This window comes from Desmodus rotundus, chromosome 11 (genome assembly GCF_022682495.2).
Source record: "Desmodus rotundus isolate HL8 chromosome 11, HLdesRot8A.1, whole genome shotgun sequence".
NCBI lineage: Eukaryota > Metazoa > Chordata > Mammalia > Chiroptera > Phyllostomidae > Desmodus > Desmodus rotundus.
Genome location: NC_071397.1, coordinates 49351610 through 49495788, shown reverse-complemented (window position 1 = coordinate 49495788; position 144179 = coordinate 49351610). Strand labels below are relative to the sequence as shown.

The 144179-nt window shown below is 35.6% G+C and overlaps 1 non-coding gene across 1 annotated transcript; it reads right to left on the bottom strand.

The window, feature by feature from the left end:
• Nucleotides 1-50272: 50272 nt before the first annotated feature.
• Nucleotides 50273-50375, bottom strand: LOC112297465 (U6 spliceosomal RNA). Its single transcript, XR_002974036.1, has one exon. It is a non-coding gene; the product is annotated as a U6 spliceosomal RNA (small nuclear RNA).
• Nucleotides 50376-144179: the final 93804 nt, after the last annotated feature.

Here is a 144179-nt window from a genome sequence, read left to right as displayed (position 1 = left end):
TTGCTTATTGAGCTTTTATGCAATGTGTCAGACACTAAATGGTAAATTTATGTATCATTTATGTATCATCAAAATTTAATGAGAAAAGTATTATTATATTTTATAAGGAGAAAAAGTAAGGGTCGAAGAGGCAAAGTAAATTGCATGAGGTTATGCCTGGTAATGAGGGGAGCCAAGATTTTGATAAAGAACTTATATCCTGAGCAAATTTTTTTTCATTAAACCACACTGACTTAGACATTTTACATATCACAGCTTAAAACAGGACTACTTGGATACAGTTTTGGATCACTATTTCTAAAACACAAAACAAAATAAAACTAAGAACAAAGAAATAAAAGGCACTTATAAGAACAAAAAAATTAACCAAGAGGATAGACTATATTCTGCTATTAGACAAGGTCACAAGAAATTTTTATTTTAGAAATATGATGGTTACAAGAGAGGTGAGTTAACTTTATAAAATTATGAAGCATTTTCATATGATTTATATAGACATATGTAAAATTCCAGAATGCTCTAACAACTTGTTTCTATAAGTCATGAAAGAAACCATTTAAAAATAAGTCAAATGAGAGATTCTTTATACAGCAGACAGGAAGCCTATAGATTTTCACCCCACCAAATATTATGTAGAATAAAGGGTAAAGTTAAATTCCCAGTTGAGAGACAAAAAATGGGTTATTAAGAATATATTTGTGGTATAATCTTAACTTTGCAAATATATAAAGTATTCTGGTAAAAATTACCAAGAAATAGAATCATTGAAAGGATGGACCATTGGCCTGATCAGTATGGCATGTGGATGGCAAGGTATCTGTTATCTCCTTTGTCAGTGCTTAATTTATTTGAATTCTCTCTTTTCAATTTTTTACCTCCCTCATTATATAAAAAAATGTATAATTTCCACTACAAAGGTAGAGACTAACCATTTAAAGCTGCATTTCAAATTACTATGATGAATAAAAGTGTTTAATAATTGTAATAACTTTGTAACCCCTTGACAATCTTACAGATAATTATTATTTTAGACTATAAATACTACCTCCAATAAGGTAAACTGTCATCTACTTTGAATCATGTAATTGTCAGTCTTCTGTTCAAAATTTTAAACCATAGCAACAGAAATTTACTTACCAATTTAAGGAATGCAGGTAAGAAACTAGAGAATAATTAGGTAAGGAACCAAAAGGCAGATATTTAAAGATATTTAAAGATTTAAGATGAATTAATTATTTAGATTGTGCTTATTTAGAGAATATATTTTTATATATACACATCATATATGTGTATGTACTTCATATATACAAAAATATATGTACAGAAATATATGAGGTCTCTCCAGAAGGTATCCAGCCATGTATGTGAAAAAGAGAGACATTTACTGAAGAAGATACAGGATACAAGAAACATTGTACATGGGACAATGACGCCTCAATCCCCTTCAAAGTAGGCACCTTCAGACCTCACACAGTTCTCCCAGTCACCATCAGCTGCCCTGTTATATTTTCCTGAATTTCATCAATGGTCTGAAATCTCTTTCCTTTCAAAGGTAATTTTAGTTTTGGGAAAAGCCAGATGTCACAGGGCACCAAATCTGGGCTGTAGGGGTCTGAGTCACCTGGGTGATTTGCTGTTTTGCCAAAAAAACTCTGCAGGAGATGTGATGCATGAGTGGGCGCGTTGTTGTGATCAAGTTCCCAATCACTAGTTCCCCATAGCTGCAGACTTCTGAATTATCTGAATAGTTTCTGCAGGGGAATGTTCAAGCTTAACACAAAATTTGATGCAGCTTCATTGTTTTGCTTGCTCATTTTGTATGTGACAGCCACACAGTACACATGCTCACTCAACAGGTTCTACCGCCCCCACAGACTAGTACAGTGAAGTCATCACTGTTCATGCATGTGCATTCCAGTCCACTCTCCTTGGTTGCCAGGTTACATTGATGTTGTGCAAACCATTCTCCTTATATTAACAATGGCTGGACTTTTTCTGGAAAGACCTCGTACATATTTCACATGTATGTATTGTCTCTCTATATGCATTCCACACATATATATGTATGTATTACATATATACATACATACATAAATCCATATATTCTAGAAATATATATAAAGATGGACTGGAAATACATAGGCATTGTCTTTAAAATTATTAAGGAGGAAATGTGAAATGGTTTGTCTGAACATCTTATCTTTTAGAGAGCAAAATCACATTATGTGCAAGACAAATCAATCTGATTATTTCTGGGGGTGGGGGATGGAGATTTGATTTATTTCAGGTCTATATCCACATATTCAGCAGCACCACAGTATCACTTCGATCTGTAAGACTTTTCACAATTGCCCTTCTACAGTGATGCATGCCAATGGCAACATTCTTTGCGTGTAATTAGCATCTTTGTTATTATTTATAAAAGACTGAAACATATCCAAGTGAAGTATAAGAATTTTATTCAAGGAAAAGTAATTTGAACTATTCTAAATTTGAGTTTATTTTATAATATTGTGATAACTGAGGAAGTTATTTATTTCTATAAATCGCCTAGTAATTTGGCTCTTGGTAGAACTTTTTTTTTGAAAGTTTGAACTTCAAGTGCTTGATCTAGAGCCGGTCATAAATCACCTTGTGTATTTGGTAATGTACTTCAAGGGACAATTGTGAAAGTATCAGAGGAAATATATGAGTTATTTAGATATCATTTAAGAAGAACTCCATTAATATAATTCCCTTGGTTAAAATACAAGCAAACAACAATAAAACAATCAAATTGATAATTACTTTTATGTATAGAAAATGGGTCATTTGACTGAAATCTAGGGTTGTGATGCAGTTGAAAAACACTCAGAATATGTGACTTTCTATCAAAAGGAAAGTTGTGCTGAGACTCTAAGATGATAGATAAAAGTTAAATGATCTTACCTAAAAGGGGAAACTGATCAACAAAACAAATAAAGGAGCAAAATACAGCCAGAGACATTGAAATTAAGATCAAACCAACAGTAACCAGAAAGGAGGGAGGAGAGGGATAATGGGGGAAAATAGAGGAAGGGCCATCAAGGAACATGTATAAAGGACACATGGACAAAGCCACAGGGGGAAGGATTGAGGGTAGGAGGTAGGGGTGGGTGGGTGGGGGCATGGTGGGGTGAAAATGGAGACAGCTGTACTTGAAAACAATAAAAAACATTTTTTAAAAAAGAAGTAGAAGCTTACTTTTCCAAAGTGAGTTCTGACAACCATTTGTTTCATGCTTAAATCTCTCACCAGATTCCTGGCTGCAAAATCTAAAAAGTTAGCAATAAACTGAGTGAATACCCTGATGATGATATCCACAGAAGTTGTGCTACATTGGGTTTATCCTGGACTCCAGAGTTTCTCAGAGCAAATAAGGAGTGTGTGCTTCCCATGGAACACATGTAGGATGTGCGGGACAGATTCTGTTCAGGAAATATTCTTGGTGGATAAGAAGGACTGGAACTGGACAGCTACATTCCTAGAAGGATGTGCAAGACATAAGCCAGATGTGAGAATCTTAATGTAGTAAAAAGGTTTTAGTCATCAAAAAGGACTAGTGATTATGAGTACAGCAGAGTGTTGTGATGAATTTAGGTCTTTGAAATGAAAATGGCTGTAAGAAAAAAATGGAAAGCACATTTTGGAAAACCTTCCATTATAAGCAGCAGTCCTTTGAGATCCTCTAGTGTAGTGTGACAGTGATGGAGAAAATGTTTCTTTCCTTGTTTTGTCCCCTTGACATACCTGTAGATGTTGTACTATTTTGGCACCATGAGGGTTGGTGGCAAGGACAAGTTAGAAACAGAAGCAGGGACACGGGGCATAGATGGATATATCTACAAGAGTCGTGAAAGTGTCCCCGCACCTGGTGAAGAGCTTACAGCTGTTTACTGAGGAAGTTGAACTTTTGGCTACGCACCACAGCTTTCTAAGTGGATATGAGTGTCCTGGAGAGAAAAAAGGCAGCAGGCCTAATCAAGGCAACTTTGAGGACCCAGTAAAAAAAAGTAGAAATTACAACATTCAGTGGAATAGGAGTGCAATGAGGAAGTAAAAAAGCCGTTAAATCTAAAACAGTTTTAGAGCCATCATGATTCCAATGCAGGTGGCTAGGCTTGGTGACCCATGGCATACACCGTGAAACCTCACATACACGAATACCAACTCTTAAAACCAGAAAATAGTTCGAGTGGAGAAGCAGCCCCAACAGAAGTAGGCTTGCTCATCAGCACATGTAGAAAGCAAAGGCCTCCCCCATATTGTTGAAATCTTGGCAGGAAATTGGTTGCTTAATAGGGTGGTGAATGGGAGCAGAGTCCTTCCTTTGCAGGCAGCAGTATATTCCAAGTGCTTTTGAGTCCTGGTGATGTAAAAATGTATTCCCACAGCCAGGTAGGAACTATGTAAAGTCAATATATTGACATTTAAGCAACTAAAAATATAAATTTTTAAGCTTTCTGTCAATTTCATTGAGGAAAATGGGCAATCTACTTTCCTATGAAAACCCTAACTCAAAGTAAAATCAAGGTGCATTGTTTTTTACATTGAACTAGGGCAATTTCATGAAAATTAAATAATGCTACTATTCTTTAAACATTGCATTTTAAAAGCTGAATGATATGGAATGGATATTCCAAAGTTCTTACATGCACACGTGTTGGATATTAAAATCTCCCAAATGTTAATATTTTAAATAATGTCCCGGTAAACACTTTTACCTAATTATTTCCCCTTCTCTTCCCCACAAAAATTTCACACACAACACAATTTCCTTACATTAGAAGCCAAGAAATTGAATTGTCTAAGTCACTTAAATATTGCAAAATTATTTTTAAGTTGTTTATAAATTGCACTTCCATAAGCAAATATGAAAATACACATTTCACATCTCTTATCAACATAAAGTGCTCTTTAATATTTTCTAAGTTAAAAGAAAAGATGCCTGCCTCACTGAGGGCTTAATTGGCATTTCTTCATTTATTAAGTAAGTATGATATTTCAAGTTCAGTATTTGTTACTTATGATAAATTTATCAATGTTTTTCACCTTTTATATTTTGAGGTTTTGGTATTGTTTATAAATTTGAACGACTTATTTATTTTTTTGGAGTCCTATCTTTATTTTATTTATTTTTTAAAATTTTTATTGTTATTCACTTTTAATTCCCTATTTTGTATTTGCAGTTAATAATTTTTAAATAAGTTAATTTTATTTCACATTAAACACACCTGTATTTTCTACTGCAATGTGCTCCAATTTATCAATCTTTTTGTGTGTGTGTGTTTTCCCCAGTATATCTTATCTTAGAATATTTGTTTCCCAATACCTCCAATGAGATTTTATAAATATTTATTTTTATTATCTTCTGTTTTCATAAATATGTAAATATTCAACAGACTTGAAGTTTGTTTTGAAATAAGATGTGAAATAATGGTTTCATTGATTATTTTAATAACTTGCAAAGAAGTCATTTGAATGTGGTTTATTTCATGAACTGTTAGTAGGTCTTCACACATTTTTTTAAGTTATTATTGATTCAAATCAGATAAAGTTGTAATGCAATAGATTTGTTGATTATCTTCTACATGCATGATACTATAACAGTGAAGGATACACATTATTAATTCAATCACAGACTAGAAAAAATATGCTTCATTTGCCCCAGTTTGAAATATTCATCTTTCCAACTTTACTTGAAGTTCATATATGTATAATTATATGAGAGCAAATGTTTAGTTCCATATTATCTAACATAGCAAATATTACATAGTGCATGACTTTCAGAATCTTTTCTAAATCTAACAAAACTTGATATAATATACAAAAGAATATGTTACATGTTATTAATTACCTCATAGATTAAAAAGTCTCATTATTATTTTTGTGCTACCATGTTTGTATAGTGAGATATTTTGTCATGATTCAGTAAAACACAATTAGAATTTAGAATCACATACCTTTGGGTTCCAATTCTTACCTGAGAATTTATCAGGCTTGAGGAAATTATTTAACCTCTCCAGTTCTAAATTTTACTTTATAAATATGAATAATAATTTTGCATTTTTAAATGCAAATTAACTGCCTAACACTCATCATGGCATATAGCAGGCCCAAAGTTTGATGGGTGTTGATACGGAATTCATTTGTAATACTTTTATACAGTACTTCAACCACCTCTCAACTACATGTAACTGGAAACTAAAGACTCAGACTAGCATTTTCTTCAGAGGTGTTAGATGGATTATCAGCTGTTAGACCACTTCGATCCAGGCTGTGGAACACCAAGGAGTAGACACGATGTTATGTCTTACAATAACACTACAAGTAGGAGTGCGAGACTACAGTCCCAATAAGAGAACCTGGTAAAGTAGTCAAGAAAAGAACACCTGGATTGAACACAAACTTCAAGGAAGTGTTGACCAGAAAGCTCAACTAAATTCAAGGTAACTTTCCATTTCATTACAATTAATAATAAATCCTTACATCCCCATATTCAAATGGAAGCATCCTGTAGTCTCTGCAAATTATCTGGTAAAATTTCATTAAAGTAAGCATAAGGAAGCTCACACACGCACACAATCTGAAAATGAACAAAGTTGTAACAGAATATTTGGGGGGAAGTTTCCAGTAAAAGAAAATCAACCATTTATGAAAAAATTACAGTGTACCTGAATTTTTAATAATAATTCTGAATACATTTCTAAATCCTTGAAATGTAGAACTAATCCTATTGAAAAGTGTCAATGAGTCAACTCTGGTATAGATAGAAATATAATAACATTATTCAACATCATTTTAGCACTTACATGCATTAATCATGTCAGAAGCAACTAAAAATGTTTCATTTTTACTTTAAGGCCATGCTCTGTTTTTCATTTTTAAACAGAACAGCCCACTAACAAAGATCTCATCATAAACCAAGCTTGTTTTTTTTCCCCCCTAAGAGAAATTCTTTAACAACTCAACAGGGATTTTTGGTGTTGGAGTTATGGGCCCTTCACACTAATGATAAAAACTACAACATTCAGACTTATACAGTGAGATATATTAATGTATATTCAACTTGACATTATGACCAATATGGCCCTCAGGAGTTGGCCTATAAATGTCAGTTGTCAGAGTTAAAACCTTCGGTTCTTACAGGCTATAATAGCCACACACCTTATTCTTTACCCTCCGATTGTCAATGCTTCAAATGTATCCCTGAATACACACCTATTCCATACATGTACTTTAAAGAAAAAGTGCTGGATATCATCCTACTTCCTGCATTCAGGAATCTTATATTCTAATTGTAAAAACAAGACATTCAGAAAAATGACTATAATATATAATTCTCTGTGTTATGCAAGCTAAAGAAAATATTATGAGAGTTTAAGAAGGCATTTATTGTGAAATTATCATGACTTCATACAAATAAAATAAAACAATGCAGTTTGTTAGTATATGAAAAAATGGAAAACTTGAAATGTGATATTTCAAATCTTAAAATTATTAATCAAGATTGCTTCAACTAAATCCTTGAACTAAGTTTCTATGGTAGAATTAAGTCCAGAAGTCTCTATATTGGCCCAAGAAAAGTTTATTTTAGCATCTTTGCTTCTTTTTCACGCACTGTGGCTCTCCTGGGTAAACGTGAGAGACAATGGCAGACTCTCAGATCTGAGTGCCACCATTCTCGTCCCTAAGTTAACTCGTACAGATACCAGGAGAAGTATCAGACCTTTCCCAGTCTGGTTCCCTGGACCTTCCATCTTGACACTTCTTTCTTACACATCTAACTAACATAAAATGATATTGAATGCAAACTATAACTGAAAATGTTAAAAAAGGAAAAATATGAGAAATAAAATAAAATACAAAATAACAAAAATAAAATCAGAGCACAGGAAAACCCTTGGATATGTAACTGAGCTGACTTGACAAGAGTCAGTAGGACAAACCCAAGTTCTATGCCACCAAAAAGCCTTTTGATTTGCAAAGTAACTCTGATCCTTTCATGTCTAAACTTAAATTCTGTGCATTTTACTTACGTTTTCACTGTCTAACAGCCCAATTGTCTCTCACCTCTTCCCTCAGAGCAGAGCTAGCTGGACCATCTATGACTTAGCACCTAGTTTCTGTCTACTTCATGTATATGTGATGTTTCTCATTATAAAGCGGGAATCCCATTCTCAGAGCCTTTGTTATACTGCCAAACATGACTTGGTTAAAATTCTATTGTGTTCTTGTCTCCTCTGAAGTTATTTCATTACCAGAATATAAATATTTATAATTTACTCCCTTATTATTATTTACATTCGGTGAACAGTATCATTGAGAAATATAAAAATTTAACTTTACCAACTTTTGTTTTATTTCTAAAATTAAATTGTTCTCTTGTTTCTTAACATAAATGTTCCCCTCTAATTCACCCATTGTTAAATTAGCTCATTTAATATTCCCCCACTTTTAACTTTTCTTAAATTTTTGTCTCCCCATGAAAAGAGCCCTGTCTTTTTTGTTTCTGTCCTTTTTTTTCAAAAATTTTCCTATATTATGTTGACTGCACAATACAATTCTAAAAATAAAATTATATTTATTTATTAAATCACATAAAATAAGAAATAGAATTATTTTTGTCTTACTGAAAGTATTGTTCAGTCAGATGAGAATCTGGAAGCATATTTTGACCATTATAAAGGTAGCTTTGACCATTTCCTTGTTCCATTTGTAAGAGCGACTGTATTATTCCACTATTTCTTCACTTTGTTGACACCTGTAGTTATTACTTCAGTTTATTGACACCTGTAGCTATTGCTATACACTTTTCATATATAATGGGCCAACAAACTAGCTAGTTGGCAATTTGCTATATCCTCTGTGTTCTTTCCACAATGGACCACTCTAGTTTTCTTAATTGAAGCTCAAGCGAGGAACCCATCTATCCCAAGGGAGACCGTGTGTGTACTCCACTTAACCAAGAGCATCCATGTTGCACATCATTACCCTCTCTGTCAGAATCACTATTCCAAATCTCCTACGGGCCCCAGGAAATCTGACCTCTCTGATAACTGCATCCAAAACAAAGTTGCATCTTGCCCGTATCCATCCTAAGCCTATCCATCTATGTAACATTGAATTCTACCTGACAACCTGATATGTGAATCATATTATTTCTATTCTAGACAGGATTTACCAAAATTGGCTACCTGGGTAATAACAAATAAGTAGCAAAAGTTATTCACTATGTGGAACTACAGAAGTATAGTGGTGGTGTTACAGAATACATAGCAAAGCCCAAGCTCACTACTTAACATCTTCACCTTGTACTCCTACCTCAAAGCCAACATGTGCTGAGAGCTTTATAAATTCAAGAGTGCTCTTTATCTGAATTGCCATTATTATCACAAAAATTAGCAATATACTTTACCAACTGATTCAATAGGAAGAAAAAAAAACATTTCACTAAAACCATGCTGTTGATACTGAGAGATCATGATTATCATGGGAGAGGTGAGTATTCAATTATCTACTTGTCAGAAAGCAATATGGGAACAGAATTCTGACTCATTCCACAAGCAAGCTTCCCATTAAAGTGCACTGCGTTTATCTTATAACAAGTGCATGATGGACAGAAAAACAGAAAAAGAAGTTGAATACAGCTCAACTCTAATATAGATACAAAATGATATCTAGAATTCTGAAAAAATATAATCCTGGTGATGTGGGAAAAGAGTAAAAAGATGATTTTTTAAAGTTAAGCTATTAAATATCCAACAGAATTAGAAATCACCTGATAAATTATGCACCAGGCCCCCGACCACACATACAACACGGCATCATCATTGCTGTCTGTGTTCCATTGAAAGTAGACTGGGCAAGTTTAGCATGCGGGACTTTTTTAAATACTCTTAGGATGAATACTTGTGAAAGTGAAGGAAGGAAAGATTGGGCAGAGGAGAATGGGTATAGGGGTACCTTGCTCAGATTCTTCTTTCAGGATTAGGAATTCATTCCCACAGCTCCTTAAAGTGCTGGCTGGTGACAGTAGAGAGCACTTTTCCTTTCAGAGAATTGTCCTTGGCCTAAGGGAGCTTTTCTCATCCCTTAGCCAAACCTACTAGTAATTGTAAAGCTGAGGTGTCCTTCCAAAAGTGTCTTTAAGTCTGCTTTAACTTGCCATTGGATGCAGGTTGTCCCAGAAAGAGGGATGGCCTTGGGTGAGTGAGTATGAAAGTTAAGAATAATCTTATGACCACACTCACAGCTGCTTGGACAATAGCTCCTACATTTCAGTAAGAGGATCTAAGAAATACATTACAACATCACCCATAACTGTTTAAAACATGGTAATGAATTACCTTTCAATAATTACCAACATCACAAATTTTTATTTGATATGTATCAAATGTCTCCTCCCTCAAGTGACTTTTCATATGAAATATATTTTTCAATGAAAATGGAAAAATTGACTCAAAATAAAGATTTGCCCAGAGAGCTTTATTGGAGAGTGCTGTAGAGAACCACACCAGTGAGAGAGTGAAGGAGGCAGAATTGGGTATATGGAGAATTCAAACTCTGGTGCACTCATTCAAGGCATCAGCTCATGCCAGGAGACAGCTGAAGCTGAAATAGACCTTCAGAGATGTTTGCAATCTAAGTAGGGAAGGAAGCCTTTGTACCTTGCACCAGTTAGTAATTGTACACGAACTGCCCCTTGGGATGGGCAGCTCCCTTTGGCCGAGGGAAATTCTCAGCAAGTGATAATGTGTGTTCTGTCAGCAGCAAGGATTCCAGGCAGCTGTGAGAATGAGTTCCTTGGTCCTAAAAGGGGACCTTGTGCATTATTCACAGCAATAAATTTGATAAGCTGTATTATTCAAAAATGTCATAAAAAAACATACACCAACTTTTTTTATGGAAAACTAGTAATAGCCCATCTTACATAATCACTGTTATTTTCCTTAACTTTATCACTTTTATAGCCTTTCTTATATCTTTTTATACATTGTGATCATAATACAGAGGTGGGCAAAAGGAGGTTTACTATTGTAATGCAAATAAATAACACAATAATTAATAAATAATAATACAAAAATAAACTCTGTGTCTCATGTATACAACCTGTAAACCTACTTTTGCCCACCTCTGTATATATTTAAGGAGAAGTAAGAAAAACAAACAATAGCAATCTTCAAAAACATATTCTCGATGTGTTTTTCTCAATGAGTGTCATGTAATTGTGAATATTTAATATACAATGTGTGTCTATTTCATGTTCAGATATATGAAAATAGAGAAGATGGTAGATTAAAATCTGACTTCTATATCCCAAGACCACTAGTATTAAAATTCTTGTGCAAGTCTCTGCTACAAAGTGATAACAGCAATTTATACTTTATGTTTTTGTTCTACATCAAAAAATGAAAGTAGCATTTTAATTAATTTTGCAATGCATAGGACTTTATAGTTATTATGACATTAAAATTGATCAAACATGAATAAATAGTTTACATATTGTGTTTCTGTATTAGTCAGTGTGGTTTGGCTTAACAAAAATATAATAGACTGGGTGGCTTAAGCAACAAGTTTACTTTTTAGAGTTCAGGAAGCTGGAAGCCTGAGAATAGGGTGTCAGCAGAGTTAGATTCTTAAGAAAACTTTTTTTCTTTGCTTGCAGATGGCCATTTTATTGCTGTGTGCTCAAATGTCCTTTCCTGTGTGATAGGGCATGGGGAGAGAGAGCTCCCTCTCTATTCCTCTCCTTATAAAGCCGTCAACATCGGATCAGGGCTCCAGCATTATGGCCTCATTTAACCTAATTAACTCTGAGAAGCCCTCTGCAAATACAGTTATATTAGGGGTTAGGGATTCAACATATTAATTTGCAGAAATCACAATTAAGTCACTAATAGCTTCTTTTTGAGATTATTTTCCCCCTTTTTTGATGGTTACCTTTAAGCATTTAATCACATCCACCACTCTAAATCTCATGTACCTAGCATAGCTCTCCCACTAAAAGTCTGCAACACAAAATTCTCAAGTAACAGAAAAGTATTAGAAAAATTATAGGGATTTTATCTTTTAAATTTTTATTGAATATATTAGGGTAACATTGGTTAATAAAATTATATAAGTTTCAGGTGTACAATTCTATAATGCATCATCTGTATATTGTATTGTGTGTTCACCACCCAAAGTGAAGTCTCCTTCCATCACCATTTATTGCCCCACTGCCCTCTTCTCTTTCCCTCTTGTAATCACCATACTGTTGTCTGTGTCTATGAGTTCTATTATTTGTTTGCTTATTTAATCCCTTCACCTTTTTCACTTATCTCCCCAAGCCCCTCCCCTCAGACTGCTGTCTCTCTGTTTTCTGCATCTTTGAGCCTACTCCTATTGTGTTTGTTTATTTTGTTCATTAGATTCCACATACAAGTGAAATCATATGGTGTTTGTCCGTCTCTGACTGCCTTATTTCACTTAGCATAATGCTCTCCAGGTCTATCCATGCTGTCACAAAAGGTACAATTTCCTTTTTTTAAAGGCAGAATAGTATTCCAGGTGGAATACCATTGGCTTTTTTTTTTTAAGTTATCCAGCAAGTTCTATGCCTCTAAAATAGGACTACTATTATGTATGAATTATAAAGTAGCCATGAAACAAACTAGGTTTGAAATGTTTTTAAGTACAAAATTTTATCTTTGGAATGGTAGCAGCAGATAATGGTCCAAATAGTTAAACCGTAAAACACCATTACAGCTACAAAGAAAATAATCATAGCAACAAAACCAGGTACTATACAGAGACAAATTAACTAAAAATCAAGTAGAAAATATACCTTATATAATTGTATCTGAAAGAATAAAAATATTCAATGTTATGCCAGAAATCATAAATAATGAATACCATATTTGTCATTTTTTATATAAAATTTTATTTGACTTTGTTATAGCTGTAAGGTAAACTTTAGTGTGTGTGTATATATATATAGAGAGAGAGAGAAAAAGAATATATGTGTGTACACATGTATGTGTATCATATGTATATATATGTGTATAAATAGTTATATAGTTATACGGTTTAACTACCTTGACCACTATCTGCTGCTACCATTCCAAAGATACAATGTTGTACTTAAAAAATTTTCTCAGTTTGTCTCATGGCTATTTCACAATTCAGACATAATATTAGTCCTACTTTTAAAGATATTGAAGTTGCCAAATAACTAAGCAAAAGTTTTGATTCAAAATCATAGTGTGAATTTTCTTCCTATAATTAGGGAATGATAAAGCTATCACTACTGTTTTAAGTACTAACAAATATGTAGTAACTTGCATTTGAAAAGTATAAAGATTAGTAAAAGTTCATCTTTTTTATTTCAAGTACCCTAAAGTTAGGTTATAAAAAGGGCTGTGAACTATGACTCTGAAAGGGAAGAAACTACTCGAGTGTGGTAAGGTAATTACCACCTGTAACTCAAGGCAGTGTTTCCTGAAGGCACCATGAGTGCCTTTTACTGTTCCTGAGCATAACTAAGTCATTTTTAACATAAAATTTAATAAATCACATCATTGAGAATGTACTAAAAACTCTGTAACATGGAAACAATTATACATGATTAATGGGTGAAGTAAATCTTCCAAGTAGAAAGAAGGTTGCCCTGCTTGAAAAGACATCTGTGTGAGAGGAAAATCTCCAGCTTGCCTCGTAGCTAGGGCTCAGGGAGGTTTCTGGAAACAGTGCATAGCTCCTCTGATAAGATTTGTAAGAGAGCTGTGGAGTTTCCAGGTCATTCACTAAGAAACAAATTAAATGCAATAACCCTGTGAAGAATTTGGTAAACTATGGCTAGGGTAGGATTGTAAAGTTATAATTAGTGGATGCCATTGTCTGTCAGACTTCTCCATGACAGGGTAGTCATGGTTACAACTGACCACGGTTTCACACCACACAGTTCAAGACACTGCCTGCTTTCACAGATTTTTTAATATTGCCTAACAATTAAGAAAACGATACATAGTGTGGTGCTGGAAACTAAAGGCAAGCAGCCTTTTCTACACAATCTCTGTCAGATTAACATAATTCCAATTTAGCTGTCAGGAAAATTTCTTATCCTTTCTGTGGTAATGGGCCAGCCACTGTCTAATGCTAATTACATAGCGATAGTCACTGCATCTCAAATGTACACAAACATTTTCTTCACACCTCTCTTTCTTTTGTTGGATGGCAGATTGCAGCCATGACCTGCTGTCTTCCCACATAGTTTAGTAGGGAAGGGAGTCGCGAGGCTGTCTGGAATTGGTAGCTATACAAAGGATGGACGCATTAGACTAACAAACACGTTGTAGCTCATAGTTCTACCGGGAGCTAACTGAGGCCTTTATTTTTTTCAAGACAAAAAGAAGTTCAGGTCCTGCAGCTGCTCCATAAAATATGGTTTAAAAAAACCATCACTGGAATTTGAATAAAAAGTATATGAAACAGACTAAGTCATTCATGTTCCCATTTGGGGATGTGCTATGTGGTTTGAGTTAGGAGTAACTTGGGCATAAATAATCTACCCTCCCTCCCCCAAATATCAAAAACTGTCTTTCTTATTTAAAGTGTATATGTTAAGTGTATTAAATGTACCCACCTGTGGTAGTTGTATTGTACATAATGGGAACATAGTGGGTGTTGATTATTTAACTCTGTTAAGGGTTGGATAGGAATACTTTGCATGCATAAGAGGTTTAGAGAAATATCTGTTGTAATGACATGTGCCTATCAGAATTTACTTTTAGTAAAGGCAACACTTATAAATGTAAAGTTTAAAAGTCAATATTTTTAACTTAGATTCTTGGATATGAGTCTTTAATTTAGATTCTAACCTGGGATTTATTTTCTTGTGATACATGTACAATAATGTAATTTTTGTCACTGCGGGTTTTTAAAACTGCAAATCTCTGGAATTGTCCTGAATTGTAGAATTGCTGTCATCCCCACAGCGTTGTTTGTAATGTTAGATCCGAGCAAGTGCAGCTGCACAGCCTTCAGCGCTGACATATTCTGAAGGCCTTACTCTATTTAGTTTATGGGTCACAACAAATAAGCTTAAACAAAGAAAGAGGACTTACAAACACTTAAAATGATACTGCTAATGAGGGTAGGAAAACATGTCTCACAACTATAGTATTTCTCGAATACAGGGTCTGGGCAGGAAGGCTGATGGTCTATACGACGGTAGTATTATGCTCCTCAGATGAAGCCGTCGAAATGACTAAACGGACATCCTAACACAAATGACAAATATCCCCTGAATTTCTAGCAGCATTTAACGACTTCGCAGTAAGCAAGATAAAGAATAGTCTTTGTTAGTGGGGTGTCCTATTGCATATTCTTGAGTTCCTAGTGCTGTAGAGCAGTGACAAATATAAGATGTGATAACACAATTGTAAGGCAACATTAAATAAGAAGGAACTAATTTATTCAACCAAATTCTATTCTTAAAATTAATCCCTTAAAGTCAATACACAAATTCCCATATGTTTCCATTAAATCAAATGTTTGGAAGCTCTTCTTTGTGTGTGTGTGTGTGTGTGTGTGTGATCTAATTAGATATGTTTTTATTTTTTTATTTGATATTTGTTGTATTTTTTTCCATTACCATTTAGTTCCCTTTCCCTCCCTCCCCCCTGTCAGAAATATGGAAGATCTTGTAACTAAAGTGCATACATAACTATTGGATGTGCCAGAGAAGAAAATCAGTTTCATTTTGCTGAAATTCAATAAAAATGGTACTATGGAATTTGATGATTCCCTTTATTCACACAATAATGGCTCTAAAAATGCTGGTAGTTTCTCCAATTTGATCTGCCATCAAAATGGAAAAATTTGTTACCACTTTAGTCATTCAAAGCTTCACCAGAGACTAAAATCAAAACTGCACTGTTTTCTCCCTCTCGCACACTCCCACCCAATTCAATTCATCTCCAGTCTTGCAGATAGTAATTCCTAAATTGCTCGGAACCTGCTGAAGCCTTGATTAGAGTCTCACATTACTGTTCCCTCCTCCTTGGATAATCTTCCTTCGGAGGTCTTCTACTGCTTGGGAGGGCTTTAAAAGACTATATATTTTATTCACCACACCAGTACAAAACTGTTTACATTTATCTGGACACAAAACTAGTTTGCATTTCTGTACCTCATAAACTCTTATTTAGTATTTAAATCATAATGAAGACAGTGCCCATTCTTATGAAGCTTTGACAGTTTCCACTATGATTTCCTCTCTCTCTCGCTCTCTCTCCATTCCCTCAACAACCATTCGTTGGACACTTACATGGGGTCATTCCCAATGCTGGTTTCTGAGTAATCCATGCTCAGTACACATTTCAGTCTCATGAGAATCGAAAATGCACGTAAATTCATGATGATGGTTTAATGTCAAAAACTCTGTACTAAAATACCTAGAGGATGCTGTGCCATGGTGGTGTTTGTGTATTCTATTTCTCCCATTAGACTGTAAGTATTTTAAGGGCAGGAATTACATTGTGCTCATGTCTTTATCCCCAACACCAAAAGTAACAGCTGCATATAGTATATGCTAAGTGTTCAGTCTAAATTGAGGGTTTTTTGTTCTGTAAGTTTATAACAGTTTCAAAGAAAAAACTTACTAATAGCCTTTGAGTGATGATGGCATCAGTGGAACTGGTATAAAGGCTTCCAAAGCTACTACAAGCATTTCTCATTTTTAACACTTTGAGCTTCAACAATTTAGACAAATAATGGTTATAATAGCTAACAGTTATTAGCAGCACACAATATTTCAGGTGCTGCTATAAATAATTTACACATATTAACTTACTGACTGCACTTTAATGAACACTTGTCCTCTGAGGTGAGTACAATTTTATTACCATCTTGATTTTTGCAAATGCTGAAACTGAGGCATAGCGAGTTTAATAATTCATGTGAATTTCCAAAACTAGTTAGTAGCAGAGCCAGGATTCAAATCCTGACGGTCTAGCCACAGTCTGGTGTCTTTTGGAAATCTTTGTGGTTGTTTTTATTCAGTTACAGTTGCGCTGTACTTTTCCCTGTTGCTCTCCCCTGCCCCACCAAGACCCCCAGCACCCTCCCAAAGGTTGTTCACGCCCGTGGGTCCTCTGCATATGGTCCTTGATTTGTGCCTCGCCCTGCTGAAGTCTTCTGAGGGTGCCAGGGTCTCCTCAGTACCTAGACCAAAACTGACATACAACACATTTAAGATTATGTGAGTTTTTCCTCAAAATATCCTGGCACATATATATTTCTATTTATATCAGCACACTTTAGGATTTTAAAAAGTTTTCAACATTATTTTTTAAATGTCCCATTTGAAAAAGCATTATTAAACAAGTTTTACTGTATTCATTGAATCAATATTAGTTTAGACAGGTGGATGATTCATTAAATATGATATTTAAAATGTAACTAATACTAACTTTGGTTTATACAAATGTGTACATTTGATTTGTTGCCTCAGAGACATTTTCTGTACTTCAATCCAGTGTTACACTTTCATATGCTGCTCATATTGATTCTGTTTCATATCAGTGTCATGACTTGTTTAAAGCCCAAAATAATTCGTAGGTCCAGTGAGTGCAGGAATCTAGGCTTTGGGGATGTGCAGAGCATACCCTGGCAAGCAGTGGATTTAACAGGGTTTTTTTTTGTTCTTTTTTATCTCAATATAAAAACTATACTGGGATTATTGAACAGTTGAAAATTGGTGACAATAAAAAATTAAGCATGAAAATATATTTGCAGTAAATTAAGACCTTCACTTAAAATATGCAAGGATTAAGACCTTCACTTAAAATATGCAATGATTTTTAAATGAACAATTTTTAGATTAGTCATAATACATAGCAATGACCAAATTTGGAAATAAAAAAGCAGGAAGAACACTTTGTCTAAATGAAACAAGTCAGACAGAGAAGTACAAATACTGTACAATTTCCCATTTGTCGGGGGGCTTTAACGCAGCCCCCTGGTCCGCCATGGATGAAGAAAAAGACTACCAAGACATGATCTGCTTGGGGAGGAAAGGTGGCCAATCTCCCATAGGAGAAGGGCCTTGATCCTTTCCCTCCATGGGCTTTTATTAGGTTCATTCCCATAAGAATGCAGATAAAGCTCATCAATCACTGTCAGCCAGTAGGGTTAAACAATACAGGATTTACAGAGAACCGTGAGGGCTTAGTCTGAGCTACAGTCAATCAGCTAGAGGGCCATAAAACTTTAAGCACCAGACTCATCTCAAGTCTGGACCCTTATCTTTTAAGCTGAGGGTACAGATTAAGTAGGTTTCACAGGAATGTAAGTATTTTCCTTAGGCCTGATTCCCCAGGGAATCTGCCCCTCCCATCACAGGACTGCACCACCCTCTGTTATCTCTTCAGGCTCAAGTCAGACAGGGAAGTAAAGCAGCCAAGAGATTAGGAGACTTCTTGCAGACAGAATGAGGACTCAGGCTATTTCAAAGCCAAGGGGCAAGGGTCCATCACCCCCTTTTGCCACAGCACCCCGAGTCCTTCCCTGCGAGCTTATCCCTGGTGACCAGAGCCTGTCTTAGGTTGATCCTCCCTTGAGGATTCTTCCCCGTCATTGGCTAACTGGCCAAGCTCAGGGCCAAGCAAGGTGAAGTGGGCAGAGGTGGCACTTCTGCCAGGGAGATAAGCTTTGTCTCCTTAGTGGCTTATGGTCCCAACTCTGACTCAGCCTTAACCATGGGGGGTTACAGCCTCCAAAACCAGGCAGGGCAGTTCCCAACACCCATTAAAAAACATAATAAATGAACAAACAAAAGAAAATGGATAGTCTCAGGTACACAGAGAAACTGGTGGTTACTAGAGGGGAAGGGGTAGAGAGGAAGGACCAAAGAAAAAAGAGGTACAAATGTCCAGTTCCAAAGTAAATGAGTCACAACAAAGGGAATACAGTCAGTGATTGTGTGGTAATTTTGTACAATGACAGATGGTGACTGCAGTTAGACCATTGATCACTTCGTTAGGCACATTAATGCTGAATAACAATGTTGTACACCTGAAGCTAATAGTATATATTAACTACATTTAATTAAAAAGAACGTTAAACTTGGTTTCATATAAAATATAGCACTTACATTGGTTGTAAATAGAGTAGTGACATAATGAAAAGATTATTTTTGCCACTTGAACTACATCTGCATGAAGGACACTGAGTGAAGTGGCTAAGCATCCTGTTAGTTGCCACATACAGCTGGGAGAGATAATCCTAAATGTCACCTTAAACCACTAAGTTTTGGAGAGAATTGCTCCACAGCAAAGTAATAGCTAAAGCGATGCTTAACAGTCAAAACAGAAAGCAAAAACCAACACCCTTGGTCAATCTTTTAGCATGTAATAAAATACCTCTCACTCCTGAGCTTTAGGAGCACTCCCACCTTCAGATTTTCTGTTCTTGAGGGTCTTCAAGCTCATAATTTCCACATTGCCATTGAAGATTTCTTGTTCTCTTTCCTTTACCAAAAGCTTGATTACTTGCCATTTTTTCCTCAAGTAGTATCACAAGATTTCTACATAAGATAATGCTCTATAAATGAAGACAACATTAAATAATTACAAGAATATAAAATATGATCATCTGGCTGTTGTATTGTAATGTTAAACTTTTAAGAGAAATGTGTATGTCACAATTAAATGTTACATACATATTTATTTATATGTATTTAGCTCTTGCATAAAAGCTCTTATTAGGAACTTAAGTTCTATTATTTCATTGTTCTTATAGGAAAATACATTTAAACTGTAAAGAACTTAAAGCCACTCAAATCAACAAGATTAAATCACTTTATAGTTCTAAACAACTTAATGAAAATAAGATTTTTATTATTTTATTTAAAATTTTTAAGTATACAACACAATCGTCACAAGTTTTAGGACCTTCTCACATTAATCCTCATCTTTAATTGCCTTCTTAAATTTTAAATTAGTACCATTGCATGCTTTTCAAATATTTAAAGTGTTGAATGTCACTCAATATTACTTGAAAATATACTGCACAATAAATGGGAGATAGAAAATCTTCAACTAGTTGCATAATTTTAAAAGTTCTTTTATTGAGTATCATTAACTTATGCTTACATTTATTTAATAACATTTTAATCAGCATTTTATTTTTCTTTTCATCTCCCTTTAATTTTTGCAGACTTCTTTGAAGTATGCCACCTCCTGGTGTAGCTGCTTATTTGTGAGTCCTGTAACAAGCTCTCTGTTTGAATTCTGTGGTGTTATTCCAAACATTGTTGCTTTCATTTTGAAGTGTGCGCCTCTCTTTTCACACAGATCCTTTAGGATGATTTTCTTGCATAGTGGGAAGTTTTTGACGTGTGGGTTTATTGGAATCCCTTGGCTTTAAAATTGGCTCTGAGCAGATGGCACTGCTAGAGAGAGAGCAAAAACACAGCTTTGGGCTTGAAGATCTTAGGGCACACACGATGCTTCCTCCCCTCAGGTCTGGTATGATTGATGGGACCTTGGAACTAAAACTGGGAAAAATAGATCCTTCACAATTGGCTATTTGCTGGCAAAAAGAAGTAAGGAATAAAAAAAAGGTCTCAAGGAACAATGGAGAAGAATGGGACACAGTTCATTGTTTCAGTTCCAAGTAAGAGCTCCTGCCATCTAGGGTGACTTGCCTCTAAAAATAAACTTTTAAAACTGCTGAGTTTAAGGGGCCTACAATAATAAATGTAAGGAAAATGAAATAGTTGTTTTGGTTCTAAAATGCCTTTAGCATTCCTTTTATACAAAATGGAAACTAATTGACACATAAACTCCTGCTCCAAAAACACTAAGAAAAACAAAACATAAAGATTAAGTTCTGTGTTTTGTTATTAAATAATATCTAAGAGAAGTGTCAAAATAAGCAATTGATAGTATCTAATTTAAAACATAGGATTAATGGAAGGAGATATATATGTGTGTATGTGTGTGTGTATAGATATATATATATACATACTATATATATGTACATACCATATATATATATGGTAGGAAAAATGAATGAAAAGAAAGAAAGAGATAAAGAGATTATGGAAAATTCTTCATTATAGTTTATAATGATTTTTCATAAACCACAGAAACTGATGTATTTCAACAGGACAAATAAAGGTTGTGTAAGTAATTATATAGAACCAAAAAATGCGATAACATTAAAATTGTATTTAATCATTTGCTATTCAACAATGTATCTACTAAGACATGAATATGTGTATATATTTATCATTCATATATATATTAATGATATATATATGCACATTCTTTTCCCTTTGAAGATCATAGATTGGGTTGGAAAATTATCCTGAAGTCTCTCATCACCTGTATTGGAAAGGCTGAAGGAAATCCATAGTTATGCAAACACAAGGTAAGTAACGCTGTGTAGCAGACTTCCCCCTTTTTAAAAATACAGATTTATTGGGGTCCCAAGATGCCAAGGACTGGGTTGAGATAATAATCAGAGAGACTTCATTGAAGGCTCAGGGGCAGGGAACTGTAGAGTAAGCTGGGAGTAGCGGACAAAGAAAGTAGGATTGTGAATTGTGGTGGTTACAGGAACTCCTTTGGACACAGATACACATTTCATTTTTTTTAGAACTCACTCCATACTAAGTGCTCTATGGTCACTAATCTTAGAAATTCTCACAATAAACATATGAAGTTTATTATTATCCCCATTTTATAGACGAGAAAACTGAGATTTAGTGATGTGAAATATCTTGTCCAAGAAATAGAATTATTTGTAAAAATACAGCTCAGGAATTCAGACTTTACAGGGTTCTAATGCTGACATATTTCAAAATCTCCACGCAGCTCTGGGAAGGGCAATTCGTCTTGTTCACTGCAATGCTCACGGTGCTGAAAATGGTGTCGGCAGATACAATGTCAATACTTACTGGAATAAATGTAAAAACATGCATTATAATATGGATTTATAAATTATTATATTATTTCAGTATATGCAATATTAATTAAAATGTGATGTCAAATATTTAAAGGTGTAAAATGCATACTTTTTTACCATGAAAAACTACCAGTAATTTCATAATAGGTAAAATGCAAGGATATAACAAAATTTATCAAATTAAAAAAATTAAAACTTTTCATGAAAAGCTCTTAGTGACCTAAGTTGTGAAACTTACAGTCAGATGTGTCCTTCCCCAGGAAGGGCTTCAGAACCCCTCCTTTAACACAGGGTTGACTTTCTAGGTAACTGGGTATTTTGAAAAGACAAAAGGTCCACCTTTGTTAAGAAATAATTATTATTTATGGTTGAATTATTTCACATTTAGTTTTTTCCATAGAAGCAGTTTATCATTACCTAATTATAACAAAATGATTGCTTTATTCAGATTATTCTAAATGACTTTAGAAGATATAGAATGTGAGGCTTATATGCTAAAGTAAGTGCTAGGTTTATGTGCAATTCTCATAAAACATTGAGATAGCAATTAAATATGTAAAAAGGTGGGATTTAAATTTTTTAATTTAATTTTTATTATATGTTTCCTAATTACTAAATAGACTCTTTATACTCCTCCTCCTGGCAATCACCACACTGCTGTCCATGTCCATGAGTCCTTTTTCTTTTTTTCTCAATCCCTCCCCCCTCTAACTCCCCCCACTAGCTGTCATCTGCTAAATTTTTTTAAAACATTAGAAAAATGAAAGCTCAAGGATGTCCCAAGGAAGACTTGGCCTTGACATAGAAGTAAGGCATAGAAAGAAAAGATTGGCAATACCAAAGGCAAGCAGAAAAAGTCAACAAGAGAAACAAAATTACTTTAAAAATTTAAATGAAAATACTTTATGAAAGACTTACTATAGAATTGGACTAGGACAGATACAGAGACATCAAAATGTTTTAGAATTGATAATGTGATTATCAAACTTCAAGTAGTACATTGATATCCAGATAATAGAAGCCATCTGTTCCACAATGTATATATTTATTTTGGGTTAATTCTTATTTTTTCTGAAGTAAATCAACTCTAGGTCTGTTCTTTTCTTCTCTTAACAAGTTCATGATGTCTCACATTCTTTTCTTTTCTTTTTGTTTGAAATAAGGGGATTTCAGGGGTGAGATTTTCATGGCATTGTACTTACTTTTGAGATTCAGTTTTTAAATAACAGAAAAATATCAGAGCTAGTAATATTTTGGGAAAAGTTATTATGACAATTACAGTGGAATTAACCTGCTAACGTAAGTAGAAAAATCAGTATTTTTTCTAAAAATACTCTTATTGATACAAGAATGCCATGAAATAGTAACAAAGAGAGAAACCCCACATTTGCCAAATTTTCAAGCTATTGGATATGTTTCATCATTTTGCCCACAATGTCTTCTAATAAAAATATTTTGTCTCAAAATACATGTTTAATATCTGAAGTGTTTAATGTCTAATATCTAAAGTGTTCTCTGGTCTCAAAATGTTAATAAAATAATCAAGTATTACTGATTAAGTTGTTGCTTAGCATAGCAGAGAACTATTGATATAAGTATTTCCATATATTAAGAATTATCTTTCTTGATTGAGCTCTCAAACTTCTTTTTCAATTTTCTGGCCTTTTAATTCTGATACTGATGCTATATAATTCTGACACTGATACTGAAATACTGATATTTCAAGATGGCTCTTTCATACTTTGGTCAATTCACTGAATCTCTGTGGTGTGTAAGAGAAGTCCTTTCCTTGTCAGTTTATTTTATGGATCCTATAAAACTGTCTAAACTTTGACAGAATGCAGTTATGAACTTCAGAAACTGCTACATTTTTATAATCATTACTACAATCAAAACACAGAAGATTGCCATCATCTCAAAGTGTATCCTTTTAATCCCAGTTTATTCCATCACACCCATAGCAACTACCAAACTTCCATCTGTCACAAGTGATTCTATCTGTCCTCATTAGATTTTCAAATAAATGGAATCCTACTACATACATCCATTTGTGTTTGGCTTCTTTAACTCAGAATAATGTTACTAAGTTTCATCTATGTTGGTCCAAGTCATCAATATTTCATTTTTGGGGCTTAGCACTATTTCAATTGTAAACATAACATTATTTGTTTATACATATAACATTTATTTTATCTTGTTTAAAGATGGACTTCTTATGAATAAAGCTGCTATGAACATTTTTGTTTAAATATTTTATGGACAAATGTTTTTATTTCAACTAGAAGTGGAATGGCTTAGTCTTATGGTAAATGTATGTTTAACTTCATAAAAAATTACCAAACTGTTTTCTAAAATATTTGTATAATCTTATAATCTTACAAGCAATGTAGAAGGGTTCCAGTTGCTCCACAATCTTGGCCCATTCGTTTTATTTTAAGCATTCTGAAGTGTGTATACGGTTTTCACTCTTGTGTTAAATTACCTCTTCCTTGATGGCTGACATTGAACATCTTGTCATGAGCTTTGGACCTCTCTTACACCCCATTTTATGTAGTGTCTGTTAAAATGTTTTGTTCATGTTTACTGGGTTGATTATTTCCTAATAATTTTTATAATAAATGATATGTATTCAGTATAAAGTCAGACATTCGTAACTATTATTTTCTCCTAGTCAGTGGTTTCCCTTTTTATTTTCTAAACAGTGTTTTTTGAAGAGAAGAATTATCATTTAATTTTTATGAAGGCTAAATTATCAATTTATTACTTTTTTAATCTAAGAAACCTTTATCCTGAAGATATAAAGACTTTCTCTTATATTTCCCCATTTTTCCTATGTTTTATTTTTGTCTTTTGTGTTAGGACTATGAACCATTTGGAGTTAAAATTTGTGTATGGTATAATATGAGTCAATGTTCTTTTCTTGCATATGTATATCCATTTTTTAAACATTAGTTGTTATAAACTATCCTTTTTCTATTAAATGCCCTTGGAAATTGTAGTGAAAATGATCTGTACAAGGTGGAGCAAAAGTAGGTTTACAGTTGCTTGTAAGTAAAATAATGCAAAATTAATAAATAATAATACAAGAATAAACTGTGTTTCATGAACTCACGACCATAAACCATGTTTATCCCACCTTGTGTATGCATAGGTCTACTTCTGTCGGACTGATCTGGTTGTTTGTTTTTACGTTGTCAAAGGTTCATAGATAACCAACGTAAAACCAACAGATGACTGAAGTAGTAATTAGTAAAAGTTTATTGTGCACACACCAAAAATAGTTTACACACAGGGGGCACTCAAACCAAAATATGAAATGAAGCTCAAGAGTATGTTGTTAATAAGTGCTTAAATAGTGAGAAAGCAGTAACTGCTTATTCATTACATTGATTGGTTTTCATATTGGAATTTTCATTGGTTATTTCATATCAACCTTGAGAAACATTTCAATTTTGCTTATGATTTCCAGAGGCATAAACAAGAAATGACCCAGGTCAAGTTAGTCTTGCAAAATAGGCTATTGCTTATTTGACTAAATTGGTTTTACTGGCTTAGGAAATTTTCTAGGTTGATTTTCATTTGTTTTTTTTTTTATTTTAGCATAGCCAAAGCTGTATTGTCTAGCTTACTGTACTTTTATAATAAGCCTTAAAATCTGGTAGTACAAGTTATCTAACTTTGTTTTTATATTCTAAAATTCTTTTGGCCATTTTTTGGTCCTTTGCACTTTCATATAAACTTTAGAATCGACTTCTCATAAGTGCCCCAACTGGGGATCAAACCCAGAACCTGGACATGTGCCCTGACTGAGAATCGAACCCATAGCCTCTTGGTCTAAGGGATGATACTAGAACTAACTTAGACACATCAGCCAAGGCTCCCTTATCATATTTACTAATCCTCCACACAGCAGCCTGAGTGACTTTTCTAATAAAATCCAATCATATTACTTTCTTATCACCCTTTAGCCATTACTCATAATATTTTGTTGTAATGTACAAAGTTGTTTTTTGAGTTTATTGTTCCATTTTGGTACTTCAGCTTTACTCATCTTCTTCATGGTTCTTCTCTGGCACTAAGCTCTATTTTGTCTAGGTGCCTCTGCACGTGCTACATGAAATGCAGACTTTATAGAATTAGTCCAGGAAAGTCACTAACTAAACAAACAAAAAAAGAGACAATAACAACAACAAACACTGGGGAAGGTAGAATCTGATTTCCATAGCTGCCACATTATACAGGGAGGTACAAAAATAAGTTTACAGTTGTGAGTACTCAAAACACAGATTTTATTATTGTATCATTATTTATTAATTAACACATTATTTTCCATACAAATAACTGTAAACCTACTTTTTGCCCCATCTTATATTATGTAAAATGTACAGTTTTCAGCAAAACAATTAAGTGACTTCAAAGAAACAGGAAATATGAATATACACAGAAAGAAAACAATCATTAGAAATTGGTCCTTTTGAGGTCAGATTTAGGACCTGCTAGACTAAGTTATTAAATCAGTTATTATAATATAGTTAAAGAACTAAGTGACTAATATTTTTTAAAATCAAAGGAAAGTATAACAAAATGACAATAATGTCTCACCAAATTGAAAATATCAAGAGTAAAGGATTATAAAAAAGAATAAAATAGATATTCTGAAGGTGGAAAGTACAATAACTGAAATGAAATATTCATTAGAATGGCTCCACATTAGATTTAAACTTGTAAAATAAAGGATCAATAAACTTAAAGATAGGTTAATAGATATTATCTTGTCTAAGGAATACAAAGAAAAACAAATAAAGAAAAATTAACAGAGCCTCTCAAAGCAATGGGATACCATTAAATTTACCAACATAGGTGTAATGGGAGTCCCACAAAAGAGAGGAAAGAGAGAAGGAGACCAAGCATACTTGAATAAATAATGGCCAGAAACTTCTTAATTTGGTGGAACACATTACTGCATACATTCAAGAAGCTCAGTAAACTCATAGAAGGAAAATTTCAAAGAAATCTACATCAAGACATATTATAGTAAAATTTTCAAAAGCCAAAGAGAAAGAAAAAATCTTGAAAACAATGAGTATAATGATACATCACATACAAAGACTGCTCAACAATATTAAGAGTATTTCTTATTAAAGAGTATTTTATGACCTCTTTACCTTCACATCCAGACTAAATTTAGTCTACTTACCATATACTTTCTGCACTTTCCCTTCATTGAACTTACCAACTTCTGTGAAACTGTAATTATATGTTTAATTCCCACCTGCCTGATTCATTGCCAAATTGGTAGGAATGGATCCTGATACATGGTAAATCCTAAGTGAATGAATAAATGATCAAATCAATAAACATATGTTATTCATCTCTATAACTGACTTCCTCAGTTTTATTTTCAGGGTCTTTGACTATACTACTAAGGAACTCATTGAAATTCCCTGAAAGTTAAGGGGAAAAAGTATGTTAGGTATTATAAAACTATTAATAACTATCGGTTGATAAAGATTAGAGTGGTCATCTTTGAAAGAAAAGATGAAAATGTGTTATTTATGTTATTTTACTCATTTCCTATTTTCTATAATGGCCTGCTATGGATTAAATGGTATCCTCCCAGAATGCACATGTCAGAGCCCTAACCTCTAACGTGACTGTATTAGAAGATAGGGCTTTTTGGAGGTAAAGTTCAATTAGGTCAGAAGAGTATGGTCCTAATTTAATAGGACCAGTGGCCTCATAAGAACTCACACACACTCACCAAGAAAAGACCGTGTAACTCCCCACTCTAATTTAGCCATCTGCAGGCTAGGAAGAGCAGTCTCACCAGAGCATGGCCGTGCTGGCCCTCTAAGCTCAGATTTCCAAACTGCAAAACTGTGAAAAAACTAATTTCTGCTGTTTAAGCCACCAAGTCTACAGTGTCTTCTTGTGGTGGCCTAAGCTGACCACTGTAACTCTATATACATTTTACAAGACAAAGTAAGTTTTATATCAGAACTAATAATGCCATTGTAAAAGTGCACACCTACGAACTACGTATTTTTTCAGTGATTTGATTCAATAGGGAAAAAAAGACAAATTAAGAATGAAAGATAGTGCAAGAATTTTTAGAACAAGTAGTCAAAACAAAACTAAAACACAATTTCTCTTCTTTCTCCTACACTTGGCCACTGATCACATCAAATTTACACATGTACCATTTTTTTCATCTATAGGTTTGTATAGTTAGTATATTCACCTGTTTATTTCTTTTACTCAACTAACTTATAGTGAGAGAGATATATATACACATACATATGTACATATGTGTATATATCAATATACATGTATACATGTGTGTATATATCTCACCATGTGTGTGTGTATATATCTTAGCCCAACTCTCTCATTAGAGGGGAGCAGGAGTAAACCGATCACTCCGGTTACTCGATATAGAATTCCAAGCCTTCTGTACACCATGACATCTATCCTTCAATATATTATGACATCTATGAGTTGTATTATGGGAGTTTCCTCTGTTATAAGAGTACTTATGTGTCTCTAACTTAAGAATATTTTATCCGTTTGTATAGTTAAATATTAGGACCTTGAAACATTTGATTTTAATTTGGAAATCCTTTGCATTTTGTACAGTAATAATAGTATTGTTAAGGCTATTATTATTTCCCACACACTAACACAGTCGGCTGCACAAGCCTAGTGCTGACCAGGCTTCCTTCTGAACCCCAGTTCTCCCGTTTGTAGAGTGATGGAAGATTGCAGACATCCAGGGTCTTATTCAATGCGAAAGCTTTACATGGGACTAATCGTGAGTCCACATTCCTCAGAAACCTTCGACAGTTTCTCCAGCCCCCACAAACGAGTACACAGTTTAGCACAGCCCAGTAATCTGGGCCTAACTGCTCAATCACCCTTTGAAGCAGCATTTCCCACTTCAGTCGTCTACAAAACATGTTCCTAAATGCAGAGGACTGTTGTCATTGCCTGGACACATAATATGACTCCAGGCATGTGCACATAATTCCTCAGCTTGTAATGCCCTCCCTAAGCACCCACCTATCAAGAATATCTCAACTACACCTCCTTCTTTAAAGCTCACTCACCTTCAGATTAAATCTTTTGTGAATTTGTACTCTCAAAGCATATTGCTTGTTTTTCTCTTTCCCCTCATTCAATTGAAAGGGGATGTTTGTATGTGTGTCCATTACTTGATGAAAGGAAATGTGTCCTGTGTCTTTTCATAATTTGTATCTCTAGAAACATTCACACATACGCATACATGCAACTCATTTAACTTACTGCTTCCAGAAAACTACAAGTAATATACCTTAGTTATTAAGTAACTTTCTGCTCATTGAAAAAACATTACACATAACATGACTCCCAAAAAATCAAGCATAACATTCCAGCCAAAGTTTTAATCTTCAACTAAGCACATTCTCTGCAATTTCATGAGAGACTGAGTCTGAGATATATTGTATGTTAGTTTATCACCCTTAAGTCCCTATTAGAGCAAGATCTCACAAAGTTATTAGATAAAGGAGCCCATTTATAAAGATTACTTAAGAGTTTTTGTGTGTTTTTTTAAAAAATACATTGAAAAGAGATGATGGAAAAGAATGTAGGAGACATTCGCTCTGAATCCCAGCAATCTTGATGTAAGTAGTGCACACAGTCTCAGAATACTGCCAATTGGCACAGGAGGCTGACCAGAAACCATCTTCACCTATGTACCTTGGCTCTGCCTGTAAGACAGGGTGTATTCACAGCAAGGTACTTGAACAATTGCTCAGGTAATAATACCACCCTTTTTCCCAGATAGATGGAGATTTAGAAAGAGACAATTTTAAAATGATAAGGTAGCTCCAAATCATTCTTCTTTAAAAGGCAAATTAGGAGCATTCCTGTTTGGGGATTCTAATCATGATTTAGAATGTGCAATGTAGCCTGAATTTTGGAATTGGTTTCAGGGTGAGGAGAGTTTGAAGTTTACTAAAGATATCACAAATCATATGTGATGGCTGAAAGTTGACTATGAATGATTTAGGATCCAGGTAGTACTGCAGGATGAGACAAAAATCTATGGCATATCATATTTCATTCAATTTAAGCCACTATTCACTATAATATGCACCAGTACTTTACATAAAACCAAGAAAGCCTGCTGGCAATTACAAATGCTTGTACTCTGCATTTGGATTTAACAAATGTTAAAACGTGAAAAATATGATTATTAGAAGCAAATACACACACACACACATAAAATGTTCCAACAATTATCTCATATTCACCAAAGATCCGGTGTGTTCCAAACCAGAGTAAATATATCTGCACGGCCCTGGCACTGCTGTCCTCCCACTTGCTTGACTCCTTTCTCTCTCTTGCTTCCTGTATCTCATTAGTCATCTAGTTCTTCAACTTCCTCTCATCTCTCTGCCTCCTAGATTCTTTTCCCTTTTCTCATTATTTGACTAATTTTCTTTCACTTGTCAGACTTCAAGTTTGAGGTTAAAACAATTTTGCATGTGCTGAGTCCAGAATGATCCCTCAAGTTCCCATATAATTTCATTCATAATTATTATCCTGTGTTGTAGTCAACCACTGCCTTGTCGGTATCCACCGATAAAACACAAGTTCTGTGCAGATGAGGAATGCCCATCTGTTTTATGGTTGTGTTCCCAGAACTAGCATAAGGCCCACAATGCATTAATTGTTGTATACAACTCAAGGTCTGAATAAATAAACATATTAAGATACTAAAAGGCAAAAGTGATTTTAGTTTTTATATATTATGAACAATAATAAATGCACACAAAAATTTATCAAAATGAAAAAACTCCAAAGAAAAGTAGCACGATGTTGTACAAAAGATAAATTATATAAAAGTATAATAAAAGCTAAAATGTATTGGATTTCTAACACATGTGAAGTGTTCATTTTATTCATTTTGCTTTTATGCCAGACACATACTGTATATCACAGTGAAGCGAGTTTTATTTTAGCAGTTTAATTGTGTTTCCTAACTTTGAAGTAACCTTTTAATCTTTTCAGAGAATGACCAGTAACCTACATTGATTACATTTCTGTTTCTATAAGACAAGAGCCTCTTAATGGAGCCTGTAATCATTGTGGGTCAGAGAATTAAGAATACAAGCTCATTTCTTTCCAAGATATTGTTTTAGAAAATGTAAAAGGTTAACTATCTTCCTTGAAGAGCTTACCTAAAAATGAAGTTGAAACCATTATCAACCGATGACATATTTTTACGCTACAGACATTCTTATGTATGAGACTTTTAGAAAGTTCATGGTCTCTGGCATTCAAATTTCTTTAATTCTATATACTAAGTCTGTAATATTGAATCAGTTAACCTACCAAAATTAGTTTCTTAATCTGTAAAATGGAGGTGACCATATATGAGTTTTCGTAAGTATTGAAAGTAAAATCAAATGAGATTTTTTTTAATTTTTAAAATTTCAATTGGTTAGGTGAAGTTACTGACATGTAAAAAGGGAAAATGAAGTAAACGTGACAAAGTAAAACAATAATGTGACAGCAAAAAGACAATAAAGCTCTTCATTTTGGTTAGTAAAAAGTTCAAATCGACTAGTTATATTTTGTGATAATGTGACTGGCTCATTTTCCAAAAATCAAGTGTGATTTTTAGCAGCAGTCCACACTGATTTTTTTTTTTTTTCAAAAACAAATTAAGACCTAAGTGGCACCTTGAGAAATGTATCTCTTGTGAATACCCCTTACTTAATTCAAGATGTTAAAAAATCATAGAATAAAATCAGCATAGGCTACAGAGAGTGTGTAAAAATAAAATAATATTTACATTTAAAACAAGATACATTTTTTCAAAGAAAATCAGCTGACATTACTTCATAGCTTTTTATTTGTGTAGTTGCACCTCAGGATTTACTCACAAAGGTCTGTTGGGAGCAAAGGGTTCGAGTGGCATGAAATAGTTAAAGTTCTTTTAATAAAAAGCTCCTTTCTTCCTGATTCAACATGTCACTTTTTTCTTCCTCATTTATAACATGATAGATATTCCTGTCCTTTGGGTAAAGTATTTGATTGAACATTTAAGTTACTTTTTTAGATCTTCAATTTTCACTGATTCATCTCAATAATGCTTTGGCTTTTTCACTTCTCACTGTCCCTAGCTTTAATATATCCCAACATTATAGGTAACAAAAAGTGATTTTTTTGGTGTACTCTATTCTTGAGAACTATAAATATTCTTAAAGGTTGTTCTTTTTTTGCTGAAAATCACATTTTTTCCATTTTAATCAAAAGTATTTACTGTGGTTTAATTGAATACACATGGTAAATATTCAACAAAAGTTGCTGGTTGACACATTTATGTGATATCAATTTTTAAACTGTGTTAAGATTAAAGCTATGCATGTACTAGTTATTTCTTTTATGAGAACTCCAAGTTCCTCATCTGTAGAATAAGAGCATGTGTCATGTAAACTTCCAATTCTCTTAAACACTGAAAGTTGTATTAGTCAATGGTTTAATAGCTGGGTGCCAGAACAATGGACATAAGCAATGAATCCATGAGCCACAGAGTGGAGATTAGGATTTGCAGGTAATCTCACAGGGGTGTCCAACCTGCGGCCATGGGCCCCATGCAGCCCAGGAGAGCTGTGGATAAGGCCCAACACAAAATCATAAATTTGTTTAGTACATTATGAGATTTTTTTTGTGATTTCATGCCACAATGTATTTAATGTGTAGCCTAAGACAACTCTTCTTCTTCCAGTATGGCCAAAAGTCTTCTTCCAGATGCCAAAAGTTTGGACACCCCTATGAGATCTGTACCCTGGCTTCAAGGAGGAAGCATGGCAAATGTCTGGGCTGAAAACTGCAGATCGTAACCCTGCTGCACTGTGTGTGGGCCTCACTACACTGTTAGTCACGCCAGCCGCGCCTCAGGAGATGAAAAGTCACTTTGGCCCAAACCATGCTAAAAGAAGCAGATTAAAAGTAGACAATCCAACTGTTTATCCAATTGTTCTTAAAATCAAATTTATATACTTTTGGTAAGTATATAATTTTTGGTTCTTTATACTTTCTTAAAATTTAAATCCTCTGATAATAAATTTCAAGTCCTTTCTTTGTCATTTGTATATAGGCCTAAAAACAAGAGGGGTAAAATTAGGAGGGACATAAATATTAAACTAAGACTTTGAAAATTATGTGAAAATAGAAAAACATGGAGACATTATGATTTATAGATATTAACCCTGGAAAAATACATTATAATCAACAAATGACATTCTAGATTTAGAAGATATATCAGAACCTATATTCTTTTTAGGGTAAATTTTGAAAATATCTAATTGATAATAGTGAAAGACAATAATTTTTAAAAAGGAAGGATTTGTAATATTTATATTATTTAAACACCAGATAATTGTACCTCTATTGTGTATGGATCCTTAAACACAGGCCTTTTTTTCTCTATTGACAATATTAAAATCTGATTATACATTTGTATATTATTAAGTAGAATTTTTAATAAAAACTAATAATAATTCTCTTTTTTTAACAGTTAAATCATTCAGAGAAAAAATATATATCTAAAAGAGAATGAATGAATCAATCAATGCTAATGTAAGTAAGTATATCTTGAGAGGTGATAAATACTAACATTAAAAATGACACATATGATTTAGGAATTGAAATCAAAAAATTGTTGCTTGGTCATATTTAAAATAAAATCCCTGCACAATGAGCTAATTATACCTAGAGAACTATTAAATTCAATCTCTGGTGAAAGGGATAGAGAAGAGAGCTGGTGGAAATGATTTATTTCCCACCACCAGTACACTGAATGAATTTTATGGAAAGGATATGATAGAGAGCTCAAAGGAGCCCATGTGAGAAGTGAAAGGAAATAAAAGACTAATCTGGAAATCAGAACAACATGACAAGTATGTTTAAATAGGAAAAGAGTGAGACATGAATTTAATATTAAGCTAAAAGGAGTCATGTGAAGATCATTGATAACATCTTTGTCCCTTTATAAGATTTTGATCCTGGACAAGTTACTTAATCTATTAGAGCCTCAGTTTTCTACTCTGCATGGTGGATATGAGAAAGGCATTTTTCATGTAGGGCTTTCATGAGGGATAAATGGGAGATGATTTTGAGAGATCAGCACAATGCTTGACACAAAGCAAGTATCAATTAAATATTTACAGTCCTATGTTTGTTTTTCTCAGGTCCAGCACATATTTTTTTCTGTTTGTAAGCTTAACACTTCTTATCTAAACAAAATAGCAGTTGCATTTATTAAGTTTTCTTTGGAGGCAAGAGAGTCTATCACCTGTATCCTCTGCAATATCTGTAGGTTATGTCCTTCCGTGCTGTTTCATGTTCATCTAACATGAGTCACTGCTCTGTAGAGCCTTTGCTCTGGCTGTAGCTTTTCCTCTGGGAGGTCCACATAGCCACCTATCTTTCTTTAATTCTGTCACCTTCTCTATGACACCTACTCTACATGGAACATTCAGAATTGCAGTGTGCCCCACACCCAGCACTCCCAAATCCCTTATCCTGCTCTACTTCAATCACTTTCTAGCATAAAAAAATTTATTTATTTATTTATTTATTTATTTATTTATTTATTAGGTCAATTATTGACTTTTCTGTCTTTCCACTTCCAAATGTAAATTCCACCTGGAGTAAGATAATTGTCTCTTAATGGCAATGAATAACTACCTATCAATAATAACCTTAAATGTAAATGGATTAAATGCTCCAATCAAAGGACATAGAATAGTTGAATGGATAAGAAAACATGACCCACACATATGCTGCCTACCAGAGACCCATCTCAGGACAAAAGACCTACACAGACTGAAAGTGAAGGGCTGGAAACAAATTTTCTAAGCAAACGGACAGGAAAAAAAAGCAGGGGTAGCAATACTCGTATCAGACAAAATAGACTTCCAAAGAAGGGCCATAAAGAGAGACCCAGAAAATCACTTCATCATACTCAAAGGAAGAATCCACCAAGAAGACATAAACATTGTAAATATATATGCACCCAACATAGGAGCACCCAAATACATAAAGAAAATCTTGGAGGACTTCAAAAGAGATATTGAAAGCAACACAATTATAGTATGATCTTTAACACCCCACTGTCAAAAATGGGCAGGTCTTCTAAACAAAATATCAACAAGGATATTGTGTCACTTAACAATACCCTAGATGAAATGGATTTAACTGATATATATATAGGGCTTTTGACACAAGAAGCAAAATACACATTCTTTTCAAGTGTACATGGAACTTTTTCAAAGATAGACCACATGATAGGACACAAAGCAAGGCTCAACAAATTCAAGAAAATTGAAATCATATCAAGCATTTTCTCTGACCACAAGGGACTGAAACTAGAAACCAACCCCAAAGGAAAACCCCAAACACTCAAAATCATGGAGACTGAATAGCATGCTATTAAACAATAAATGGGTCAAGAACGAAATTAGGGAAGAAATCAAAAACCTTCTGGAAACAAATGAAAATGAACTCACAACAACCCAAAACCTATGGGACACAGCAAAGACAGTCCTGAGAGGGAAGTTCATAGCAATACAAGCCTACCTTAAAAAGATAGAAACATTTCAAACAAACAACCGATCCCTATACCTACAAGAACTCGAGGGACAACAACAAAGACAGCCCAGAGCAAGCAGAAGGAAGGAAATAACCAAGATCAGAGCAGAGTTAAATGACATAGAGACTAAAAGCACAATTCTAAGGATCAATGAATCCAGGAGCTGGTTCTTTGAAAAGATAAACAAAATCGACAAGCCTTTAAGTAGGCTCATCAAGAAAAAAAAGAGAGAGGATCCAAATAAACACAATTAGAAATGAAAGAGGAGAGATTACAACTGATACCACAGAAATACAAAGGATTGTAAGAAATTACTACAAAGAACTGTATGCCAAGAAATTTGAAAACCTAGGTGAAATGGACACATTTCTAGAAAAATATAATCTTCCAAAACTGAATGAAGAAGAAGCAGAAAACCTGAACAGACCAATAACAGCAGACAAAATTGAAGCAGTCATCAAAAAACTCCCAACCCACAAAAGCCCTGGACCAGATGGTTTCACAGGGGAATTCTACAAAGCATTTAAGGAAGAGCTAACCCCTATCCTTCACAGACTATTCGAAAAAATCCAAACTGATGGAAGACTCCCAAACTCTTTTTATGAAGCCAGCATCATCCTAATCCCAAAACCAGATAAAGACACAACAAAGACAGAAAACTTCAGGCCAATATCTCTGATGAACATAGACACTAAAATTCTCAACAAAATATTAGCAAACAGCATCCAGCAATACATTAAAAAGATCATCCACCATGACCAAGTGTGATTCATCCCAGGGATGCAAGGATGGTACAATATTCGCAAATCAATAAACATAATACATCACATCAACAACAGCAAAGACAAAAATCACATGATCATATCAATAGATGCCGAAAAAGCATTTGATAGGGTACAACACCCATTTCTAATAAAAAACACTCAGCTAAGCGGGAATAGAGGGAGCATTCCTCAACATAATAAAGGCCATATATGAGAGACCGACAGCCAACATCATACTCAATGGACAAAAACTTTGAGCTTTCCCACTAAGATCAGGAACAAGACAAGGATGCCCTCTCTCACCACTCCTATTCAACATAGTACTGGAAATCCTAGTCACAGCAATCAGACAAGAAACAGAAATAAAAGGCATCCAAATGGGAAAGGAGGAAATGAAACTGTCATTGTTTGCAGATGACATGATAATGTACATGGAAAGTCCTATAGACTCCACCAAAAAACTACTCGACCTAATGAATGAATATGGGAAAACAGCCGGACACAATGTCAATACTCAGAAATCAAAGGCATTCCTGTATACCAACAACGAAACTGCAGAAACAGAAATCAGGGAAAAAATCCCATTTGATATAGCAACAAGAAAAATAAAGTACCTAGGAATAAACCGCACCAAGGAGGTAAAAGACCTGTACTCAGAAAACTACACAACACTGAAGAAAGAAATTAAGGAAGACACAAACAAATGGAAGCATGTGCCATGCTCATGGATTGGAAGAATTCACATCATCAAAATGAACATATTACCCAAAACAATTTATAGATTCAATGCAATCCCTATTAGAGTAACCATGACATATTACACAGATATAGAACAAACATTTCAGAAATTTATATGGAACCATAAATGACCCCGAATAGCTGCATCAGCTCTGAGAAAGAAGAATAAAGCAGGAGGGATCACAATTCCTGATATCAAACTGTACTACAAGGCTACTGTGATCAAAACAGCCTGATACTGGCATAAAAACAGGCACATAGACCAATGGAACAGAATAGAGAGCCCAGAAATAAACTCAAGTCTTTACGGCCAATTAATATTTGACAAGGGAGGCAGGAGTATAAAATGGAGCAAAAACAGCCTCCTCAACAAATGGTGTTGGGAGAACTGGACAGCTACGTGCAAAAAAATGAAACTCAATCACCAACTGACGACATATACAAAAATAAACTCAAGATGGATAAAAGACTTAAATATAAGTTGTAACACCATAAAAGTCCTAGAGGAAAACATTGGCAGGAAAATCTCAGACATTCTACCCAGCAACATCCTCACAGACATGTCCCCTAAAGCAAGGGACATAAAGCAAAGAATAAACAAATGGTACCTCATCAAGATAAAAAGCTTCTGTATGGCTAAAGAAAACAGCACTAAAATATAAAGAGAACCAACAATATGGGAAAACATATTTGCCAATGATACCTCAGACAAGGGCCTGCTCTCCAAAATATATAAAGAACTCACACAACTCCACTCCAGGAAGACAAACAACCCAATTAAAAAATGGGCAAAGGACTTGAACAGACACTTCTCTAAGGAAGACATATAGAGGGCCCAGAGACATATGAGAAGATGCTCGGCATCACTAGCCATCAGAGAGATGCAAATTAAAACCACAATGAGGTACCATCTCACACCAGTTAGAGTGGCCAACATAAACAAAGCAACAAACGAATGTTGGAGAGGATGCAGAGAAAAGGCAACCCTAGTACACTGTTGGTGGGAATGCAAACTGGTGTGGCCACTGTGGAAAACAGTATGGAATTTCCTCAGAAAACTAAAAATGGAACTGCCCTTTGACCCAGCAATTCTGCTGCTGGGATTATACCCTAAGAACCCTGAAAAACAAATCCAAAAGAACCTGTGCACCCCAATGTTCATAGCAGCACAATTTACAATAGCCAAGTACTGGAAGCAACCTAAGTGCCCATCAGCAAATTAGTGGATCCAAAAACAATGGTACATTTACACAATGGAATTCTACGCAGCAGAGAGAAAGAAGGAGCTTATGCCTTTACAACAGCATGGATGGAACTGGAGAGCATTATGCTAAGTGAAATAAGCCAGGCAGTGAGGGACAAATACCATATGATCTCACCTTTAACTGGAACATAATCAATAGAAGAAAAAAGCAAACAAAATATAACCAGAGACATTGAAGTTAAGAATAATCTATCAATAACCAGGGAGGAGTGGCGAGGGGACAGTCAGGAGAGGGGATTACTGGAATTAGTATAAAGGACACATGGACCAAATCAAGGGGGAGGGGGGAGGGGGGAGGGAGGTGGGTGCAGCTGGGGTGGGGTGGAGGGATGGGGAGAAAAGGCATACAGCTGTAATTGAGTAACGATAAAAATTAAAAAAAGAAACAGGCAAAAATGTGTTTCATCTAAGATGGAGGCATAGGTAGCTATACTTTGCTTCATTGCAAAACAAAAAGAAGAATAACAACCAATTAAGAAAAAAAAAGATAATTGTCTCTTTTGTTCAGGTATATCCTAATGATCTAGAATAATATTAGATACATAGTAAGCACTCAATACACTTTTTAAAGTTAAATTGAAAATATAAGTTATGTTTAAATCATTAAAATTAACCAGTATTATTAGCTTCAATGCACAGATAGGCTAAAAACACAGAATTACTTGTTCAAATTTTTATACCTAGCAGGTGGTTGAGCTAAAATTTAATCCTTACTTGTGTAAACCCATATTTTTCACTTTTTCTACTCTACCATACTTCTATCCAGTAAGGAAGAGTATGAGAGATCTTTCATTGTCCTCTCAGATGCTATCCAATCAATAAGTCCTATAAGTTGAAATTTAAAAAATTCTATATACTCTAACCTTTTCCTTCCTGCTTGAACTCTTCACACTATGATAACATTAGTAGTGAATATGTTAAAGAAGGGAGAGTGATGGAACAAGAAAAGGGGAAGATTAACTTGAAAAAAAGGAGGGAGGATGTTGGTTTATGAATGAGTAGTAATAAAAGTGTATGGTGTCAGGGGTGCCCAAAATTTTGGCGTCTCTGGGCCACACTGGAAGAAGAGTTGCCTTCAGCCACACACAAAATACATTGCAACACATAATCACAAAATAATTTCATACTATTTTAAGTAAATTTATAATTTTGTGGTGGGTTGCATTCATAGCCACCTTGAGCTGCATGTAGCCCCTGAGCCACAAGTTGGACACCCCTGCATGGTCTACTACTATTAAAAGTATTTGTTTTGTAATTTTCATAATTAATAAAAAATCTATCTAATCACAAAATGTTGCCATTCCATAACACTTTATTATCTATGTTTGCTTTCCAATAGCACATGCACAAAACCCATATTTCACAGTGAATAAGGGCTCATGTTTGTTGGAAAAGAGACCAGGATTTGAATACCACCTGTGTCATGTCCCAGATGTGTGGTCTCAGGATGTTTTTTATACATTTTGGGATTCTGTTTCCTTAGTTGTAAAGTGGGGTTAATTCATTGTGTCTGCCTCAAAGATAAACTATGAAAATAAAAGGGATATTTTTAAAGAAGTTGTTCAGCACTCAATAAATATTAGTTTTCATATTTCTTAAGTTATAATAGTTGATGCATCTTTATATGCTCCTTTTTCTCCTCTCCCAGAAATACAACATAAATTTAGGTCTTTGTAAATATGAGTTTAACATTATTGTTGCTGCAGTGGTACTATTGATGTTGTCAGATATTTTCCCCGGACTGACACAAAGCATTTGACTGAGTTAAGAACTTTAAAGTGGAACTTTAAAAAAACAAAAGCATAAAAAATAACTAGTGGACAAATACTTGCTAGGTAATTTTTTAAAAAAGAGAGCAAGTGATCATTTTGTTTTCTCTCATGAGTCATCCTAAATGGATTATTACATCCAGGCCAACATTAATTTCTACCATTCCTCTGCTGAAAAGGGACTACACCAGATGGACTATTATTATTCATATCTTTTACAAATAATACCTGATAGATGCCATTAGCATTACAAGCTATTTGGGGAATATAAGTTTATATAGCATAAACTCAAATAAAAAAACCACTACAGTTTCTAAGTATCCAAACTATTATTGAGAATTGGTCCATATTCCTCATTATTATTGGGGAAAAAAAGAGGAATGACATTGAGATACAAATTATCTTTCATCCAAATGTGGCTAAAAAGAAGCTTGTCATTGAAAAATTTCATCTTTTAGCCCCTAATTAAAAAAGACATTTTTATATCAAGGCCACCACTAAAGTTCATATTGATCTCTATTTATCTCTTCATTTAATTTTCTACAACTAATATTTTCCTTCATTTCATATAAATTTTGGTTCTCTATAAATACAAAGGAAAGATTCTAAAGTTGTTCTGACATATGTAATTAATTGCTATATTAATATACACTCAATTTTGTATGAGAAGTTCTCCATTGATGAATTCTTAGTATCCCCTTATAATTAGCAGGATTCTGGAGACCTCTGAGGCAAGAACTCAAGTCTTTACAGACCCAGCTTCAAGGAGAGAAGTCCAGTCGGCACCATGCTCACCAGGTAGCACTATTTGGAGACACCAAAGAGTAAAGGATTTAAGCAAATTAAATGAAAAACAATGACCATATATTTCTTTTATGAAGGCATAGTTATTAATTATAAGTTATTTATGAAGATTAGTTTTGAAATGGTAAGATTTAAGAAGCCTAAGTGGAGGCATAAAATTTAGCTATGAAAAGTTGGTTTTTCAGATAAGAACTGCCTTGAAAAAAATTATTATTATTCTAATTCTCTTTCAGAATTTACAATTTTACTATCAGTTCAGCAGGTAGAACAGTAAAATGTGCCTTCTTTCTCAAGTGCTTAAATAAGCAGATATTATGTGCAACAGAATCAATATTTGTCCTCATTCTTCTGAAATCTGTGTCTCCAGGGGCATCAGCAGGGGGTGCAGTGCACTCATTCTTGTCTATGGTGTCTTTATAACTACCAATTAATTTCAAGTTTTATAGTATGTTTAATTTAATTGTAAAATAATATTATATGTAGGATGTGTCTCCTATGAGCCTATCTTAAAATGTAACTATACTTAAATTTCAAAGTAGAATTGTTAAAAACAACATAAACTTCACCTAATAGCTATTGGAAGTTATGTGTTCCACGCTTCAGTTCAGGCATTACCATTTTCGCATAGTTGAGTGATACTAAAAGTGTATTAGAACAAAATATGTAGTAAGATCCATAGGACCAGATCCATCTTGTTTTCCTGAGCAAGGACAACAAGGTGCTTACTAACAAATGTATTTTCAGAGTAAATGAATGACAGATAAATTAATATCGAGTGCATTTTAATGTGGAAAATGGTTATAATAATTTAGAAAGATTCTACAAATTATCTGTGATTAAGCCACGGAGAGAACCTATGCCTCTGGATTCATGGCTGTGTAATCTGAAGCCCCCATCTAATTGGTCTCACGTGACATGCCCTGTTTGGTTCAGTGTGCATTCAGAAAAGAGAGAGGGAGAGAAAGGCCTGAGTTTTAATTCATTACTGAATCAGCTATTTCTTCAATGTTCTTTCTTAGTTATGTCTAATCTTTTAAGTCATTTTTATTCCTCATGTGTAATTTCTAACCACTGAGTTCGGGACTGAGGCAATAAGTTAACAATTGATAGAGAAATTGAGTTTAATATTTTTGTAAAAGCTCAGCAAATATTTAGTGAAAATACTAAATGTGTTAAGTAAAAAAATATAATAAAATTAGACTTTGCCTTGGTAAGGAGTAGTTTTGCCCCATTTAACTCTGAAAGCATAGCAAGGCCATTTCACCCAGGACATGCAGAGCAAGGCTTGGAGGCACAACTGCGCTGGAGAGGAGTTATTTAGCCAGCCTGTGCACCATGCTTAGTCAGTCTCACGCCATTGCTGTTCAACATGGTCACTTATGTTCCAACAGCATCACCAGGGAGGCTATTCTCAGAATGCAGCCTTAAAATAGGTTTGTGGGTTGAGGAGTAGGAGGAAGATTCATACTGCTATTACAAGGCAGTCTGAGTCTGTGCTCCAAGGACACGAGGTTGTTCTAAACCCATGGTGGAAAAACCTGTGTGTTTTCCACAACAGATGGAAAGTGGGAGGGGAAACCAGTTACTTTCCTTGTGTGCTCCCTGTACCTAATATTGCTTGGATGTGCATAACAAACCAAAGTGTTAGAGAGTGGAGTGTCACCATACTGCCCACACAAATAATTGAGGGTGAGAGTTGGTGCAAACTCTGCTTTCTGCACTGCTGTTGCACTTGGGTGAGAAGTTCAGCCTTCAGCAATTACAGGGCGGTACACTTCAGGTGACTTCCCTGCTTAAACAGAGATAAAGCGCAATTTGAATAGAGTACAGGCAAGACAGAGTTTCTTATTCCAGAGCTTGGTGCAACCCCTCTGAAGACAGCAATCGTATTCAAATGAAGAAATTAGGGAATGCAGTTTAAAGAAGTTACCAGCACTTTCACATCTTGACGTTAGTGGTGATATTGGGATGCAAGCTCTCTGCTGCCTATTTCATTCACTGCACTCTATAATTAGAGCTTCTCATTATTAGAGTAATAACTCAGGATTCAAATAAACAACTCAGGATTTTGACATTTGTGGAAAACAGTACTGAAAAATCATTACAGGAAAATGGATATTAAATACCTATAAGTGAAATACGACCAACTTAGTCACCTACTGAAGAAAATGAATAATTGCATTTGTACAAGCAAATTACAAAGGGGGAAAATATAGCTGGTTAAAATACAGATAAATCACCTTTTATTCCATTGTTATGGCACCTGGCTTTGGGGCTTGATCATTTCAGAAATAAAAGTCTCCTGAGAAGAATTTCTTGCGAAGAGAGGGTTAGCACTGTTAAAGCAGACAGTGTTTTGGATTACTCTACATATCTCTACTATAAATAGGATACTTTCAACATGCTGTTTTGAGCTATTTAAGTGAGCTAGTGATCAGATGTGGCAGACGTCAGGATAATGATGTACTGACAAATAAATAGGGAAAGGCTCATCATTTTAGATGGACCAATCTTGATGAATTCAAACAATGACCAGGAATCTTTAATTTAAACCAGCCACTTAGCTGGTAGAGGTAATGATTTGTCATGTGGCTTATTCATTTACTGCTAATCAACAAGGACTCACATATCTGAAATCCCTGGCATTCAGAAACCTGTAAGAGGATTCCTGCACGTGTTCTACTTTATGCCACTGATTTGCAAAACAATGAGGCTAGTAACGATGTGCAAGATTTATCTGGCTTTCCTTGTGTCTCTTCTATCAGAACTGATTGTTATTTGTAAAAAGGAATCTTTGGAAGCCTGTGGTTCCCACAGGATGCTGAGCAGCCAGGCACTGGTTGAGGATGACATCCTGTGTCGGGGATCAGAAATCAGCCAGTTAGTAGCTGTGCACTTAGAATTGTTTAATATTTTTTCTCATTAAAGGACAGTTTTTTTTAAACATATAAAGTAATTTTCACATCCTTGATATTGTAGACTGGAAGATTCTTTGAAAATAGCACTGATTTAAATGATTTCTTTCTGAAGCACAATAACTTGCTAAATATTTTATGCATTAAATCATTTTATAATTTAGATTTATGTAATCCAGACCCAAGACATACAAAGCAACTCTTGCCAGTCTTTGTATTAGAGGTTCAGATTTTGCTCTGTTATTATACAAATGTCTGTTGTAACAAGGTTTTGCTTTAGTAAAATGAGGGTGAACCAATTTTTCTCCCATTGTCAAAAGGCTAAATGTGTGCTGTTTCCACTGAACACAAGTTATTATAATTATCCTAAAAAAAGAGTTGAGGTAGTCAACATTTTAATTTTTTCTAGTTACATACAAGAACATTGAAACATTTCAAGGCTGAAGACATGAAAATGTATTAGAAGAAGATATGTTCCTATTTTGAAAATTTAAATCATTTCATTTATGTAAAAAAAAAGGACAAATTTTGGACAGAATAAACTCACAGGAAGGATTTAAAATTGGCAAAGATGTAATTTAGGAAATGTTACTTAATGCCCCCCTACCAAACACATACATGCAATGACATATTCTCTTTCAAAATGATTTAGTGTTTCAGTGATTATATGATTTGAGAAAGAAAGGGAGGAAAGAAAAAAAGGGAAGGAAAGAAGGTGGAGCAAGGAAGGAAAATCAGTAAAAAAAAAAAGACAAATAACATTGGAAATAATGGCATCCTCCTTATTCTAGAATTCAAAGTAGTGTCTCTTCACCTTCAAGCCAGAAAGGGGCCTTTAAACCTTGTCTTCAAAAAATCATGGGTAAAACATCCAGATCATTAGTGGTTTATCAAAACCCAGTACCGTTAACAAAAACATAAAAGAAAAATATTACATCTGCCACTATTTTCGTCTTTCTACTCCTTTCTTCTCCCTCCTCCTCCTACACAGCTTCTGTGCTCATGTTTCAGTTTCATAATCTGTCCATTGTGAATTAAGAACATTTCGTTGGCAGTTCTTACCGCCAGGGTGCAAGATCCATTGGCCTCTGTGACACGGTGAGACCCTGCTCAGGTTGCTACAATCTCTACCAACACTCCGCAGGCAAGCGAGAGCACAGACCCAGAAACCACAGCAGGTGTTGCATCTGTGGGAAGAGAACAGAGTTAAGAAGTGTCGATGACTCAGTGACAGTTCTATTGATCTGGTTTTGGGGTTTGTGGGGTTTTTTATTGTTGAGAATTGATGCAAAATAAATTCCTCAGAAGCAGGCCTCATGGCAATGAGAGTTACACATTCCTGTTATGTTTAGCTTGTTTTGTGCAATGTGATGCTACAATTGCTAATAATGTTAGAGAATTCGTTTAGAGCCTGTTAGCTGAGACCCCGATAGCTACTACCTGATTAAATGTGGAAGCCTGGCCTTGCAATTATTTCTCAATTTAGTTTGTAGTTTCTCTAATGATTTGAGCAGTTTTTTGGTTTCTTTCAATTATACCCATATTCATTCCAACAAAGCATGTTTTGTTCTCCAAAGTTACTCAGCCCATTTTGGCCAGGTAAAATGGCTTTGATTATGCCAAATGAATGTCTAAATAGAAAAACATTTTTTTTTACTTTGTTATGATCAGAATATTTCATTGTATTAACCCTCCTTAAAAAAAAACCATTTATAAGATTACACTTGTCTGCTTTGATCTTAAATGTTTCTATCAGTTGTGTAATTAAAAAGATATTCAGTAGATAAATCTTCCTTTCACTTCTCTCAGGAATTTTTTGGCTTGCTTATTTGTCTGCTTATTTGCCTTAAAGGAAATACTTGAAACAAACAAACAAACAAATCCCCCACAGCCATTTCCTCCAAAACACCTTCTCTACCTTCTCACCTTGACCAAGAACACAATTTTTAGCCAATTAGAAAATTAATGCTCTCATTACATCAATAAGAAAAACTCCCTTTTAAGGAATAACATTTCTTAAAAAGTAATCTATTTCCATGAATTTGGTAAGTCACATAACCTCTTTCACTGATTTATTTCATTTTCTGAGCCTTGTTCTTGCCTCTTCTGCAGTTCTCACCATTGCCTAGCCAAGTGAATTAGGTGACCAACTAAAAAATCCCTAATATGCAGGATTATAGCTGTGTGCTCCCCACAGTAGTAACAAATGTTTTCCTGTTATTTTAGAGAGATAAAGACATCTGGAAAGAGAAAAGTATGTGTATTCCTGGAAATACCACATTTTTTGTTTATCTCCCCAAAGGGTATTAAAGTTGTTTTAAAATTTCATTATGATGAATTTTTTACTCATACTCTCTACTATTTATTGAACAATGGTTAGCTATACAAGGGGGAACCCTAAAATAACCAGAATTATCTTCTGGAGGGCGGGCCCCTTGTAGTACAAGCTTTCTCCACTAGGTGAGTGTTCTAGGAACCCATCTGTACCAGTGTACCAGCTGGTGTTGTGAAAGGCTGAATTCGACTTCAGCGAATTTGATTTTTAAATGCGTTTTTAAACACATTTAAAGACTCTTTCAATGTGTTTGCCCATTTCATGATGGGTAATTTATGAGCACACCTTTCCACACTATGGAGAGTGAGTGAGTGAGTGTTCAGCAGATTTTGACCAAAAACAGCATGACCCCTGTGCCCCGGCCTCCCTATTCACCTGATCTGGCCCCAACAACTTTTTGTTGTTGTTGTTTCTCCAGATAATAAAAGTCCTCACAGGGAAACATTTTGCTGATGTGAAAAAAGTGAAACAGAAAATGGCAGAAGCACTTTTGATGGCAAAGGCATCAAAATTGAAGAGTTTAAAAACTGTTTGGAGCAGTGGGAAAAAAATCTTGATAGGTGTATCACATCAAATGGAGAGTATTTTGAAGGGGACTGAAGTTTAAACAAGTAAGAATAAATACATAATTTTTCTAAATAAATTCCATTTTTGGTATTTATTGGCATGCACTTCATCACACTACTAAAGATAAAAAGATTCTGATTTATTCACTTCTAAAAACTATACAGTGCAGTTAGAAAAACATCATAGAATCAGAACCTCTGGAGGGAGAACTCATAGGTCTAGAGCCCTTTACCTGCTTAGGGGCTGTTTTAGGTGCTCTCTATGTATTATCTACATGACAACCCTGTGAACTAGCACTTAATAGCTCCATTTAATGATGAAGAGCTTGTGGTTAAAGCATGGTTCAGTAACTTCAAACCAGCACTAATGAGGAGTAGATAGATACATAGATAGATTGTTAGATAAGAGAATCTTACAAATGCAGCTTAAATTTAAACAAGGAAATCATTGAAAGCCATAAAAAATCATACTGCACTGTTATAAAAAATTAGAAAAAGTAAACCCAGAAATGTATGCATTTTTCATTCATAGATTATATAATAAGCACTTTCTATAACTTGTTTTTTCCTCAATAAATACAGTATTAACACTTTTATATTGAGAAATTATTTACACATTTTATAAATGAATCTATTCATTCTGTAGCCTTTTTATAGTTCTTTGGTTTGTTTTATTTTTGTTTCTATTTTTAAACCATTAAAAATAATATTAAAATGAGTATCTCTGGTAACATAATCTTTCATATGTCCAGTGATCTTTTTAAGATAATTTTTTAATTTAGATTGCAAGGCAAATATTAAATACTCAAATAAAGGTGTTTTTATATGTTTATAAAACTATATAAAGTTTCTGCTAATCTATATTCTTACTCTGCCAAGTTAATTTTCCTTGAATATCACTTTCAATATATCACATACATAATTTTTTAAAAAATGTTCCCCTATTTTCCTAACCTCAGTTGTGGAAAATGCTCTCCTTACTCTCACCTCCACATGTGAAATCCCAATATAGTACTCTCCTCTCTGTGTTTATTTTTCAGATTTCTTTCATTCAAATCCCAGATTTTATTTTTCACTCAGTCCAGATAATAGCAATCTTTCCTAAACTATGCCGTCATTTATTTATTTATTCACTGATTTATTTGTATTTAATTAATTTATTCATCCTCTCATTTGTTCAATCATTTACTTATTTATTTATTCAATAACATTTTTGATGATCTAGTGTGTGTTGAAGTTGAATAGAGTCCTTGTAAACAACATTTAAAGTACTTTTTGATCTTTTTTAGGAAAGAAGGGGAAGGGCCTAGTTAAAGAACAAGTATAAATGACCCATGGACATGGACAACAGGGCGAGGATTGGCTGGGGGACGGGGGGGCAGGGGAAAGCAACGGGAGAAATTGGGACATCTATAATAGAACAAAAATAAAAAAAGATTATTTAAAAGTTAACTAAAGGAATTTTTAAAAGCACAACGTGTCAATGTCTTACAGAACTTTTTAAAAAATTTCACATAGGTACATATTTGACAATATGAATTCACATTTCAACAACGTTCATGTGTCAGGATTTTTTAATATAATATTTTAATTTGACACTTGATTACTACTTCATAGTGTCATTTATTTTTACTGCATGTTAAATCTTTACTTTCCAGTTTTAAATTCTTGATTTGAATAGAATAAAATAAGTGTAAGTGAAATGTGAATAGAATGAAATGAATAAATGTGTTAAGCATCTGTCTTTTCTATCTTTCAAACTGAAACATTTATCTGGGCATGTGGATAGGAGGTATACTATAAATAATCTAGTAATCTTGCCGTTTGAAGAATCAAATCTGTATGTTTCTAGAGAGAGAATAATCTATGATCAATAAATAATGTGTATATTTATTGTATATTTAAAACACTCTTGGGTGTTTTGCTTGGCTTGTACGCTAAGAAAGAGTGATTCAGCCCTGGCCGGGTAGTTCAGTTGGTTAGAGCATCGCCCAGATACACCAACACTGCGGGTTTAATCCCCAGTCAGGACACATACAGGCAGCAACCAATGAATGAATAAATAAGTGGAACAACAAATTGATGTCTCTCTCAATCAATAATAAAAAGAGTTATTTAGTTATCATACATTTTAGAGAAATAATACTTTTGCATTCTCAATAGCTGGCTCTGGTTTTGCATCTCCAAGAGCAGTATGGAATAGTTTTTCCCTGATCAACAGTCCTATATGCTAGAGATGGACAACAGAATGAAAACCCCATGAACCCAGGCCGGGATGTTAGAAAAGATGATTCTCAAAGGTAACAGCCATGTAAAGACATTCAGTTGATGAAAATTATCCCAGAAGTCTTCTGTTCAAAGATTTCCTGGGACCCACACATTTTCACATAATGTCAAACAGTCAAAAAGGTATTTTCACATCTTTGAGGGAGTAACCAACTGAATCTCTCTCTCAATTCCCACAACACTACTCCTCCAGTTTAGAACCGTGATTTTCCTGGCTCCTCCACAACTGGGCCTAATCAGTCTAAGGAAGTATTTTGCAGGTGGTGTTGCTGCTGACCCAAATGCTCTTTAAAAGCTGCATTGCTTTTTTTTGGAGCCACTGTAGGGTTTAGATGTCATCTGAAAGTGAGACAGTCCCTATGGTACATCAATAAACAAAGAACAAATATACGGCAGCCCTGTGGGGTCTCTAAGAACACCACCTGACAAAGAGGCGCAGTCCTTGGTTAACACTGCACAGCCAACTCCTCCTTTGTGTGGATATGGGTAATTTCTGATAAGTATCCAATTGTATCTTGAAATAGGGGACATTGGGAGCGGCACAGGCTCCTATAGTAAGTGATTAATGTGTATTTTTCTGATCCTGACAGATTCCAAAAGAAGAGCAGATTGCTACCCATAAAACTAAGCAGCCTCAATGTGGAATTACTGGAAGAATCCTAAAGTCTTTGCAGAAACGCTGTGCTTAAACCAGTGTTTCTCAAAAACCAGCTATTTTAAAGGGACCAGGGTCAATATAAATGAAATAAATGGAGGCTGAGATAAAATATGTCAGAAAATTTGCTGAAAGGTTATTTTAAGGTGGCATGTTAAAAACAATAATGGGCCATTAGGCTGTCTTGTTAAAGGCATTAGAGTCACAGGCTCAATGTATGAATCACATGGGCAAGATTTTCCACTTTATATAAAAAACTTCAATATTGGATTTCTGGTAAAAGTAAAATGTTACCATTTAGGTGTATATTATCATAAATATTTAAGTCAAATTGTAGGCAAAGGAGTAAGCAAAGTATTAATACCTCTAGAAATGTACTATCAAAATATTACACACTATAATTAGTATTACAATATGGACTTGAGTGTAATTTTTTTCTTTATAACAAAGTATGTATTAAAATAAATCTTTTGGCTGTCCATTTTACATGCAGGCATACTGCTTTTTACAAGCAAGCATCTCTTTGTCAAAGGCATTAGTTGATTTCTTTTGAGTTATCTAGCTTTTGTTTTTGTTTTTGTTTTTTATCGTCCTTGTGCAGGGAGCATGCTAATCTTCTCTGTACCATTGCAATTTTAGTGTGTGTGCCGCAGAAGCAAGCCCAGTTCACTTATTTTTAAAACAAAATTTTGAGTCCCTCCAGTGACTAAGATAAGAAACTAGATAATTTAAATGTATGTAATTTATAAGAACTGATGTTCTCACCTTCTAATGTAGAACCAGTCAGGCGCTCGATGTGTGAGGTGACCATGACTTTGTCTATTCTGTGCACTGCTGAGTCTCCAGGATCAACAACAAAATCAGTTACAGAAAATATCGAAGTATTTGTTTTAAAAAGATTTATACATTCTTATTGTTTCAAAAATTACCTGAATAATAAATTATTGTAGTCCTTTCTGACTGTTACCCATGATTTCAGAGTTTAAACAGTATTAACTCATTTTCTTAATTTAATTTTGCAATGCTCAGTATTGAAAAAATCTTGCTCCTATAAAGGCTTTATATGCTGTTGATGGTAAAGAAAAAAACAATAATTTTAAAGGACATGAAAGTCTCTAGTGAGTTTGTTTGGCTGGAAAACTTGTCCTTGATTTTTTCAAATTATTGATTTACTTGTTTTTTTATTTGCTTGCTTCTTTTTAGTTTTAGACTATTAGTAATATAGTCTCAACAATAAAAATACTGCATGTGTGTGTGTATTCCACACACACAAATACAGATAACTCCCATCGAGGTACAATGTTTTACGCTACCTAGTTACATCACTTGCTTCTTCCTGATGGAAACTGAGGATCTTTAAATGGTTTTGGCTATTTTAATTAAATACCTCACATTATATATACACGTGTGTGTGCATGCGTATGTGTGTTTATACTGCCACACACTGCCTATTTAATTACTTGCTGGATGTCTTGGATCACCATTTTTCTAGTCTTTAAAATTAATTGAAGAAAGTATTTATTTTCCACCCAGCAGTGCTCAGGAGTTTAGAAAAGAGCTGACTCGGGAGCCCAGTGCTGGGACAAGGCAGAGCCCTGGCAGGCAAGCCGGACTGCGTGAACTCTGGAGCTCCGAAGCGCAAGCTCACGCCTTGAATGGGGCCGGGGAGGGGTGTTTGGAAAGGAAAAGGAAAGAAACAGGGTATAGCAGAGATTCCAGTGCTAGACCTTACAGATGCTTTGATTACAGGAAACTCATATAAATGATGACAGTACACAGAACAGATATGGAAGAGACAAAAAGGTACCAGGTTACGAGATACACATCTCCTCGTAGAAAATCATGGGTGAGATTACCAAAAACAACTCTTGGGAGTGTTGTGCTTTAGTCCCATGGACTGGATCACTGCACGGGACATTTTGCACTTCCAGTTTTTGTGCTTTGGCTGACCTAGGAAATCTCATGGTTTTGCTTTGTGACAGACACATGCTTTTAGAAAAACCTGTTATTTCTGCTGCTCTGCTCTTCCCTGTCTGTATGGAAGGCTGGCCTTGAGCAAAATTTAGGACTTCCGAGCAGCAAGCAAATGCTGGAAAACAACGCGATGTTATGTATCTGGAGCATCCGTGAGGACAGCGGGTCCCAGTGTTGGTGGCTGAGAGGAGGGGGACCGCCACCCAGCGTTTCTCTGGTGCCTGCTTCAGGCCACTGTTAAATTGACACTGAAAGGTGGGGCGGGGGTGGGGGGAGAAACAAGGAAAAAAGATCCCCTTTCCCTCAAGGTGAAAAAATAATTCAAAAGAATCAAAAGTATCTGAGAAAACTTAGGTGGCAATTCCTATTCCAAACATACAGAAGTCACAGGCAACCTTATTGTCTGGATTCTAGGCACATTTTTGAGTTTATCACAACAGGGAGAAGAAAATTGGAGGTTAGTGAATCCAGTGGGGCAAGAGGTGAAGAGGACTAAATTTCAGTCAAGACAACAAGGAAAGTACAAAGAATACAGTTTCTCTTTCATGTGCTTTGATCGTCTTTCCTGTTTTACCCTTAATGAATACTTTCTCAAAACTAAAAATAAAACACTGCATTCTATTAAGTTGCACATTTCTTCCTAGGGGATTCTAAATGAGTAAGTGTGTGTTTCTCATCTCTGAATAGGAATATATATTTTCATATGTATAGTTCACCCATATATACATGCATATGTATAATTTTCTTTTGCTGGGAAGCAGACAATGGGCAAGAGAAAGAGGAAAAGAAAGTCCATACTAGAGACCCCAAAACAAATGTCAGTTTCTTTAAATTGGTTTTACATCTAGGTACTGGCACGACCAAACCCAGTATGGCAAATTGGATTTGCAGTGGTGGCATAAGATTTCACACGTGCCATGAGAAACTGGGAATTGAAAGGCTTGTAGATGTTCCCTATCCTCCACCCAGTGCTGGAGAAACAGCCCCTTGAACAGCCCCAAAGAGTAGCCTCTGGAAGGTAATGAGCTGAGAAAGATGCTAAGAAGCAGAAAACCGTTTCAAGTCAAAATTAAGACGCACCATGATGCATGTTCAGGGTGAAAGTCGATCATTTGTTCTGGATAATGTGCCACAAGGTCTCATACTACTCTGACTGGAGAATGATAAAATGAGAGATGTTACCCCAGGTGCCTTGATGCTTAGATTTGATTTCTCTAGCTTGCTTATGCTGTACACAAAGGCCACACATGCATACCCTCATACTGCGCGAGCACACATTGCTCAGGGCTGTGCTATCCTACCTGGGTGCCAGGGACGGCTTGCCGACCTGAGCGTGAAACCTTGGCCCTGGTGGGATGACAGTAATATATACGTGGTCAGCAATTGTACTCATTGCCAATAAACCCTCTCTAACCATATGATTTAAATAATCATATTAATAAATACATGATACTTGTACGTACAAGTCACCTTTTCTCCCCCACTGATGGCTTTGATTACTTTGACAGACTAAGATACGTTAATGATACAAATTAGGAGAAAGAAGAATTAAAAGGGTGTTTAACTCTGATGCCAGGCTGTCAATTTTCTATAGTGCTACCAACTTACAGATAGATGATTAAAATTGTTTCGTTTAGGAATTTTGAATATTTTAAAAATTGAATGGGTTTCTGGGGGAGGAAAAAAGAAAGAAAAATCTGTGCTTAGCTAATTAGACATCCCATTTGACTTAACAATAGAACAGGATTATTCTTTGAGCATTGAGATCATCCTACGTTACTATAAGAACCTATGTTTTGCTCTTACAAAATGTATTTGTAAAATTTTGCTCAGTGTGTTTGTCTAAGTCCTTATAGTCAATATTATTTATACATTTTCTTTATATACAGATTTATAGAGAGAAGTGACTCTTTAATTTGTTTCTAGAGCTATCATTTCCAAAACATGATGCTAGAAACTGTGGGTAAGTCCCAGAAACGTAAATACCATTCTTTTCTCTGAGGGGCTAAAGTCTAGCAGGAAAAAATGGCCCGTGCTCACAAGCAACCATGTTTTCTAGAATCTTGTGAGTGACATAATAGTACAACAAAGAACTTTGATTGTGCAGAGGTAATATGGAGCTTGGATTTTTCTATCAGTGTCATTAAGCCTTGATTTGATCACTACATGACTACATACATGTTCATAAATTTACATAATTTATTTGGGTTTACATTACATTAGCTTAAGTATGAGGAAAATAATCCCTGTCTCTCAGATGCGGGTGACTACTAATTGAGCTAATACAAGTGAGACAGACGTTAAGAACAGGCCGGTGTATATTCAGTGCTTTCATGATACCCAGTGGTTACCCTACAGATCAAATGTATCCCTCCGGTTTTCTGTTTTCTTCTTTGTCCTGTCTTCTAGACTATAAACCATTTCAGGTCAAAGATTATATCTTACTTACTGTTATAGTGCCACTGATTCAACAAAATTTGAATAAATGTGTATTAAATGAATAAAGGGATGGATGAATGTTTGATAATCAGTTGGTTGAACAATAATTGTTTACAGACTCAAGCAAGATTTGGATCCTCATTTCCATGGGATAGTGATCTTTGGCTGAAGATATAATATTAGAAAGCACATGTTGGAAGCATAAGAAATCAGAACCCCTGTCTTGACTTACGTAAGCTGAACTAGTTCTGGGATCAATGTATGTGGCGTCACACCACTCTCATATTCTAATGTTACAAGAGTTCAGAAAATAAAAACACTGAAAAAATCAATAAGAACAATCTCCAGTTCCTAAGTAAATGAGCACTCTTCAGTGTGTATAGCTGAGTGAGGATGGAGTAGTGGAAAGAGCCCAGGCAGGATTTTGTGTCTTCAAACTCAGTCCCATCGCAAAGTTCCACGACCCCGGACAAGTGACGTTACATGTCTAAGGTTCACCTCTGTCATTTGTAGGTAGGAAATGGGGGACTAAATGATGTTCAATTTACTGAAGTGTAAAATTCTGAGTCATTTCATTTACTTTTATTTATAGCTGAGTTTTCGATGAATGTGTTTGCTTGCTATTTTTGCACAGTTAGAGGCCTGTTAAAGTAGGTGGGGAGGACTTGAAAGAAGTGATGATATTTGCAGGCCAAATGCAATTCTTGTTTTTGTGTGATTTTGTATTAACTGTTGTCTACTTATGTCAGCAATTCAAAATAATAATTTGGATATTTTGAACCATGGGAAATATAATAAAACTAGACCTAAAGTTTGGTTCTCTAGCTGGATAAGTTGCAGGACTGTATGTCCTATGAAAATATTGCACTCTGAGAGAACGAATTAACAATTTTTTATTAAGCATTCAAATAGCATGAGATAATGGATATATTTATTTACTTCAGTTATAGTTTATGAGGCATATTCACACATATGATCTCATTGTTTCTCACCACTATGCAGAAAGTTCAGTGTGTTCAATATCTTTGTTTAGCTTTCAGAGCTACTCTCCACCCTTCTTCATGCTTTTTCTCTGCCCCACTAGACTGACCTGTAGGGACTATATGAATAGACAGCCTCTCCCTGACAACAGATTGGCAGAAGGAGAGAGTAAAGTCAGATTCTTTATTCCCATGATGCCATTTTATGACATTAGTACCAGTTGGCTAGAGTCTACTTTATATAGACTTCTCTCTCTTTCCAAGTTCTTCATGCCTATACTATTCTTTGCAATTCCCCCACATCTATCCCACATAGCTGTGATCACCATATTTTTAAGTAAACTCTGATCAAGTTATCCAGATTGAGTGGGCCCCATTCCATGTTTTGTAAATATATTTCTTGAAAGTGTCCACAGAAAAGAGGACTAGACCTGGATAGTGTGGCTCAGTGGATTGAGTGCCATCCTGCATACCAAAGGGTCGCTGGTTCGATTCCCAGACAGGGCACATGCCTGGGTTGTAGGCCAGGTCCCCAGTAGGGGACGATGTGAGAGGCAACCACACATTGATGTTTCTCTCCCTCTCTGTCTGCTTTCCTTCCCTGCTCTCTAAAAATGAATAAATTAATTCTTTTAAAAAAAAAGAAAAGAGGACTAGACCACTGCAACATATATTCTCTATACATGCTCCTGAGTTTCCTTTCCTATCAATTAAACATATTTTAATGCTCAATATGTATATTCTGAGAAATACATTAAACATTCTGAGTATAAAGAAATCAATAAAAAGTACCTGCTCTCATATATCTCCAAATTTAGTACAATATACATATGCAGCAGCAATATTTATGTTAGAAAAGAACCCAAAGTACCAGATTTGAAGTGTAAAAATCTACCTTCAGTTGAATTCAAGGGTCTGTCACTGACTAAATAAGTGACCGTAAGTAAATGACTTACTGCTCTGAAATGTAGACTTATTTCTTTATTATGAAATGGAGTTACTTGCTCTAACTGCATCATATAAGGCAGGTATCTAAAAAGCATTCTTGAACAGTGTTATGTGTGCATATTAACTAACTCTATTGCACATCTTTAAGATGGGAAGGTGCTGTCACCACGAGAATATGTAAGGATCGAAACTTTCAGAGAAACAAGACTAACACATTAAACAACAACTAATAGTGTCGATTCTATGTCAGGTATAAGCATCAACATTTCAGTGGATGAAGTGTGATTAAAAACAGGTTTCTAAAGTAGAGATGTATGTAAGATTAGTTTTATGGATTGGGAATAAAATTTCATTAAGTCTTCAAAATCAGATGTATCTTAGGAAATTCTTAAATTCTACCTTTCTAGAAACTGAAAAATTAAGAAATTTGTTTCAGCTTCTTGGGTCTACTAAGTGAGAATTAAAAATATTCTGTTTGGATATCAAAGGCATCCTTTAAGTTCTTTGTGTTGCTGCTGGCAAAGCCCTCATTAGATGGAATTTTAAATAAGTTCTGATGAGGACAGTCCCTCGAGAGGAACTGATTTAGGAAAAAATAAGCCCAACTATTCTTCTCAGGCATACTTATTCAATGATATAGGTTACTGATGCTATTAAGAACCATTTTACACTTAAAAATAGATAATAAAAATAGCATTCTTCAGAATATACATATACCACTTTGACATGACGATGTTGATGTTGGAGATAAAGGTAATGATAAAATGGAAGAGGAGGGTAATGCCAACAATAATAATAATAATTAATGTTCAGTGAATTCTTACTCTCAATATATATCATGGTAACTGACTTATATGTGTTACCTTATTTAATAATCTCAATAACCCACAATATGACAGACACCAAGATGTGTAATGTAAATTACCATAATTTTTAAAATGAGGAAACAAAGCTATATAAAATTATTTTTCAGTTATATAGCTAAAAATGTTTGTGCCACATATTAAATCCAGAATTCTCTCTCAAGGATTACAGTAGACTTTACAGTTATTTTATTTCCCTATGGCAAATTGTATTCTTCCCATCTCATACAGCAACTAACTCCAGGATTCCTATAAACCAATCATTAAATGTAATTTTTCTGACCAAAAGGATATAACACTTAATTCAAAATGTTTCAATGTTAATTAACCACCTCTTGTAAGCCAGGCTCTGTTCTAGGCCCTGTAGATATTGTAGTGAACAAAGCAGAGAAAAATCCCTGCCCTTAGGAATTTCACAATAGTAAGAGACCAACCTATGAAGCAAAGCAAACACACAAAAAAGGTACAGTAGTAATGCAGTGGTTATGATCGTGAACTTTGAAGTTAGAAGATAAAAATACAAATTATCCTTAATCATTTCTATGAATCATCTTGGAAAAGTCATTTATTGCTCTGAAGTCTAGTTTCATCTAGTAAATAAAGATAATAATATCTAATTCTAAAGAAGGTTGTTTCATGATATGACATATTTATAAAGAGCTTAGCATAAGACTTAGAATGAGGGCTTGGAGGGGTAGTTATTTTTAAGTGTATCACAGATGCATGTACAAAGGTAGTGATGTGGGAGTGATTGGTTACACAAATACTCACCTCCAATTCCTCCTCCTGTTTCTTTGCCCTTCTATCCTTAAAGACAAATACCATATGATCTCACTTATGTGTGGAATCTAATGAACAAATTAAACTGACAAACAAAATAGAAACAGAAGCATGGATAAATGGAACAGACTGACAGTTGTCTGCGGGGAGGGGCAGCTGGATGAAAGATGGGGAAGGGATTAGCCAAAGAACATATGTGTATAGCCCATGGACACAGAGAGCAGTGTGGTGATGGCCAGAGGGAATGGGGAGGAGTGGGATCTGGGAAGAAGGGGGCAAAAGGGAGAGAAATGGGGACATCTGCAATAGCGTCAATAAAAGAATAAAAATAAAGATAAAGTGCATATATATATGTACTTTATATATATAAAGTATTTAAATATATATTTAAATATATGTAAATATATATAAAGCATATATATATATATAAATTATATATATAATTTCCTCCAGGAAGACATTTAATACAAATTAATTCAATTCCCACAAAAATTTCTTTACCAAGATCATCATCACACTAATCCTTAACCTATGAGCCTTAAAATTCCCTTAATTTTATTTTGTTTTGTGTCTGGTATTTGGTGATTGTCAACCAGATTGTCACCCATACTCTTAATATTGGCTCAAGGACCATATGACTCAGGACATTTCCACTTTTTGGCGGGTTTGGAGGAAGAAGCGAGCTTTGTGTCTAGTTCTTGGCAGTGCGTGGAGGGGAATGTAAAGGGTAAATCAATCTGTGGTGGTCGTTGCGCTGCTCACCGGGAGAGGCCAGTCTGCAGTTGTGGCTGATACTGGACAAGGCAGGCAGAGTGACAACTCCTGAGCGGCTACAGCAAGTCAGTCCTGATTTCCAACCAGACCTGGATCATCCAGTTATAAAAGCGGAAATCAACCAAGCAAAACCCTTTTTGTGTGTGTACCATTTAAGCTAGTTTGAGTTGCTTTGCTTCTAGCTGAAACATAAAGAGCCCTAACACACACAGAAACTGGTCCATTATTATAGGGCAGAGAAATCAACGGATGAATATATTTTTCATGTATCTTATTCAGTCAAGTGACATAATCGAAAACTCAGCCGCAGCCCACACACATGCTCTAACCTGCATCCTAGGCCATCCTCGAGCTTAACATTGTACAAACCTCTGATAGCTCATGAAATGAGAATGCTGGGTCTTTGATTACAAGGCCACCGTGGGCTCCCAGTACTGCTTACTAATATGTGAAGAGCCAAACCCTGCAATTTAAAGTCTCGATGTTGAGATCCTTTGCTTTTTGCAAGTGAAAATTACAATGGGGAAATAGCAAGATAGCTCCATACCAAAGAAATTGTTTGAAACAGTTTCAGAAAGACCTTCACCAAATCTGATTTACTTACAATCCATTATTGTCATTATTAAACTCTTTGTTTTGCCCTTTTTTTCAACAGGAATATATTATTAATGTATGAGACTGACATTATCTTCCCTATCTCCAAGGAACCTGTTGTGCTGGTGTGCGTGTTTGTTTATTCCTGAACAGACAGGAATGGAACTCTGGTGCGGGTCGACTCGCATAATTGTAAAAGTTCTTGTATGATTTTTTTTTCATTTAAACATGTCAGGGAAGAAATTTGCAATGAATAACAGAATGGATGCAAACACTCATCAATCAAGAGCTGTCTGCCACTCCAGTGCTACCAGAAGCGTCCTCAGAGTGACAGCAGAAATGCACGTTGGCAGGCCATCAAAGCTTTAGAAATAAAACAAAATGTTCGTGCCGGCCCCGCAAATCTCTAAGGCTGTGACAGCCGGGCTGCAATTTCGGTTTTTACATGGGTTTTGAATTTCTTTATTAAATCATTTTCACTCTGACCCTGTGCCTGTCACAGACATGCCAATACTGTTGATGGCTAATAAAAAGTAGTGTATCTGTAATCTTTAGGAAATGATGTCCTGTAGACATATTTATGATTTATTTAAAAAATCAGTGATAATATTAGATTTTTTGGCAGTATGTTATCTAATCACAACATTAAAAAGTACTTTAAAATCAAAGAAAGTAACAAGAAATAAAAGCAATTTTACTCACTTCACCACTATTCTCATAACTATCAACTGCCATTCTTTTTAAAAGATGTATTAATTATAAAGAAGTATAACTCAAAAGAAATGCTAAGATTGAAATCCACACTGCTCTTGATTTGCTTTGGTTATTGCTTGAGACGCCCAAATGTTCAAGCCAAATTTATTTACAATATGCCAACTTTATTTACAATACAGTTACTTTTTTTTATCAGTTCAGTCATAGATTGTTGTTTTAATGACAAAGGCCTGGGCATGATTTGTAAAGTTTTAAATCTGCTTTTGGCCTAGTTTGGGACACATGAAGCATGTCAGTGAAAGGAAGGAATCTTGTTAGTGCATAAGGATGAATAGAAATGTCCATCTCAATTTTCATTTCCAGCTGGGAAAAGCAGATGTATTGTAAGAGATAACGCTGGTTGAGCTAAATTCTTCTTTGCACCTGGCATTTCTCTCTTGAGGCAAAAATCCTTTTCCTTTTTCGCTAAATAATTCACAAATTGCTTCTGCACAGAGGCCAAAAAGGGTCAAAACAAAATTCAATTACCAGGTATCACCATATTCTCCTCTTACAAGGCAATGCCATGGTATGAGGTTTGCTGTCTTAGTCATATGTGAAGGTTCGATGGGAAGCAGATGATTATAAAATTTTGGGATCAAGGGTGAACATCTAATATCATGTTTTACTTTATTAAATGTTTATTAAAATATTAAATGTTTTATTTTATTAAAAAGTGTGCTCATTCTTACCTTTTATCTATTTAATAATGCCTTATTAAATTCTACCCAAACTGCCCTTTTTGAGGGTTTTCCTAATTCCCTATGCCTACACACGGACTGCAGACCACGCCCTGTGTCACCTTGTGTCTTGTCAAAGTGGCACATCACGACCTGTCACTTTATAGAGAACAATGTGACAGAAGAGATTCCAGAGCAAGGGCTGCTTTATCTCTTGGCATTATAAAATATGAAAGAAATAAATTTATCTTCTGACTTTTTGATCTATTTGCACTTGCACACACCATATGTATTTTCTATAAGATTCTCAAAGTTGAGTAGAATTAAATATTTCTAAATATGTATCCCTATAAACATTGACTTTTCTTCTTTCCTTCTTTTCAAACCTAAAACAGCATATCTAATCATGATCTAGTCTCACTGATGAGAAATAAAATGCAGGTGCTAAATTCCTGCATAAAGTGTGTTTACCACTCTTTATTAATCTCTGTGATGCTTCTATCAGCTCAACAAGGTAGGTATGATAAAATTCATTATTCCTGTTTCAAGAAAAAAATACAGAACCACTGAAATTAAATAACATATCTCAAGTCATGTATTGATGAAACAATGACTAGAAGAGGTTTTTCTGTTCTCTAAGGGACCAGATAACATGTTTAAGGCACCCTTATTGGGCATAAATATTAAGAAATGTTATTAAACATTACTAAGCTATATGTTAAGGTTTCATTTTAAAAGTTTTGATACTGTATAAACATATGTACAAGGGGGAACCCCAAAATACCCCAGAATTATCTCCTGGAGCGTGGGCCACTTGTCATATAGTCTTCCCCCCCAGGTGAGTGTTCTAGGAACCCATCTGTATTGGTATACTAGCAGGCATTGTTGTGAGAGGCTGTGTTTGGCTTCAGTGAAATTTTTTTGAAGAGTCTTTCAAAGCATTTTCCCATTTTATGATGGGTGATTTATGAGTGCACTTGCCCACACTTCACTGACTGTTCAGCAGATTTTGACCAAAAGCATCATGACCCCATGCCCCACCCTCCCTACTCACATGATCTTACCTCAAGTGACTTGAGTGACTTAATTTTTGTTTCCCGGGTAAAAAAAGTCCTCAGGGAGAAACATTTGACTGATGTGGAAGAGGTGAAAAAAAATGGCAGAAGCACTAAAGGCATCAAAATTGAAGAGTTCAAAAACTCTTTTGAGAATGGGAAAAACAACTCAATAGGTGTATTTCATCAAGTGGAAAGTACTTTGAAGGTGACTGAAGTTTAAACATGTGAGAATAAATACACAATTTTTTATAAATGATTTCTTGGTTTTTTTGGTCCCCCCTCAAATGATAAAGCAAAACTTTGGTCCCTATATTCATTATCTTCTTGTATTACACCTGTGAACACATTATGCTATACAGCAAAAGGGACTTTGCAAAGTAATTAAAATGGCACCTCTGTTGACCTCAAGATAGTGAGATTATTCTGGGTTTTTCAGTGGATGCAATGTAATCACATGAGTTCTTCAAAGCATAGGGAACATCAAGGAGATTTGGCCAAAGGAGACAGAGAGGTGAAAAGGCCATATGTCAAGGAAATGGGAACCTCAGTCCTACAACCAAAAAGAACCAAATTTTGCCAGAAACCCAAATGAGCTTGTAAATGAGTCCTTTCTCAAAGTGTTTAGCTAAGAACCCAAACAGACTACACTATGATTTAGACCTTGTCAGACCCTAAACAGAGTACCTAGCTAAACCTATCTGGATTTCTGAGCCATAGAAACTATAAGATAATGCACAGTAATTGCTTAACATACTAAACTTACAGTAATTTGTAACTGCAACAATAGGAAATACAATAGACACTTACCTACCTTTGCTGTCAGTGAATTTTGTATGCAAAAATTTGGGCTTAGTTTTCTTTTGTGTAGAAATGGGGTAAATATTATTTCTAATGGTTATTTTGCTGACACTGATTAGGTTAATGTAGTTAAGAAGCACATGGTTATAATTACTTATGGCCTAATCTGTTTTACTGTCTAGTCCTTTTCTTTGCAGAAGGGAACTAGATTTGGAACAGACAGAAATCTATTCCCTGGAACCCTTACAGGTATTGACCGGGGACTTCAGCTGTGTGGTCAGCCGTTTGCTTCACATTAATCTTCTTGTTCTGGCAATGGCCCAGGAATCTGGCAATGCACCACAGGAGAGAGCAGAGAGGGGCCTTCAACTATGTGACAAAAAATATTTTGGATGTATCAGACCAAGAGGTCTTCATTCACCACAATTCCATTATTAGTCTGTGGGATCTCTGTCTTAAATTAGATGGAAGACCATTTATCTGTTGCTGGAAGGAAGAAGGGTTGTTGAAATGAAAACAAATATTTCTCAGCTTTGAAATTCAAATTAGGCCTTTGGGCCCCTTGGCCCAAACAATAAGATAGAGGTGGCATTTATTAGCATTAAAAGCTGGAGCTCAGCACACTGAATGACTCAGCGTTCATGTCATACAAAGATTAACAAAAAATGTTAAATGACAAAAAGCAAAACCAAAAGCAAGTTCAAAAATTGTATGGACTTCAAATAAGAAAATTAAGAGAGAGGTGACAAAAATCCAAGAAGCTGACAGAGTGGGGAGGTTCTCTGCCCTCCCTGCATCCCTCCACTCTGCCCCTGAGTTTCAGCCTCTGGAACCACACGGAACTTCTCCATAGCAGCATGGGCTGGGAGTATTAGAGAGCAAACGGAGGCTCAGACTTTCTAGGCAAACAGTAAGAAGCAGCCTCACAGATTCTCTGCCATTCAGCCTTTAGGAGTCAGTCTTGGACTGAACTATGTACTTGGTAGAGATTTGGTATCAGAAGCAGCAAAATATATATATTGTGTGTATATATATTTATATATACAAATAATATATATATAATTTGTATATAAATATATATACAAGTTATATATATACATATGTGTATATATATGTGTATATACATACATATATATATGTGTGTGTATATATACATATGTGTATATGTATATATATATATATATAAAATGCATCTTGCACCTATAAACAGCCCTAAAATGGCACTGGTAACCAGAGAGTGGAGGTGGGGAATGCCTGTCGAAATGGGAGTGTGACCGCCATCCTCATGTGATGACGTGGTCAGAATACAGGCCCTTGGACATTGCAACACAAACCTGCTCTTCTGTAAAATGCAGATGTAGTCCCAATGATTCCAGAATTCTCAAAATCAGAGACGACCTTTGGTCACACACTCACCTGGTAGAGACAGAGAAACCGTTACGTAGAGCAGGCGCTGCTGTCCTGACTCCCACACTCGCAGAGGACACCACAGATCCATCATTAGGCTTCTTCCCACAGAGCGGGAGCACACCTTTCCGGCCCCTCGCAGCACAGACTCGGAAACTGCTGCCGATCCACACATGGAGTTTTAAGTCAGACACACCTCTGTGTGAATACTAGTTTTACCACTTCCTGCGTGTCCTTGGGTAAGATAGCATTCTTTCCGAGCCCCAGTGTATTCATGTAGAATAAGAATTACAAGTATTCCATTCAATTCTTACAGAAATAAAATGAGTTCATTATGCCTCTAGAACGAGGATCAGAACTGCAGCCTGCAGTCTGTCTTCTGTACAACCTGAGAGCCTGCGGTGTTTTTCCCCTTTTTTAAATAGTAGGAAAACAATGAAAATAAGAATAATATCGTGTGACACATAAAAATTATATGATATTTAAATTTCAATGTCACTTAAGTTTTATTGGAACACAGCCACACCTTTCAATCAGGTATCGGCTATGGCTGTTTGGGGGATATAACATTACAGTTGATAAGTGGCAACAGAGACCATGTGGCCCACAAACCCTCAGTATTTACTATTGGCTCTTTACAGAAAATATTTGCTGACTGTTCTAGGATGGGGTCAGGCACTTACAAAATGCTCAAAAAATGTACTTCTATTAATTTTTTTATCATTTGAGAATCCACCTGAGAGTACAGAGACCCTAAGGTGAAGAATGGTAATACTGTGGTTATTGAGGGTCTTCTATAGACCCGCAGGGAAATATATGTGTGGAGCCAAATCTCCGCTGTTATTCTGTCCTGCTTTTATGAGACCGGCTAGGTCACCTCCGACCTAAATATTCGTTAACAGGTTTAATGTATATTTCAATGACTTGCCTCCATGTAATAAAGGTAAGAACTAACTACCGAAATGTGCCCATAAGAAATTCTAGAGGGCATGATACCCACACACAGACAAGTACGATTAGCTACTCAGCTACCATATGGTGTGCTCTGTTTCTTACTTCTTAATTGTATCTCAGTCTGCTGGAGACCACCGTGATTACTCTGCAGTGCCCCATTCTAAGTCTCTGGTTCCTTACATTGCGCTCCGGCTCAACTAGTGTCACTTGTGTGTGTTGGGTTCGGCTGTTGCTTCTGGGCCTTCCTGTAACACTGCCATTGCTGTCTATGCTGATGTGTATGTACTCCTGCGAGGATGTGCTGTTTTCCGAGGGAATCCCTATGTCCCGTAGTCACTACTATCATGTGCTACAGTAGAAGCACAGTGATCCCTATAAATATTTTATTTCTGAGTGGAGAAGAAGGCCTGTCTCCCGTCTTTCTGTCACTTTCAACTGAAGGGAGCTACTAGGGTTCCGATAAATTCATTTAACAGGTAGGACTATTTACAAATCGTTTCTCATTTATAAATCATGCTTTCTGTCTATACCCCAAGATTTAGTAATAAATAAATCCAACAGTTAGAAGGAATTAGCTTGGATTGAAAAACAAGTAACGTTTCAGCAGTGCTCAGTTCTGCCCCTTCCCAGTACAAAATTTTGTTTTAACACCACATCTCTCATGCCTGAAACTGTACGCTAAGGATGATGTTCATTTTTCAGGGGGCTTCATATTTCCTGGTGCAGATCGACTTCCGGTGGGTCAGCTCCATAATTTTTCAAGGCTTTTTTAGCTATTTGTGGACTGTAGTGGTGGCCCAGCTCAGAGTCGATTCTTAGTGCCCACAATGCAGATGACCTCTGAAGCAGCAAGAACAGTGTTCCTACAGGGACAGATATCACTATGTGTGTCATGAAAACTAATTTATAGAGCTCGTTTCCCTACTGCCACACACAAAGTACGAGATATAAAGCCTAAGTTTCTTAATATTTAAAATGATGTCTATACATGTTTATTCATTCATAAAATAGTTTGATCATGTTAAAAGTCTTTTTTCATTTTACATTATATAGAATTTTGAAGATATTTTGGGTTTTCATGGTACTAGATTTATGGAGAAATACTCTAACCTTTTCTAAAAAGCATTTCTCTCTTAACCGTAACCGACAAAACAAAATGATCTCATTGAGGACGTCAGTGTGTCTATTTAAATACTATCCACTGCAGCTTCTTTTCAAACAAATGTAATCAACATACCATTGTGGTCAATGAGTTGTAAGCAAAAGGATACTGAGGGTTTCTAGAAAAATATTTTCTTTCCTGATAAAAATAAATAAATAGTGTTGTGCTATGGTCCCCATACACTACCCCTGTCTTTTTTCTCATTATACAAGCATAATGTCTAGAATTGCAGCCACAACATCATCATTGCAAGGTAAGAAGTGTAAAAATGAAACTAATATGCAAGACTGGAGTCAAAAGAATGGAGCCTCTATCCTGTATCTCTGCAGATGCTGCTCTGCTGAACCAAGATCTGCAATCACTTCTGGAATTCTTGTGTGTGAAAGACATCATACTATTTGTCTTACAAGTATATTTTTATACTAATTTAAGAGTTGATACAATGGTTTATTTGTTGCCATTACTAAAACAAAACTAACTAAATATGCATCAAGACCTTTGTCTGCAACATAACTTCTTGTTACAAAATGTTCCTACGGGAACATCTGATCTGGCATTTACCACTTCAGCTTACACTGACTTTTCCAGGAATACAAACCTCAGAATATTTGAGGGATGATTATAAAGTATTACTTTTAGAACACAGTTTTAGCAACTATGAGTAAGACACCACATTGTGATTGAAATGATTAGAGACACCACTACTGTGAATAAATTAGACAAATAATCAATAGATCTTAATAACAAAAATGTTGTCTTTAATCATCTAGTGGATCACCCTTGAGATAATTAGCGCAAGAGTTTAAGTGGAATGCTAAGGACCATGATATTTAACTATGTACTTGTAAGATTTGTAAAGGGACACATTTATCTACACTAACACACAGCACCCCCTTGTCCTTTGCACAATGTGGAATAAAACTGCTTTTGATCATGAAGAAAGAACACTGAACAAAAGACTACATTTGAAAAGGTCACTGTAATCCTTTCCATTTACAAATAAAAATTCTAATCTGTTTAAGACATCCAAGTTTCAGTGCATTGCCAAGCCTTGCGTATGAGTAACCGTACTCCCAATTCCTGAGATGGGTAATGTTTGGCCGAAAGTAATCAGTGTATTCTATTCCAATGACTGCCATCAAGATACATATGTTATCTAAACATTTCAGTCATAGTGACTCTTACAGTTTTTTTCTGGCAATGTTAAGACAAAAGCAGTCATTCCTTTCTTTGCCTTCTGACCTATGCCAATGTGAAAACTGGAGACACCTTTAGAAATGCTGCCTGAAGTTTATGCCAACAGGCACCATGAAGAGATCACAAACAAAAAGGGAACCAGGACAATGAAAGAAACTGGCCCCGAAACATATTATCTTTGCACAGTCATTTATGAGCGAACAAATTTCTTGATTATTGGAGCCAGTTTGAGTCATATTTTCTACGAAAAGTAGTTAAAGCCATTTTATCAGATATAATTGCCAATAGTAAATTAAGCATTATCATGTTAGTAGCTGTATCTTCAGTTTATAAAGAATAAACCATAAATGGATGGTAAATCATTGATATATAAAAATTTTTAAATATATCAATAACAGAAAAAAGTTTGAGTCTCATTAACTAGAAAGTCATGAAGGGGAGTGAAGTACAGAGAAAATTTATTTTTTGAAATATTAACCTTGTTAATGTATTCACAAAGGTTCCAAATAATATGGTCTAATTTCTTAATGAAATCAGTACACTAAATATCCAAGAAAGGGCCAAAAAATTAAACAGAAAGAAGAGCTTTGTTTAGCTGATTATGAGGATCTTCTAATTTAAAGACTACTCATAAGGTCTAAGGACATTCAAAATAGGTTTTGCTATAATGTAACTCCTTAAACTATTCTCAAAGAAAACATTGTCTGGTCTTAGAATAAAAAGAAATTTATAGCCTCACATAAAATAGTAGTTTCTTAGAACTTCCAGAATATCAATCTAATAAGATAGTATAGAGATTACAATTTTGCTGGAAATAATATTGGGATGAGACAAAGGTCAGAGTAGAATGATCACAGTCATATAAGAAAAATCATGCATTTTCAAACCTCAGAAGAATATTTGTTAATATTCTCATCAGCATAAATATTTTCTTGATCATTAAGGAAATGAATATTTATTTATCACTCAACTCTGATCAGGTAGCACAATGTAGGGGGATGTGTCCTTTCCATTTGCTGCATTCTTTCTCTGGTCCATGAAAAATAAAAATCTCTCCTTTTGTAAGTCACTTCTTATTGTTATTCTATTACAGTTGCCCCAAGTTTTCCCCTATTGCCCTCCTCCACCCATCCCACCCCCACTCCCACAGTCAATCCCCACACTGTTGTCCGTGCCTGTGGGTCATTCATATATGGCCCATAGACATATGAAAGGATGCTCAGCATCACTAGATATCAGAGAGATGCAAATTAAAACCAAAATGAGATATCACCTCACACCAGTCAGAATGACCATTGTAAACAAATCAACAAACAACAAGTGCTGGCAAGGTTGTAGAGAAAAGGGAACCCTAGTGCACGGTTGGTAGGAATCAAGACTGGTTCAGCCACTGTGGAAAATAGTATGGAATTTCCTCAGAAATCTAAAGATGTAACTGCCTTTTGACCAGGCAATTCTACTGCTGGGATTATACCCTAAGAGCCCTGAAACAGCACTTCAAAAGAACCTATGCACCCCAATGTTCACAGCAGCATAATTTACAATAGCCAAGTGCTGGAAGCAACCTAAGTGCCCATCAGTAAATGAATAGATCAAAACACAGTGGTACATTTCTACAATAGAATACTATACAGCATAAAGAAAGAAGGAATTCCTACTTTTTGCAATAGCATGGATGAGAATATTATGCTAAGTGAAAAATAAATTTATTTTAATAGCTTCTGACACTCCAGGGGAGTATGGATTGAAGTAAATTCATGTTTCCTCCAGCTCTTATAAGCTTTAATCCCATTCCTTGATAGCAGTATTGATTTATCTCATTCTCCAATTCATAAAAGAAGTTAATATTTTGAACCATTTTGAACCCATATTTATTTTTCAACTTGTTCAGAATTCTTATAGGCCAATTCACATCTTCAAGTTGGAAAAGAGAATTTAGATATATATTTAATCATTATAAAAATTGACATTTTAAGCACTCACATTCTAAATTTTGAATGGATATTTGTTGATGAATACTAATTTGGCTTGAAAGAAAAAAGATGTCTCAAGAAAGAATATTGATAGAACTAAATGATTATAGGGGATAAAGGATAAAGGTGAAACAATCATTAAGGAGAGGAGTAAAAAGTGACATGATTATAATGTAGCGATACCATATGGTGCTATGTTTGGCATAGTATTAATAGTGTTGAAATTTGTTTCCATGTATATACTTTGTTGTTGGATTATTATTTAGATTACTATCCTAGCTCCCATGTGTTAACTAGCTACTCTGGTTCACACAATTAAATCTACTCAAATATCTAATTTAATTCTCACTACATTCTATGAAAATATCACTACATTTGATAGATTAATATGTAGAGGATGATTTTTTTAATGTTCAAGTTCTAAAGTGCTAATGAGAGAAAAAAGTAAGAATTATTTTTCAATGCATAAGCTATATGTATATAAATTATACACTTTACTACTTAATATGAAAATTAAAAAGATTTAAGAAAGATAAGAAAATAAAAAAGGGTTTTGAGAGATTCCTAGAAAAAAATAGTTAGAATTACCCTTTGAATTTTAAAGTAAGAGATGGCTATACAATGCATTTCTAATTAAAAATACATTATTTAATAGGATTTTGTCAGACTTTAATTATAATTTCTAAAAAATGAACATATACTTCAGTAAAACCATTTTCTGTACTACTGCCAAGAAGCAGCAGACAGCCCATGGTTTGTCTGTGTGTTTGTTTCAGCATTTGGATGGTATTTATGAAAGTAGATAATATTGAATAACAAAAATGACATATGTACCTTGCCTGACACATTAAATTTCAGGTAGATTAGCAAAGAAATGGATCATCTTCTTCAAATGTATCAGACTTAAATACATGAAGTTCTGTTGAGTCACATTTCTCAGAAAGGTAGATGTGAATCTAAACCACGTCTCCCTTCTTTTGCATAGATTTTCAAGGAGCTTCTTGTGCCAGACCCACGAATCAGATAGGAGAGCAGACCTATTACTACTGTAATTGTAAGTTGGTTATTTTATCTAAACACTTCATTATACCTTGATGAAGGTTTGAGGCATTTCTTATAAAACTAATAAAGTAATGTATTCAGGGCAGTCTCTTCTTCCAGAAAGCTGAGCATGACACATAAAAGATTAAATTTAAAAGTTCCTATCATTTATTATAAAATATTAGCTGAATTTATTCATATGCAGACACAATCCTTTTGCTTTTTCAAGTAGAATCATTGCTAGAACTGGCTCAGTTTGCCAATGGCCTTGACAATGTTTGAATTGACAAGATGTTGTGAAGATGGTGATCACTATTTCCAGAGCACAAGCTCTTGTGAAAGAATCGTTCCAACCCACAGCCATGGTTTTCCCATTTAGAATATAGGGCCTATGCCCTCCCTCCAAACTAAGTGCACCTAAATGGATGGGGAAAACCCCTACTCCAAAGAAAAGCAATCAAACTATTGGACGGATTCAATCAGATCATCTCTTTGGATAAATCTGAGACAAAGATGCTGAGGGGATAAGAAGATAAAAAAATGTTAAGACAGAAAAGCTTAAACCAATTTCTCATTAACAAGTTATAACAGCCCAAACTACCTGAAGCGATGAAAGACTGTGTGAAGCAAAGCTGAATGAGCCAGAAGACACAGCTGAGTTTCGAGACATGTGAGAGGACCCAGCCAAATTACGCAAAGCTGCCCAGCTTAGCACAGCTGAGACTTCCAAGTACAGTGTGGACTATAAGAACTGAGCCAAGGTAGCAATTAGAGCAAACCCAAGAGGATAAATAGACACGTAAGATACTTAAGGCAGAAGCAAAGTTCTTGTTAATTGCAATTATGCATTTTTACATAAAATTTACATACAAACTATGTAAATCAATTAATTTATGCAGTTCAGTGGACACAAAGCTAATGGACAAAAAAGAATGCATTTATTTCACAGAGCTATTGTCGGACTGCATTACTAAAACTTAGGATATTATATACAGCTTTCAGAAAAATAAAAGGGAAAATTTTAAGTAAAAATCCCAGAAAAATAATAGCTTTTCAAAATTGCAGAAATAGAAAATCAAATTAGTCCTAGTATAATTGAACTTGATTAAAATAGCCCTCCAGACAAAACACCAGGTGAAAGCATTGAAACATGCAAAAAAAAATTAAAAATACCAATCTGAAACAACCACTTTAATGACTGAAGAGTGGGAAATAATTCTCGGTATGAGTCTAGCATAACTTGATACCAAAACCCTGTAAGTCCGCTATCTCTCATAAATACATTTAAATACTCCCAAGGATAAGATTATTAAAAAGAATTAATCAATTAATAATAAAAACTATATGACATAAAAGCATTGAATAAGTTAGCAATAATTTTATAATTAATTTTAATAAATATCAATTTTATAAATTATTGCTAAAACATTAAATAATTTTAGCAACCATTGATAACTTTTGCTTGAATACATTACTTCATTAAGAGTTGAAAAATGTTGACTTAAAGCAATTCCAAACTGAAGATGTAAAGGACCTGTACTCAGAAAATTAGAAGACACTGAAGAAAGAAATTAAAGAGAATAATAAGTGGAAGCACATACCATGTTCATGAATAAAAAGAATTAACATCAATAAAATGTCCATACTACCCAAAGCAATCTATAGAGTCAACACAATTCTTATCAAGATTCCAATGATGTCTTTCACAGAACTAGAACAAGTACTTCAAAAATGTATGTGGAACCACAAAAGGCCCTGCATAGCTATAGTGATTCTGAGAAAGAATGAAGTTGGAGGAATCATGCTACCTAACACAAACTATACTATAAGGCCATAGTAATCAAAACAGCATTGTACTGACATAAAAAACAGACACATAGATCAATGGAACAGAATAGAGAGCCCAGAAATAAACCCACAACTTTATAGTTGATTAATATTCAACAGAGGAAGCAAGCACATACAATGGCTAAAGATAGTTTATTCAAGAAATGATGTTGGGAAAATTGGACAGATATGTGCAGAAAAATGAAACTAGACCACTTTTTTACACCACAAATTCAAAATGGATCAAAGACTTAAATGTTAGACCCTAAACCATAAAAATCCCAGAAGAAAACATAGACAGCAAAATATTGGACATTCCTGTGAGCAATAATTTATCTGTTATCTCTGCAGGCAAGGAAACAAAGGAAAAATAAACAAATGGCACTCCATTAAACTGAAAACTTTTTGCACAGTCAAGAAATTCATCAACAAAATAAAAAGATGATGCACAGAATGGGAGAACATATTTGCAGATACATCCAATAAGGGTTAATATCCAAAATGTATAAAGTATTACAATACTCAACACCAAAAAAAAAAAAAACCCACAAAAGACCCAATTAAAAAATGGGCAAAGTACCTGAATAGACACTTCTCCAAAGAGGAAATACAGATGGCCAATAGATATTGGAAAAGGTGCTCAATGTCATTAGTCATCAGAGAAATGCAAATTAAATCACAGTGTGATACCATCTCACACTTGTTGAAATGGCTATCATCAATAAATCAACAAATAACAAGTGCTGGCAAGGATGCAGAGAAAGGGGAACCTTTTTGCCCTATCAGTGGGAATTCAGATTGGTGCAACCACTGTGGAAAGCAGTATGGAGATACCTCAAAAAATTAAAAATGATTCTGCTTTTTGACTCAGTGATCTCACTTCTGAAAATATATCCAGAGGAACTGAAAACACTATTTTGAAAGAATATAACCACACCTATGTTCATCGCAACATTATTTACAATTGCCAAGATATGGAAGCAGCCATCCATATCTCCATCTATATCAATAGAGTGGATAAAACAACTATGGATATTTACACAATGAAATACTACTCAGCTGTAAATAATAAGAAAGTTTTATCCTTTGCAACAATATTGATGGTACTGGAGAATATTATGCTAAGTGAAATAAGCCAGTCAGAGGAAGACAAATGCCATATAATCTCACTTACGTGTGGAATCTAATGAACAAACTAAACTGACAAGGGAAATGGGGACAGACTCATAGTTGGAGAGCAGGATGCTAGCTAGTGGGGTGGGAGGTTAGGGAATAGGAGAATTGAGCTAAGTGGAAAAAGGACTCCTGGACATGTACAACAGTGTGGTGATTGCTAGGGGCAAGGGTTATAAAAGGGGACCAAAGGGTAATGGAAAAAATAGAATAAATATTTTTTAAAAATAAATTTTAAAAATTCACTGATAAATTTTTAAAAAAGAAAAATGTTTACTTCAACTTATTAGCTGATATTCTTCTGTAGAGAGATTTTCCACATAACTTAGGAATTTACTATATTTTTTCTCTTAAAAAAGTAAATAGCTTCATATTTTTCTCTTTAGTATTTTTTTAAATATGGAATTGGTACTGTAATTAGCTCTGGCAGTAGAAAATTTATTTGGTTTTGGTTGATTTGGTTTATTTATTTATTTATTCTTATTTTCTCTGACTTGAAGATCATGGCTTTTCCTTTCTTCCTCCTTCTCTCTCTTTCTCTCTCCTTCCATTCCTCTCTTCTTTCCTTCCTTTCCTGTTTCCTTATTCCCTTAATTTCTTTTATTATTTCTATGCTTGAATGTTTACACAGTTAACCATGTGAATTCTCTCCTATGTTTCTTTAAAATGCCTTTATTTATCTTTGAATATTTCCTTGGTCTCAGGCACTGTAAAATATCATAAGCTCATCTTGGAGTTTCTTTGCTCTGGACCTGAAATGAGTCACTTCTCCAAGGAGCTCTGGTTTGTTGTTAATAGAATGGTATTTAGAACCCAAATTCTGAGCAATAATTGTATCAATTACTGTGTCAAATTTTTCAGAAGTCAGAAATATGAACTACATTTTACAAAAATTATGAGTTCATATTAAAACATAAAAATCCATGAGTTCATGTGAAACAAAAAATAGTAAAATGTGTTATTACAGGTTTTTATTTAATTTCTTTTATTCTATATTTGCATTTAATTCAATTACATTTAGAAACTAGTTCCTCTTAAAATTAATAAAACTGTTTTAGTGTACAATATTTATAAAGTAGTTTCAAATTTACATGATCAATATCTCTACTGACAGTGAACCACTAAGTACAGTGTATGATAATTTTGCAGATTATTAATAGTGCTAGATTACTAATACTAAAATTAAATCAATATAAATCTAACTTATGTGACTGAGCAAACTGTAGAAAGTACAGATTAAAAGCAGATTCAGAGAGAGAATGAAGTTGTGAAACCATTTGCCCATAGATATTCATCCCTGAATACTATGAAATGTCTTTTTTAATATTTCAACACCACCATACTTTTATTTTGCTTATTGAATAATGTTTTGTGTTTTTCCTTGAAAATAATGGATTTATTGCTAAATTAATAAACTTAACATAATGGTGAGAAGACAAAGAATTATTACTGTTACAAAACTAGCACAAGTCTCATATGTATGTAAACCAGTACAGGTAGGAACTAAGTGGAGGTTTGTCTAATTACAAAGGCCAACACCTTTAGAAGTACACTATACTGATACTATCTTTTAGAAAATAAGATACAAAACTTCTATCCATGGCTTGATCATCTGAACTCTGAGTTCTAGCTAATTTCAGTACTAGATTTTTTTTCCGTAAAATATTGTTTGACTGGTTGAGAATGTATCTTATGAGCAGAGTGAATATGTTGAAAATTCCAAAATTATGAAAAAACGTAGCTCAAAGATATTTGGGAAATAAGGCATACATTTTTGTGCAAGTAACAGCTATTCTTGCTGGTCATGATTTTACATAAAATTTTGGAATTACCTTAGTAAGAAAAACATTCTTTTCTGCCAGTAACTACTTACTTCTGTCAAAACTTAAAACTTATTTTGAAGACATTATTTGCAGGCAGTTAATTTTAGAATGCTTTTCTGCTAAGGTAAATGTAATTTTTAAATATTAGAAAAAATATTTCTGCAAATACTGGACAATAACTTTATAAAATGAGTAAATTAATCTAATACTACACTGAGGAAAATTTAACAATGAGATGTGGACATGCTTGTAGTAATTTTTGCATATTTATTTCTTTAATTCTTTAAATTAATCAACCATAAAAGCCAAGTCCATCATTCACCTTTTTATGTATCAATTTCTAACTCTATTCAATATTTTTTCTTTACTTTCAAAATACCAACCCAACTTTATTTCTAGCAAATTGTGAAAATGTAGTTCAATTTCAAAGCAGATAGGCTTAGAATTAGAATATACTCATAATGTAATATTTTACTATTAAAATATTAACAAACATAAAAATTATGACTTTTACATAATTAGAAACATAAACATTTTAATGTAACTATAAAGAGTATATAAAATACAATTATATGATTGATATCAAAATGATTGCTTATGAAAGGTAAAGGCTACTTTATTGGTAATGAGAACCAAATTTTGTGGAGTCATTTCAGTATTAAACACCTGCAACAAATTCTGATATCCAAGAACAGAACTAGGCTAAAGCTAAAATGGAGTGTTGTGTGATCATTTTCAGCATTATAATTTTCTGCAAAATTTGAGTGCTTTGCAGAACTGTGATAGATTTTGCATGAATAGGATGGTGGCAAATGTTTGTAGATTCAAAAATAGTTTTGCTGAGGCAATGAGAAGTAATATGCTGTCAGATTAGAAGCTGTTCATATTTTACCAAGCTGTTTGTATTTTAGAATCTCAGAAAAAAATTGTCTCTAAACATTGCAAAATCCTGCTTCCATTACTTTTTTATTTTTTGCATTTTGCATGCAATATATTTTAATTCCCTTAATAGTTCTCCTCAAATGGAAAAGGTAGTTTTATTCACAATTTAATTATTAAGTATTGTTTATTATATGACAATTTTATAAGTGTAATTATCAAAATTTGTGAATTTGTGTTTTGGGGATGGTTTGGAAAAAAATCTATCCTAAAATATCAAAAAATCAGCAAGAAAAATTTACAGATGGAGACCTGAACTGATTGAACAATGAAAGACTATTGGAAGAGTTTTCAATATGTTTCATAAATTTACTCCACAGTGCCATTGACTGAAACTCCACATTGATTGATTTCAAAAATTATTGTTTATAATCATGATCCTTGATTTATATCAATATCACATTAAGACACCATCTTTTTGGGATATGAGACCTAGAGGAGTTTATGTTGCTTAATCAGTTTAACACAAAAAAACAAAATGATACACACAAATAACTGACATTATTGAATTGTAATAAAATGTTAAAGTAAAAGCTGAAGAATACAGAATATTCTTAATACAAAGACAAAAAAATATCATATTTATCCTTTCTGATAGATTACATATCCTATGGTATCGATCAGAATTTCCACTTACTCATTATTCATAACATAGCATGCTGACACAAGATGAGCTCTCAGATGTGGGAATTAAGCCTAGAGTTTAAAATCTATTCTTTCTTTAACTAGAAAAATGTGTAGCTATTAGTCTTTTGAATATTTAACACAAAGCTACACTGCATGTTTTGCATCTGTGACAGATGTTCACAAGCATCGCTTCATGAAATTCTTGATGCAATGGATTTTTAACTCTGCCATCAGTGCTACTGGTGCCAATGTTTTCTTACTCCTTAGTTCATCCACTACTTCTTTATTTTACTTATTCAGAAATTTTACATTAATCATTTTTATCTCTTCTATTAGTTTATTTTTACTCATTTTGGTTTTATTCTGTTATTGCTTATATTGAAATCAAATTATACAATCTTAATTTGTCAATGTCTACTGTAAATTATTATTTTTGCCATATCCTAAATGATGCAAAAACCCTTACAAGAGATTAGTTTGATTGATCATGCCCTCTTTTATTCTTTTGTTGTTATATGTTCTATTTCTTCATATGTTATAAACCCCATAAGCATTTAATTCTCTGAAGATATCAATTAAATCCATTGGATCTAGTGTGTTGTTTAAGGCCACCTTTTACTTGTTCATTTTCTGTCTGCAAGATCTAGCCATTGAAGCCAATGGATGTTTAAAATCCCTAACTATGACTGTATTTATGTCAATCTCTCCCTTTATGTCCACTAAGATTTGCTTTACATATTTAGGTGCTCCTATGTTGGGTGTGTAAATTTGTTCCTTTTATCACTATGTAGACTGCTTCCTTGTCTCTTACAATACCATTGGTTTTGATGTCTATTTTGTCAGATATAAGTATTGCTACCCCTGCTTTTTATATTTTCCATTTGCATGAAGTATATTTTTCCAACCTTTTACTTTCTCTGTGTTTTTGGTTCCGAGATGGGTCTCTTGGAGGCAGCATATATATATATGGGTCTTGTTTTCTTATTCACTTGGCAACCCTGTGTCTTTTGGTTGGAGCATTTAAGCCATTAACATTTAAGGTGATTATTGATAGATACGTATTTAGTGCCATTATATTGTTAGATATTTCCCTCTGTTTTTTTTCTCCTTCTTCTCCTTTTCCTGTCCTCCTCCTCCTCCTTCTTCTTCCTCTTCTTCTTCCTTTTCCTCTTCTTCTTCCTCTTCTAGAAAGCCCTTTAACATTTGTTGCCGTACTGGTTTAGTGTTAACAAACTCCTTTAGCTTATTCTTGTCTGGGAACCTCCTTATTTCTCCTTTGATTTTAAATGATAGACTTGCTTTGTAAAGTAGCCCTGGTTGTAGATCCTTTCTTTTCATCACTTTGAATATTGCATTCCACTCTTTTCTGACCTAAAATGTTTCTGTTGAGAAATCAGGTGACAGTCTAATTGGTGCTCCCTTGTATGTAACTACTTGTATTTTTCTTGCAGCTTCTAGGATTCTCTCCTTGTCTTTGAACCTTGCCATTTTAATTAGGATGTGCCTTGGTGTAAGCTTCGTTGTGTCCAAGTTGTTTGGGACTCTATGCACTTCTTGGACTCATGTGTCTTTTTCCTTCACTAGATTAGGAAAGTTTTTGTCATTATTTCATCAAATAAGTTCTTGATCCTTGTACACTCTCTTCTTCTGTATTCCTATGATGCAGACATTGCAGTACTTCATATTGTTCCAAAGGTTTCATAAGCTATCCTTAATTTTTAAAATTATTTTTTCTTTTTGCTGCTCTGCTTGGGTGTTTTTTTTTTTTTTCTACCTTGTCTTCCAAACTGCTGATTCAATCCTCTGTTTCATCCAACCTACTGTTTATTCCTTCCACTATATTATTTAGTTCAGATATTGCATTCTTTATTTCTGAGTGGTCCTTTTATCAGGGTTTTGATGTCATTTTTCATGCTGTTCAGTATCGTTATAATCATTACTCTAAACTCTCTGTTTAAATTGCTTGCCTCCAATTCATCTAGTTCTTCTCAAGAATTCTCTTGTTCTTTCATTTGGGGCCCGTTTATATGTTTTCTCATTTTGGCTACTTCTTTGTATTTATTTCTATGTATTAGTTAGATCTGCAAGACTCTGATCCAGGCCAATGTCAAACATTCCCAATGACTAGCCCTGGCAAGCTGTTTGGAGCTATCAGTGATCCACAGCCCATGGCTCCCTTTGATGGGCCTGGATCTGTGCAGAAAGAATCAGGCTGCACAACAAGAACAGCTTTTATCAGCACCAGGCCTGGGGAAGGGTCAGCTAAAATCTCAGAGCTCCCAGAGATCCACTTTAGTTGTTAAACTTAATCACTGAGATAACAACCTCCAGCTATATTCAGCAGCAAGGAGTAAGCACCACAGGGTGAGACAGTAATTCCTGTGGGCAGGGCTATTGCTTCCTCTCAGTCTGATGCCATTCTAAGTAGCATGCTCTGCCTGAGAAAGATGGCTTCTGCAGTATGGGGAATCACTCAGCACAGGAATTCTGGTGGATGTTCCTTCAGTTCTCTCCCCAGAGCCACCAAGCCCAGACTCTCCTCAAACTCCTCTAGTCCACTCTGCCCTCCCACTGACAAAGCCCAGGGTAAGTGGCTGCAAACAAATTCTTTGTGTTGGCCCTTTAAGAGACTCTCTGTGTCATCTAAAGGGTCCCTTAATCATCTGTCACTGATGGACAGAAATCCTGCTGCTTTTCATAGCTGTATGTTATTTGCGTTCCTTTCCTGGTTCTGGTGATGTAGACTGGGGAGCTCAGCTTGGGGTTTAGACCCCACACTTAGGGGAATCCCCCTGAGTGCTGAAATATCCCTCTGCAACTTTAGCTGCCATCCGTGGGAGCACAGCCAGTCTTCTCACGCATCCCCTGCATCCCCTATCAGTCAAGCTGTAATGAAGTGGTTTCTTCCATCTGTCTGTGGTTATAAGGCTTCTCTCCAGCTAGTGTTCAGTTGGTTATTCAGGATGATTTTTCTATAATTTAGTTGTAATTCTAGTGTGGTCCTGGGAGGAGGTTTGTGCAGCTTCCACCTACTCCTCTGCCATCTTGGTTCTGTCCAAATCCCATAAACATTTAAATTTAAGTAGTTTCCTCTCACATTTTCACATACACTCATTCTGTGTGATATTTCATTCTTGCACTTCCATAGTTTCATGAGATCATTGTTTAGGCTAAAGAACTTTAGTGTTTCTTATAGTCTGTTGGTGACAGATATGTTCAGCTTTTAAAAGAAATGTATATTATCTTCAGTGTTTAAATATACTTTATATAAATGTAGAATTCAAGGTGAGCAAGTTGTTTCCTCTTTATCAGTTTATTTATGCAGTCCATACTGGTATCTTTCTGGTTTCCATAGTGTCTATTGGAAAGTCACCCATATTTCTCTTCTTCCACTGAAGATATTTTTAAGAATTTCTCTTCATCTTTGATTTTTAGCAGTTTGAGCATAATATGGGTTCAGTGTTTTTTAAATATTGTTTGTGTTAGAATTCACTTTGATTTTTGAAAATGTGGATTAGTATCTTTAGACTCTTTTAGAAAATTCTTAGCTATTATTATCTTAGGTATCACTTTTGTCCTGTTCTCTCTCAACTATCCTCCTGGGACTGAAATTAAGCATACATAAGATCATCTAAAATGCCACATATATTTTAAATTTTGTTTTACATGTTTTTGTTTTCTATCTGTGCTTAAATCAGAAATTTTTTATTCACCTTCAATTGAATTCACAAATCAAAATTTTTACAGTTTCTTAGAAACTGTTAAAGCCATCCAGTGGACTCCAGAGATTAAAATATAATTGACAGTCATTGAAGTTTACAAATCTGAAATATAAAGGTTAATGAATCTTGTATATGCATGTACTCACATAACTACATTTCAGACCAAAATATAGAGTATTTCAATTACCCTAGAATAGTGTCCCTGTCAATTGCCTTCCTTCCCTTTCCCCTTCAGAGAGGTAATCATTTTACGGATTCTATCTCCATGAATCAATTTTGTGTCTTGTTTTTAATCTTAATTAAATCACTAAGTATTTCTGTTGCCTGCCTAATTTCAGTAAACATAATCCATGCTGTTATGTCTGTAAATATTTTAACCTTTTTATGTCATAGGAATATTCCATTAAATTAATGTATCACAATTTATCTATTGTCCTGCTTTTGAACTTTCACCTGATTATTTCTAGTAGTAGCCTATTATGAATAAACTGGACATAAATTTGACAAATGCACTTATTTTCCTTGAGTATACAACTAGTAATTAAATTATTGTATCAACTTATAAAAAAGTTAAACATTTTACAAATTGCTTATACTTTGTATTTTATAATGTAGGAACATTATACTTTTATGTTCCTAACAGTTATGTAGGAGAGTTTTTGTGGCTATACATCATTGTCAGCCTTTGATCTTATCAGTCTATTAGCTGAGCTAATCTATAAAGTATGTTTTAGTTTGTATTTTAATTTCCATTTCCTGATGATGAATGATTTGGGGGAATAATCTCATTGACCATTCAGATATGATTTTTTTTGCTTTTAACTCTATGTATATATTCATAAGAGTATGTGTCTATTCAGTCTTCTGTCCATTAAAAAAAAGCTAGCCTTTCAAATTGCTTGGTAGGAGTTATTTATGTACTCTCGACAAAAGTCTTCATCAGATACATCTACTGCAAATAATTCTACTAGTATCTCCTTCAAATTTACAATCTAATGGGTTTTTGGATAAACAGAATTTTCAAATTTTGGTATTAAATGTTTTTACTTTTATTATAAGTGCCTTTTGTATGTTACTGAGAAATCTTTGTATCTTCAAAATATAAAGATACTTTTATGTTTTCTTACAGAAGTTTATTGTTCAAACGTGCACACTTAGGTTTTTGATCGATTCCAAAGTAATTTTTGTTTATGAAGTAAAATGAGTCAAGGTTCATATCTTTGCCATGTAGATATCCAATTTTTATAGTTTCATTTATTTAAAGTACTTACCTTCTCCCTCTGAATTTCAGTGACATTTTTAATGAAAATCAAGAGCTCTCAAATGAGTTCTTAATTTCAGCTATGATATTTTACAATTCTAAAGTGTCCTCTGTTTTTTAATGGGTCTAATTCTCATTTAATTATTTTATCTATGAGTCCACTGTGTTCACCATTTCCCTAATTCCTTCAACATATAATTTAATGTTTAATAGTATTCGAAGTTTTGCGTGTCACCACTGACATCAGGTTCCTCTATGGGTCTGTGTCTTCAGACTGCTTTACCTGTTGAATATCTATCACTTGTTTCTTTTTTATTCACATGACTAATGACTTTGCATTGGGCACCACCATTGCTGAGGCTCTAGATTATGTTATAATCCTCTAAAAATGCTATTTTATTTTACAGTAAGAAATTAAATCACCTCAACCTTAGTTTTAAGCTTCTTCTAGGGTAGACCTACTTGAATTTTGTTCTTGCTTCTTACATATAGACCTGACTCCAAGAACACAGTCTGTTTGATGTCTCAACTGGTTGCCTGCATTGGTCATCAAGGTCTTTCCACTCTTCTTGGGCTGGAACTTTAGTATTTCCACAGCAGTTTGTAATTTCTGAAATCACTGTTCAGCTCTGCTATGCCTACTAGAGTCTTGCTTTCTCTGTGTATAACCTATTAGTTAGCTAAGGATATGTTGGCAGTTTTCATGAAGAATTCCAAAATTTAGTCTTTATGCCTCTCTTCTTTGCTATAACCTGACCTCCAACTTGGCCCCCTTAGCAAACCTGGAGATCAATCCCTGCTTCCTCACACAGCAACACAGTTCTCAGTTTAAGTTCTGTTTCTTCTACAGAACTTGGAAAATGGTTTCTGAGGGAACATCAAGGTTAATGTGTGGCTTAGTGTGGGTGCTGTTCTCGTTTCAAGAATTGCATCTCTGTTGTTTGTTATTTAATTCCTGAAACTGTTGCTCTGCACACATTACTAGTATTTATATTTGTTTATGATGGGAAGTGGGGCTTCTGTGATAAGGGTAATACCAGCCACTTCATCATGGCCAGAATCAGAAGCCCTACTTCTTTTTTTTTTTTTTAAATAGAGGTAAAATATAGATTTCCTTAAAGTTTCATAGCTTTATCAAAATTTTTAACTTTTTATAGTTGTAATATATTAACAAAATATTTAGATTTACAATATTGTATTTGGTTCTCTCTAGAGTTCTTAGAAAAAGCTTCACAAATGAAAAAGGACTTTTACACACAACTCAGACTCACAGTGTAGCTTATTTCTTGACCCCTTTAATTGTAGACCCAGATGAGATTTTCACCTGGACATGGCTTTACTTTGAAGTAATAAAAACAGCATGTTCATGAGAAATTAAATCGAGGCTAGTAAATCTCATGGAGCAGTTCTAGGATGGTCATGAAATGCTCTAACACCTGGTTACTGACAATGGACGCTGGGTTTAAATGTAAAACTTAGCAGTGAAAGGCTGCATATCCCATTATGTGTTACCTCAACCACAAAACTGAGACTTCCTAGGAAGAGAAATAAAGAGATTTCAGGCTCATTTTAAAAGGCCAGAGTATAACAGTCCAATGAAATGTGACCAATTTGGAGGAAAAAGTCATTCTTTACAAATGGTGAAAGATTTAAACATTTCTTTAAAATTTACTATTATTGGGAATGTTAGTGAGGATCTGACAATACATATGCAATAGGTTAAACCACTGATTATATTTGAGTGGCAGTAGAAGATCATTACTGATGTGGCAGAAAGTTATAAATTGTGTGCTGGACAGAGAAGGGGTTTATAAAAATAAAACTATTTTATAAGCTTAAGAGTCCATAGGTTTTTCTTGCTTGCCTTAACAATTCAAGGATTCAGTAATTTTGTATGGTTTGGGTTCTTCATTTTCTGCCAAACTTCATGTTGTTCAGAACAGGCAAAGTACATCTATTTTGACTATAATTATGCCACGAATTTTTAGCAGCCTATACATGACACATAAAGAGTGTAAAAGGGAGATGCTAACTTAATTTGGATAAGGACTTAATTAGGAGCTCAGTTCTATCAGACATTTAATATTGCAGTTTATTCTCATTTACTCTCTCTTTCTAATAGAAAATAATGGCATACCAATTGTATATGATTATGGGTAGCTATTTAGGGAACTGGGTCTTGCCTCTACATGTACATTTTGTTTGGAGGGTAATATATTATAACTGTAGCTTTTATTTGGATCTATTCTTATAGTTTTGCTTCTCTCATTAGTATTTAGGTTGCTGGTTCATAGATTCTCTTGTTTGCATTTTTCTACTTTTTTCTATTTCTGTCTTATTCTGTAGTGCTGCATTATTCTTTTTGATAACTTTAAATGCATTTAAGGATAGCAAGAAAGTAATTCATTTTACTACATGCTACAGGCTTTGATAAATAAAGTATTTATAAGGTGAATAAAAGCATGCCATATATTTTTGTTCCTTAATAAATACATTTGATTTTTATTGCATTTGTGTATCTGCCCTTTATTCTCTAAAATGTTACAAGATCATTGTAATTACTAAAACCTACCAACCTCAAATCATACCAATATGCAGGGAAACTCATCATGGATATCCATCATCTGCATTGGTCAATATGTTTCATCATTTCATGTTTATTCTTATTCTGAAAAACAGTTTAGAATCATTTTGTTACTTTCAAATATCATGGACCTAGTGTACTTTCTGTAACCAGTAGTAAGGCTCAAGAAAGATGTGGCTAGATTCATCTTTCTGTTAACAACTTTTACTTGATAACATCATGATATCTTTATAGTCTAGTCCTATTCTTGGCTTAATGTTTCTACTATTTTCTACATTAATTACTAAGTATTTTACAAAGTTAAGGTACGTTTGACAAGTTTACTGAAATTAATAAATCACATAATTGCATTTTGCAATTATTACATATTAATTAGAAACAAAGTTGATATGATACTTCATAAATTGAAACCATGCCTTCTTAACCTGTTCTTGTTAACCAACAAATAGATTCTTATTTTTATTTATGAGATTCTGTGACCAGTAACTGTCCCATACAGAATGTGCCAAAATCAGTCGAGATGTAGATATATGCTCAAAGGATGGACGGGACAAGTCACTGGGTCTGCTCATAAAATAGAACTTTCCATCTAACAACAGAAGTGATTTTTTCATCAGAGTTTCAAATATCACAGTGTTTGGTGAAGTCTCCAGGTAATATATGCAGTGAAGAGCATTACTAAGCACTAGGAAACAATAGGCTTCTATCAATCAACATATACTTGAATCTGTACAGCTTTTAGGAAAGCTTTGGGTATTTTTTTTCTTTCACTGACATTGATGGTAATTAAGTATCATAACTTAATGAACCCAAAAAAGATTGACATTTGTACAATTAGTCTTCACATGACATGAAACTCTGATCCTCTGAATCTGAATTTCAGAAAACTAGTACTGCTATTGTGCACATAGACCTGTGACACCAGCTTCCAAGTCTCCCATTATATTCCTCAGCATGGTGTCATAAAACAAGTGAAGCAAGACACTGCTTCAGCCACCGATTTGCTTTACTCAAGTGAGAAGACTACATAGAACGAATCAAAACACCATCAACTCTGGCATCGGCTTACTAAAAACCTAGGGCAACCATAGAGGGATAACAAAGTATTAATTTGTAATAGGTCTTCCATTATATTTGAATATGTTCTTACTTGCATTTTCATGTATTCCAGGTTCTGGATGATATATTTGCTTTTATATACCCTAATTTCCCACTAATTATTCCACCAGAAGACTCATTCCCTCTGAAATTTTAGTCTGCCTATGCTTAGAGGTAAACTGCTTCATTTTCCTACAATACTCACTAGCAAGGTAATAGAATTACAACGGTTGGCTTATTTTATTATTTTTTCACTTCTTAGGATAACACATTAATGGATTTGTGAAATCAATTTGTTGAAGCACAAATAGCATTTAATTGTGGAGTGAAATAGACTAGACAACACTAGAATGGAAAGGAAGAGAACACAAAGTAAAAAAGTAAATTGCATATTGTAATCATAGAAGTTTTCATCTGTATGTGTGTGTGTGTGTGTGTGTCTGCATCAGATTGCAATACAACATGTTTATCAGTTTACCATTGTGGGTAAAGTTAAAAATTTTTAAATGTCACTTGCTCATTCTAATTAGGAATTACTCCAGGAGACAAAGTATTGTCCCTAAACTGTATGATTGCTATGTAAGTGAAAGAAATAAATTAAATCATGAGAAGATGACCATAATGTTAACTATGAAAAAATTGTAACCTGACCCCATTTTATAATCCCTCCCTTTAAGTTGTGGGCGAGACCTATAACTATAATGAAATCATATCTGTGATTAGTTTACTTTGCATGGAAAAGATAAAGAGAATTAGCAAATATAGTTAATGTTTCTATTCAGTTGAGTTTATGTTAATCAAAAATAAGTTTATCCTAAGTGGGTCAGACCTAATCAGGTGAGGCATTAAAAGGGGAGCTAGAAGGAAAAGATAAGAAGCAGCTGTAAATGTGCTTATGTTGACCTTGAATGAATGAAAGTTACATGTTGTGGAGAGGGTTGTGTGGCAAAAGACAATAGGTGATTCCAGGAGCCAGGGCCTCTGCCACACTTCTGCAAGGAAAGGAGTAGTGACAACAGCCTGAGGGCTTGAAGAGGACTTGGAGCTTCACATAATATTATAGCCCCGCGGACACTTGGATATCAGCCTTGTGAGACCTGGGCTAGAGGACCCAGTTAAGCCATGGCCACACTTCTGGCCTAAAGACACTGTGAGATAAGAAATGGGTGTTGTTTTCTCTAAATATGGAAAAGTGTGTTACACAGCAGTAAAAAATAAATAGAGTTTTCTACCTAGACGACAGGTGCATGCAACCCCCACTCTTGCTTTTGGTCATGGAGCCCTTACCCTTACTAATCACTATGGAAGAGATAGCATTTGCTTTCTACTGTATGGCTGTGTCTCCGCAGCCAAAATCCATTATTGGTACAGTTCTCTTCCCACCTGCACAACATGTCAAATGTATGTCTTTCCACTTTTGGCTTCTCATTTTATGCCCCAATCCATTTAAAAAACACAGAGAAAAAGAAATCCTGAGTAAGAACAGTCTTTTGGAATAAACTGCTCACATCTTTGTAAAGTAGATAATGTTAATCTGCTTTACAGAATAGAAAACTGCAGGCTAGAGAGGTTCAGAAATACTTTTTTTCTGAAACACATAGCTTCTACAGGTAAGTATTACACTTCAGAATGCAGCAGTCTCACTATCTAAGTGCTATTTTATCACTAAATTTCTGAGAGCAAGAAGAAATTCAATTTGTTTCACCATAAAGCATATTTTGAATTGACATTAGCTGTGTGATTTCAGCAAAGTTGCTTAACCTATCTGAATCTACCTGAGTCTCCATCTCCACATTTCCTCATCTGTCATGGATGTGTGTGTGTGTGTGTGAGAGAGAGAGAGAGAGAGAGACAGTGGTACACTCCAGACTTTGATAAATTAGGAGATAACTACTGAATACACATTTATTTCAAAATTTCTTATCATTGTCCTAACTCTGTTAGCTCTCTTTATCACCTATCAAAACACTTCATGATTTAATTTCAAGGTTAAAATTGACCAAAATTTTCAGCAATTCAGTAAAATCTCTGCAAAGCATTTTTTCACTAATTGAGAATTGATGGTAACTTAAATAGAATAAGGCCTAAAGTTAAACAAAGAAAAATAATAAGTTATAAATACTAATAGAGCAAAGAAGATACCTAGAAGAAATTTAATATATTTAAAAATATATTTTGTTATGATAATGCATTATTCACTATAAATTAATCTTATATAGATAACAAGATTTCTGCCTAGTACTTTTTCATTCACTATTGTCATGGATTTTTGTTCACTTATCCTTGTATTGAGTATAACTTTTTATAAATCTAATTGAAAATTTTTTACTAAAATTTACTGTCACGTTAATTAGTGTTTTATCCAAAATTAAAGTAAATCAAAAGTGCTTGAACATATTAAAACGTCAAAATGTCTAATAAATTTCTGTGAAATAAAATATATCTCTAATCTCTAAATAACTTTTTGCAAAATAAAAAAATCAGAAAAGTGAACTCATAGAAACAAAGAGTCTATTGATGATTACCAGATGCTGGGGGGAGAGGGGAGAGTGGGAGAGCGTGGTCAAAGATACAAACTTTCAGTTCTGAGTAGGTTCTGGGGATCTAATGAATAGCAGGGTGACCAGAGTCAGCTTGTGAACTGGTATAAATTTAGAGCTTTAATAGTTTCGTTAAACCCACAAAATAGATAACTATCTGAGGTTGTGGATGTGTTAACTAACCTTATTGTAGTAATCATTTCACAATATATATTATAGATGTATCATATCATCACGCTGTGCATCTTAAACTTACACAATGTTATAAGTCAATTATATTTCAATAAAGCTGGAAAAAATTAGTTCCCATAGCTCAAAACTGCATACAAAAAACATCTGATAAACAGTCTGGATTGAAAACTCAAAACAATCCATAATTAAGGATCTCAGTAGATGTCAGTTACACACGTCCAGCACCCATCTGCACAAGATGGAATCTAAAACGAGCATTCGTACAATAGAACTGATTTTGCAAATCCGAATCAGTGACACACTTTGGGCACTGTGTGCATATACATTCATGCTTTATATATTATGTTTATTTTTCAGGTATCACATTGATAATGATGACATGACTAATTTTTCCTATCACATCTACTAAAATTTGCCATAGTATCTGTTGTACAGCACAGATTTTTATCCATAGAATCTCCTTCTAAGTACCAAATGACAGGCATTTTTTTCAATAACTTGTTACATTTTTAACCAAAGAAAAGGAAACAAAATTAAGATATTTAGAAATTGAACTAGAGGAAAAAATGTCAGATTTCTCCATTTCTAATTTTAGGTAAAAGCATGAGAGTCCACATTAAAAGAACTTTAAATAGGAAAACATGGCCTGAATAACAAGGACTATATTACAATTGAGTTCCAACCATAAGTACTTTCAAGATAAATTACAGTTTTGTGATTTAAAAACTTTAAAGTAAAATTTACATAAATGTACAAAATAAATCAAGTACTGTGCTCTTCCATGGCCTCTGCCATCTTTTCACTGAAACTTTTCTGACAGCAGAGCTTGTTGGGAACCACCCTGCCTGGTTTCAGAAGCTGTAACTCCCACAGATAAGGCTGAGTCAGAGACCTTGGGACCATAAGGCACTAAGGAGACAAAGCTTATCTCCCTGGCAGGGATGCCACCTCTGCCCACTTTACTTTACCCTGCTTAGCCCTGAGCCTGACCAGTTAGGCAATGACAGGTAAGATTCCTCAAGGGAGGGATGACCTAAGACAGGCATGGTCACGAAGAGGCCCACAGGGAAGGACTTGGGGGGCTATGGAGAGAGGGGGTGATGGACCCTAGCCCCTCGGCTTTGACATAGCCTGAGTTCTCATTCTGTCTGCAAGAAGTCTCCTAATCTCTTGGCTGCCTTACTTCCCCTGCCTGACTTAAGCTTGAAACAATGACAGAGGTGAGTGCAGTCCTGTGCTGGAAAGGGCGGATTCCCCGGGGCAATCGGGCCTAAGAAAGAATGCATAAAACCCTGTGAAACCTGCTTTGCTAAGAATGTTCTCAATTTTCTGATAAGGGTCCCAGCAGGAAAGGAGTTTGTTTTCCAAAGTTTAATAGCCCTTTAGCTAACTGACCCTGACTCAGAATAAGCCCTCAGAGTTCTTCTATGATATCTATTGTTTGATCCTTACTGCCTGACAATGATTGATGAGCTTTACCTGTATTCCTGTGCAAATTGAACCCAATAAAAGCCCATTGAGGAAAAGGCTCTTGGCCCTTCTCCTATGAGAGATTGGCCACCTTTCCATGCCAAGCAGATCATTTCTTGGTAGACTTATTTTCATCCATGGCAGACAGGGGGGGCAAAGCTCCCCCACAAGAGCTGAGATGAATTTTGAGAGGAGCAGCCAGAGATGGGCTGAGGGTGGACGCAGTGCTACAAAAAACTTCTGTGCAGGGCTTACTAGAGGGCTCTGATGATTGGAACAAATGGCCCTCCATAGAGAGCGGCCTGGAAAATGCAGGTGGTAGTACCATATGGTGAAAAACAAGTTTCATGTAAAGGGAATTAAAGGGAAACAACAAAGGGCAGAAGTGAGAGTCAGTGCCCTAGAATGTCCTCTGTTCCTAAGGGTGTTACAGCTCTTTTTTAAGATCTTATATATACTTATGTTGAAATCTCATCTTCTTAAGATGTTTCAAACGAGTTTCATACATTTGAAATTCACTGGTTCAGGGAATTATTTGGATTATTAATGAATTTTGGGTGCTTCATCTCTTCCATTTCTTTCATTACAAAATAGCTACCATTTTTGATAATGGGGCATCAAAGTTGGCTAGGTAGAAAAAGAAAATGCGAGAGAGAAAAAGAGCGCTGTCATATCAGGTCCCATTCCTACATCGGTTTGACTCTGTTCAGTAAGTGGACTTTAAGTTCATGTAGTTATGGGAAAATTGCTGACACTTACCTAGCAATTTATTTCATATCTAGCAACTTTGGGTTTTTGTTTCAGAGTGGAACCTCTGAAAGATGATTACTAAGTAACCAGATAATAACATTTTTTCCAAACAGAACAACTCAGCTCCCTAGGAAAGTATATGAACTACCGTCTGCTATGAAACCTCGGTAATCTCTAGCAATGGTTCTCAAACCTTGTGGTCACAGGACTTGTTTTCCCTCTTAAAAATTAGCAAACACCTCAGAGAGCTCTTGTTTCTGGGGGTTATATCTATCACTATTTTTCATATTTGAAAAAAATAGTAGAACAAGTTTTAAAGTATTTTTTAATTTTTACTTTTTTATTATTATTGTTTCTTCCATTACAGTTCCAGCTTTTCCCCATTTGCCCTCCTCTGCCTAACGCAGCCCCCACTAACACAGTCAGTACCACACTGTTGTCCTCATCCACACACATTCTTTAACTAATCCCTTCCCCTTCTTTCTACCATACCGCCCCCAACAGCTGTCAGTGTGTTCAATGGTTCCATGGGTATGGTTCCATTTTGCTTCTTAGAGGATTTTGTTCACTAGATTCCTCTTATAAGTGATATGGTATATGTCTTTCACTGACTTGCTTATTTCATTTAGCATAGTAGTGTCCAGTTCAAACCATGCTGTTGCAAAATGTAGGAATTCCGTTCTGTCAGCTGCATAGTATTCCATTGTGTAAATGTACCATAGGTTTTTGATCCAGTCATCTACTGATGGGCACTTAGGCTGTTTCCAACACTTGGCTATTGCAAATAGTGATGCTAGAAACATAGGGGTGCGTAAGTTTTTTGAATTGGTTTTCAGGCTTCTTAGGGTATATTACCAGCAATGTAATCACTGGGTCAAAAGGCAATTCCGTTTTCAATTTTTTGAGGAAACTCCATACTGTTTTCCACAGTGGCTGTACCAGACTGCACTCCCACCAGCAGTGTACTAGGGTTCCCTTTTCTCCACATCCTCACCAGCACTTGTTGTTTGTTGATTTAATAATGATGGCCATTCTGACCGGTGTGAGGTGATAGCTCATTGTGGTTTTAATGTGCATCTCTCTGATGATTGGCGACATTCAGCCTCTTTTCATATGTCTATTGGCCATCTGTATATCCTCCTTGGAGACATGTTTATTCAGGTCCTTTGCCAATTTTTAATGGGATTGTTTGTCCTCTTGGTGTTGAGTAATATGAGTTCTTTATATATTTTGGAGATTAAACCCTTGTTGATGTATCATTGGCAATTATATTCTCCCATACAGTCAGTTCCCTTTCATTTTGGTGATGGTTTCTTTAGCCATGAAGAAGCTTTCTAATTTGATGTAGTTCCATTTGTTTATTTTTAAAAAATAACAAAAACACATTTTAAAATAAATAACAATTCATGAAAAATTACTATAGTTTTCAAAAATATGTGGCACTATTTTTTATTTTTATAAATCTCTTTAAGGCCTTGGTGAAAGAAATAACTGGACTCTCAAACTTCCTTATGTATTCAGTTTGTTGCAGTAAGTTGCTTCATTGAAGTCTGATCTTAAACAGATAGGAAGTGGGACAAAAGAGGACCTCATATGCCCCTGAAAAGGTCTCAGGGACTCCTCAGAACCACTGCTCTATAGATTATTTCTCCTTTCAGTTTCCTTTTCTTAAGCCCCTTACACAAATCTCTGGTCCTTTCTTTCATTTCTTCTTTATGTCACATGTTCTTATTTATTTCTCCCTTCCTTTCTGTTGTTCTCTAACTTACCATCTCTTTAATTGTCCCTTTCCTTTAATCTTCTCTACCCTGTTCTCTCCAAGTGATATATAAAAATAAATTATGTCTTTCTAAAGAATGAAATTATCTTCAGGGATCATAGAAAGATATATGATATTTCTTATTTATTCCTCCAAAAATTTTCTCTGTAAATGGCAGTTTCTAGTCAAATATCTCAAAAAAGTCACCCTTAGTTCCCATGCCCCTTCAATTTATATATCTAGTTGAGTTACTCAAAATACATCATAAATTTCTCTACTTTTCTTCAATGCCACTTTTCTAAATTCAATGGCAGTTTACTTTACTTTCCCCCCATGTATACTATTTTTATATTATTTTTTGAAGTTTCCACACATATTTGATTGTATTTTTTCCATTACCATTTATCCTCCTTATACCTTCTTCCACCTCTACCCATCCCCCCATCTCCACAATCACCACACTGTTGTCCATGTCCCTGAGTCCTTTCGCATTTTCACTCCACCCCTCCAAACCCCTAACCCCTACCAGAGCTGTCAGCCTGTTCTCTATGAATGTGTCTCTATTTTGCATATTAATTCAGTTTGTTCATGAGATTCCACATATGAGTGAAATCATATGGTATTTGTCTTTCTGTGGATGACTTATTTCACTTAGCATAATGTTCTCCAGGTCCATCCATACTGTCACAAAGAGTAAAATTCTACTGGAGTGGTTTTCTTCTTTCCACTTGTCCAATCCTGCCACCACCACAATCGATTCTCCACTCGGTGGCCAGAGTGGTTGTAGTAGATGTTATTGGTGACCCATGTTGATTTTTCCTAGCAGTTGTAAGGACTGACTAATGATAATAATACATATCTGACCCCAATCTGCCCTGGAGAACAGACTCGCCGAAAACAGGAGCTGCCTCTCCCAGGTTGTATCCTTACAGGCATAAGATAGAAAACAGCCTGCAACAGATAGGTACACTAAAAGAGGCTGGCCCCTGCCTCAGGGACTAACTCTGTGGTGTTAGCACTAATTTGTGTTCCAGAACTTTCCCATAGGATCAGACTGAAGTTAGTCTCTGTTGAGACCACATTCGTGCTTCCCTCGCTCCCATTCTCCTGAGAGGGTGATTGTCTTATGCTCTGCTTCTAGGGAACCCAACCAAAGACAGTAAAAATCAATATTCTATATAAAATTATGTTTTTTTTTCTTTTTAATACTTTCCGATGAATTCCAAACTCTTCGTTACTGTCTGGAAAGTACTGCTTTAACCGGTGGAGGACTACTCATCTGTCAACATTTCTTGTCAACCAGCCAGGGCTAAGAAGGAAAATCCTTCCTCAGGCCATTTACTCTTGCTATTTCAGTCTAGAATGCCCTTTCCTGAGTCTTTGTAGAGCCTGTTTGTCATGGTGAGATTTCAGTTCTGATGTTACCGTGTATGAGAGGCCCTTCTGACTGCTCTAAACTTTCCCTCTGCCTTACCTCCTTCATTCCGTTGAATTAATATGTTTTTCAGATCATTCATTACTATTGAAAATTATTTATTTATTCATTTACTTTATATTATTTTCCTATTCATTAAAATGTAGGGAATACGTTTCATCTGTGTTTATCACTGCTACATTCCTAACACATAGAACTGATTATGTCACTTAGTAAATACTCAGTAAGCCCTGGCTGGTGTGGCTCAGTGGATTGAGCACCAGCCTGTGAATCAAAGGTTCGCCAGTTCAATTCCCATTCAGGGCACATGCCTGGGTTGTGGACCAGGCCCCCAAACACCACACATTGATGTTTCTCTCCCTCTCTTCCTCCCTCACTTCCCCACTGTCTAAAAATAAATAAATAAAATTGTTTAAAAATGCTCAATAAATATGTGTTGGCTTGAGTTAATATTGAATTGTGATATTCATATAATTATTTTAAAATAATGTTCTATGATAATTCATTAACATACTCATGCATTCATTCAATAAATATTTTAGACTGCTTATATTGCAGAACATTGAATTAGAGGTTATAAAGGTAGAAATGTGTGGTAGACACGACTGGCTTTCTCCAATTTATGGCTCTCTTCTTCCTGAGAAAACACAAAAGCCATTTCCAGCCTCCTGTGTGACTAGGTGGATCCATGTGATTGAGATCTAATGTGATGGAATGTAAATAAAAGTGAAATTTTTTACTCTTCCATTTCAAGACACTAAAGAGCCAGCATGCCTCTTCTAGCTCTGTTTTTTTCCTTAACGATCTCAATATAGGAAAAGAAACAGATGTCTCTGAGGGAACTCTAGCAAACAATGGGGTCCCAAAATACCGAGAGCCTAAATACCTGGGTCAGCATTTGGAGGAAAGATACCCATATTCGGTTTGATACTGGTAAAAACTAAACTTCTATTTGATTAAGCTTTTGAAATTTTATTTTCTGCAGCTGAAGGTACATATTACCTTAACTAAAAATAGTGCCTCACTAGTGGGTATTCCCATCTTTGAAAAAATTTATGATGTAGTACAAGAGAAAGTAAGGAAAGTAAGTTACATTAGTTATCTATTGCTGTAAAGCAAATTACCCCAAACTTCGCTCCATGAAACAGCAAAAATTTATTGTCTCGCAGGTTCTGAAGGTCAGAAATTCACATGCCTTAACTGGGTGCTTCTGACTTGGAGACTCACATGAAGTTTCAGTGAGTCTGTAGGCTGCAGCTGGAGTCATCACAAGGTCAATAGGAAGGATTGCTTTCTGAGGTCACTGATGCTGGCTGGGATCAGTTGCTCACTATGAGGGCCTCTCCAAAGGTTGCCTGAGTGTTGCCGTGATCCTGGTTTCCTCCAGCAGGAATCATTCAAATGAGGGCAAGAAATAACATCTGGGAGAAAATCACAGATCCTTATAACCTATTCTTGCAAATGATACTCCGTTACTTCTGTTAAATTCTATTCACTAGAATAGAGTTATTAAATCCAAATGCCACTCAAAAAGAGCTAAATTAAAGTACACCTTTTGTGAACATGCATATCAAAAAATCTGTGGACATATCCTTAAAATCACTGCAACAAGTAACAGAAAGGTATGTATGCAAAATTCCATAATAGTGGTATAGGCAAAGCATTTTAAGAATTCATAAGTGTGTGAAAACAAGGGATTAGCAAAGGTTTCCATTAAAGGGTAGTCATTGATGCTCATTGATAAATGTAGAGTGCAATAAAATCATTTTAGGCAGAAGAAACAGAAGGAAAGATATGCAAAAATGTAGAATCCAATCCAAGAATGGATATTGTTTGGCTAGGGCAAAATTACATGCGTGGGAGGAATATTTGGATGGGTGACTTGTGGCTGATGAAGAAAACCACCCATTCCTCTTCCATGATTTACAGATGGCCAGAGAAGAAAAAAAATTCTAAATACTCATGACTATTTAATCAGCATAGCCGTGTTCTTACAGAAAGTGAAGCAGCAGCTGTGTGCGACGTGATTCAGGGTTTCATCCAGCTGCCGGCTCCCCAGCATCCTTCCCACATGGACAGTGCTGGATGTGGATGTCTCTTTCTCACCAGCAGGGGACTATCTATTTTCTCTCTCGAGTTTCCATCCCACCTAAGACTGCACCCAGGGGCATTTCAATGAATGACATACTTTATTGACTAATATATATCAAAAACGTGATAAATGCTTTTATGGTCCCTTCTATCAAAAAACTGCTTTATCAAAGTGCAAATACATTTGGATAAGTTGTACAACTGAGACTATGCTAATACATAAAACCAGGCTAATTTGTTATTCAGATACACAGATAGTTCCATCAGGGGTGGGGGCTGGGGCAGAGGAGGTGGAAGCAACCTAATTAATTGACAATTCTCAAACTGATGAGTCAGTCCAGTCAAAAGTCCAAACTAGTTTATCCTCCAGATTGAAGTTTTGTTAAGATCTCATTAACTGCAAACTTACAGAGCAAAAGAAAACACCTGACTACAAAGTTCAGAATTTTCCAACTGAACTTAAACGATTATTTTACCTTGGGAGGAAAAATATTACTGTCATCAAAGTCTGTACAATGAGTAACCCTCGTGATGACACCTTCTATGGAACATAAACCTCCAGTATTTAGCATCACCATTGACAAGCATGCTGTAAAATGCAGTTGATTGTATTTCCAAACAAACACCAGAGAACCAGCAAGTCTTGTAAGAAACTAAACTGGGAACATTCAGGTGACAAAGTCAGATTGCTTACCTGTTTATATAATGCACAGTCAGAAATTATGTTCTGAGAGTTTCAAAAGCAATATAATTATTTTTGAAAATTAAGAATTACATAGCTGCTTTATTTTTTGCAAATGTAATAAAATACAGAATCTATCTAGAGAGATTCTACCTTGATTTTCAATTAGATTAACAAAACAGGCTAAACACAATTAGTTACAGTAATTTTTGCTGCTTCAATCATTGTCTATCAAACAACTTTGGGGATCATTTCTACTTGTATAGTTAGGATAAATAAACATGGCATAAAGCACATCAAGTCTTTCTGTCCCTGTGATAGCTAAACTTGAAATATCTCCTCTGCACAGTTTAGTATTTATGCTATAAAGGGCTCTTATGTCTTCTGGATAATTTTTAAAGATGGATGACAAATATTTAACAAGTAGAGTAAGGTTGGGCAACAAGAGAAAATGTGTGCTTATATATTTAATAAAAACTACATGAATAGTTCATGTAGAAAATACCTGCTTTGTAGTGTTAATCAAGAATGTGTTGCAGGGCACTTATTATCAACATCTTATGCTGAGTGGGCACAGTCCCTAAATTATCTATCAATCTATCTATCAATCCATAATAACAAAAACTCAAATTCTAGGGAAACAGTATTTTCTCAGACTTATAAAACAGATTACCATTGAGTTTGTGTTTGTTTTTCTCACTCACAAGTTTGAGGCACTAAGTCTCATCAATAACTCCTGGGAGGTAATAATTACCCCATGCTCTAAACACTAGCACAAGAGTCGCTTATATGCTGGCTCCCAATATCACAGTGTGGTTTTCTTCTCGTTTTCTTTTGTTTCTTTAACAAATTACCCATTGGTTTTGACCTCACTGCTTGAGAAGTCAGTGCAAAAATATAGTTTAAAATCTCACAGGTTTATTTTAAAGAGAGGAATTGTAACATCCTAGGAAGAACAATATCCAAATATAGTTTCCCAAAATTCTTTCTTATATGCTAGTTCTTCTTTTTTACAAGTTGCTTATTTCTCTAAATGGTTTGTCATTTTCATAATAGTTTTCAATATTTAGTTTATATATCATGTCAATCTTTAAAATGAAAAGTCATCTTTAATGATATCTTACCTTTAATTTGCCATTATCGTTATGACAGAGCTCATTACTTGTCTCATTTAGATATACACAACAATGCTGTGGAAGTTTTTGGTGGCCCCAGCTTCCCATCTAGGAAGGTCAAAGTCATAAATGGATAGTTCCTAACTGGTGTCAAATCACAAAAGCATCCAGCCCTACAACTGGAACTCAGCCCCTGTCTCTACTACCAATTCTTCATTCTCTTGAGAAAACCTGCTAGAATATGAATTTTTCCTACAATCTGGAAAACTAATTTTCCTGCTGATCTTAAAATCTTTCTTTGTGAGTAGGGCTATGTGCTGAATTGTGAACTCTCAAAATTCATATGTTGAAGTAACCCTCAATGTAATAGTATTTGCAGATGAGGTCTTTTTGAGCTAATTAGGGTTAAATGAGCTTGTGAAGGTAGGGCCCTTATGAGGAAATTAGTGGCTTTATAAGAAGAGGAAGAGAGACTGTACTCTTTCTCTGCCACATGAGGACACAGAGAGAATGCCGTCAGCAAACCAGAAAGAGGACTTCCAATAGGAATCAAATCAATTTGGACCTCTCCAGCCTCCAGAACAGTAAGAAATAAATCTTGTTTAAGCCATACAGTCTGTGGTTAATATCATATTAATTCAAGTCAATTATATTTATCTGTCTCTCCTTTTGTTTGATTCCTCCTTATTTATAGAGTGTTTATTCACTTTTTCTTGTCATTCTAGTAGTTTATCAGGAGGGCTTCAATATGAATGGTTTAATTATTACTTTTTTGTCGAAGTAAATAACAGTAAATCAATAAAGACTTTGTTTAAATGAAATAGAGATACAGAAGAATCATAAAAATTAAATTACTTGAATATAAATTATGAAAGTTATTTCAATTCCAGAAAATTCAGTGGAAGTTAATGTCCAAAAGATGCACTATACTTTGCAGAAGATCAAACAAATGGTGTTTTTTTTAAAGAACAGACATGGACAGACAACCATGGTTGGGGGGAGGATTGAATGTGGGAGGTGGCAGTGGGTAGGGCAGGGAAGAGTAATGGGGGGGCAGAAATGAGGACAACTATAATTGAACAACAGTAAAAAAATAAAAAATTAATTTAAAAAGAATGTTCAAAATTTGCATAAATCCTCAATAAAAAGCTAAATATATAAATGCATGTTCTGGTTTCTTCACACCCTTGTTATATTTGATCATTGCCCTATAACTTATTTTAATCCTTCTCACTATGAGAAGAATGGGCTCATTTCATAAAACCATGGGCGTCTATCACCAGGATAGGTGCTCTGAAGCAAACACTGAGGTGGCATTTGGTATTCAAGATGTATTTTAGGGATTGACACCTCTGGTAACAAAGAGAAGTCAGATTATTTTGAGGACCTGACAAAGTCTAGGCCTACATTGCCCATCGGAGTTGACCCACCTTGAGCTAAAGTGACCCAGCTTTTTTAACATTGCCTCACTTGGCCACCAGAGGGGAGCTGCTGTGGGGAGGGCCAGGAGGCTCTCTGGAGCTCACACACACCCTGAAGGAGCGGACTGCTGGAAATGCCTGCTGACCGCCCTCCCCACAGCTCAGTGAGGTCAGGCTGGAACCTCTCAATTTTTATCACAAAACCTAAATATTTAAAATTATCCACTACCACTGCAGTGTGAGTTAAAATTAGTTCTGAGCACCCTGAACGATGTCCTTTGTCAGTTATTCTGAAAAAAATTACAATATACCGATCCTGTTGAAATCCTTGGGGTCACCGTGACTGCTTTCTGCTACGTCTACCCCCAATCATCCAGCCCACCGAGGTCATAACTGACTACTCTTTTTTTTAAAGATTTTATTTATTTATTTTTAGAGAAAGAGAGGGAGATAAGCATCAACATGGGGTTGCCTCTCACACGCCCCCAACCGGGGACCTAGCCTACAAACCAGGCATATGTCCTGAGTGGGAATCAAACTGGTGACCCTTTGGTTCACAGGCTGGCACTCAATTCACGGAGCCACACTAGCCAGGGTGCTAAATGGCTACTCTTGAAGAAACTGATTGTATGCGGAAAACCACCCTGGCTATCCGCTCATGGTCTGGTCACAACCCTTGCTCCATTAGACCCACAATGTGCTCAATCCCCTTTTACCGTGCCCTTCACCTGGGGCTAATAGCATAGGAAGGAAATCTTACACGCAAGTGCATATTCCCTCCTTTGGAAACAGCAACCATGTTATGGATCTCTTGATTACTACCAGAGATAAAAGATAAAATGCTTAGAATATTTTAATCCTAAAATATTCAAAGGATCACTTAAATTGAATAAAGCTAATGGCAAATAATGCTTTTCTTTGTTTTATTTTAAAAGAATCAAATCTTTTATCCCCGACTCCCTTTTGAAACAACATAAAGTACAACCCTGGTCCTTTCTCTAACTCTACTTATTCAGTGCTTGGAGGTGGAGAGATTTAAGGAATTTGCAAAAGGTTGGGAAAGGATAGCCAGGTGCACTTTGCCCTTCTCCTTCCTCTGGGGAAGCTGCTCTTCCAAGACAGGACTTCCACATAGGATTCTCTGCGAATGGAGGGTGCGGGGCAGATTAATTCTGAAAGTATAACCTATATCCTGAATCTGACCTCTATTCCAAATAAAAGAGATATTTGATATCCATTTTTCATCTTTGTATAGTTTCTTACTTGTTCAGTATCCAAACATGAAAAAAGTTCTCTGAGGGTCTTCCTCGAAATGATACATGCAGCCCTATGTTCTTTGCAGTATTTTGTTTACAATAGTCAAGATATGGAAGCAGCCCAAGTGTCCATCAGTAGGTGAGTAGATAAAACAACTATGGGGCATTTACACAATGGAATACTACTCAGCCAAAAAAAGAAATTTTACCTTTTGCAACAGCATGGATGGACCTGGAAAGCATTATTCTAAGTGAAATAAGCCAGTCAGAGAAAGACAAATACCATATGATTCCACTCATATGTGGAATCTAATGAACAAGCTGAACTAACAAAATAGAAACAGATTCATAGATAGAGAGCAGACCGGAGGCTGTCAAAGGGGAGGAGTGTTGTGGAGACTAAGTGAACAAGGTTAAGGGAGCCCTGGCTCAGTTGGTTGGGTGTCATCCCACAAACCAAAGGCTTGTGGGGTCATTTGCTCGGGTACATGCCTGGGTTGCAGGTTCAGTCCTCTGTTGGGGTACATTGTGGGAGGCAGCCAGTTGATCTTCTGTCTTACATTGATGTTTCTCTCCCTTTCATTCTTCCTCCCTTCCCCTCTCTCTAAATGCTCTCTCCCTCTCAAAGCAATTTAAAAATGTCTCTGAGTGAGGATTTCTTTTAGAAAAGTAAAGGGATTAATTGAAAAAAAAAAAAAAAGAAAACACAGACAACAGCATGGTGATTACCAGAGGGGAAGGGGGATGGGAGTGGGTCAGAGAGGGAAAAGCTAAATGGTGATGGAAGAAGGCTTAACGTGGGGTGGTGAACATGCAACATGATATACAGATGAAGTATTACAGTATATAGAAACCTACATAATTTTTTCCATTAAAAAATTTTTTATTGTTGTTCAATTACAGTTGTCTGCATTTTCTCCCCACCCCTCCACCCCACCCCAGTCAAACCCATCTCCCTCCCCCGCCTCCACCCTCTCCCTTTGTTTTGTCCATGTGTCCTTTACAGTAGTTCTTGAAAACCTATATAATTTTATTAACCAATGTCACCACAATAAATGTAATTTTAAAAATCTGGAAAATTGAAAAAATAAAAATAGAAATAAAAATAAAAATAATTTAGAAATTTATAAATATAAAAAAGAGCATACCCTAAATTACTTACCATAGCCAAAATTTATAAACAAGCCACATGCCATCAAGACATGAGTGACTAAACAAGCTCGATACATATATACAATGGAATATTACTTGACCATGAAAAGGAATGAAATCTTACCATCTGTGTGAATATGGTAGGACCTGGAGAGCATTATGCTAAATGAAATAAGCCAGTCAGAGAAAGACAAATACCATATGATTTCACTAATATGTGGAATATAAAGAACAACATAAACAAGCAAATAAAAGTGAAACAGACTCAGACAGGTTGCCAGAGGGAAAGGGGTTTGGAAAACTGGGTGGAAAATGTGAAGGGATTAAGAAGTATAAGTTGGTAGTTACAAAATAGTCCCTAGATATAAATGACAGCATGGGGAATGTAGTCAATAGTATTGTGACAACTATGTGTGGCACCAGGTGGGTACTGGAATACCAGGGGAGGCACTTTGTAAAATATATGATTATCTAACAACCATGCTGTGCACCTGAAACTAACACAAAATAATACTGAATGCAAATGGCAATTGGAAAATAACATTTAAAAGTATGCAAAAAACCCAATAACTATAAAAATAGACAATACAATTTAAATCCTGATCTCTTTCCCAACGAATTTGAATGACTTTTACATACTTAAAAAAGAAATAATATGAAGAAATAAAAATTAACAAGTAAGTTTGAAGGAAAATGTATCTTTTTTATCTTTCTGTGGTGAAATTCCTTCAAAATTCTGCTCTGACTTCAGGATAATCAAGATCCTTATAAATAGCATGACAGACTATGTGACTATAAGGCAATGCAATAATTGTATTGGAAAAAACTGAAGTTTTCATCTCTTATGTGAAATATGATTCCTCTAGTTACTTTTTGTTTATTTATTCAAGGAAAAAAAAGTTTTAAAAAATTATGTTGACCAAATGGGCTACTTGCCCTGGCATTGTATAACAACAGCCAGAAATATTGAATAAATAAATCAATATGATGGAGGTGTACATTAGAAACAACAGCAGCATTTGTCCTAAATGCTTGCCCCATAGCTAGGTTTACTTTGAGTCAGCATATGAAGGATTTTGTGATTAAGCCCTAAAGCACAAAAATACCAATTAATTATGATGATTAGATATGTCTTCATTAGTGGTCTATAAATAAATCATGGTCAACATTGTGCAGTCAGCTATCCTAGAATATATTCTTCCAGAGGGCTGAGAAAACAACTTAATTAATTATAAATGCTCTGCAACTTATCACATGTTATATTTTGAAATGTTAAAGCATATACATATGTTCTATGTGTGTGGAGGTATTTGTAAAACTGTTTCAGTGTTTTCTTATACTTCCTAGCACTAAAATGTTTTCCTGAATCAAGATGGAAGTTTGTTAAAAATCTGTATTTATTGTTAAAAATAAAAATGTTACTTAGAACACTTACACTTCCAGTTTCTTTCGTGTTTTCAGATGAGTTTCTCTTTTATATTTAACTTCTGTGCTTCCAGAAATGTTTTCTAAATGTTCTCTCATCTTCTCACCTCAACCTCTCCCCACCTTAAGTATATTTTCTTCATTGATTCAAAAAACTTTCCCTGAATGTGTTGCTGTTACTAAAAACATTTTAATTACATTTGCAATTATCCCATTTATGTGAGATAGCCCCCATTCACTCCTCCAGATTCTCTGTTCTCCCCTCTCTACTGTGCTAGACCCCCAGCAGGCTGGCCTCTGTGAACTGCATCAAGCAGTTCTCTGGGCCTCTAGTTCCCAGTTGCGCTTGGCTAATGGGGGTTCCTGGCAGGAGATCAGAGATGGGTAGAGGAATTTATTTTCCTACCTCCTTCTCTTCAAATTGACTGTGTATCTCAACTGAAGGTCACATCTCATGACAGGTGATTTTTTTTCTGCATCTTTTTTTATTGTTTTTCTATTACAGTTGTCCCAATTTTTCTGTTTGCCCTCCCCTGTCCAGTCCACCCACTGGCAGTCAATCCCCACATTATTGTCCATGTCCATGGGTCATTCATACGTGTTCTTTGGCTAGTCCCTTCCCCTTCTTTCTGACAGATTTCTCTAAGGGCTTTAGTCCTTTCAGATCTAAGGGTGAAAACAGGTTTCTCTAAGTAACTCAGCCTTAGGTACTGCATTCTCTCTCTTGGTTTCTCTATACTCTGCCCTAGCTTTTGTAAACAGTTCTTTTATTAAATTCATCTCAAATTATCCAATTTGAATATGTAATCCATTTTCGGCAGGACCTTGATTGATGCATGATTCTTCCTTTAAATTATTCAAACAATACAAAACTAGAGAATAAACATGAACATCCTCATTAACATTTTTGATTGTTAATACTGAAAATACAATTCAAATTGCCTTTAGCACCTGGAGTTTTCTAGTACTCTGAGTCAATATATCACATGCAGAAGCATAAGCAGATAAATACACTTTTCAGGGCCAGTTAGGATTTCAAGCAGCCAGAGCAGAAGCTCAGGTTACCATCAAGCATGCTTTTGCATCTCCTACTATGGGAAGGAGTTTGTCCCAGTCAGGCTCCAGTCAGGAGACTAAATCAATTCAATTATTTTAACAGAAACAATTTTTTGTAAAAATTCTTAATTAGGTATTGAAGAATTTAAAAGGCAAAAAGGAAAATTAAGTTGTTATAGAAGGAGTGTCTACAGGCTGTAGCTCCCATCCTGGGGCTGGGGGATGCAAATGTACAAACTTGGAGGAGGAGCCCTGTGGGGCTGAAACTCAGGCTTTGGAGAAGGGCGCTGCTGGACATAGGCTGGTGTCTCATAGCTTGGAGGAGAAACTATGTGGGACTAAGACCCACACCTTCAATGTGAGATACTGAGCCATAGCAGCAGGTACTAGGGTTTCTGGAGGAGCACATTGAGGCTGGTTCTGCAAGAGCTGAAAAACTGAAAACCCAATTCAACATTTTACTGAAACAAACCTCTGCCGCCAAGGGGAAGAGGTGAGATGAGGCTAGGACAATGCTGAAGGAGGCAGTAAGCAAGCAGGAAGCCAAGAGCACACAAAGAAGATGGATGAAGTCCCTCTTCCTCCTCTATCCTTATGGCTCTCTCTGCAGCTTTTTACTGGCCAAGACTCACAGAGTGGAAACTGACCAAGTAGATATGTAGTCTGCAGATTTCCAATCCCAGCATCACAGGGCAGAGTCTAGAAGAGTTTGAGCTGAGAGGTGATGAGTTAATGACCAGCATAGGGTAATGGCCAGAAAATCAAGGACACTCATTTAATGGAAACAGAGTTTTGTAGTTCTTACCCTGCACTAACTAGGCCCTGAGTGAGCCTAGAGTATCTTAACCACAGAAAGTTTTAATCCTGTTTCCGATAGAGAAGGTAATATGAAAAAGAAAACAATTATGAATTAATGAGATACACCATGACAGAGGGAATAATATAAGCTTTTGGAGTGGCATGTAAAGAGCTATGTAGAGTCGGAGAGAGTGTTCCATTGGAGGAAATTTGATGTTGGAGTTGAATCAAAATTGGAGAATCATATTTTCAGAAACAGGATAGTTATGCATCAGGAAGCACAAGTAAGGTCCATCAGAGGAATTCCCTATTGCCACTCACTCTCTCTCCCTGGATACCTCTGTACTAGTCCTGCTGACACTGGGCACTGCTGCCATGGAAACAACTGTGGTCAATCAATTTTTAACAAATCTTATTTTGTTTCACATCCTCAAAATTAAAAATTGGGCATACAGATGGTGGAACTTAAGTTATTAACCTGCTCTAGGTGCCTAGGGATTCTGAGCTATTGCTAGTTTTACCTGTATACTGTCTCAGTCATTCAGAACTAGAAATGATTGTATGATTTTCCCCAGGAGGCAGTAGGGTAGGCATCCTCCTTGATGCATCATCGACCCTCTTCTCTCTTGATTTCTGAGATCTATTATCTCATCCAATACAGTACCCCACTCCCTTTTGGCCTACTGATACATTGTCATGAGACTCTTAATTGTCTCAATGGCATTGTTTATTTCCATATAACTGCTGCTCAATACCCTAGAACATTTCTTTCTTGGTTATTACTAATTTCAAAACTGGTAGTTCTCAAAATTTCAGTGGTGGAATTTCTTTTTAATGGCATGATTGATTAGGTCTAGGTGGGAGAGGTGCTAATTCCAATTCTATTCCTTAGTTTGTGGACACATACATACGAACTAAAGAAATAATACCATATATCAATCAATGTTTCAAATCATTGGTAGCATCTTATGATCTGGTGCCATATTCATTCTTCAATAAGATATCTGATAAAATTAAACTAACCTAAGGGCATTATCCCATTCTCTTGTATTTTTCTTCCCCATGGGAAGATGAGTCACTTGGAAGAAGTTATGATAGATATCATGGTGCTGAATAAGGTATTCAGTTGGCTAAGACATTCAGGGCAATGCTGACGTGAGGCATGACGAATGGAAAAATCAAATACAAATCTAAGTCCAGAATGAGGATCTAATCCACATTACAAAAACTCTCCCTAACAAAAGTAATAAAAAATAAAAGTAATGGACATGCAAACGTACAGTACAATAATGTAGGTTCAGAAATACTACTTTTTGAAAGACATTCTCATATACCGGCGAATGGAATCCTGTGTTGTTGTACCTGCAGATAGCACCCATCTTTATCACCACAGCATTCACGGCATTCATTATGTAAATCCTGAAGCTACTGAAGGGAGATCATTGATATCAAGAGATCAGGTTCTCTTGTCCAGCTAATCATTATGAGCGAAAATGCTTTTGAGTCAACATGTAACATGGATATTCTTTATGTTTTAAGCCCATTTCAAGAAATTCTTCCCTGCTTCTCCCGTCTCCCCCAAATCCTTGTTTTTAATCCCCAGTTTCAGTTTCTGTGAGATTCCCTTATTATCTAGGAAAATTAACATCCACTTCTCGTACATTCTGACATTTCTTTTTCTGAGACAATGTGAAACAATTGTCAAGCTTTACATGATATATGAGCACCAGAGAAAACTGGACTTCATACAACATTATTTTGCTTCATGAGCTTTACATGTGGCCTTGTAGGTCATAGAAAAGGAAAGTCCTCCCAATAAGCACAATGGATTAATATACTATTAAAATCTGTATATAAGCATCTCCCAACAGTTTGTACATATCTCGATACCCAGAAAACCCTCACCCTGACAAGTGGCTACAGGTGTCCTTTTGGAGAGGCATAAGGAAATTGTCAGCATGTTCTTCAGTGATGATGCTCCAGTGGTGGAAGTTAATGTTTTGGGTGCCATGCCAACATACTCTTTTCCTACCAATCTCTAATTTTCACAGAAGAATGACAGAAAAGCTCTGAATCCCACAGATAGTCTAATTTTGCTGTCTCTAAGACCATGTTTTGTTTTTCACCCAGATCAGTCCCTGCAGCAACAAAAGATAAGAGATTCTTTTATCTTGATCCTAGAAACTCCCTGGATTTCAGTCAGTGCTATGAGCCTAGAATTCAAGGATTTTAACTTGTCATTCTCTTTCTTTAAGCTGCCCATTGATGTTCAAAGCTGCTGCCCCTTTTCTAAGTCCATAAATTCCTTATGTGCATCCTACTGTTCTGGGGTTGGAGCAACTCAATTCCCAAACGTGATGTCTGTGATGAGCACTTGATGCCAGGTGACCAGAGGCAATGATTTGATTAGCTTTTTTACTGCTGCTGAATTCCCGTCTTGGCATTTAAGCAAGATTTTGAGTAGTTTCTGACCCAGCTATGCCAAATAAACAATTGATGATCCCCACAATCCCTTGTGGTGAGCAAATGCACCCCGTTCCCTGGTAACAACTGCTCAGTTAGGGATCTCAGTTGTGAGGAGCAAAAGCAGCTCTAGCCAATAAAAGAAGAAAATAAATTCATTGAAAGAATGTTGGGTAGCTCACAGAATTAGCTGGCAGGATGAAGGACCTGCTGGGGAAATGGTAGAAAACAACAGAAGCTTTGTAAGAGTACCGACAGTCAAGATCACGTTGAAGAAATGCACTTGTCTGCATGCCCCACTGGTATGTCTGGTGCCATCAGACAGATCCGTTCCTGGATACCACTACTGCTGCATACACCAGAGAATGAAAGGTGATAAGTCTAAAAGGTATAGATCCAATTACAAATCACTGGTAAGCATGAGAAAGAATAAAAAGTAAACAGAAAAAGAGAAAAGTGTTCATCTCTGTCGGAGATAAAGAGAAATATAATAGAGGCATTCATTCTCTGAGATCATGTGGGAAGGGATATTAATATAGTGTTTTCATCCAGTATCTTCCATGATAGGCAACTATCAGTTATATGGCCTTGAGAAAGTCACTTATCCTTCCTGTGACTGGATCATTTTCTCTACAATGAAGGTAGCAATAATATATATTTCATGAGAATGCCATAAGGCAAAAATGAGTAATATACGCAAACAAGGAGAGTAGCATCCAGCACATAGTGTATATTTTATAGGTGTTCATTAACCAATAGTAGTATTCAGGAAAGAGAAACATTAGAGCCACTTCAAACTTGAAGAAAATAAATACAAATATATAAATTCAAAAAGAAGGGAGCATTTGGACAATATTTTCTGTAATTAATTTTAAAACTGCATTGGAATGTGGTCAATTAGGTGACTCTATTCATCAGAATATATATATATATGTATATATATTTATACTTATAAATATGTATATATATTTATACATATATATATTATACTTATAAGTATATATATTAATCCCTACCCCTCACATTCCACCCTTTTGGCAACCATCAACTTGTCCTCTGTATCTATGGGTCTGTTTCTATTTTGTTTTATTAACTTGCTCTGTGTTTTCAGATTCACATATAAGTGAAATCATGCAGTATCTGTCTTTGTGTGACTTATTTCACTTGATATAATACCTGCTATGCCATCTATGTTGTTGGAGATCACATGATTTTATCTTTTGTTGCTGAATAAATATTCCATTGTATGCATGTACTATACAGTCTTTATTTATCTATTGATACAGATCTAGGTTGCTTCCATTATCATAATAATTGAATGAGTGTTTTTCTTAGAGCTGATATACTTGTTTTCAGATTGAAGATTCTTTATAAAAATAGTTAACATGCTGGAAGGAGAGAGAAAATTTGGTTAAACATATAGTAAGAACAGTGGCATCAATATACTTTATGACAGAATATTAATGGCACTCTCATTGAACTAAGAAACAAAATGCCACCCTCGCTATTGCTTGGGTTCTTAGTTCATGTAATTCTACAAAGTAATACATACATGAAATATTAGAATGGTAAAAAAAATTACTCTTTAAAAGAACATGGAAACAAGGAACAAACTGCCAGGGACCCCAGGGGGGAGGAGAAGGGAGACCAGGGAGGAAAGAAGGGGAAAAAACAATGGACCAGGACAACTAGATGGGGACTGACTGTGGCAGGATAAGGGCAGGGGAGAACAACTGTAATAGAACAACAATAAAAATAAATAAATAAAATATAAAATAAGTAAACCAATAAAAATATGATTTTTATCTCAAAAAATCCAAGAGAATTAACGGAACAAACAAAATTTTTAAATTAGGCCTAATAAAGCAGTTCTAAAAGAGTGATTGAGCACATCAGCAAAAACTTAATGGCTTTCCTATTCATAGACACAAAATACAACTACTAGAAAATAAAATGTAAATATGTAATTAAAATATTATATAAAATAAAAGACAAATTCAATTCACAGTAGTAGCAAAACCTGCAAGATTCCTATGGATTAACCTGATAATGATGTACAAATCTAAGTGGAGGAAAAATCTAAAATTCCCCTTAGGAAAAAAAAAATATATGAAGAATGTTTTTTCCTGCATGATCAGCTTCAATCTTAATTCTTAATTTTCCTAAATTGTCAAGTCTCCACTATAACAGTTAAAGAGGTTTATAAGAATTCCAAGTTAGATCCAGTTTTTGAAATTGTACCTGACCAACTGATTATAAACTGGTTTTTATTTGAGATTTTTTTCTGTTTTGTGGGGGGTTTTTGTTTTGCTTTTATTTTTGTTTTTCTTGAACAGGGTTTCTCAAATAGAGGTATTGTTGACATTTTGGTTAAAGTAATTTATTCTTGGGTGGCACTCTTACTTATTGAAATACGTTAACATCTCTGGCTTTCACTTAATAATTACTACTGGCACACCCTGAGTCATTACGACACCCTAAAATAACCCCACACTTTCAAAATATATCCTAGTGATATGGAGCAACATAATATCGCAAATTAGTAGTCTGGAAAATATAAAATCATACTATAAAGCCAAGCAAGCAAAACATTGTAGTGTATATAAATAAATAGAAAAATAAGTAGGTAAACAGAATAGGAAGCATAAAATAGATTTATCTATATATACAAATTTTTCTTAAAGCAAGCATGATCTTTAAAACCATTTAGGGAAAGATGGACTATATATTGAGTAGCGTCAAAAGCACTATCAAGTTAGAGACCTTCCTCACCTCAAACACAAACACACACACACACACACACCCCACCATCCAGATAAGTTAAAACAGTAAGCAATAAAAATAAATAAATAAATTATAGGACAAATTAATAGAAAATAGTTATATAATCTTGTCAGGGACAATATCTTTCCTAGGAAGAAAAAACTATAGAACAATAATAGTTTTATGTACTAAAACACTTAAAACTTCTATGTAATAACAAATATCATAAAACATTAAAAAGATAAGTGGCATGAAGATAGAGAACAAAAAATTAACAAGTAATTAATACCCATAATATAAATTGCTTTTGTACAATGATCAAAAAGAAGAGAAAGTCAATAGAAAAAATACAGTAACTGATGAACCAATAAAGAAAGTTGAGAGTCAGTTGACAAATATTTATCACATATACAGTGTACTAGGATTTGATTTACATATGTTTAAATAAGTTAATTTGATATAAAATGACATTTTGCAATATTGAACTTTCAATTCATTATATTTTACTGAAAAATATTTTCCATACATTAAAATCAACAATTTACCTCCACAGAAGGCTAATTCTGATTATTAAAAATGTTCCTTTGGTATTAGACAAAAAATAATTAGAGGGAGAGAAACAGAAAGAGAGAAAGAAGGGAAAGAAGGAAGGGAGGAACAGAGGAAGGAGGGAAAAGTATTTAGTCATAATCTGGTGAAATATGTAAATTTCACCAGAAAAGAATTAAAAAACTATTTTAAACTATCAGAAATGAACAGATCCAGCAAACTGCAAGGCAATAAGCCTACAGCTGATTTCAACACCATCAACTACTGGATATAATTGACTGTTTCAACCAAGAACTGTAGAATACAAATTTTTGTTAAGCTCACATGGAACATTCACCAAGATAGATCACATTCTGGGCAATTAAATGCAGTTTAACACATTTAAAAGAAATCATACATGGTCTGTTCTCAAACCACATGGAATTAAACTATAAATCAATAAAAGAAAAATAATGGAAAATTCCCAAAATATGTGGAGATTAAACAATAAATTTCTCAATAATAGATGGATCAAATTAAAATCCCAAGAGAAATGTTAAAATATGTTTATCTAAATGAAAACACAATTTACAAAATTTGTGAGATGCTGTGAAAGACTACTTAAAGGGGAATACACAGTGTGGGGCAAAAGTAGGTTTACAGTTGTGAATGTGTAAAACACAGTTTATTCTTGCATTATTATTTTTAATTAGTGTATTATTTTCTGTACAAACTACTGTAAACCTACTTTTGCTATGCCCTGTATATTATTGGATGAATATATTAGAAAAGAAGAAGTTCTAAATCAATATTCTACATTTTCACCTCAAGGAAGCAGAATAACAAATGAAATCCAAATAGGCAGAAAAAAAGAAGTAATAAGATCTAGAGCAGCACTCAAAAACATTTAAGAGGAAATCAATAGAAAAAAGCAATGAAATCAAAAGCAGCTTCTTGGCAAAAAGATCAGTAAAATTAATTTGCCTCTAGAAGCTAAATAAAAAGAGAGAAAGGACACGAATTACTAATATCAGAAATGAAAGAGAAAACATGACTGGAGATCTTATGTACATTAAAAAGATAATAAAGGAATACTATAAAATATTCTATGCCTACAAATTTGATAAACTAGATTAAATTTCTTGAAGATCCAATCTGACAAACTCACAGAAGAAATCTACAGTTTGAATAGCCCTAAATCTATTAACAAAATTGAATCAACAATTAATATCCTTTCAAAACAGAAAGCACCAGACCAGTGAATTCTACCAAACATTTAAAGAAAAATTTGTACCAATTCTCTCTCTCTCTTTTTTTTTTTTCTGAGAATAGACCCAGAGAGAATACAACCTAACTCATTCTGTAAGGTCAGAATCCCTAATACCAAAACCGGTCAAACATATTACAAGAAAAAAAAAACTAAAAACAAAAAAACCTAAAACCAATGTCGCTTGTAAACATAGATGCAAAAAATCTTTAACAAAATATTAGCAAAGTGAATCCAACAACATATAAAAAGCACTATACATGAGATTTATCCCAGGTATGCAAGGCTGGTTCAACATTCAAAAATCAATTAATGTAGTCTATCACTTCAGTAAGCTAAAAAAGAAAAAAATCACATGATCATATTAATAGGTATGGAAAGACATTTGGCAAAATCCAGTAGTCATTCATGATAAAAATTCTGAAATTAGAAACAGGATGATCTCAACGTGATAAAAAAAATAATCTATAAAACACTTAAGAGCTAACACCAAAGATTCCCCTCTACTAAAAGATATAAGGCAAGGATATCCTCTTTTCCACTCCTTTTAAACGTCATACTGAACGTTCTTAGCAAATGCAAGATGAGAAGAAAAGGAAATAAAAAATATACAGATTGGGAAGGAAGAAATAAAACTGGCTTTGTTCATAGACAACCTGATTGCTTCTGCTCTGGCCTCTTGGAGCGGTTGGAATTATGCTGAAAACAGGCCTTTGTGAGACGTGGAGTCCACTGTCAAGTGCCCTCTGGGTGCGTGCGCGCTGGCTGTGTCCGAGGAGGGAGTCAGAAGCACAGGAGCTTTCCCAGTCGTGAATGTTTACACAGATACAAACTTTAAGAATATAAGAAATTCTGGAAGGGCTATTTCCGTTAATTGACCAAAGAAGTTTGTAAGCGTCATGGATGCACCATTCCTATTCCAAGAGCTCCTGGAGGACGTTGATGGTTTACCTCAGAGACTGTCTGGTTTTGTTCATGACAAGTGTGAGCGCTCTAAACTGATCCTGGCATTTAAGGCCACCCCTTCGCCTTGTTGCGTACAGACTCTGACTGAGCTAGCCCCAGTCTGGCCTCTTACGTGGTTATTCCCAACACCTGCGAAGCACCAGCTCTGTGTCTGTAGAGACTAAGATTTCATGGCCATGCAGGAATTCTGAAGAACAGCCAAGGGCTTCATTTTGTAGCCACTTACAAGCTTTCCTCACACTGCACGAAGGTGAGGGTGAAGTTTGTTAAAGATCAATGCGATCTTACGACCAAGGCCCACACTAATAGCAGCGGTCGCGCTAGGAGTGTGGCTTGGTTCTCTGGTTTCCCAGGTCAGTCTATGCTTCAGCTTTTTAATCTTTTCCACTTTGAATCTTTTCCTCTGAATACAGGGTGGTGCAAAGGTAGATTTACAGTCATTCATATGGAAAATAATACAATAATTAATAAATAAAAATAATAAATAAAAGAATAAATATTTTTGCATTCTCAAAACCCAATTTTTACAGAATAGAAAGAATGAAGGTATTGTATTAAAAAAAAGGCAGTGTGAAATTTTAAAGATTTTATACTGAATAAACTTTTCTTCTCTGGGTCCAATTTCAAAGTATAAACAAAATGTCTACTACAATTGAAAAGTATTACTAAAAGAACAGACACTGTGCTTAATGATTTTCCCACCCTTTTAGCAGAACACTTTGGAGACATAGTTGTTGCTCTGTTCAAGTAAAGTTAAGGAGAAGTCAGATAGCACTTCTTTATCAAAACATAAAGAAAAACATATCTTTTAGAGAAAAAACAGGATCTTTGTTTTATTGTATTTTGTTTGTTTTGTTTAAGAAAGGAATAGTGTCAACCTACTAATTATTGTTTTTTTTCTCTTTTTTGATTGTCCTTCAAATACAGTTGTCTCCATTTACCCCCCTCCCCCCCCCACCCCAACCATCCCCATTTCCCACCCTTCATCCTACCTCCTTTTGGTTTTGTCCATGTGCCTTTTATAGTTGTTCCTGAAAACCCTTCCCCCTTTTCCCCTCCCATTATTCCCTCCCACCTCCCCTATGGTTACTGTCACTTTGTTCTTAATTTCAATGTCTCTGGTTATATTTCTCTTGATTGTTTCATTGATTAGACTCCACTTATAGGTGAGATCATACAGTATTTGTCTTTCACCACCTGGCTTATTTCACTTAGCATAATACTCTCCAGTTCCATCCATGCTGTCACAAAGGGTAAGAGCTCCTTCTTTTTTTCTGCTGTGTAGTATTCCTCGTGTAAATGTACCATAGTTTTTTGATCCACTCATTTACTGATGGGCACGTAGGTTGCTTCCAGCACTTGGCTATTGTAAATAGTGCTGCTATGAGCATTGGGGTGCATAGGTTCCTTTGAATTGGAATTTCAGGGTTCTTAGAATATAATCCCAGCAGTGGAATTGCCAGTCCAGCAGACAGTTCCATCTTTAATTTTTTTTGGAAATTCCATACTGTTTTCCACAGTGGCCTCAACAGTCTGCATTCCCACCAACAGTGCACTAGGGTTTCCTTTTTTCCACAACCTCTCCAACACTTGTTGTTTGTTGATTTGTTTATGATGGCCATTTTCACCAGTGGGAAGTGGTATGTCGTTGTGGTTTTAATTTGCATCTCTCTGATGGCTAGTGATGCCGAGCATCTTTTCATAGGTCTCTGGGCCTCTGTATGTCCTCCTTGGAGAAGTGTCTGTTCAGGTCCTTTATCCATTTTTTAATTTGGTTGTTTGTCTTCCTGGAGTGGAGTCGTGTGAGTTCTTTATTTATTTTGGACATCAAACCCTTGCCCGAGGTATCATTGGCAAATGTTTTCCCATATAGTTGATTCTCTTTTCATTTTAATGCTATTTTCTTTACTTGTGCAGAAGCTTTTTATTTTCTAAATTAAAACTACAGCTGAAACTAAGTTTGCTAGGACAGGCTTTAGCTTGGGGAACTTCAATTATCTGCAATCAGGGACTCAATTTACTCCCAGAGGAGCATCTATGGGAAGAAAGGTCAATACCTAGTTTTAGTTTTCTTGCTGCTTTTAACCCAGTGCAGAGTTTAGTCATAGTAAAGATTCAAACAATGCTTTAATTCCTGTATTAAGTTCATGGATTTCATCGTATTTAAATTGAGTTTTTTGTTTCCTTTTTTAAGTAATAATAGAGAAGAGGTAAACTTGAAACTTTTTCACTTGCACAAAGTAATGTCCTCAAAAAGTCTTCTAACTAATTCAACCCCTCAGGATGGTCAGCTACAGTAAACCTTTTATTTCTTCAAAATGCTTCTTCTGTCAACATAACCTTAAATTCTCTTCTTTGCAGAAAGGAACCCCGTATATTTCAATGGTAGTTTTGTTTGCACTGGAGTAGGCAAAAATATCAGCACAGCTGTAGCATAGTGTTCTTCCGACCAGTTCTTACAGCTCAATCTGTTTATTTGTTAAAAAATCTATTTATTCATTGACGTTCTTGTCAAACATTTATAACTTTATTCCCTTTTCAGCTTTTAATGCAATAGTCTGTGCTATATATTTAGAAAAATTTGTCATATCTTTCATAGTAAAGATGCTCTACAGCTGCATCAAACAGTCCTGCCATGTGCCGTGACACCGTGGGAACTCTTAAGCCCAGTGCCACTAGAGATGAGGCTTGTAAGGTATTATCATTCAGTTTCCTTTTAACAGTCTATTTCTGGGTTGCCATTGCTTTCATTGGTAAAGATTCCCATTGTAAATTTTGTCTTAAGTGCCTTCAGGAAATCTTCAAGGGCCTGCCAGACCTTCGCGATGCCTGTAGTTTTTTTTACAAGATCCTTCAATATATCCCCATCTTTATTTCTTCTTTGGCTCTTACTACAGTCTGTCTTAAAGTCTATTTTGTCTGATACAACTGTAGTTACCCCTGAACTATTTGGGTTTTCATTCGCATAAAATATCCCTTTACTTTTAGTCTGTGGGTGTCCTTAAAGTTGAAGTTAACCTCCTCAGCATATATGTGGGTATTGTTTTTTTTTAATTCATTCACCACTCTATATGTCTTAGAATTGGAGAATTTAGTCCATTTACAGTTAAAGTAAGTATTGATGGAGACGGACTTACTATTGCCATGTTGTTAGTGTTTCTGTGGCTGTTTTGTAATTCTTTTGTATCTTTTTCCTTCTTTGCCTCTTCTCCTTTGTTATATGATAATTTTTTCTGTAGTGGTATGCTTAGATTCCCTTTTCTTTATCTTTTGTGTATCTACTAAAGGTTTTTGCTTTGGGTTATTATGAGGCTTACAAAAAATATAACTGTAAGTGACTATTTTAAGCTGATAACAAGTTAACACATACTAAAGTTCTACATTTTTACTCTTCAGCCCCCACATACATATTCTATTTTTTTATTTTACAATTTATATATTTTTACCTGTGTAGCTATTATTATAGTTGTAGTTATCTTTAATACTTTTGTCTTTTAACCATCAGACAAAGTGTGATTAATTTATTTCAGTGCATATTTAGTCAGGGTTCATTTTATTTTCACAGGAAAATAATCGAGCAGGATTAGACAACATAATTGTTTGATTTTTGCCTGAAAGTATATAGATAATTTAAACATTTTATTGAGTAAATTTTTGTAAGATTAAAAAATCATTATTTCTCATCAATATATATTGAATTCCCATGTATGTCTACTGTGTACTCAATGACATACCTAAACATGAACTCTATAATTAACTTGAAACCTTTTTAATGTATTTTGTTAATTTTTTTTTATAAAAAGCTATGGTTGAGATCCTCAGCTATAAGGTTGAGACATTGAAGTTACCACTGGAGTTACAATTAGCACTGAGTATGAGACTCAGAAAACGGTGATGCTCCATTCGGAACCACCCACTGTGATGCTAGTTCCCACCTGAAAGCTACAGCTTGTATTTGCAGGGCACTTTTCCAGGTTGGATTTGCACTCTGTGACCAAGGATTCTTGATAAAGATAACTTTCCAATATGGGAGAATATAACAGAAAACATTTTAAAATAATACTTTCTAACAGATTAACTGAAGTGCATGCTTCATCTTTAGTTTTCTAATCAGTTTTAGATTTATTTCTTTGCAGAGTCCTAGATTGTGTTTAGGTGCTTCTATGCAAAGATTTCGATGAAGAACTTGACCTCCAAACCTACACAAACCTACTGATAGAACTGGATTCCTAAGTTGCAATTCAAAACATATCTGCTTTGCTGCGTACAAGGCCATGTACACAAACATCTGTCCACAGACCTACCATTCAGATGTGTTTACCTTCAGTAATACAGGTACAAATTACATTTCATTGCATGATAGACTGCACAGGCAGCATGATTAGAGGCAATTGCAGTAGGTGGCTTCTCAGATAGATAACCACACATGAAATGTATTTCATTATGGAATTATGCATGAGATGTAAAAGACATTTTAGGAAGATTAAGTCTTGATGTAGTAACTTCTCCATTTGCCCCTTTTAGTTCTCAGTTTCAAGGCAGACCTAGATAGAAATATCAGAAAGGAAGTACTCATCTTATGTGTATACCCTATGTACAACTCCTGACCATATGAACACATTTGTTCTTGAGGGAATAATTAAACTGGCCTTGTTCAATATCTCTTGCATCTTGAATGTATATTTTTAAAAAGGAAAAACAACACCTGAGTGCAAAGCATAATTATAAGTGGTAGGAGTTGCATTTTCATCATATTTATGCAATAAATAAGTGTCAAAACTAGAGTTTGGTACTTGTAGGGTATTTCCCTGCTGTACGGATGTAATTTATTTTGCTCCTCTACTAATGAGGCTGCAACGATAGCTCTAGATAGCCATGGGTCTCAGTCTCAAACAAAAATTAAAAGTCAGTATATTACATCTCTTCTGTTCCTTGTGCATATTGCATTGTTCCATAAGCTCATTGATGCTGGAATTCTATTTCTCTTTGGCACAATTTTCCTCTGTGGTATGATGCTACGAATATTTATGGCACAATAAAAATAATATAATAATAGACATTCCTAAACTTGTGCTGCATATATCTTCACACAGGAGCTGGGAGGGCTTTATCTGTTACCTCCCACTAGAAAATATCTTTATGCTCTGTCAAGTACCAGGCTGTCCAAAGGACCTTATTTCCATGTGAGTTAAATAACTTCTGTACTGAAAAATTCTGATAATTTTTTTCTTCCACATATAGTTTTGACTACCATCATCTCTGAAACATTGCCAGATTTTTCTAACATTGAGTAGGCTTCAATGGATCTCCTTATTCATCCTTCCTGTGTCAACTACTACAATTCATTCTTTTATAGCCACCTTAAATCTTTAGTCTCTGAAATTCCAGGGTCCAGAATTCTGTGAGCAGACTTATTATCTTGCTCAGTGAAGCGAGACTTCTTTACCCTCACTCCTCCCCCATCACCTTCACTGACTGGATTTCTTTTCATTTAAAAATTTAACTCAAATTGTTTTCTTTTTCAAATGTTTGCCAAACTTTATCATTCTGGCTGATTTCCTCAGCCTGATATCTGCTTAGCTACATATAATGCTCCTAATTTTGTGACTTTCAATATTGCCACATATCAGTCTCCCATTTGTTCTCTACAGTTTTTCTTCCCATCTCTTTTATTAATATGATTAGAATTCATTCTATTTCCCACTTAATAATTACTGAAAAGCTAGGATTATTTTTTATCCTGACAAATACTAAGAAATTCTTAGGTTCACATGAAGTGAACATTCTGATATTTATTGTAAAATTTTTAAGATGGGTTTACAGGTGTGAAACATCCCCAAAACATTTCTTCAGATTTGTTCTGTGTTTGCTTGTGTGTGTGTGAGAGAGAGAGAGAAAGAGAAAGAGAGAGAGAAAGAGAGAGAGAGAGAGAGAGACTGATTATCTTGCTCTTTAGAGTCTCCGGTAAGGGAGGCACCCTACATCCAGAGACTCCCTTTAGGCTTTTGGATTTGTTGCTTCCATGACACAGTTACTAGGTATACCCCTTAAAAAACAACAATCAGCTTTCTTTGAGACATCAATCGAAACTGAATACCTGACCCCTGAAGGCTTTGTGACTTTTCAACTTAAAACTACCATTTGGGGTTCAGTTGACTTAGATTCAGTGACTAACAATGGCTAAGAAGAAAGGGTCCAACAATCCTGGAAGTCCTCATTTGTCAAGCTAAAATGGTGTATTTGCTAATGCTGCTAGTCTGGACCACGTACAAATTTTGCTTTATGTGAAAAGAAAAAAAAATGTAATTATCTCATTGGAGAAATCTTTGGCCTCTATTCTGCCAAGTGAAGCAAAGCTGCTGGCACAATAGGGTCCTTGATTCACAGAGGTTGCCCTAAGTGCCCAGGCATGATTCACTGATGACTCATCTGGACTGACACCTGAGGTCCACTGGACCACCCAACTGTGTAACCACAGCATCAACTATGCAGTACCGAATATGGACATGGCTGTTCAACTCGATAGAGCAGTACTTTCCTTGGTGACATTTATTTTATATTTACTGTCTCTTGAGCTGTTTCCAATAGCCTATCAGGGGTGTCCAACCTGTGGCCCACAGGCCACACGCAACCAAGGATGGCTATGAATGCAGCCCAACACAAAATCAAAAATTTACTTAAAACATGATGAAATTTTTATGTGATTATATGTCACAATATATTTAATGTGTGGCCCAAGACAACTCTTGTTCTTCCAGTGTGGCACAGAGATGCCAAAATGTTGGACACCCCACTCTAAACTATTTATTCTGCTACCTTGTCAACTATAGACTGGCAGATTAAAGACATGTCTCTTTAAAACCACAAACTATGGAAACAAGCATGTGATTGAACTATCAGATCAATCATGTAGATGTACAACTAGAATTCTAAGGTAAGTCCAGGTGGTTTTTGAGATTTGCTTAGCTGGTTGATGTTACTACTGCCTAACTCCTCATGCTGCTGCCCAGAGTCCTTACTAAATGTAACATGAGACAAATGGAACAGATTTAGTCCTGACCTCTATCAGTCAGGTTTACCAACATGGCTGACAAAGCTGTGTACTCATAATAATATTTCCCAGAAGACAAGACAGTGTTAAATTGAGGGGTGTGTATTGTTAGAAGACAATTCTCCATTGGTCTTGTATGTTTATTGTTCAGTTCGACACAAATGTTTCCCTCTGGGGCAAAAATTAGGTAGTTTACTGAGCCTTATAACAGATTCAGTTTTCCTAAGGTTGGAATTCTACTCCTGTAATACAAACCACTGTGTGTAAGGAGCCACTTGGCCACTTAGCATTGCCCTGCAGAACACCAGCTTAAATGCTGGCGACTGCTAGTGATGAATAAAGTCCTTCTGGCCAGGAGGCTTGTGTCTTCTGTGAGCGCCCATGAAACTATGGCAAGCTGACTTGGCACACAGGTAGAAGGAAGTTTCAGACCATTCTGTGTTCTGGGTATGTGTAATATTACTAATGCACACTAATTATGATTTCAGTTACATTAGGGAGAATTGGAGAAAAAAAACTTGTAGCTAACATTTTCAGAGGATACTGAACTTTAAAATAATTAAGTAAATGAATGAATGTGATTATAGTGAAGGGAATTCTGTACTGTCCTGAAGAGAACTTCAGATTTCCATGAAGGGGGTTTATTTTAAAGTGTTGGCTAAACTAATGAAAGGTGGAGAAAATGGCAAAATGACACAATCTTGCTTTAACATTTGCAGACAGTTTGAAGTCTATAAATTGTTTAACTGAGAACACTTGGTCTCAGTGAACTTCTTCTTCCTCTGGACTAGAGGGTGAGCATGTTGCTCCCAGGCCAAACTTCTAGCACTTCCTAGGAATTGCCTAAGTAAATTATAATATCCTCTCACTGAATTCTACGAAATACAACCTATTGGTAAACAGAACACTAGAAGAAAATCTATTGCTGAGTAGATGGGTATATTTTCATGCATGACTCAGATAAATATCTAAACTAATTTTGACTTCATTAGAAGTGGAAAGAAAAAGCATATTCCAAAGTTTAAAAGTATGTACAATATCTCACTAACGGATTTACTAGTAGTTGTTCTCTGTTTTGGGGCATTTATGCAGCATTTTATATGTCATTCACATGAAGTTCAAAATTCAGGTATCCAAGAAATAGAAAAATCATTATCCATTTGGAGACAGTTATATAGCCATTTCTTTAACATGAGTCATTTAATGAAAAATAGCAAAGAATGGTTGGCCAAATTTTTAACATCTTTCTACAATGCCTTATGCTCACAGCAGAATGGAGCAGCATGCAATGCTAAACTTCTTTTCAGAAATATGTGTGGGGAAAAATGTAGCTGAGAAAAATATTCAAAATTTTCTTCTTTGCTGATATTAGAAAAAAGGTACTGAGGGTAGGGAAAGGCTATCCGTTTGCTATTACTCAGTCCCTGCTGAGCACAGTAGAACATAAAATAGGAATTAAATAGGAAGTCAGCTCTCTAATCCCAGCTGCAGGCTGATGAATCAGTTAGTGATTAATTGTTGCTACAAGTAATTCAATAACCATATTTTGGCGAGAGGGAAGAAAAAGCATTTGGTCTCTAAAATGTTTTTGCTTAAAGTTGTAATTACTGCAATATTACAGATTTTTAAAAAGCAGATATAAAGATTTTAATATAAAACTTAAATGAATATGATTTCCAAGGTTGATTGAACATTTAGCATTAGGTTTTGAAAACTTTGCTATGGCTTTCAAATTCAGTAGTGTTCTACTCCAATTTTCATACTTTCTTATATACTTTTCTTTTTAAAGTAGAGTTTGCTTTATACAGAACGCAGCATAATGTAGAGTGCGAAATAACAAAACAACATAACTATTAAATATACTTTCCTTCATTTTCAGTAAAGCCAGTAAGTTTACCTTTATGCAACCTACTTTGGTGTTTAAACTTTTTAATTCATGCTAATGTCAGTTAACCAACATACTTTATCATGTTCCGGATTCTAAAAGTGTAGCAGTATAGGGTCCTTTTCCAGGGATTTTTGGAATTAAGAGAAAAATTTGGGGGGAAGAAAGATGAGTTAATTTGTTATATATTGTTTCTGAAGTGTTATAGGTCATACAAGAAGAAATATCTGATAAACAAATAGACATAAAAGATTCCAGTTTAAAAAATCAGGATTATATGATGGGTATGGTACTTAATAGTGTTCCAATGTAGACAAAATGAGAAAAAAATAAGCAACTACATTCTTGGCTCCACCCAGCTAGGAGATTCCAACAACTTCAAATTCTAGAAAATGTGCTGAATAATGGGAAGGGTCATAATAATTCCTTTTGAGCCTGTATGTCCTCACAATTCCTCAAGTTAAAAAATGGAAATCTGTTGCTTCTCCCCTGCATCTGTGTTGGTGTTAGAACTGATTGGACCACCAGATTTGGTAGAGGTGATGTTGTTCTAGTTCAGAGCCGAGGCTTTATGAGATGAGGTGGCTGCCACTTTCCTTCTTTTGCTTTCCTGAGGCTCCTGGTAGGATGGTCTGGGCTGTGCTTCTGGAGAGAGCATGCATGTGGACAGAGGTGCCCCAGCCAAGAACCTGGCACTAAGATGCCTGACATGTGAGTAAGGCCACTGTTGTTCCTGCAACCCAGCCACCACCTGCATGAGTGAGACCAGCTGACCCAGCACAGATGACACAACACAAGGAGATAAATCATCTGTGTGAGCCCTGCTCAAATTCCTGAACCACAGAATCATGGTTCATAAACTTGTTGTTAGGGTAGTATGTTGCACAGTACTGCTAAAAGAGAGGAGATTGACAATAAGTAATTAAAGAAAGAGTTGTTATTTCGTTCTGACAGGTAGTAAAACATTCAATTAAGAAACATCAAACAAGATTTAAAAATAGAGAGTTACAATGTGCTGATAGAGAAGTATTTGCATTCAGGGATCAGAGAAGGCTTCCTGAGGAGGTGACATTGAGCAGTAAATGAAGTTAGAGAACTGAATGGATAACAGTGATGGGCCATGAACACCAAGGAAAAAAGGATTGCCAAATATTTGCATGATTTGTGATAAGCAACATATCCAAAATCAAATTCACTATACTCCTTCTATTGGCATCGATATAGACAGTCCTTCCCCCCACTCTTCTTTTGTCTATGTTACCATGTATCTTTAAAAATCAAGTCACATGCCATCTTCTCCAGAAAGACCTATCTGACTTCTCTAATCTAAGCTAGTGGTCTCCTCTGTGTCACCATAGTCACTTGCATTTTCTTCTATGATAGTATGGAACACATTATGCAGCTTTATTTTTTTTAACCCACACCTCACACCATTAAAATTAAATCGTGTTTGGACCTTTCTAACCTTGCAATGTGTACACTGAGGTGATAATTGTAGTACTCCCTTGCTTCCACTTACATTGTGTTCACTATCTTCTCTTTTATTCTTCTATTTTTATCTCCCATTAGATCCCAGCTTAAGCAGTCACAGAAATTTAGATTAAACCAAGAAAATGTCTTTGACCAAAGGCTGCTTAATCTGCCACTGAAGAGTAGCAACAAAACAAAGCTTTTTATCAACCAGAAAACATACTGTGCTTCCTTTGGGAAAGAAACAGACAGCAGATCTAGAAGCCTCATTCAAAGGGAGGAAAGAAGCTGAGAGATTTTAAGAGTAACACCTGTCAGATGGAGCAGTGATGTGGACTGTTTGACAAAATAGGCTGGTGACTGTCAAAATAAATAATAAACCTTCCAGCTCTGACTAATAACTGAACTACACAGAAGTACTTGAGGGAAACATCCAACAAAATGCAAAATTGAAAGGAAAATTGGAATGATCTGCACAGTCTCCTAGAAGCTAAATTTCAAGCAATTTTGGAAAAACTTAAACCATTCAGCAGGTTTCACAGCACAGGGCAAGCTTCCAGAAACTCTTCTGATTGAGCATTCCACCTCTGTCAGGAAATCCCCTTTCTTCTGATGGAGTGCCACAAAGTGCGTGTCTGCCTTTTCAACACAGGAACAATCCTGCCCTGACTGGCATTCTCCGTGCAAACACACAGCTGGCTGCCAACAACCTCATCGGGAAGGGCAGCCCGAACTGGACCTCTTGTACCGCAGCATCGAGCAAATGGCAGAAAAACGCAGAGAGCCAGACAGGCCTATTTCTGTGACCCTGCTACTTCCAGGTCTTCCCAGTTGAGACACCTGTTTTCTTTTTCCCATAACTCCTTTGAGGATCATCGTATTGTCCCGCTCCAGCAAGCAAGGTTTTCTAACAAGATTATACAGAGAAAATCGCCCAAAGGTCTGCCAGTAATGTTGTGACCATTTCCAGGAGCAGTTTCATTTAAACAAATTGTTTTTTTGGAGGCCCCCAAAGCCCTGATAAGTTCCTGCTCTAAAATTCAAGAATACATCTCAAGTGGAAGAGTACATTGTCAGTGGAAGAGTTTCCAGCATTTCAAAAACACAGTTCTGCAAAATCCGTCTTCAGGAATTACCTACTTATGCCTCTGGTTCTGAGTGGCAGAGATGCCACCAGGCTGTCCCTCTGCCTGACTCCTGTAATTGTGCTCTTGCTCCCAGCTGAAGCTTTCTCTGGGCTTCCTCCATCAGAGGGAAAGAGTGAGGAAGAATATCTGCTCCTAAGGACGGGCCATGTCTAGATATTATTATTAGCCTGCAGTAACAGAGCTTTCTTTCTCATTTAATTTTATTTATTTATATTCTTCCATTATTTATTTCTCTGTTTTATGTATTATATTAGGTTGACTCTTGTTCTAAATATGGTTTTCATGCATATTTGATTTTAAGTAAACAGTTTTGAGATGTGATATGAGCAAAACATCAAATCTAAAAACACATTTAATATTTGTCCCTTTCTAACAATGAGTATTTACTAAAACCTATCATTAAAAATATACCCTGATCATTTTATTTTAAGCATTATCTCAGAGAGTAATAAAAGTCTAAAAACTGCATTCTGTATTATTTTGATAGCCATGTTTATTGAAGCAAAAATCAACACATATTAGTATTGCAGAATAAATACCTGAACTCGGTTGGTATCATCCCAGAATATGGATAACAAGTGCCTGTCCATAGGTGCCATGCATGAAGTGAAAGGTTGGTTCCCTCGAATATCTACGTCTCATAATGGACAGGAATCAGGATGCCTTTGCTCCCGATTCAGTGATTTCAACATTCCAGGATGGTTTCATTCCCCAATGCATTTAGTTGATGGATCCTACTCTGATAGAGGGAGACACAACCCAGTCGTCATCACGTCCAAGGAATCCTGCATTTTCTGCAACAATTACTCCGCTTGGCAAAACTCTCTTTCTAAAACCTTCTCTGCTCATTTTTCTTGCTGCCTCTGCAGGGTCAGTAATGTGTTTGCCAGTAAAGTGTTTTCTCCTTCCACTTCCTCTTCCCATAACCACAAGGAATAGAAGCCATCCCCTGGTTGAGGAAAGAGCATTTGTCCATTAATAACCCACTAGTCTAGCAGCCAAATCCCTTGTCGATGCTCTGGTCATTTTTAACTTGGACTATTATAACCACATTCTGTGCTGTCTCCAAGGCTTTATTCTTCTGTCCAGTTTCAAATGATCTGCATTCTGCAGATCAAATCATTTTCTAGATGGATTTAAGTTATGCCCATGGGAAGGAAGAGCCTGAGCTTGGCAATGTTGCAAATAGAGAGTGTGATGTAGAATGGGGATATGTGTGTCTAAAAGAGGCTTTAAATACATCATATGATGAGAGAGACCAATCTTAGTAGGTTTTTTTTGCATTCCAGGAATCAGGATATCTCGAGATTGTATTATAATTGTAAGACTGCATTTGACAAATTGTTGGAATTTGCTCTGCCTCTGTCCTACCATAGTACAATGTATTTAAGAAAAATACTTTGTGTAACTTTGGCAAACTGAAAAGGTCACCAAGAAGTGAGTCATGCCATTGTTAACTAACTTCATTAATGCAGCCAAATCAGCAGAGATAATTTTTAAAAAGCTCCTTGAGCAGTAGGTATGTTGTCCACTAAAATCTGCAGATATGAAAAAAGTAAAAGGAATGTGAGACAGTGATAGAAAAAGAGCAATTGTCTGCTACCCATGGAAACTCTGTTTAATTTCCTGGCATCCGAGACATTTTTTTCTGGCTTCTATTTTGGAATTACTATAGCCCTCTGTGAAAGAGTTAAGTCATTACCAAAGGTGAGCCATTTCCTGTCTACTCAATTGTAGAATCAGGCTAAGTACTGTTTTATCAAAGTAACATTGGCTGTCACCCAGCGTTAATCATTTTCAGAACAATTATGATTTACTTCAGACATGGGCTGATGGATCCCTATTTCCAGATTCCGTTTTGGCAACTTTGAGCCTTACCTCATGTGTAAGATTATTGCTGAAAACAGTGCTTCTCCAAATTGTCTTCCTTTAATTCTTGTCTCTCTTCAAAAAAAAAATTAATTACACTCAAGCTAGTGAGTCTATGTGACTGCCAAGGCTAGCTCAAATATTGTTTGCATATAATCCTACACAGATGTGGAGCCAATAGGGAGCTCAGTGACTGTGTGCTTTTACACATCTTTTAGTTAAATTAAAAATTCAAAAGCAAAAGCTTGTGTTCTGGGAGAGTATGTGACCTTGACATTTCCTGGAGGCTATTAGAACCATAAACCAATGCATAGACTATATTCATCCATTTAAGTGGTTTGTGACTGTGAAAGACTAAATATTTACAATGTCTTTTATCCTTGGATACAATATACTGATTTCATCACTTTAATAGTTCTTTACTCAAATGTGGCTGCATCCCACTTAGATTTTAGAGACATGCATTTCAAATAGTTTGGGTCTCATTAACCACTTGACTAAGGCCCAAGAATGACAAAATATATAGCAAGAGTTCAAGGCGTTGAAATCAAGATTTTAGTTTTGATCTATGTCTTCCCTCCTGAATCTTGCACTATTTACCAAACTTTGCTTCAAATGTTCAGAGAAGAAGAGAGATTTGTACACACACAATTGGTCAGAAGGTCATTTGCTTATAAATTAGAGCTATGCACACTGAGCAACTAAATGTGAATGAACAAGAACAAAACCGTGGCAGCCGCTACAGAAGCATTAGAGCAATGTGCCCACGGAAAGCTGCCTGAAGGGCTTTGCTCTATGTAGGAAAGCATTGTATTAACCCATAAAACCCATTATCTAGTCATTTGCTTTTTTCTTATTAAGTTCTAAAAAATGCCTGAATTTCCTTCCTCTCATTTATTTTCCCTATCTCTGCTCTTAAATCTTGCTGTTTCTGAGAAATGAGTTGGTATATTTGGCTAATATTATTATTTTCCCTTCCCTCTCACGTAGGATGAAAACTAAAATCTGGTTTATGTTCAATATAGAAGTATAAGGACCACATTACCTAGTACCTTCTTTATTTGGCTCTATTATTCACAGGTTTTCACTTACCTTGTCTTTTGCATAAAATAAAAATAAAACATATTGACTGACAGACATTATCAAAATAAATTTATAATTACCTCCCCTAAAATTTATGAAGGATCTTATATATTCAAGCTTCTATATTAAGATTTTTGGAACGTTCCATTCATAGTACTTGACCTCCAAGCTTATTTCATAAATCACGACCCTAAAACACCTGTCTGACATGTTTGATAGGACCTCAGTTAGATCGTCTGTCAGGCCATAATTCGTCATGATGGGGTTAAAGCCAAAATGAAGGATACAAGACTAAGGGATCTTTTGGTTTATAATGTACTGATCCTTTGTGAATGTTCAAAGACACTCATGCCGATACGAAGGGAAAATTTTTCTTTCTACACACACATGCACACACGTGTGTGGGATTAAATATGGTGTTTATATAACAAAGTCTATGATACACTAGAAAGACATTAAGCTATAAATAAAATAAAATGGAGCAAATATTTAAACTAAAACTAAAATTCTTAGTTATTTCTTGGCTTTAATATTCAATTTTCTTACTACTATATGGGAACAATATCTACTGTGTAATACTTTACAAACTTACTGAAAGTATAAAATGAAACTATGTGCTTGAGAGAGCTACAAATCACAATCAACATGTAGTGAGTAGATGGTATTAATTCACTAACTGCACTGGTAAGGAAGGATCTATGAACAAGACTATGCATCTGCCTTTTAAGAGAGCATGACTGGTGTGGCCCAGCGGGTTGGGCCTTGTCCTGCAAACTGAAAGGTCACCAATTCGATTCTCACTCAGGGCACATGCTTGGCTTGCTGGCTGATTGATGTTTCTGTAGCACATCGATGTTTCTCTCCTTCTGTTTCTCCCTCTCTTCTCCTCCCTCTAAAAAAATAAATAAATAAAATGGAGGTAAAGTAAGGTCTCTTCAAATAAAGAAGGAAGAAAACAATATTCTGAACAGAGAAAAAATATAATAAGTGGTACCCCAATAATCTAGAATTTACTTATAAAAATGTGCATTTATTCTTACATGTTTAAACTTTAGTCACCTTCAACATACTCTTCATTTGATGTAATTTACCTATTGAAATAATTTTTCAAAATTTTTTTTCAAAACTTCTCAAAACAGTTTTTGAATTTGTCAATTTTGATGGCTTTTAGTGCTCCTGCTTCTTTTGTGTCACCTCTTCCACATCAGCAAAGCATTTTCCTTTGAGGGTTTTTTCATCCATGGAAACAAACAAAAATGTCCCTCAGGATGAGATGGGGTGAATAGGGAGGGTGGGGCATGGGGGTCATGCCAGTTTTGGTCAAAAACTGCTGAACACTCAGTGTAGTGTAGGCAGGTGCGCTCGTAAATCACCCGCCATGACATGGGCAAACGTGTGAAAAGTCTTCAAAAAAACACTTCATTGAAACCGAATGCAGCCTCTCTCAACAACATCAGCTGTTGCACTGGTACAGATGGGTTCCTAGAACGCTCACCTAGCAGGGGAAGCTTGTACTACAAGAGACCTGCCCTCCAGAAGATAATTCTGGGTTTTTTGGGTACCCCTCCTATACATAAACAGATATGCATGAAAATATTGCAGTAACTTCAGCAAACTTGTGGCAGAGATGGGGGAATAGGAAGGTAGTAAAAAAAGAGGTAGCTAAAGAAAAATCTGATGTGTAAAGATTTCATTGCCTAATTAATGCAAAGTTCTTGGATTTTCAAAGTGAAAACAGCATGTTATGTATATTTTTTTAAAGATACCAAGTTAGAAGAGTGGACTTATTATGGAGAGGATCTATTATGGACAAAGAGAATAGAGATCCAGAAAAAATGGCTAGGAAGCTGGTACAGTTATCCAAAAAGAAAAGATTAACAATCCATGTCAATTTTGTTTTCCTGAAAAAGATGAAAAGATTAATTTGAGGATGTGGTATAATTAATAAGATCTGGTAACCATTTAGAGTTGGGAGTAAAGGAGGGGGAGTGATATGTTGGTGTCCCAGAGATGTTTGTTATATAAAATGGATATAATTTTCTAAGAATGTATTTAAACCTCTATCAGTATGAAAGGCATCTTCTGCTTGGTCATGCATTTCTCTGTGATATTTGCCAATAGCTAGTTCATTTCCCATCTGACCCCTCATTCCCAAAGCACATACAGCATTTTACTACTATGTAGACCAGATGGAAGTTGGTAATCCCTTCTGTTTAGTAATTTCTGAGAGATTGAAGATTCAGAAAAAATCCACCGCTCCGACCCCTTCTTATCATGCTCTCATTGTAACAGCAGTAGCTCAGGTGGGGATTCTGCAGGAGTCTTTCCTACGTGACTGCAGGAGTGCTCCTGAATCACCATGGCACGCATCTCCCAAGGGTCTCCTTTTTCACCCACATCACTGATATCCTTTGCACAAGGGTGCACACGTTCATGGTAAAAACTTACTTAATGCATGACCTTAAAATGCCTGCATCATCGCTCTGTAGACATGTAACGCTTTGACCTCCAGCCAGGCAGGAAGTGAGCCTAATTAATTCCCGCTGATAATACTCAACACTGCCTCCCCAAAATATGGACAATTAATAAATGTTTTGGGGATAATGAAATAATTTATCTTTTCTGTGGTGCATCCCTTTCAAATGAACCACAAACAGCATATACTATACTGATTTAGGGAGGATAAATGTAACCCATGACAATTAAAAATGATGGGAGGAGTAAAAACCCATCCGGCTGCCTATGACTAAACTTCGGTGGTGAAGATCTGATAATTCTAGTGGAATTTGTTAGTGGAAGAGCCTTTTATTTTAATGTATTTTAAAAATTCAGGGGCGTCTGTGTACCCATGCTAACTCAGTAGTATCAAGCCAGTTGAGGCAACCCCAGTGAACTAAAGAAAAAGACAGGATCTGTATTTTCACTTTAGAACAAAAGAAAACAAGATTTTTTCCTGTTTAAGTTTGTTCAAATTTTGTTTATATTATTTCTAATATGGTACACAAATTATAGAATTTAAGCCACATCCACATAGGTACATATGTGTATATATGCATGTGTATATTAAATCATGTGTAGTATATATATATATATATATGATTATTATAAGGCATGCATGCATATCTTCCCACTTGAAAAATAATTATTTTTCTTTATGATTTATTACTGGAAAGATTAGTATATTTGACTTTCTAAATCTTAAAGCTGCTTACCAACTGAAATGGGTATAGATCAATTAAAATAAGTAATTATTGAATACAAAATTAAAAATAGATCATTTTCATTGATGCAGTAGTTTGTGTGTTGCCTAGTGTTCTTTTAATACCTACACAAAATGAAACATGCAGCTCCTAGAAACTACTTACTGAAAACTTGGCTGATTGGCTAAGGCTTCTTTTGACAGTCACTTAATCAGAAATGTGATGTTGGAAAAGAAAAAAATCTCAAAGTGAAGCAAAAGGACATTTCTCATTCTTACTAGAACACATTTTAAAATCTGTTCTATTTAGGTTAATATACCTTGTCAAATAACAGGAAAATTAAAGGTACAGGAAAACTCTATGTTCTAAGCTACTGAATAATTTCTTGTTCAGTTCCCAGAGCAAGGAAGTTGCATTGGTTATTTCAATGACTTAGAAAAAGCCTCACTTGTGGATTTCTAAATCAAGCCTTCTAAAGAGCATTATTTCAAGCCAAGTCTACTAAACGTGCTATTGTAATTGCACTATATTCATTACTAACATATAGTCCAAACTCAATTTACTTCTTTTGCTGCAGCGATTGTTGTGGTAGATAGTGAATCCTAAGAAAGAAACAATATACTCAAGTGGCTAGTTTATAGTATACATCAGAAGCAGGTTATTTAGAATTTTGTTTATAGGATTTTAAAACATAGTGTTTATTTTTTAGATACTACTGAAATATTATTTGAGGGACACATTCTTATTTTAGAAAATGTAGTTCTCATTTTATCATATATATTTATATTCCAGTAAACTTGGTTTCCCCTTTGATTTAATTTTATCCACTGAAAAATTGCCTCTGATGTATTTTGCATTTCCCTCATCCTTTCAGATCTGTCCTTACATGTTTCACAAGCAGCAGATTTACTCTGGTGCTGTTAGCAATTTCTGCCACCAGAGAAGGTTTATATATATCTTCCCCTATGCTTCTCTTGCTAAGGTTTGAGAGAAATTGAGCTATATTTCAGTTCAAACTGAACTTTCTGTCCAGTTTTTAAATAAATAACAATTGTTAGTTTATGTTGACATTTTGAGACAAACTTTATTATTACTACAGAATTTCACTGAACATTTTTAATTTGTATGCTTGATTTTCAAAGGTTTTCTGTTTTCATAATTAAATTTATTATGTTTTCTAGCCAAATGACTTTGAAAATGTGTTTGTCTAGTCTTATATTGCTAATCAATAGAAACATGCATATACAGCATATGGTTTAACTTTTTCTTTTTAAAAATATATTTATTGATTATGCTATTACAGTTGTCCCATTCCACCCCCACTCCACTCCATCCTGCCCACCCCCTCCCTCCCACATTCCCCCCCTATAGTTCATGTCCATGGGTCATACTTATAAGTTCTTTGGCTTCTACATTTCCTACACTATTGTTACCCTCCCCCTGTCTATTTTCCACCTATCATCTATGCTACTTATTCTCTGTACCTTTCCCCCCCTCTCCCCCTCCCACTCCCCTATTGACAACCCTCCATGTGATCTCCATCTCTATGGTTCTGTTCCTGTTCTAGTTGTTTGACTAGTTTGCTCTTGTTTTTGTTTTAGGTGTGGTCCTTAATAACTGTGAGTTTGCTGTCATTTTTACTGTTCCTATTTTTGATCTTCTTTTTCTTAGGTAACTCCCTTTAACATTTCATATAATAAGGGCTTGGTGATGATGAACTTCTTTAACTTGACCTTATCTGAGAAGCACTTTATCTTCCCTTCCATTCTAAATGATAGCTTTGCTGGATACAGTTATCTTGGATGTAGGTCCTTGCGTTTAATCTTGGGTAGTGTAATTATGATGTGCCTTGGTGTGTTCCTCCTTGGGTCCAGCTTCTTTGGGACTCTCTGAGCTTCCTGGACTTCCCGGAAGTCTATTTCCTTTGCCAGAGTAGGGAAGTTCTCCTTCATTATTTGTTCAAATAAGTTTTCAATTTTTTGTTCTTCCCCTTCTCCTTCTGGCACCCCTATAATTCGGATGTTGGAACGTTTCAAGATATCCTGGAGGTTCCTAAGCCTCTCCTCATTTTTCTGAGTTCTTGTTTCTTCATTCTTTTCTGGTTGGATGTTTTTTTTCTTCCTTCTGGTCCACAACGTTGATTTGAGTCCCAGTTTCCTTCGCATCACTATTGGTTCCCTGTACATTTTCCTTTGTTTCTCTTAGCATAGGCTTCATTTTTTCATCTGGTTTTCGAACAGATTCAACCATTTCTGTGAGCGTCTTGATAACCATTGTTTTGAACTGTGCATCCGATAGGTTGGCTATCTCTTCCTCGCTTAGTTGTATTTTTTCTGGAGCTCTGAAGTGTTCTGTCATTTGGGCCATTTGTTTGTTTGTTTGTTTGTTTTGGCATGTCTGTTACTTTAAGGGGTGGAGCCTTAGGTGTTCACCAGGGCAGGGTAATGCTGGTGGCTGCGCTGTAATGCTGTGCGTGGGGGAGGGGCTGAGAGGGAGCAATGGTGCCCACTTCACTCTCCTCCGGATTTCAATCTTTCACTCCGATACCCACAATCAAACTGGGCCCCTCTGGTGCTGGTTCCTGTGGGTGGGCTTGTGCACGCCCTAGGCCCCTGTGGGTCTCTCCAAGGACCTCGCCCATGAGGCTGGGAGTCTCTCCTGCTGCTGCTCCAACCCCCACAGGCGTTTTCAATCAGAGGTTTGATGTGTCATTTCCCCGAGCTGGAGCCCTGGGTTGCGCAGTGGTCTGCTTCACTCCCTGTTGTTCCTCTGGTCCATCTATGCACGAATGTGGGGCTGCAGGGTGCCACCCACTGCTCTGCCTGCCCTGCTCTCCACCACTCTGAGTCCGGCCCTCTCGGTCTATCTGTGCGCGAATGTCGGCCCGCAGGGTCTGCTAGTGGTCGGACTTCCTGTGCCATTTGTCCCACAGTCCGCCAGTCTTGGTCCCGCCACAGCCACTCGAGTCCTGTCCCCTGTCCGTCCTGGTCCTGGTGTCCCTCTCCTCCCCTCCTACCATTCTGGATGAATGTTTATCTTTTATTTCCTTGATGTCGGAGCCCCCTGCCGTTCGATTCTCTGTCAGTTCTGGTTGTGCAAGGAGGCGCAGTGTGTCTACCTATGCTGCCATCTTGGTTCCTCGGTCTAACTTTTTCTGTCAGCGGACCTCTGTGGGCCAAAGTAGGGCAACTCTTTCACCTCTGACAGGACATTTGAATTACTTGGAATTTACTTTTCCTATTTGTTGAGGTTGGATCAAAATACTTGCATTTGAATGCCTTAAAAGTCATGCTGATTTAATAGAAAGATAGTGAATCCCTATTATGTTTCTACATTGGCAATATAAATGCTACTATAATACAATGAATAATAATGGTAATAAGAATTTGCCAAATGCTTTCCGGGTGCCAGGAAAAACACAGTGGGCCGAGGCCTGCATCAGTAAAATAGGGTGGGCTACGCTCTAGTAAAACAATCGCCAAGTCCAAGCTGTAGTCCAGCACCGGGCAACATGAGGGCTAACCCAAAGGAGCTCCTTTTCTGTGAATGTTTCTGCAATAAGTCCAGCAGGGGAAAGGAGATGCGGTCATCCTTAACTGGCTCTTCTTAAAGCTTCCCAGTGCAATCCCTTCTTTCCAGCTTTCATGAACCAAAGCAAGTCACTAGGACACACCTCACTCCAAGAAAAACGTTATGTGTGCACAGCCCTAAAAATTTGAGGGTTGTCTTTAATCCTCAAATCAGCAACTAGAATGAATTCAAAACTTTTGACCCACTCAGTCAAACTCTATTCCCTTACCTTGCTTGATTTACTCTAAATTACTTATAATTATATAAACCCATATCAATTGTCCAAGAGATATGGGTATGGGTGATATGGATATATCCAGAGTGAGACTGATCTCGATCAGGGCAAGGACTTGGTCCACCTTACCCTTCCTTTCCTCCTCCTCTCTCTGCTGTCCCGTTCATTCTTGTTTCTTTGCTCTTGACTCTATTGCCAGTATGTACATTAGATTAGCACCTGGTATGTAATAAATACATGAATAATAAATACATGAATGACTGAATTATATCCAGTCTACAAATAAGGAACAATCTCTGAGATATTAAGTAACTAAAGTAAGATAATATAGCTATGAAGGAGCAGAGCTGGGATTCAGAGCCAAAGGTTTAAACACTGAGCTTTATCTACAGTGCTTGATGGTTACATAGGCTCATGGAAAAGACATACAATTGTGAGTTAACAGGAAAAATGCTGTAAGAGAAGCATATATAAATTACTGTGGACATACACAGGGCATAAGACATGTCTGGTATAGCATGTTTGAAGGTGGTGAAAAATGGTAGGGAGGAAGGTCTCATGAATTAGTGTGCTAGATTTTGAGTCATATCTTGAAGATGTGTTGACAACTTTGTTTGAAATGACTTCTTTTTCTTTCTACTATGAGCCAGACATGTGCTAACTGCTAAGGATTCAAAAATTCTGAAGGCAAGTCTTGGCCCTTCCAGTGCCCCAAGTCTCATGAGATGTGTGACAGTCAGACATAGACAGGGAAAATCACTCCTCAGTGCAGGGCTGACAGACTTCTCTGCAGCTTTTGGATGGATAGGTGTAAGGCAGAGGAGTTTTCACTCAGCTCAAGTGAGCAGATGTTGACAGGACCAGGACCTGCAGAAAGGTCTTTGGGAGCTATTGACTTCCAAGGCTGCCCAGCAGATGATCACGCAGCAACATGAAACAGGGCCTGGTTTCTGCCCTACCCCTTATTTTCTCTCACTACAGCATCTTCCAGTGATATTGTCCCACATCTCTTTTCATGCAGTCAGGAAAAAAGAAAATCAGCTTGTCATCAGAGATACTAATGGCAAGAACTCAGAAAGGAAATATTTAATCTTCTGTACCTAGAAGGCTATAAAATTTGACTCTTTCTAAATAAATGGGGAAAGTATCATTCTTATCAATAAGTTCAGTGTATATTTGCTACAATTTTGTTAAGGGATAGTGGATGGTACCAGAGTGGTAGATAGTGACATGTTTAGATATTCTCAGCCGGAAGGAAGTGCTAAAGACACCAAGTGTATTGACATTCAGAAAAGGAGAGATGTCCAAGGCATACAGTGGAGGCTGGAATGAGGCCTATAAAACCACACTTTCCAGAGAGTGGGAGAAGGAGTTATCAAAGAGAGGAGTTATATCTTTAAAGATGATTGGCTGCCTCTAATAGAAAACTCCAAAATAACAGTGTCTATACAAGACATAGTTTTATTTATCTCTTACTAAAAAGTCCATCAATATGCAGCATGATGTGACCTGATGTTTTCCCAGGATCACCCTTTTGTTCTATCATTAAACTGGGGGTGGGGGGTATGATTCTATGTTCAAAGAAATCATGGTTGAGCGTCAAATAAAGGAGCTATTTATAGAGCTGTAGAGAAGGTTAAGAGCAAGAAAAGAGAGTATTGAAAATCGCAAGGACTAGCAATTGAGAAAAGTCCACACTGTACTTAGGCTGTCCCAGGAAGTTGGAGCTATAGTCATAGGAAATGGAGGTGTGGCCTTAGAGAGGGTCACACAACCAGCACTGAGCATCAGTTCAGCAAAGAGGAAGTGCAGGAGTGAATGAATAATCGATCTCCTACTGCCCTCCATTTCATTGCCTCCCATTGGCTGAACACAGCCAGAATCTATAGGGCATGGGAGCCCACAAGATTCCTTAGCCTCTCAAAGAACAAAACTCAGAGAAGAGTGAAGAACTGAACAGGAAGAAAGAACATAGAGTAATCAGAGTTTACACCTCAGCATTGTACCCCCTCAGCATCTGTTCTTTTCCCCCTTTTTTTTTAATTTTTTCATATTGGGCAGCTTGAGTCAAAAAATCATTTGGTGTCCATAGTTAAGCATTGAGAGTTTACCAAAACCCACTTAAATGCCAGGAGCTACTTCCAAATGGATTATACTTTCGGCAAAATAGAACATGGATTTATTAATCTAAAACCCAAGTGATCTCTGCTGTTACTCCCATGTTGGGACTTGCCAGAGACCTCACACAGTATCTCTGTACTACATTCCCTTTCAGAACCATTGTGCCTAATGCATCACGTGGTCCATTTCAGGAAAGCTTACACTGCAGCTTAGACCTGCTGTGTAGCCTTCTCTTGCTTTGATCCCCATTCAAAATTGCAGGCTTAAAGGCTACCTGGTAAATATATCAAAACAGGCCAAACATTTTATGCATTTGCTCCAAAATCTTAACAGGTTAACCAAGCATTATGCCTATTTCTTCTTGGAGGTTAGTGAAAAGTGCAGCAATGTGTTTTTCACTTTAAGACAGTATCCCCAGACATGTCCCACCTGAGGGACCCCATTTCCTGAATTTCATACAGGCCCTGCAAAATCCATGGATTTTGGATTTTGCAGGGCCTGCATGTATCTAACTAAAACAACCATGGAGTTGGCGCTTTCTTCTTACCTGCTTCAATTAATGTAATGCAATGGATCACCATGTAGGCCGTGGAATGCCACAAACAAATAAACAAAGATTGCTCCATACTTGATTATGACATAGCAAAAAAAATGTCATAGAAATGAAGAGAGGTGGTAAAGAGTGTCATTGTCTCTGATATGTGAAGATCCCCTATTTCAGATTACATTGATTAGTAGGCAGTCAAAGACAGTGTTTCTTAGGGTAAGGGTGCACCAGGGTCCAGGACATGCATCCATTTGTTCCACTGAAGTTTCCGTGTGCAGAATAGCAGACATTTGTTGTGTCATCTGGTTAAGGTCATTATAATCCACAGTCATTCTCCAAGGCCCTGCTGACTCTTGCAGTAGTCAAACAGAAAAGTTAAATGGGTATAAAAAGGAAATATCCATTCTGTTATCGTTTAAGTCCATGAGGGTGACACTATTATCTGCAATACCCCCAGAAATGTGGAACTGCTTTTAATTTTGTATCTTTTGGTTTAGTATCTTGGGGGAAGACAACCATGAGAGGAAGGTATGTGAAACATTTCTACAGAAATAGCCCTCATTCCATAGCAGAGAACCAATGGGAGGATTCTCCCAGTCCAGGGAAATAGGAAAAACAATCCCGATAAATTTAGCGTAACTCTGACTTTACCAAGACTTCGTCTCTCACCTGATCCCCATTAGTCCCTAGTTAGACCGCTGTAACAAATAGCTCTGTCCAGAACCTGTATTTAATGACTACATAAGTCTGGTTATTTGTTTTTTTCTCAGTCATATTATCAAGGGATTATGGCTTCCAGAGAAGACTTGGAGAATAATTCACTAACTAAAGAGTTGGGGCCCTTTTTGAGGGCCTTTCCTCAAAGGGGTCTAGCCTCCCTGTCAATTGAGCCATTCTGTGTCTGTAAGATAATTTCAAGGGTGACCAACCCACAGCCTGTGGGCCGCATATGGCCCAGGATGGCTATGAATTCGACCAACACAAAATCATAGATTTTCTTGAAGTACTATGAGATTTTTGTTTGTTTGTTTTTATTAGTGTTTGTGTATTTAATGTGTGGCCCAAGACAACTCTTCTTCTCCATGCGTGACCCAGAGATACCGAAAGGTTGGACACCCCTGGTTAAGTTTTAGAATTGAGTAAGAGACCATGAACTTCACTACAGTTCCGTTCTTCAAGTTTTGTTTATGCTCAGCAGATCTGGAATTTTTCTGTTTATATAAATCAGATTAAGAAGCTGCCCAGTGTTTTTTGTTTATTTGTTTTTGTTTTGTTTTGTTTAAATCCCTAGGGCCCTGGGAATAATTAGCCACTGCTACAGATCTCTGTGGCTAATTATGGTAATTGTGCCCACTATATCTCAAATGAATACAGGCCAATACCTGACCTCTATCACTCTGGATCCCGTCATTTCCACTAGGGAACCTGAGTCCATTGTTGCCAGTTCATGTCTTCTCTAGCCTCTCTTTCCTAGTGGAAAGCAACCACTACAGCCTTTTGATGAATTCTGGTGATCTCTTCAGCAATGCATTCCTTAATGCCCTGGATGTACTGGAAAAGTATGTGCTATAGTTTAAGAGATTTGAGTTCTAATCCTTCCTGTTAGAATTACTAGTTGGCTAACTATTTACTTAAACTCTCTGGATCTCATTTGTTTTAATTAGAATTCCAGCTCTGCTTTTGTGTTCACAGTAAGTGTAAGGGGCTAATGAAAGAACATATGTAATGTTCCTAGTGAAACATGTTCTCACTATGAACTCCTGAACTCCTCGCTTTTCCATCTTTCCCTTTCTTTTACCTGTCCCAGTGTAATTTTACAGCACATTATTGCTGTAGACCCCACTTCACCTCAGAACTGAAAATCTTCTACATTTCCTGCCTTTAAGAAAAATGCTGGACACAACACTGTGTGTTCTTGTGATATTCCCAAACAGAGAAACATTACTAGAGAAAGTATTAATAAAGCATTCTGAACATTTTGGGAAAACAATAATTCAAATATTTATGAAAACTTTTGCAACATTTACTACAGAAACAAAATGAAAGCAACTTAGAGATTGTAAATATTGCATATTTTAATTTTGTTAATTTTGTGGACTCTGTCTCCCAAATATAAAATCAGATTTGGAAACCTCTTAGTATTTTGACAATCAGGCTTCAGCTCTGTGCACTTTGGGATCTAATGCTAAATCTGATAGGTGGGTTCTTTTTGACTTCCTGTTAATATTTCCTCATTAATCATTTGAAAAGAATTAATAGTGGCAGAAGAAAAGAGCTTTTTGCTTTTGCTTGTTTACTATACAAACAGCCAGTTGGATACTTGTTGAAACAGCAGGAACTAATTCATATATTTGAGCTAAATAAATACAGTTCGATTGCTTATTTTCCCACTCAGAGGGATAACTGACACTGTAGAGAGATGCTTTGTATAAATTACTTTGGAAACACCTGATAACCAAGTCTTCCTGATGAAAATAACATATCGAAATGTGCCTAAATATCATTTGTTTATGTCCACTGTAAAGGGAATCTAAACCTAGACTCTCACATTCTGAAATTCTAGGGCAGCTCTGTTAGATCCGACAAGTCCCCATAATAAAGACCTTTAGAAACTTAGAATCAAATCAGTCTTTTCCAAAGGGTTTCCTGCATATGAAGCCCACTCACTCCTAATTCAAAAATTCTCCTAAGAGAAAGGATAGTTCTAGAATTTCACAAAATGATTCAATTGCCTTAATATAAAGATGAGTTGAGGGAAATACTTAATGTTACTTTTGGAATAGACTTCCATAGGGCCTCTACTTCAAAGCTGATTTTGATTCCTTCGGGAAATCCACACTTTCAGAAATTCATCTTTGAATTAGTTCCTAGGAAAAAGATTTCTGAGAGTTTGCTATTGGGAAATATGACCAGTATCTGATTTGTGATAAACTCATGTGACTCATACCCCAGTACAGTCTTCTTGTCAGCTATTTACATGAAATCAGCAAAGTGTCTATGTATTTACCCAAACAGGGCTTTGTATTGTAGTTTCATTTTATAATACTTAGGAAAGTATGGAAAACCAAAAGTTAAGTTGCTTATCTTGATGTTTTACCAACTATCTCATAAGAAACACATTATGTAAATTAATTTTTAATTATTAAAATTTGGTGTGATTTCATTAAAAGAACCAAGATGACAGCAGAGTCAATCCTTCAGGGAGTATGAACGTGACATGTCATGAACCTCTTACGCAGACTTTAGAGAAGACTGAAGAAAGTGAAGACTAGCTGTAAATAATTTTAGTAAGTCCAGTGAAGGCAAGAAGTGATTCTCTGGGTTTCTGATTATTTTCTGTTTATACTTGTCAAATAATCTCTTTATATAACCCTCCTTCTTCAATATCCCTAACAGTCAGAGAGAACATATTTAAAGTGGATTTTTAAAGATAGATTCTCATTTAACAATACTTTTGCCTAAATACTTTGTGTATTCGTTAGGGGTAAAACAGTTTCTAATGTCAGAATGAAAATAAAAAACAGTAGGACAGAGTAAGAGTACAAAACTACACAGTACTCTTTTTGACATTGTAAGAAATAAATGTGAAGATTTTCAATTTGCAATATATATGTTGAAGAATGCTGTAATATTCTTTTATTGCACATATGAATTTCTAATATTACCAACAGTATTTGCCTAAAATCTTGACTGATTTTTTAAATTCCAATGTCCAATGTCAGCACTGTTATCACATTCCTGTGTTTATATGCAGAATTAGTCCCAGAATCAGTTCATATGCAGAATGATTCATTTGAAATGAGGTGACTGGCCAGGTCATCCTGACCACACTATGCGAATTCCCAGCTGGTGGACAATTAGTTACTCATTTGTTAAATATCCTTTAAGTTATTTAAATATAAAATGTTTATTTAATAGGCATTTGAGTGCAGAATCACTACATTTTTTCGACATGATTTGAGAGGCTATCAAATCATGTCCCACTATCTTTACTGTATGTCTTAACAATAGGAATGAATCTAAAACAGAGTTGAACCAGAAAACATCAAAGTTTTTAAATGGGTAAGAGGAACAAAAGCAATATAAAAGTGTGTAAAAGAGATAGAGAACCATACAAGAAAAGGTTGACATCTAAAAAAACATGTTTAAAAAAGGTGACAACTAACTGGCTAGCAAATATATAGAGAGTTTCTGGTGTATACAGAGCACCAGCTTAATATGTTCCTGGCCATTCTGGGTAGACATGCCCGAGAGACAGCCATTTATCAACACATCCACAGTTTATTGTTATTCTCTGAGGTTAGGAAGAGAGGAAAACAAAACCACTTTTCACTTGATACTCCAGATAATGAAAAGTTAGGAAAAGTCTTTCTGCACTCTCTGTGGGCTGAGAGCTGATCTGTGCTTTAAAATGGCTGCCATTAATTGAGTACCTACTATGTGAAGACATAGTGTTTAGTGCTCTTTCTATATATTAGCAATTCTAAAAGCCAGTTATGAGGATCCTTATTTCACAACAGACCACTCCAAAGTTCAGCGAATTAGCAAGTTACCTGAGCTCACACAGCTAATTAGGGGATAAGGCAAACAGGGACTCACTGTGGCCCTGCAGTTAACACTTTTTCTGCTAAATTCCAAAGTTACCCTCAGAGGCCTTGTTGATGTTAGTAACTCACCAAAATTCATCATCAAGGTTTGGGTGAATCAATACTTGGAATCTCACCATAATACTCAGTGAACTCATCTACCCTTCTAGTTGACCAAGTACATTCCAATGCATTGAAATCCTCTCCTTCTCATTTCTTCAAACATAAGGTATCACATTAATGTAATAGGAAAACTGCTAATCCCACTCCTTTTACTGCACAATACCTTTTGTGTTTTTCAGGGATTTAAGAGCACTTCGAAAACAGTGATTTGTGTCAGTGATTGAATAGAAATGGCTTTCACTTAGATGTACTCCATAAATGTTATTTCCTTCTTCCATTCTCACTTCAAAAAAGAGCTTATAAAAATTAAAAAAGTTCACTTATGATAATTTAGGAGAGGTTAAAATCATGTGGACTAAAGCTAGACAAGACAACAGTAATGCTTCTAAAAATATAAATAAATAACTTCAAAGTGTTGACATTATACTTAAAAGGACATAATAGGGCAGATATCAAATTGTTTTGAAAACAATATATGCTTACAGTTCATGAAAATAAGACCACACTTAACGTTTTAATTCTCTAAAAATATGAAATAGCTACTATGTAGTGGGCCCTGAGTAGATCGTAGTGAATAAATAAAATGAGTGTAGTCTCCAAACATGGAGCTTATAGACATGAAACAGTTATACACATATAAGTGCATTCTTACAGAATATATAGTGCTTGGAAGATAAGAAGAGAATGCCAAAAAATTATAACAATTTTTGGTGAAGAAGGTGAAGGACTTTGCCAAAGAACATATATGCATAACTTCTAGACACAGACAACAATGTGTGATGGCCAGAGGGAAGGGGGAGTTGGCACAGGGGGAGAAAATTGGAACATCTTTAATAGTGTCAATGATAAAAATAAAAAATATATATATATAATGATGAAGTCAGAACTGTTACAGATTTAGAATTATACACATTTTCATTAAATGGATGGTGAAAATGGGAAGGGGCGTGCTCTAAGCAGACCCTATGTGTCAGTGTTTGGCACATTTAAGGAATTGAAACATCTTGTGGAGCCTTGTGACCCAGGCAGAAACTGGAGCAAGATGATATTGTTTAAATAAGAAAAGGCCAGATTCTATAGACCTTAGACCAAGCATCTTACAAGAGTTTGTATATTATACTAAGGGTTTGAAACATGGGATTGAGATGATTTCATTTAGATATATCAAGACCACAGAACTTAATTACAATATCACAAATGTGCATACAAAAGCATGGATTATATTGCGTGTCTAAGTTTTTTCATATTTATCTTTAACTTCCTCATATTTATAACCCATTGGTCAACAGGAAGGGGAAATAACTAAATTCCTCATTCTGCATGAAGTTTTGTCAGACCTGATAATTACAGTTCTTTTGGTGATTAATGTCTCTTGAATAAAAACACTCTGCCTCTCATTAAGCTTCCCTCCCCACTGCCTGATTCTTTCCCTCGGGTGTCTTTTGAATATTTCCAAGGTGCAGGCTAACTAGATAATCTCATAGGTATAGGAAATTGCCAGAAGGAGTGTGGTGGTTTTCTGATTCTCTTCTTCCTCTGGCTTTCTCCTTTTCTCCTTGTTCCCCACTCTCTAATCCCTATTCCCTAAGTCAGGAAGGGGCAAGTTTTCAGGTTACGTCCCATTTGTCATGTCCTCCCAACACCAGAAAGCAGCACTCACTACCCCATGTGGAAGGAGGGGAATGTTTTCAACAACAGGAAACATGGTGAAGTCAGTCTTAAACCCCTGCCCCTTGTGAAGATGAAGGTGGAGATGAAGGAATTCAGATCATTCTTTCTCCACAACATTCACCCCCAAGCAATCGTCTCATGTTGGGGGCTGGGATAAGCCTGAAACAGGCTGATACAATCAGACCTGAAGGTTGCGCCTGAATAACAGGATGCTGCGGTCAGGAGCCATAGAAACCTCCCCCTGCACATGCAGCTGGCACACCAATCAGTGCCTTGATCACGTGCCTGCCATGCACCCCCCGGCCAATCGCAGGCTAGAGCACGCTTTGAAGCCACCTATCCACTGCACTTCCTCTACTGCCCTCCTCTATATAACTCCCTCCATTTTGAAATAAATTTGCAGCTTGATCAGAATCCTTTGTCTTGCTGCCGTTCTTTCACGCCTCCTGTCCCATCCCTTTTCATCCGTTGCAGGTATATCAGCGGACCCCATTGACTGCCTCGCAGGCCGAGGCAGTCTCACTGCAAAATAAACTCATAAAGATTGGAAGAGGAATATTATTTTCCACTTTTCTCAGTCTTCACTCCAGAGAAAATTCTAATTTACACAGCTAACTCCTAGATCCAAGAAAGGCTGGTGCTTCCAGGACACTAGGGCAGAGTCGGGTAATCAGAAAGACAAAACAGAAAATGTAACGGTTCTCACATTTTTAAATGAAGTTTGTATAATTTGTAAAGATTGTGTAGAAAGAAGGTGAGGGTGGGTTTCCCTATGCTGGTGGCAGAGAAGGTAAGGAGAAAGAGTGGAATGAATGGCAGTACACAGTGATAGTAAGAGGAGACAGAGCAAGGAAGTATCTTAATATTTCACCAAAAATCTTAATTAGAAAGTTTAACGTATTCCCCCAATTCTTCAAAATTTACATATATTTTAAATGTTAAAAAATACTTACATTCTAATCCACCATGTCAGGAAGAATAAATATCCTCTTACATTAAAGCATTTCTTCTATATTTTATAAGAGCTTTGGAAGGACTCCCTTCAATGCTTCTCTGGTTTTATTTTCTTAAACCTACAATATTTAGATTATACACTCTTCTATGGGCTAACAAGAATAAAAGAAATTGTCAGTGTTCATGGCTCAATTACTACTAAGAACCAACATTTTAATGCTTACACTATTTTATTTGTAATATGTTTCCCCATTGCTATTTATGTGAGCAATATTATCAGAAATATACTTTTTGTCTGACATGTAGACTTCATCTGAGTTTGAAGAATTAAACATGTTGCTTTCCATCACCTAATTATTCAGATTCTAAGAGAGAGAAATTACATGAGTTAT